The 109,839-nt window shown below is 40.4% G+C and overlaps 1 pseudogene; it reads right to left on the bottom strand.

Annotated features, from left to right (window-relative positions):
* Positions 1–20,076: 20,076 nt before the first annotated feature.
* On the bottom strand, positions 20,077–89,118 carry LOC133243792 (ubiquitin-like modifier-activating enzyme 1; annotated as a pseudogene).
* Between the last annotated feature and the right edge of the window lie 20,721 nt (positions 89,119–109,839).

The following is a 109,839-nucleotide window of genomic DNA, read 5'->3' as shown; positions in this document are numbered from 1 at the left end:
TTGCCAACATTTCTTCATATTTTCTGCTTCTGCTAGGTTCATAACATTTCTGTCCTTGATTGTGCCCACATTTGCACGAAATATTCCCTTGGTGTCTCTTGCCAATATTCTTGGCAAAATTCCTAGCCTTCCCCAATCTGCTGTTTCCTCTATTTTTTTATTGGAATTAAACACACACAATATTATATCCCCATCCAGAGTTTAAGTTTGGATATGCTTCAAGTGTTTTTTAATCCACTCCAGAATAAATTCATGTAATAGCTTATCACCATCCATTTTTTCTGTATGTGACAGGTTTTGAGCCTCCTCCATTCCCTCCATGTCAAACACACCCTGTAAATTATCATCATTCATTGATGAATATTACATGCTTGAAGTGTCCCTTTGTCTGAGTTAAACACTCCCTGCAGTATACCACTATCCAGTGTTCCTGTAGTGTGGCATGCCTCATGTACTTCTTTATCCTCTCTAAATAAAATATGGTCAGTAGCTTATCACAATTACTGTTTTGGTTCTGTTATGAGTTTCAAATCCTTTTTTAATCCATTCTAGATCAAACACATTGAGAAATTTATCACGGTCCTGTGTTTTACTCTGTGCCATACTTCCAGTTTCTCTTCATTCAACATGTATAAAACACACCCTTCAGTTTATCACCATCCAGTGTTTCAGTGCTGTTTTTTGTTTCAACTGTTTCTTCATTCTCTGCAGAAAATACACAACCCATAATTTACCACAATCCAGTGTGTTAATTCTGGCATATGTTTCAAAGATCCTTTGTCCACCCAAGGTTGAGCACATTCTTGGTTTATCACCATTCAATGCTGTTACATACTTTCATTGGTTTTTAAACTATCAAAGTCATCATACACAGTGATTTATCATGATCCAGTTTCAGTGTTGTGACATGCTTCATGTGCTTCTTTTCCTATACAAGGTGAAACACAGACCATCTGAAATGTGATCATATAGTGTTTCAGTCATGCAACTCACTTCAGGTGATTCTTTGTTGACTCCACATCAAATATACTATATAGGTTATCGACATTCATTGTTTCAGTGCTGTGACACATTTCAATGGCTGCTTCACTAACTCCCAGTCAAACACATCCATTGTTTTACCACTATCCAGGGTTTCAGATCTGTGACATGCTTCAAGTGCTCCTGAAACTACTCAAGGTCAAATGCACTCCGTAGCTTTGTTGTTGCTGGTTGTTTTTGTTGTTGTTCAGTCAGTCATCTCCAACTCATTGCAATCCCATGGACTGCAGCATATCACACCTTCCTGTTGTTTACCATATCCTGAAGCTTGTTCAAACTCAAATCCATTGGATCGGTGATGCCATCCAACCATCTGCTCCTCTATCATCCCCTTCTCCTGCCCTAATCTTTTCCAGCATCAGAGTGCTTTCCAGTGAGTTGGCTCTTCACATCAGACAGCCATGATATTGGAGCTTCTGCCTCAGCATCAAACTCTCCAATTAATTTTCAGGATTGATTTCCTTTAGGGTTGACTGGATTGATTTCCTTGCAGCCCAAGGAACTCACAAGAGTCTTTTCCAAGAACGCAGTTCAAAACTATCAATTCCTTAATGCTCACCCCTCCTTTATGGTCTAATTTACATCTGCATATGACTACTGAAAAAAAAAAAAAAAAAAACATAGCTCTGACTATATGGACCCTTGTTGGCAAAGGAATGTCTCTGCTCTTTAACATGCAGTCTAGGTTTGTCATAGCTTTTCTTCCAAGAAACAAATGTCATTTAATTTCATAGCTGCAATCATCATCTACCATGATTTTGGAGTCTAAGAAAACAGAAATCTGTCACTGTTTCCATTGTTTCCCCAACTATTTGCCATGAAATGTTAGGACCAGATGCCATGATCTCTTGAATCATTTGAACGTCATGATCTTTTTGAATGTTGAGCCTTAAGCCAGCTTTTTCACTCTCCTCTTTCACCTGCATCAAGAGGCTTTTTAGTTATTATTTGCTTTATGCCATATGGGTGGTGTCATCTGCATACCTGAAGTTATTGATATTTGTATTGATATTGATATTTTTCTCCTAATTCCAGCTTGTGTTTCCTCAAGCCCAGAATTTTCCAAGATGTGCTCTGCATATAAGTTAAATAAACAGGGTGAAAATATAGTAGTTTTTTCCCAATTTCAAGCCATCTGTTCATCTGTATCTGGTTCTCACTGTTGTTTCTTGACCTGGATTCAGGTCTCTGGGGAGTCAGGTAGGTGGTCTGGTATTTCTATGGGTTTAAGAATTTTCTGGAAAGCTTTCATTCAGAAGTCAAACCTCATCAGACACCAGAGAACTCACACAGGAGAGAAGCCCTTTATATGTAAGGAGTGTGGGAAAACCTTCAGTGGCAAGTCAAACCTTACTGAGCATGAGAAAATTCATATTGGAGAGAAACCCTTCAAGTGTAATGAATGTGGAACAGCTTTTGGTCAGAAGAAGTACCTCATAAAACATCAAAATATTCACGCTGGAGAGAAACCTTATGAATGTAATGAATGTGGAAAAGCCTTCTCTCAGCGAACATCACTTATTGTACATGAGAGAATTCATTCAGGTGATAAGCCGTATGAATGCAATGTATATGGAAAAGCCTTCTCTCAAAGTTCATCTCTTACTGTACATGTGAGAAGCCATACAGGTGAGAAACCCTATGGTTGTAATGAGTGTGGGAAAGCTTTCTCGCAGTTCTCAACCCTTGCTCTACATTTGAAAATACACACAGGTAAGAAGCCTTATCAGTGTAGTGAATGTGGGAAAGCTTTCAGCCAGAAGTCACACCACATTAGACACCAGAAAATTCATACCCATTAAAACCCTGTGGATATCATGAAAGGTGTTCATCAGGAATTTACACCTTACAACACATCAGAAATAATGAAGGAAGGCATCACAAATGAGGGAAGCAAAAGCTAAAAACTTAAAGGACACCAGAGAATTCATCTAGAAGAAAAAGACATTTGTATGATTGAAGTCCTGTATCCAATAAAAACCATACTGCAAAGGTAATACTGAAAACTTAAGATGCATTTCCACTAAAATTGGGAGTGGAAGACATTTTTATGATTGCCATCTGCATGAATCTGGAGATCTTCACCAGTGTAATAAAAACAAAGCTATAAGCATTAGAAAAAGACTTCTATGGTATTGATTTAGCAGAACGGAAGAGATTCTGCAAAAACCTATGCATTTATTAGAATTTATAATATAGAAAAGGCATCAGGAGCTGAGAAGCTAATGGGACTATTTTAAAAAGTGCTTTGGAGGTAATTTGTCCTCCAAGGTTGGGAGGGGGTGGGGGGATAGAACATGAACTATACACAAAGATAAAGGGATTGGGTTAAAAGCAGAAGTATGAGAAAGCTATATAGTAAAATGGTTATGACCTTGGGAATGGGAAACATTCCTTATGGCAAATTGAAAAATATCTAGCAATTCTACTCTGAGTTTGTATGCTCAGGAAAGTATGTACCAGACTATTTACTGTGGCATGATTTGTAGTACTCATTAATTGGGAAAAAATTCCCATCAGGAACAAAATGGAAAATACTTAATGATGGAATACTGTATATCTGTAAAGTGTAATAAATGAGATCTATATGTATTAGAAAGATCTCAAAAGTCAGGTTGAGGGGGAAAGAAAGTTGCAGAATGACATAATACGATGACATTTTTGTAAATCTGAATTAAAACTTCCTCACAGAATTTCAGTGCTATATATTGGTAATGGATACATATATGTATGTATGTTTTTAAAGTGTTTTTGAAATGGGTTGGAAGTATACAGACCAAACTCTTGATAGTGGTTGCCTGTGAAGAGTGGAGAAGGGAAGGGAATGAGTGTGGGGGAGGGGGCTGTTAGAGGGAGACTTCAGTTTTATATATAAACATAAATTTCTCTTAAAAAAAAAAGACTGCAGAAAATATATTGAGATACTGGTTAATTCTGGATTGTGGTATATGGATATCTTGTCTTATTTTTTGTACTTTTCTGTATTTTTAAATTTTCTCAAAATTAGTAAGAATGGGGGTGAGGATGGGAACACTGTACCTATAGACATCATGTTCTAATGGATTCATTCCCAATCAACTACTAAACTTTTTATAGGAAATATTTCTAAAATTTTATCAATGAGTGGATGGACTTGCTCTCTATGTAGTAGGAAATTATCTATTTTATTAAAATTAAAACTGACAGTACAAAAAAAAAGAGAATTTTCTGCATTTTTTGTGAGCCACACAGTGGATTTTGCCAGTCAATGAAGCAGAAATAGATTTTTTTAAATTAAAAAAAAAAATAATTCTCTTGCTTTTTTCAATATCCAAAGGATGCTGCCAATTTGACCTCTGGTTTCTCTGTCTTTTCTAAATCCAGTTAGAACATCTGCAATATTTAGGTTTATGTGTTGTTGGATTCTAGCTTGGAGAATTCTGAGCATGCCTTTGTTCAATTCAGTTCAGTTGCTCAGTCGTATCTGAATCCTTGTGACCCCATGACCTGCAGCATGTCAGGCCTCCCTGTCCATCACCAACTCCTGGAGTTTACTCAAACTCATGTCCATTGAGTCGGTGATGCCATCCAACCGTCTAATCCTCTGTCCTCCACTGCTCCTCCCGCTTTCAATCTTTCTCAACATAAGGGTCTTTTCAAATGATTAAGCTTTTCATATCAGGTGGCCAAAGTATTGGAGTTTCCACTTTATCATCAGTCCGTCCAATGAATATTCAGGATTGATAACCTTTAGGATGGACTGGTTGGATCTCTTTGCAGTCCAAGGGACTCTCAAAAATCTTCTCCAACACCACAGTTCAAAAGCATCAATTCTTCGGTGTTCAGCTGTTTTTATAATTCAATGGTCACATCCATACATGCCTACTGGAAAAATCACAGTCTTAACTAGATGGACCTTTTTTGGCACGTTAAAATCTCTGCTTTTTAATATGCTGTCTAGGTTGTTCATAACTTTTCTTCCAAGGAGTTAGTGTATGAAATAAATGCAGTTTTGTGTAACTTTGAACATTCTTTTGCATTGTCCTTCTTTGGATTTCTAAAGAAAAACGGATCTTTTCCTTTTCTTTTCCTGCATCCACTGCTGAGTTTTCAAAATTTTCTGGCATACTGAGTGCAGCACTTCAACAGTATCATCTTTTAGAATTTGAAATAGCTCAGTTGGTGTTCCATCACCTCCACTATCTTTGCTGGTAGTGATGCTTTCTAAGAGCCACTTGATTTCACACTCCAAGATGTCTGGCCATAGGTGAGTGATCACCTTGATAATCTTGGTTATCTGGGTCATTGGGATCTTTTTGGATAGTTCTTCTATGTATTCTTGCCACCACTCACTAATATCTTCCACATCTAGGTTCATACTTTTTTTGTCCTTTATTGTGCCCATATTTGCATGAAATACTCCCTTGATATCTCTTATTTTTCTGAAGAGATTTCTAGTCTTTCCATTCTATCATTCCCACTTGGTAGTTTAGCAACATTTATTGTTTCGTGGCTGTGACATGCTTCCTGCGCTTCTTCTTCCACTTGAATTCCAACACTGTCAGTAGTGTATCACAATCCCATGTTTCAGAACTGGGACCCGCTTTATCTGCTTCTCCTCAAACCCAGATCAAACACGTTCAGGACTTTATTACCATACAGTATTCAGTGCACTAAAAGTGACATTTTCCAGTGTTTCCTTGTCACCTGGGACTAATCACCCAGTGGCATATCTGCCATCCTCTATTTTAGTGCTGTTACACAGTTCAAGTGCTTCATTTTCTGAGGGTAAAACACACTCATTATCCAGTGTCTTAGTGCAGAGACATGCTTGAAGAGCTTCTTCATCCACCCAGTCAAACACTACCAGGAGTTTTTCACCATCCAGTGTTCAAGTTCTGTGACATGCTTCAAGTGCTTCTTTGTGTGCACTGGGTCAGACACACCCAGTAGTTTGTCATTATCCAGTGTTTCAATTATGCAACATGCTTCTAGGTTTCTTCATTCCCTCGGGTCATCACACCAAGAAGTTTATCATAATCCAGTGTTTCAGTGTTACAACATGGTTCCAGAGCTTCTATTTTGTCAGGGTTAAACATACCAAGTAGTTTGTCCCCAACCACTTTTGAGTTCTGTGAAATGGTTCATGTGCTTCTTGTCCACCCTAAATCAAGCACACTCCATAGTTTGTCACCATCCTGTGTTTCACGTTGATGACAAGGTTCATATACTTCCTCTTGCACTCTGGGTCATACACACCCTGTTGTTTATCACCCCCGTTTCAGTTTTTTGACTTGCATCAAGTGCTTCTTGTCCTTTTTGAGTCAAACACACAAGTAGTTTAGCAACATCGAATGTTTCAGTGCTGTAACATATTTCAAGAATTTTGTCATACACGACCGTTCAGAAACACCCAATAGTTTATCAGCATCCCATGTTTCAGTTCAAGGACTTGCCTCAAGTGCTTATTCTCAACCCTAGAGAAAACACACCCAGTAGATTATCACCATCCATTGTTTCAGTCCTGTGACATGCTTCATGTGCTTCTTCATGGTCTCCAGGTAAAACACATACAGTAGCATATCATCAGTTAGTGTTTCAGTTTCATGACATGCTTCTAGGACTTTTCCGTCCTCACCAAGTCAAACACACTCAGCAGTTAACACCATCCAATGTTTTACTGTATGACATCCTAAAGTCTTCTTCATCATCCCAAGTCAAACACATCTGTAACATTCACCACCTATGGTTTCAATGCTAAGATATCCTTCAGTTGTGTGTTCTGTCACCTCATTTAAACACACTCACTAGTTTATCACCATACAGTGTTCAACTTCAGTGACATGGCTCGTGTGCTTCTTCATACATTCATTGTCAAACCCAGTTGGTAATTATTGACCATTCAGGATTTCATTGTGTGACATGCTTCAAAGGCTTCTATACTCACCCAGGTCAAACCTGCCCAATATATATATATAATCACTCTTTAAGGGGTGTTCAGTTCAGTTCAGTCACTCAATTATGTCCAATACTTTGTGACCCCATGAACTGAAGCATACCAGGCCTCCCTGTCCATCACCAACTCCCAGAGTATACTGAAACCCATGTCCTTTGAGATGTTGATGCAATCCAACCATCTCATCCTCTTATGTCCCCTTCTCCTCCTGCTCTCAATCTTTCCCAGCATCAGGGTCTTTCCAAATGAGTCAGCTCTTCACATCAGGTAGCCAAAGTACTGGAGTTTCAGCTTTAACTTCAGGCATTCTAATGAACACTAAGGACTGATTTCCTTTAGGATGGACTAGTTGGATCTCCTAGCCATACAAGGGACTCTCAAGGGTCTTCTCCAACCCAAGAATTCAAAAGCATAAATTCTTCAGTGCTCAGCCTTCTTTATAGTCCAACTCTCACATCCATACATAATCATTGGAAAAACATATCCTTGACTAGGTGGACCATTGTTGACAAAGTAAAGTCTGTTTTTTTAATATGCTGTCTAGGTTGGTCATAACTTTCCTTACAAGGAGTAAGCATCTTTTAATTTCATGGCTGCACTCACTATTTGCAGTGATATTGGAGCCCAGAAAAATAAAGTCAGCCACTGTTTCCACTGTTTTCCCATCTATTTGCCATGAATTGATGGCACCATATCCCATGATCTTAGTTTTTTGAATGTTGAGCTTTAAGCCTACTTATCCATTCTCGTTTTGCTTCCATCAAGAGGCTCTTTTAGTTCTTCTTCACTTTCTGCCATAAAGGTGATGTCATTTGCATATCTGAGGTTATTGATATTTCTCTGGCAATCTTGATTCCAGATGGTGATTTCTCCAGCCCAGCATTTCTCGTAATGTATTCTTTATAGAAGTTAAATAAGCAGTGTGATAAATAACAACCTTGAGGTTCTTCTTTTCCTATTTGGAAACAGTATGTTGTTCCATGTCCAATTCTAACTGTTGCTTCCTGAGCTGCATACAGGTTTATCAAGAGGCAGGTCAGGTGGTCTGGTATTCTCATCTCTTTCAGAATTTCCCAATGTTTGCTGTAATTCGCACCGTCAAAGTCTCAATAATACAGAAGCAGATCTTCTTCTGGAACTCTCTTGGTTTTTCAATGATCCAGCAGATATTGGGAATTTGATCTCTGGTTCCTCTGCCTTTTTGAAAACCAGCTTGAACATCTGAAAGTTCATGGTTTATGTATGCTGAAGCCTGGATTGGAGAATTTTGAAAATTCCTTTACTAGTGTGTCAGAGAAGGCAATGGCACCCCACTCCAGTACTCTTGCCTGGAAAATCCCATGGGTGGAGGAGCCTGGTAAGCTGCAGTCCATGGGGTCGCTAAGAGTCGGACACGACTGAGTGACTTCTGTTTCAGTTTTTACTTTCATGCATCGGAGAAGGAAATGGCAACCCACTCCAGTGTTCTTGCCTGGAGAATCCCAGGGACGGGAGAGCCTGGTGGGCTACCCTCTATGGGGTCGCACACAGTCGGACACGACTGAAGTGACTTAGCTTAGCTTAGCTTTACTAGTGTGTAAGATGAGTGCAATTGTGCAGTAGTTGGAACATTCTTTAGCATTGCCTTTCTTTGGGATTGGAGTGGAAATTGACATTTTCCAGTCCTGTGGCCAGTGCTGAGTTTTCCAAATTTGGTGGCATATTTAGTGAGCACTTTCACAGCATCATCTTTCCAAATTTGAAATAGCTCAACTGGAATTCTATCACTTCCACTAGCTTTCTTTGTAGTGATGCTTCCTAAGGCCCACTTGACTTCATATTCTGGGACGTTTGGCTCTAGGTGAATGATCACACCATCGTGATTATCTGGGTCATGAATATCTTTTTTGTACAGTTTTTCTGTGTATTCTTGCCACCTCTTCTTAATATCCTCTGCTTCTGTTAGGTCCATACCATTTCTGTACTTTATTGAATTTATCTTTGCACGAAATTTTCCCTTGTTATCTCCAATTTTCTTGAGGTGATCTCTAGTCTTTCCCATTCTATTGTTTTCCTCTATTTCTTTGCTTTAATGGGTGTGGCAAAATTCAAATGCTTCTTTTCCCACTCTGTTCTGTCATAGCCAATATTTTGTACCGTCCAGTGTCCAGTGTTGTGACATATGACCGATTTCATTTCTTCATTAGTGAAGTGAGTAATAAAAACAACCAGAGGTTTATCAACACACAGTGTTTCATGCCTGCCACTGGATTCAAGTACTTCTTCACTCAGTCCAGGTTAACATAGTAGTTTATCACCATTCATTGTTTCAGTACACTGACATGCTACAAATGCTTCTACATCAACCCTGGTGCAAAACCTCTAGTAGTTATCAACAGCCAGTGTTTTAGTTTTGGAGCACGACTCAATTGGCAACGGCTCAATGGCTTCTTCATTCTCACTCATAAACCAGACTCCGTGGCTTGTCACCATCCAGTGTTTACATACTGTGACATGCTTAAAGAGTTTCATCATCCACCCTAAATCTAGACAGTCAGTATTTTATCACCATACCAGCGTTTCAGTGCTGTGACATGATTTGAAATTTTGTTTGTTCACACTGGGGCATACACACCCAATAGTTCATCACCCTCTAGTGTTTCAGGGCTTTTTAAAGATTAAATATGTTTTTGTCCCAATGACATCAACATACTCACCATTTATAACAATCTTATTTCACTGCTGTGACATAATGTCAACTGCTTCTTCATCCATTCTTGTGTCAAACAAACACAGTAGTTTTTTCCCCATCTAGTGTTAGTGTTCATTACTATGAAATGATTCTGGAGCCTCTGTGTGCATCCCAGGTCAAACATAGTCAGAATTCTCAATCAATGCTTCAGTGATGTCACATACTTCAAGTGGTTTCTTCATTCACTCCATATCAAGTACACTCAGTCATTTATAAACATACAATGTTTCAGTTGTGTGACATGCTTCAAATGTTTCTCTAATCCATTTGAGCTGAAACAGACCCAGTAGCTTATGACCATCCAGTGTTTCAGTGCTGTGACATGTTTCAAGGGCTTCTTCTTCTACTCCATGTTAAATACAAGCAATAGTTTATCATCATCAATTGTTTCAGTTCTGTAACATTCTTCAAGTCTTTTTTCATATACTTGGGTTCAAATACACCTGCCAATTGTTCACCATCAAGCTCTTAGTTCTGTGATATGTTTCAACTGTTTCTGTATATACCAGTTCATACACACTCATAAATGTATAACCATCCTGTGTTTTAGGGCTGTCATACATCTACTGGATCATTGAAAAAGCAAGAGAGTTCCAGAAAAATATCTATTTCTGCTGTATTGACTATGCCAAAGCCTTTGACACAATAAATAGTGGGAAATTATTCAAGAGATGAGAATAGCAGACTACCTGATCTGTCTCTTGAGAAACCTACATGCAGGTCAGGGAGCAACAGGTAGAACTGGATATGGAACAACAGACTTGTTCCAAATAAGAAAAAGAGTATTATAAGGCTGTATATTGTCACCCTGCTTATTTAACTTATATGCGGAGTACATCATGAGAAACTCTGGGCTGGAAGATGCACAAGCTGGAATCAAGATTGCCAGGAGAAATATCAATAACCTCAGATATGCAGATGAAGCCACCCTTATGGCAGAAAGTGAAGAGGGACTCAAAAGCCTCTCAATGAAAGTGATAGAGGAGAGTGAAAAAGTTGGCTTTAGGCTCAACATTCAGAAAACGAAGATCATGGCATCTGGTCCCATCATTTCATGTAAAATAGATGGGTAAACAGTGGAAACAGTGTCTGACTTTATTTTGGGGGGCTCCAAAATCACTGCAGATGGTGACTGCAGCCATGAAATTAAAAGAGGCTTACTCCTTGGAAGAAAAGTTATGACCAACCTAGATAGCATATTCAAAAGCAGAGACATTACTTTGCCAACAAAGGTCCATCTAGTTGAGGTTATGGTTTTCCAGTGGTCATGTATCGATGTGAGATTTGGACTGTGAATAAAGCTGAAAGCCAAAATATTGACGCTTTTGAACTGTGGTGTTGGAGAAGACTCCTGAGAGTCCCTTGGACTGCAAGGAGATCCAACCAGTCCATTCTAAAGGAGATCAGTCCTTGTTGTTCCTTGGAAAGAATGATGAAAAAACTGAAACTCCAGTACTTTGGCCACCTCATAAGAAGAGTTGTCTCACTGGAAAAGACTCTGATTCTGGGAGGGATTGGGGGCAGGAGGAAAAGGGGACGACAGAGGATGAGATGACTGAATGGCATCACAGACTCAATGGACATGAGTTTGAGTGAAATCTGGGAGTTAGTGATGGACAGGGAGGCCTGGTGTGCTGCAATTCATGGGGTTGCAAACAGTCGTACACAACTGAGTGACTGAACTGAACTAGTGATAAAATGAATCCCCATTCTACCCACGTAAAACACACCCAATATTGATCAACATCCAGTCTTTCAGCTATGTGACACATTTCAAGTGCTTTATCTCACATTCTTGGAAGATACAGCCAATAATTTATCAAATTCCAGTGTTTCAGTGCTGTAAGTTTTTAAGTGTTTTTGCATCCAAATAGCTCAAGCATGGTTAATAGATTATAACCATTACTGTTTCTGTTTTAAGACATGATTCAAGTACAACTTCATACACTTTAGGTGGAACACACTCAATAATTACCACCATCCTGTATATCAGAGGTAAAGCATTCTTGGAATGCTTCTTTGTCTACTGTGGGTCAAACACACCTAGTAGTTTTTCACTATTCAGTGTTTCAGTGCTGTGACAACTTCTATTACTTCTTCGTGTACCACAGATCATCACACCAAGTATTTTGCAACAACTAGCTTGCACTCTAGAGAACATATTTCTCCACTACTGAGACTGAGTTGTAGAGCATGCATTTCACAACTACTAAGACCCCATGAGATTGAGTTGTAGAGCATGCATCTCACGACTACTAAGACCCCATTATAAGCACACATGTCATTTCTGCAGTGGCTAAACTCTGGAGGAAATGTGACAACAATATTGATCCTGTGTTCTAAAACACACATCTTACCTTTTCTGAACAGCAGGCTTGCCACAACTACTGAACTGCATTCTGGAAGTATCATCCTACCTCCACTGAGGTATATTATATGGTGTATATGATCTAACTTCTGAGTTTGCACTATGGAATACACATTATGCCACTACTGAGCAAGCTCTAGTGTACACATGACAAAGTACTGATCCCCACATCAAAGAGCAATGCCAAAAATTATTCAAAGTACTGCACAATTGTGTTCATTTCACATACTAAGAAAGGTAATGCTCAAAATTCTTTGAGCTAGGCTTCAAAATATGTGAACCAAGAACTTCCAAATATATACGCTGGATTTAGAAAAGGCAGAGGAACGTGGGCATACACTGCCAATAGCCATTGCATCTTAGAAAAAAGTAGGAAGTCAAGAGATACCTGGAGTAGCAGGCAAGTTTGATATTGGAGTACAACATGAAGCAGGGCAATGGCTAACAGAGTTTGCAAAGAGAACTCACAATTCATAGCAAACACCCTCTTCCAATAACACAAGAGGTGTCTCTAGAGATGGTCAATGCTGAAATCAGATTGATTATGTTCTTTGCAGCTGAAGATGGAGAAGCTCTATACAGTCAGCAAAAACAAGGTTAAGCAGTGACCTGGCTCAGATCGTGATAGCCTTAAAGCAAAGTTCAGACTTAAATTGAAGCAAGTATAGAAAACCTCTAGACATTTTGGGTTTGACCAAAGGCAAACCCTTATGATTACACAGTGGAATGGACAAACAGATTTGAGGGATTTGATTTTATAGACAGACTGCCTGGTGAACTATGGACCAAGGGTCATGACATTCTGCATGAGACAGTGATCAAGGCCATATCCTGAAAAATCAATGCAAAAAGTCAAAATGGTTGTCTGAGGGGGGCTTACAAATAGCTTAGAAAAGAAGAGAAGCTAAAGGCATAGGAGAAAAAGAAAGATAACCCACTTGAATGCAGTTTTCCAAAGAATAGCAAGGAGAGTTAAGAAAGGCTTCCTCAGGGATCAGTGCAAAGAAATAGAGAAAAACAATAGACTGGTAAAGAACAGAGATTACCTCAAGAATGTTACAGATAACAAGGAACATTTCATGCAAAGATGGGCACAATAAAGGAGAGAAAATATATGGACCTAACAGAAGCAGAAGATATTAAGAAGAGGTGGCAAGAATACACAGACTGTACCAGAAAAAGATCTTAATGATCTAGATAAACACGATGGTGTCTTCACTCACCTAGAACCAGACAACCTGGAATGTGAAGTCAAGTAGCCCTTAGGAAACATCACTGTGAACAAAGTTAGTAGAGGTGATGGGTTTCCCGTTGTGGGATTTCAAGTCCTACCAGATGATGCTATTAAAATCCTGCACTCAATATGCCAGCAAATTAGGGAAGGTCAACACTGGCCACAGTACTGGAAAATGTTAGTTTTCACACCAATCCCAAAGAAAGCTATGCCAACGAATGTTCAAACTACCACACAGCTGCACTCATCTCACATACGAGCAAAATAATGCTCAAAGTTCTCCAAGACAGGATTAAACAGTACATGAACTGAGAACTTCCAGATGTTAAAGCTGGATTTTGAAAAGTCAGAAGAACTAGAGATCAAATTGCCAACATCCTTTGGATCAGAGAGAAAGCAAGGAAGTTCAAGAAAAGCATCCACATCTTATTTGGACTATGTCAAGGTTTTGACTGTTTGGATGACAAGAAACTACGGATCATTCTTGAAAAGATGCAAATACCAGATCTCTTTAGCTGCCTCCTGAGAAATCTGTAGGCAAGTGAAGAAGCTACAGTTAGAACTACTCATGGAACAATGTATTAATTTCAATTGGGAAAGGAATACATCAAGGATATATATTGTCATATGGCTTACTTAACATACTCAGAGCACATCATGTGAAATGCCAGGCTAGATGAAGCCCAAACTAGAATCAAGGTTGCCTGGAGAAATATCAATAACCTCAGAAATGCAGTTGACACCGCATATATGACAGAAAGTGAAGAATAACTAAAGAGCCTATTGATGAAAAAAAGAAGAGAATGAAAAAGCTGGCTTAAAACTCAACATTGAAAAAATGAAGATCATGGCATCTGGTCCCATCACTTCACACCAAATAGATGGGAAAAAAATGGAAACAGTGATAGACTTTCTTGGGCTCCAAATCACTGCAGATGGTTAGTGCAGCCATGAAATTAAAAGGTGCTAGACCCTTGAAAGAAAAGCTGTAACAATCTAGAGAGCATATCCAAATCAGAGGTATTACTTTGCAATTAACAGTCTGTCTGGTCATACCTATGGCATTTCCAGTACTCATGTATGGATGGGAAAGTTGGACTATATAGGAAGCTAAGCATGGAATAATTGATGCTTTTGAACTGTGGTGTTGGAGAAGACTCTTGAGAGTCCCTTGGACTGCAAGAAGATCAAAGCAGTCAATCCTGATGGATATCAGCCATGAATATTCATTGGAATGACTTTTGCTGAGCTGAAACTCTGATACTTTGGCCACCTGATGCAAATAACTGACTATTGGAAAAGACCCTGATGCTGGGAAAGCTTGAGGGCAGAAGGAGTAGGGCCCAGCAGAGGATGAGATGGTCGGATTGTGCAACTAATTTGATGCAGATGAGTTTGAGCAAACTCTGGGTGTTAGTGATGGACAGTGAGGCCTGGTGTTCTGCAGTCCATGGTGTTGCAGAGAGTTGCTATGACTGAGCAACTGAACAAGAGCAGAAAAATACATTTCAGTAAGAAATTAAGACATAACTTTCAAGAAGATACTCAGAGAAAAATATAGAAAATTTATCAATTCACTTCTCATACAGCCATTTTTACTGCTATTGAAACAAGTTTTCCATATTTAAATATTATTTTCCTCAAGTATGTGAATTCTAAATTTTTTTTTCATCTCATAGAGGTGTATTGGTGAAACCATGATGCAGAGTAATGTAGGTTCTCACAGATTCCTTTAATAAAGTCATGATGTACTTAAAGATTTAGGGGTAGTTTTTCCATGGCAATAAAATATTTTGATGAGTAACTTTTTTATTCGTCAGAAAACATGAATTACTAAAATCAAATTAGTTCGGAATATTTGTAGTCTCTCTCTCAGTATCAAAAGATACTACAGCCCTAACAATAATGCACGGTTTTTAAACCAAAACCCTAAAACACAAGAGCTCACCACATTCTAACAGCACATTAGAAAAGTGTTGTTAATTTGCTATTAAAATCAGTGAGCATTATACCCAAATTAAAGAATGGCAAAAACAGCTTGAAGAACATCATTCAGTTCCGTTCAGTTCAGTTCAGTTGCTCAGTCGTGTCCAACTATTTCCGACCCCATGAATCGCAGCACGCCAGGCCTCCCTGTCCATCACCAACTCCCGGAGTTCACTCAAAATCACGTCCATTGAGTCGGTGATGCCATCCAGCCATCTCATCCTCTGTCGTCCCCTTTCCCTCCTGCCCCCAATCCCTCCGGAGACTTTTCCAACGAGTCAACTCTTCTCATGAGGTGGCCAAAGTGCTGGAGTTTCAGCTTTAGCATCATTCCTACCAAAGAACACCCAGGGCTGATCTCCTTTAGAATGGACTGGTTGGATCTGCTTGCAGCCCAAGGGACTCTCAAGAGTCTTCTCCAAAGCCACAGATCAAAAGCATCAATTCTTTGGCGCTCAACTTTCTTCACAGTCCAACTCTCATATCCATACATGACCACAGGAAAAACCATAGCCTTGACTAGACGGACCTGTGTGGGCAAAGTAATGTCTCTGCTTTTGAATATGCTAAGTTGGTCATAACTTTTCTTCCAAGGAGTAAGCGTCTTTAAATTTTCAGTTCAGTTTAGTTCAGTCGCTCGGTCGTGTACAACTCTTTGCGACCCCATGAATCGCAGCAGGCCAGGCCTCCCTGTCAATCACCAACTCCCGGAGTTCACTCAGATTCACGTCCTTCGAGTTAGTGATGCCACTGGCCATCTCATCCTCTGTCCTCCCCTTCTCCTCCTGCCACCAATCCCTCCCAGCATCAGAGTCTTTTCCAATGAGTGAACTCTTCACATGAGGTGGACAAGGTACTGGAGTTTCAGCTTTAGCATCATTCCTTCCAAAGAAATCCCAGGGCTGATCTCCTTCAGAATGGATTGGTTGGATCTCCTTGCAGCCCAAGGGACTCTCAAGTGTCTTCTTCAACACCACAGTTCAAATTCTAAGCATCAATTCTTTGGCTCTCAGTTGTCTTCACAGTGCCACTCTCAAATCCATACATTACCACTGGAAAAACCAGAGCCTTGACTAGACAGACATTTGTTGGCAAAGTAATGTCTCTGCTTTTGAATATGCTTTCAAGGTTGATCATAACTTTTCTTCCAAGGAGCAAGCGTCTTAATTTCATGGCTACAGTCACCATCTGCAGTGATTTTGGAGCCCCCCCCCCCCCCACCACCACAAAATAAAGTCTGACACTGTTTTAACTGTTCCCCATATATTTCCCATGAAGTGATGGGACTAGGTGCCATGATCTTCGTTTTCTGAATATGGAGCTTTAAGCCAACGTTTTCACTCTCCACTTCCACTTTCATCAAGAGGATTTTGAGTTCCTCTTCACTTTCTGCCATAAGGTTGGTGTCATCTGCATATCTGACATTATTGATATTTCCTCTAGAAATCTTTATTCCAGCTTGTGCTTCTTCCAGCCCAGCGTTTCTCATGATGTACTCTGCATATAAGTTAAATAAGCAGGGTGACAATATACAGCCTTGACATACTCATTTTCCTATTTGGAAACAGTCTGTTGTTCCATGTCCAGTTCCAAATGTTGCTTCCTGACCTGCATATAGGTTTCTCATGAGGCAGGTCAGGTGCTCTGATATTCTCATCTCTTGTAGAATTTTCCACAGTTTATTGTGATCCACACAGTCAAAGGCTTTGGCATAGTCAATAACGCAGAAATGGATGTTTTTCTGGAACTCTTTTGCTTTTTCGATGATCCAGCAGATGTTGGAAATTTGATCTCTGGCTCCTCTGCCTTTTCTAAAACCAGCTTGAACATCGGGAAGTTCACTGTTCACATATTTCTGAAGCCTGGCTTGGAGAATTTTGAGCCTTACTTTACTAGCATGTGAGATGAGTGCAATCGTGAGTAGTTTGAGCATTCTTTGGCATTGCCTTTCTTTGGGATTGGAATGAAAACTGACCTTTTCCAGTCCTGTGGCCACTGCTAAGTTTTCCAAATTTGCTGGCATATTGAGTGCAGCACTTTCACAGCATCATCTTTCAGTATTTGAAATAGCTCAACTGGAATTCCATCAGCTCCACTAGCTTTGCTTGTAGTGATGCTTTCTAAGGCCCACTTGACTTTACATTCCAGGATGTCTGGCTCTAGGTGAGTGATCAGACCATTGTGATTATCTTGGTCATGAATTTCTTTTTTATACAGTTCTTCTGTATATTCCTATCACCTCTTCGTAATGTCTTCTGCTTCTGTTAGGCCCATACCATTTCTGTCCTTTATCGAGCCCATCTTTGCATGAAATGTTCCCTTGATATCTATAATCTTCTTTAAGAGGTCTCTTGTCATTCCCATTCTGTTGTTTTCCTCTATTTCTTTGCATTGATAACTGAGAAAAGCTTTAGTATCTCTTCTTGCTATTCTTTGGAACTCTGAATTCAGATGCTTATATCTTTCCTTTTCTCCTTTGCTTTGTGCTTCTCTTCTTTTCACAGGTATTTGTAAGGCCTCATCAAACAGCCATTTGGCCCTGAAAAGGAACATTTGAAATTCTGGTAGTTTAACAGAATATAGGGACCAGAACTTCATGCTTAGCTGGAGATAGAAAGACAAATATTGCATAAGGTACCTAAAAATCAAAATCATAGAGATGGAATATACAGTATTGCTTGCCAAAGGCAGAGGGGAAGGGACCTGGGGTGTTACTGTTTGATGGGTATAGGGTTTAAGATTTGCAAGTTAAGTTCTAGAAATTTTGCTGTACAATGTAACCGTATTTAATACTACTTAAGCATATTTTAAAAAATGATTAAGATGGTAAATCTCTTGTTTTATATTTATTTTTTTAACCAAAATCTTAAATAAAGAAACAAACAAACACAGGATGTCAATATAAGACATCTTAAGAAGAAAGACAGAGAAAAGAGGAGATAAGAAGTAACACACAAGGCAAACAAGAGATCAGGGTAAAAAGAAACAGAAAAAGATATATTGTGGGGAAATGTACCAATAGCAAAGAAGAGAGTAGTGAAATGGGATAAACAGGATATATATGAGAAGGAAGGAGAGGAAAAACAGTGCAGATTTTTAAAAAATGTATAGGAAAAAACAGTAGAAAGTACCTAAAGGGGAGACAGGTAGAAAGATGCTTAAAGAGAAATATACAAAGAGGCATCTGAAAGAGTGGTTATTTCAGACAGAAAATGCAAGAGATATAAGAGGAGAGGACAGATATCAGATCAGATCAGATCAGTCACTCAGTCGTGTCCGACTCTTTGCGACCCCATGAATTGAAGCACGCCAGGCCTCCTTGTCCATCACCAACTCCCGGAGTTCACTGAGACTCATGTCCATCGAGTCAGTGATGCCATCCAGCCATCTCTGTCGTCCCCTTCTCCTCCTGCCCCCAATCCCTCACAGCATCAGTCTTTTCCAATGAGTCAACTCTTCGCATGAGGTGGCCAAAGTACTGCCATTTCAGCTTTAGCATCATTCCTTCAAAAGAAATCCCAGGGCTGATCTCCTTCAGAATGGACTAGTTGGATCTCCTTGCAGTCCAAGGCACTCTCAAGAGTCTTCTCCAACACCACAGTTCAAAAGCATCAATTCTTTGGTGCTCAGCCTTCTTCACAGTCCAACTCTCACATCCATACATGACCACAGGAAAAACCATAGCCTTGAGTAGACAAACCTTTGTTGGCAAAGTAATGTCTCTGCTTTTGAATATGCTATCTAGGTTGGCCATAACTTTCCTTGCAAGGAGTAAGCGTCTTTTAATTTCATGGCCGCAGTCACCATCTGTAGTGATTTTGGAGCCCAGAAAAATAAAGTCTGATACTATTTCCACTGTTTCCCATCTATTTCCCATGAAGTGATGGGACCAGATGCCATGATCTTCGTTTTCTGAATGTTGAGCTTTAAGCCAACTTTTTCACTCTCCACTTTCACTTTGATCAAGAGGCTTTTGAGTTCCTCTTCACTTTCTGCCATAAGGGTGGTGTCATCTTCATATCTGGGGTTATTGATATTTCTCCCAGAAATCTTGATTCTAGTTTCTGTTTCTTCCAGTCCAGTGTTTCTCATGATGTACTCTGCATATAAGTTAAATAAACATGGTGACTCCATGTCCAGTTCTAACTGTTGCTTCCTGACCTGCATACGAATTTCTCAAGAGGCAGATCAGGTGGTCTGGTATTCCCATCTCTTTCAGAATTTTCCACAGTTAATTTTGATCCACACAGTCAAAGGCTTTGGTATAGTCAATAAAGCAGAAATAGATGCTTTTCTGGAACTCTCTTGCTTTTTTACACAGGAAGAAATTGAGGGATACATAGAAAGAAAATAAAATGTAGACAGGGATTTATAGAACACGAGAAGGGTAGGGGAGACCTGGAATTTTGAGTTTGGGGACAGTTACACATGGAGAGATGAGGTATATCTTGAGAGAGAGATGAGGAAAGATATACATACAGATTAATCACAGGTTAAAGATACACATCAAAGAAAAGTAGGGATGTAGATGAGATCTGTCAAGATGAACCAGGGAAGAAATCAGGCAGAGAGACTACTAGTAGAAATCATATCCATTTCTACCCTCAGAAGAACACAAGAAGAAGTATAGGGAAATAGAACAAAACAAAGAAAAAACACACAAAGAAAAGACATGGTCTATCTGAGAGAAGGAGAAGAAATAAATAGTGTGAGAGAGGATTTGCCTCAATACAATGCTACTGGAAACTGAAGAAGCAAGGAAAAAGGGCAGTTGATAAATCTCAGACAGGAGATCTCAGAGCAGAGCCAGGAGCAAAACACCAGTGCACAGGAGGCTTGCATGGACATGGGCTACAGTAGTGTGGTGGCTGCAGCCCAACGAAAGTGCTCTCACCAATGGAGGAACTGGTTTGCAGAACCTCATCAGAAACTTGGATGCTGATGCCAGACTTTGGGGTGAACCCAGGGACCTGCATAGACTGAATGACTATGGTGACAGCACTCCGGTCCTGAGAGCCCATCAACCCATTGGTCTGGGCAAATAGGTTGACAGCAGCTATCATGTAGTCCAGATGCAGGGGCTAAGAGAAGGCAAGGTAAGGAGGGGTAAGAACATCAGTACTCCCCTATGGAGGCTCAGTCTCTTTACCACACATTCAGTGACTTCCTACCCAACTGCAGGAGACCCAGGAGTGCTAGGAGCCAGCACGGGAGTTCCCACCCATGACAAGGTCATCCGGGAGAGCCCTAATGGGCAAGGCAAGTCAGGACTTGAGGGGTCCCCTGGAGCTGCTTGAGCATCTACGCCAAAACCAGAATCTGTCTGTTTTACTATTTTATGACTTTTACCAACTCCTCTGACATTAACGGGGGCGGGGTCTGGGGGGCCTATTCCCAACCACCTTTCTCTGAAGGAAATCAACTTAGAGCTCTAGTTAATAAGACTCCTGGGCATAATAGGAGTGTTTCAATCCAAACCCCTCAGATGGCTCTCTAACTTGCCTGATAGGTTTATCTGGACTCCTACAGCTACACGTATGATTGTTTACAGCCTCCCAGCCGTGAGAGGCATGGGAAGCTTAGTATATTCAAATAGTATAGAGCCTCTTGGGGAGTTAAAAATTATTAGAATAGAACTAGTAGAAGATTTCATTGTTGAGCTAATGCTGCTGCCAAGTTTCCATATCCCTTACCCATTGTGTCCCTACTGCTGTTAAGTCGCTTCAGTTGTGTCCAACTCTGTGCATCCCCGTAGACGGCAGCCCACCAGGCTCCCCCATCCATGGGATTCTCCAGGCAAGAACACTGGAGTGGGTTGCCATTTCCTTCTCCAATGTTGCATTCTCCTAGTCCCTGGGAGTATATTAATTAATATAGTTGGTATATAGAAAAAATAAGTAGTGGCCTTGGTGTTAACAACCTTAGACCCTGGAGGTAATAAATTCTTTCCTTGTTGTAAGCCCACTGCAGCTTTGCCCTATAGGAATGCAACTTTGTCTAACACTTTAGGAGGATGGAGCCAAACTTTAAAATAATTACTCTTAGAAAAAATAAGTTTTCTGGTTAACTAACTTTGTTCTGATAACCTTCAGAACAAAAAGTCATAAAATGTTAATAGGCCTCCTGGCCAGAAGATGATGTAAATCACCTAAAACATTTGTATACGATAAGTTTGCAGAAAAGAAAGCCTGGTCTTGATAAGAATCAAGGACTGCGGACTTTGCAGGACTTTACACCCCCAATTATCCTCTATGCACAACTTAAGGTGTATAAGCTCCCTTTGAAAATAAAGCCACAGGCCTTGCTCATCAGGTTTGGTCTCCCCTTGTCATTCTTGCTTCCCTTTCTCTTCTTTTCTTCTCTGTTTTTCCTTCAGGATGACTGAATGCAACATGGGGATTCTCGGAGACCACTTACCTGCCTGGGCTTCTAAGACCCATTAGAGAAGGTTCCTAAGGTGTGGCACCTTCAGCTATTCGAGAGGGCGCCTGCGGCCTCCATGGTCAGAGCAAGTTCGGTGTCACAAACTTTATTAGTTTCCCACAAAAACCAATTAGATTAAGCCTCTGTCTCTCCCCTTTTGCTATTCTTTAGCCAATGCCGTCCTCCTGAGGATATCCCTGGATCCAACCAGGGCTGGACCCCGGTACAGGAGATAGACTTACATTGTTGATATCAAAGATGAGTGGGTGTGGGCAGCATTTAGGCCCAGACCAGAAAGGGGCTCCTGAACCTGTAAGCTAGAAAACAAGAAGATTTAGAGGGAGCAGAACCTGCCAAAAGAAGTCTCTCTAATAACCACGACTCCTCATTTTCAGTCCTGGAAGGCCCAATTCATTATACTTGGACACTCGCTTTCTGCCAGATACAGAGATATTGATGAAACTTTTACGGACTGCCAGCCACTGTGTTCTTGTTGTTCAGATGCTAAGTCATGTCCAACTCTTTGTGAACCTGTGGACTGCAGTATGCCAGGCTCCTCTGTCCATGGGAGTCTCCTGATAAGAATACTGGCATGAGTAGCCATTCCCTTCTCCAGGGGATCTCCCTTACCCAGGTATTGAACCCAGGTCTCCTGAACTTCAGGCAGATTCTTTACCACTGAGCCAGCAGGGAAGCCCACCAGGCACTGTACTAACAAATTAACTTACTAACTTAATAAAGAGCAACTAACCTTCACAAAACGCTCATGAAATTAGGAAATTAGGTTATCACTATTCCCAATTCCGTGATGAGTATACTGAGGTGAAGAGAGGAACTGCGTAACTAGTTCCAAGAGAACACAGCTAGATTCTATGCCATTAACTCTGAATTTTTTCTTCTACACTTTGTACAGTCCTGACTGGGAATCTAGAATGACATATCCTATGTCTAAAGGAAATTGATACCAAGCATCCCAGGGCTAGAGGAAACAGTAACTGGGGATTAGAGGAGAACAGTGGCAGTCTTTGACCTCAAAAATCATTTCCTTATTTGTTTTAAGACCTCTCAAAGGCTTGCTGAGCTTGCCACAACTGGATTAACCAGAGTGAATCATGTCAAAACCGTGGCAGAAGCCAACACAATAGTGTAAAGCAACTACCCTCCATTTAAATATAAATAAAAAATAAATTAAACAATGCTGGGGTAAACTGTTCCCAGTAGACCTATTCTGACAAATGGTCCCTAAAACTGTGTTACTACCTGGTTAGGGGGAAAGTTATGCAACAGCTATCTGATGTTGTTGGAGTACTGGGTATGCCAGTGGTAGTATGCCCAGGTCACACAGTCAGCCCATGATTGTGGCCGCTGCAGCACTAAGCTGCGCTGCACAGCCTCCAGCACCTCCAGAGGTTGGGAGCCTGCCAGGCACAGCGTTCGTTCCACAAACTTGGGATCTCTATCAAGAATCAAAGGGGAAACCAATGCAGAATTACAAAGTTATCTTAGGAGTAAGCTTATGTCTGTGGACAGTCAGTCCTATCTTCCAAAAGTATAAGGCCCAAGCAACCATTAATTTGTTCAGAAAGTACACCAGGGAATTCCCTGGTCACCACTAACTGTCTTTCTGCCAGAGGGGGTATGGTTTCAATCCCTGCCTGGGGTACTAAGTGTCCATAAACCACAGGTGTGATTATTGGTGTGTCCCCCAAACCCCTGAGGGAAAAAAAAAAAGTACAGTAGGTCCTAACTGTTAAATGGTTACAGAGTACTCTGCCTGACAGGCCAGAGGAAGGGTGAGCAGGCATTTGCACGAAAGTACTCACATAAGATATTGGTTGATGTTTTCTGCCAGCTTCTTGAAAAGACCTTCAAACTCATCCCAAGCCTACTTCAGACTGAGCAGAAGACATTACGTGGGATACAGGAAAAAAAGTTAACTTTTCTGCAGGCATTAGAGAGAATATCAGGGAAATACAGGAAATAGGAAGAGCATGTCTGCTATTGGAAAACAGAAGAATGAAGCCCTACCAATGGGACTCCTCAAACTTTTGAAGCCCCCACCATTCCATTTAAAAATCCATGAGGTTGGTCTGGGCAGAAATTACTGCCAAGGCTAAGTTTGTGGAAAACTTCTGAGGTTATATACACTAGCCTAGGTATGTCGTGCCTAAATTATAGAAAAAAGTTCACACAAAGAATAAAACATGAATGATCTCTCCACAGTGATCTTCTGAAGACTGGGCAGAAAATAATAATAGCACTTTGCCCCCTGAGAATTAAAAGATAAATAAATACAGTCCCAGGCAAAGTGATGTGAAACATCCTGCTGGTGGAGATCTAGATCCAAATGCCAGCTCTGCCACACTTTTGTGACCTTCAGATACATCTTGTCTTTTGTATCCTCATTTAAAGATTCTATATCACTAATATCTATACCTCAAGGAGTTAATATCAAATAATAAGCACACAGGTATGTATTCTAAACTTATTGTGAATGTCACAAGGACATACCAAATGTAAATGCTTCACAAAAGTCCTGTCAGATTGACAAGTTTCATTTCCATTTTACAGATAAGGGGATCTGAAGCATGAAGAGCTTAAGTCCAAGTGTCAAACAGGTATTTGTTTCAAAAGCCCTTTTACTGGCCTCTCTGTATGTTAGTCGAAAGAAACAGAGTAATGGAACCATAATCTTGCAAGGGTTTTACATATTCAGAGAAACAGACAGACAGACAGACACACACACACACCCCAATACATCTTACTACCTCTCCCTCTGTCTCTGACTATAAATATATACATACACACACAAACATGGGAGGCATGGACAGGCAGAGAGACACACTGCGTACTGAATCTGTCAGTATAAACTCATCCTGAAAGGAAAAGTGACAGATACAACTGTTTCTTCTCATTTTCTTACTATTCCCATACTTCCTAAACATACTCAAAAACTGCATTAAGAATTATTTTGATAAAATGATGGTTATTTGCAGACCAAAAAAGAGACAGTGATTAGGGGTAGGTTCTGAGTGCCAGCTAACCAGAGGCTTTTACATTGTCAATCTAGATGAAAGATATGTGCTTCTCTATATATGTACATTATGTAAACAGCATTACTCTGACAAGCTGCTAAATGTTTTTTGGACAAAAATCAGAGAGCTATATTCAAAACTACGTACTCAGTGTTAGACAGGCCTTTAAATAACAAGCAGAGCTGATATTAAGATGATTTTGTTTAGCAAGAAAACAATATCCTGTATGTTAAGAGAAACATCTTCACTTGTTAGATATACATTTCTTACGCAAAATAGTTTACATAGTATACATAATACTTCGCTGTATGTTTGCAAAATAAAATTCGCAAGTTAAGAAAAAGCATTCCAAAAAGTTTAGGATACTAGGTGTAAGCGAATGAAGGAGATTTGAAGGCAGGGCACATTTTATATACACTGAGGCGTGCATCACTGGAATCAAAAGAGCTTGGCACTGTCCAGATGCCTATCTGTTTCACCTCTTTCTACCCCCACAGCTGGTCACCTGCAAAGTGTACTCGATGGAGTTCGGGAAGTGCTTCAGTGTGCAGATGGGGATGGACTTCTCAGGAGGGTCCTGGCTGGAGCTGTATGCCTCCGTCAAGAAGGGGATAACCACTTTTACATTACCCTTGGTTCCCAGTGTGCCTGACTCCAGAAGTGGCTTATGGTGGTAAACACAGCGGCGGTCCATGTACATGCCTGTGGAAAAGAGTCAGCAGATGAAGGGGAGGTAAACATCAGTACATGAGATGGTGACACTGCCTCCTGAAAACACAAACATCGCTCTGGCCTTCTTTTCACCCATCCAGAACACTTACAGGCATCCACACTGTCAAGGGCATTGGCTACACCGTTCAGGTTTTGGAAGAAGTCATCATCATACACATGCTCTGTCTCAGGGCCCACACAGTTCTGATGGCTTATAACCCGGATGTGTGCATTTATTTGGCTCACAGCTGCAGCAGCTGTGTCAGACTTCGATTTCTGGGTAGGGGCAGAGCAAACAGAACTGTCATTCATATAATCACCCAACTGACATGTGCAGACCTATTCTAAAAACTGATTAAGTAATGATGCTCAAGACCGACACTGTGAGTTCAGAGGCTCTGTGGCACAGGACAAAAATCCACACAGCGGAGGCTGAAACGTATTGGGAACGGGGCTGAAAAAGAAAACAGTGATACAACAGTAGACAATGCGTTGAGCACCTGTTTCTTCTATCTACCCAATATGCATTGTTAGTTTTACTTACCAGCACCCAGAATGCATGTGGGGTGCATTCGCTGTGAGAAAACCAAGATCCTCTGGTTTACAAAACCAGGATCCTCTGAAACCCTGTATCAGCTCATGTTCCTTATCTGTTCAAAACCCTCTGTCAGTTCCCACTCTCAACAAAGGAAACAGTGAGATGGCCCCTATTACTTTTACAGGTTTCTCTATTCCCATGATCTCGCACTGTCTCTGTCTCTTAACCACAGAAAGAATATTTCAACCTTGAGATTTTCCTCATGCTGTTACCTTTATGTGGTATACTGTTTCCTGAAATTTCTTCCCCTTCACCTCTCTCATCTTTAGTTCTCTGTGGAAATGTCACCTCTCCAATGAGACCTTTTTTTAACACATTGCAAACTACCCTCTCATGGCTTTATGTTCTTTATCTTGCATTTCATTCTTAGCCTGAAACATTATTTTTAACCCCATGTTCAAACTATACATTTTGTTATTGGTATTTATCCACTCTAGTAGTTGACAAAAGTAGAGCTCTTACAAAGTTGTTTTTTTTTTTTTTAATGTGATGCAAAGCCATCAATATTTCCTACATTAGACATCTAAACAGAGAAAGGTTTAAATAATATTAGTCTGTTTAAGACTAGGATAATTCCATTATATAGTAAAATCATGGAGAAAAACTGTACTATTAGACAGGGATCGAGTGTATTTATGGTTTTGCAAATTTCTCTTAAGCTATTTTAGAAGACAGATGAATTTTCACAACTCGTACAGTCAATGTATTATATATTTTGTTTAAAAGAACATAAGGGATAGTCAGCCTTACCAAAAAAAAAAATAATATATATATATATATGTTTCAGTAACAGTTTTTAGGTGATATTTTTAAAAAATACATAACACTTGACAAGTGTTTACAAATGCAGTTGCAAGGTGAAATGTGGAATCCATATCAACATCCACTGGTTTTCAATGCATTTTGAATGGATCTTTCCTTAATGCAAAATTCTGTACCATCATCTACTCATTTGGAAAACACTGTGTCCTTTTCAGACAGCTTTCAAAAGTAGAGAAGAAGATTCCCCCATTCCGCTGGTGAAATGAGAATAAAAAGAAAATAATATCCTAGTAAGTCTTGAAACATTTGTGGACTTGAGGAAAAAGTGCTGTCTACCTCCACTGAATTTTGAGAATCTCTCCATCTTATATCATTGCATTAGAGAAGAGCAGAAATGTCTCTATTTTCTTATATATCTCAACTGTGAAAGTAGTGCCTAGTACCTTCATGATAAAATGAAATGCAGACACTGAGCAGACAAAAAATGAGCCTGAATTTACATAAGACTTTCACATAAGACTTTCCCCTATAACCTAGCTCCTGTAATCTCATGTAATCAATAACTAAAAATCAAAGAAAAAAAAAGTAGGGAGAGATATAAAATGACAAATGCAAGATATAAGTATTCAGTGAATATCTGCTGTAAGACTGAACTGTAGAGAAAAATTAAGGGAGGAACTGAAGGAAAGGGGAAACAAAAAAGACCTAAGTCAGTATGATAGATAAGAAGAAAAAGGATAAAAATGCAACAACTTAACCCTGTGCATCTCACTCACTGTGCCATCCCAAGGACAGAACAGAAACTGTCGGTTCAGATTTGACTTCTCAATGATGTCCATGTCTGTAACTGTGATTGACCCACCATCCCCAGAGCCTAGCCCAATCATGGCAAAGTTCATGAGCAGTTCACAGACAATGGCCTCTGCACCCACCTGAGTGAGATGCAGTCAAGAAGAGAGAGGTGATGGTTAGGAGCACTCAGGTAACAACACAACCCCTCAGTCCTTATTTCTCCTGGAGACTGTAAGAGAGGGTTGGACAAGAGAATCTAGTATTGAATATTTAAGTCCCAGGAGCATAAAAATGCATGGTCATCAGGAAGGAGGCAGAAGACCAGGAACAAAGGATCTGGTATTAAAAAAATAAATAAAATGGTACACAGAAGAGATGAAGGTACAATCAAACACCTACCCTTCCAAGGCAGCAGGAGACTTAAGAAGAGGTGGCCTGAGCTAGAATAAACAAAAGTAGCTTTTGCCCAATAGGAGTTCTTGTCAAGAAGTATCTCTGCTTGCCCAGCTTCTCTTGCAGGCCGGAGCCAAATACAGCCACCTGCTCACCATAACGGTTCTGGCACTGCATCATGTGAAGGGAGGAGATGATTAGAGAAAAGGTATGTCAGAGAGGACCAAAGAAATATCTTTTCTCTGGGCCCCCATCACATACTGGAAGGCATTTGTCCTCTGTAAGAGCTTCTTGGTCCTCAGGGAGACACTCAAGAGCATCAAAGTCAGCCACTGCATAATAGGCATAAACTTTCCAGAGCAGGCCTGAAGAGGAGGTAAGAAAGAGGGAGTGCTCCCTGGTTAACCAGAGCCTGACAGTAAGTAGCAGAGTCAGAAAGAAACCTAGCCCACTCCACCACTGTCCTTCAACCCAAACTTACCTTCATTACCTCCTGAGGAGCCAGGCCCCCAGTGAAAGCATTCATGGGTGCTAGATCCACAGCAGCGACGTAAGCCAGCTTCCAGATGAGGTCTTCATCCAACTTGTCTTGCTGCACTGATGGCGGGGCTTGAGACTTCACAGCCTCTGCTAGGGTCACCAGTTCTGCTGCCTCCTTCTGGTACTACACAAGAAACAAAGACCCAGTCATTCCATTGTGGGGAGAGGGAGATGTAGAAAAACTAAAGAGAAAATAAGTAATGGTGGAGCTTTGGTGCAAGGACCCAGGCTAGGTTGCTCACCCACCTACCTCATTGTGGGGCTGAGGGGGCCGGCCATGCTGAGTACAGAACTGGTGCAAGGCCTGGAAACCAATGTGCAGCTGAGCAGAGGGAGAATATTTGGCAAAATCTGTTATCACAAAGTCTGGCTCTGCCAGTGAGTTGAGCAAGGATTTCTGGTGGAGAACAGAGAACAGCACATTAGAACTAGAAAAGCAAAACAAAACAAGAAATACCTGGACCCCTACAGTACACCCTCCTGCACATATTCACAAAGCTTATATTCTTAGTTATTCTGACCTGACTGAGAATGCCTCCACGGATATAATCAGAGAAATTTGAGGTATCACAGATATTAAAGGTATAGGGACCTGGAGGATACAAAGCATGAAGACTTATCTGTCAATTCACACCCTCCCAGGATCAACAGTACTATTAAAACCAGAACGGAAGAACCTCCCACTCTCCCTCTCCACCACCCACCTCTCCCTTGGATTGCAAGTATGGGATTAGCAGATGCAAACTATTGCACATAGGATGGATAAACAACAAGGTCCTGCAATATAGCACAAGAAACAATTTCCAATATGCTGTGATAAACTATAATGGAAAAGAACACATAAAATAATGTATATACAACTAAATCACTTTACTATAAACTAGAAACTAACAAGATTTTAAGTCAACTGCATTTCAATTAAAAATACTTTCATTTTTAATTTTGAAGACTTGCATTTATTTCCACATCAAAAATAGTATCTACTGAAACCTGAGATTAAGAAAGGGATAAAACCCATCATTAAAACTTTAAAGGAGCAGGGGCTATTAATTCCCTGTAACAGTCCATGCATCACTCCTATTTTTGGTATAAAGAAATCAAATGGTAAATGGAGACTAGTTCAAGATTTACAAATATAAATGAGGCTGTCATTCCTTTATGCCCTGTGGTGCCTAATCTTTATATTTTATTGTCTGAAATTCCTGAATGAGCCAAATATTTCTCAGTAATTGATTTGAAAGCTGCCTTCTATCCAATGCGTTTGGCAGAGGAAAATCAACTTCTTTTTTTTTTTTTTTTTAATTTTTTACTTCTCATGTGTTCCCCATCCTGAACCCTCCTCCCTCCTCCCTCCCCATACCATCCCTCTGGGTTGTCCCAGTGCACCAGCCCCAAGCATCCAGCATCGTGCATTGAACCTGGACTGGCATCTCGTTTCATACATGACATTTCACATGTTTCAATGCCATTCTCCCAAATCTTCCCATCCTCTCCCTCTCCCACAGAGTCCATAAGACTGTTCTATACATCAGTGTCTCTTTTGCTGTCTCGTATACAGGGTTATCGTTACCATCTTTCTAAATTCCATCTATATGCGTTAGTATACTGTATTGGTGTTTTTCCTTCTGGCTTACTTCACTCTGTATAATAGGCTCCAGTTTCATCCACCTCATTAGAACTGATTCAAATGTATTCTTTTTAATGGCTGAGTAATACTCCATTGTATATATGTACCACAGCTTTCTTATCCATTCATCTGCTGATGGACATCTAGGTTGCTTCCATGTCCTGGCTATTATAAACAGTGCTGCGATGAACATTGGGGTACACGTGTCTCTTTCCCTTCTGGTTTCCTCAGTGTGTATGCCCAGCAGTGGGATTGCTGGATCATAAGGCAGTTCTCTTTCCAGTTTTTTAAGGAATCTCCACACTGTTCTCCATAGTGGCTGTACTAGTATGCATTCCCACCAACAGTGTAAGAGGGTTCCCTTTTCTCCACACCCTCTCCAGCATTTATTATTTGTAGACTTTTGGATCGCAGCCATTCTGACTGGTGTGAAATGGTATCTCATAGTGGTTTGGATTTGCATTTCTCTGATAATGAGTGATGTTGAGCATCTTTTCATGTGTTTGTTAGCCATCTGTATGTCTTCTTTGGAGAAATGTCTATTTAGATCTTTGGCCCATTTTTTGATTGGGTCATTTATTTTTCTGGAATTGAGCTATAGGAGTTGCTTGTATATTTTTGAGATTAGTTGTTTGTCAGTTGCTTCATTTGCTATTATTTTCTCCCATTCTGAAGGCTGTCTTTTCACCTTGCTAATAGTTTCCTTTGATGTGCAGAAGCTTTTAAGTTTAATTAGGTCCCATTTGTTTATTTTTGCTTTTATTTCCAATATTCTGGGAGGTGGGTCATAGAGGATCCTGCTGTGATGTATGTCAGAGAGTGTTTTGCCTATGTTCTCCTCTAGGAGTTTTATAGTTTCTGGTCTTACATTGAGATCTTTAATCCATTTTGAGTTTATTTTTGTATATCGTGTTAGAAAGTGTTCTAGTTTCATTCTTTTACAAGTGGTTGACCAGATTTCCCAGCACCACTTGTTAAAGAGATTGTCTTTAATCCATTGTATATTCTTGCCTCCTTTGTCAAAGATAAGGTGTCCATATGTGCGTGGATTTATCTCTGGGCTTTCTATTTTGTTCCATTGATCTATATTTCTGTCTTTGTGCCAGTACCATACTGTCTTGATAACTGTGGCTTTGTAGTAGAGCCTGAAGTCAGGTAGGTTGATTCCTCCAATTCCATCTTTCTTTCTCAAGATCGCTTTGGCTATTCGAGGTTTTTTGTATTCTCATACAAATTGTGAAATTATTTGTTCTAGCTCTGTGAAGAATACTGTTGGTAGCTTGATAGGGATTGCATTGAATCTATAAATTGCTTTGGGTAGTATACTCATTTTCACTATATTGATTCTTCCAATCCATGAACATGGTATATTTCTCCATCTAGTAGTGTCCTCTTTGATTTCTTTCACCAGTGTTTTATAGTTTTCTATATATAGGTCTTTAGTTTCTTTAGGTAGATACATTCCTAAGTATTTTATTCTTTTCGTTGCAATGGTGAATGGAATTGTTTCCTTAGTTTCTCTTTCTGTTTTCTCGTTATTAGTGTATAGGAATGCAAGGGATTTCTGTGTGTTGATTTTATATCCTGCAACTTTACTATAATCATTGATTAGTTCTAGTAATTTTCTGGTGGAGTCTTTAGGGTTTTCTATGTAGAGGATCATGTCATCTGCAAATAGTGAGAGTTTTACTTCTTCTTTTCCAATTTGGATTCCTTTTATTTCTTTTTCTGCTCTGATTGCTGTGGCCAAAACTTCCAAAACTATGTTGAATAGTAATGGTGAAAGTGGGCACCCTTGTCTTGTTCCTGACTTTAGAGGAAATGCTTTCAATTTTTCACCATTGAGGATAATGTTTGCTGTGGGTTTGTCATATATAGCTTTTATTATGTTGAGGTATGTTCCTTCTATTTCTGCTTTCTGGAGAGTTTTTATCATAAATGGGTGTTGAATTTTGTCAAAGGCTTTCTCTGCATCTATTGAGATAATCATATGGTTTTCATTTTTCAATTTGTTAATGTGGTGTATTACATTGATTGATTTGCGGATATTGAAGAATCCTTGCATCCCTGGGATAAAGCCCACTTGGTCATGGTGTATGATCTTTTTAATGTGTTGTTGGATTCTGATTGCTAGAATTTTGTTTAGGATTTTTGCATCTATATTCATCAGTGATATTGGTCTGTAGTTTTCTTTTTTTGTGGGATCTTTGTCAGGTTTTGGTATTAGGGTGATGGTGGCCTCATAGAATGAGTTTGGAAGTTTACTTTCCTCTGCAATTTTCTGGAAGAGTTTGAGCAGGATAGGTGTTAGCTCTTCTCTAAATTTTTGGTAGAATTCAGCTGTGAAGCCGTCTGGACCTGGGCTTTTGTTTGCTGGAAGATTTTTGATTACAGTTTCAATTTCCGTGCTTGTGATGGGTCTGTTAAGGTTTTCTATTTCTTCCTGGTCGAGTTTTGGAAAGTCATACTTTTCTAAGAATTTGTCCATTTCTTCCTCGTTGTCCATTTTATTGGCATATAATTGTTGATAATAGTCTCTTATGATCCTTTGTATTTCTGTGTTGTCTGTTGTGATCTCTCCATTTTCGTTTCTAATTTTGTTGATTTGATTTTTCTCCCTTTGTTTCTTGATGAGTCTGGCTAATGGTTTATCAATTTTATTTATCCTTTCAAAGAACCAGCTTTTGGCTTTGTTGATTTTTGCTATGGTCTCTTTTGTTTCTTTTGCATTTATTTCTGCTCTAATTTTTAAGATTTCTTTCCTTCTACTAACCCTGGGGTTCTTCATTTCTTCCTTTTATAGTTGCTTTAGGTGTAGAGTTAGGTTATTTATTTGACTTTTTTCTTGTTTCTTGAGGTGTGCCTGTATTGCTATGCACTTTCCCCTTAGGACTGCTTTTACTGTGTCCCACAGGTTTTGGGTTGTTGTGTTTTCATTTTCATTCGTTTCTATGCAAATTTTGATTTCTTTTTTGGTTTCTTCTGTAATTTGTTGGTTATTCAGCAGGGTGTTGTTCATCCTCCATATGTTGGAATTTTTAATAGTTTTTCTCCCGTAATTGAGATCTAATCTTACTGCATTGTGGTCAGAAAAGATGCTTGGAATGATTTCTATTTTTTTGAACTTACCAAGGCTAGCTTTATGGCCCAGGATGTGATCTATCCTGGAGAAGGTTCCATGTGCGCTTGAGAAAAAGGTGAAATTCATTGTTTTGGGATGAAATGTCCTATAGATATCAATTAGGTCTAACTGATCTATTGTATCGTTTAAAGTTTGTGTTTCCTTGTTAATTTTCTGTTTAGTTGATCTATCCATAGGTGTGAGTGGGGTATTAAAGTCTCCCACTATTATTGTGTTATTGTTAATTTCTCCTTTCATACTTGTTAGCATTTGTCTTACATACTGCGGTGCTCCCGTGTTGGGTGCATATATATTTATAATTGTTATATCTTCTTCTTGGATTGATCCTTTGATCATTATGTAGTGACCTTCTTTGTCTCTTTTCACAGCCTTTGTTTTAAAGTCTATTTTATCTGATATGAGTATTGCTACTCCTGCTTTCTTTTCGTCCCTATTTGCATGGAAAATCTTTTTCCAGCCCTTCACTTTCAGTCTGTATGTGTCCCCTGTTTTGAGGTGGGTCTCCTGTAGACAACATATGTAGGGGTCTTGTTTTTGTATCCATTCAGCCAGTCTTTGTCTTTTGGTTGGGGCATTCAACCCATTTACGTTTAAGGTAATTACTGATAAGTATGATCCCATTGCCATTTACTTTATTGTTTGGGGTTCGAATTTATACACCATTTTTGTGCTTCCTGTCTAGAGAATATCCTTTAGTATTTGTTGGAGAGCTGGTTTGGTGGTGCAGAATTCTCTCAGCTTTTGCGTGTCTGAGAAGCTTTTGATTTCTCCTTCATACTTGAATGAGATCCTTGCTGGGTACAATAATCTGGGCTGTAGGTTATTTTCTTTCATCATTTTAAGTATGTCTTGCCATTCCCTCCTGGCTTGAAGAGTTTCTATTGAAAGACCAGCTGTTATCCTTATGGGAATTCCCTTGTGTGTTATTTGTTGTTTTTCCCTTGCTGCTTTTAATATTTGTTCTTTGTGTTTGATCTTTGTTAATTTGATTAATATGTGTCTTGGGGTGTTTCGCCTTGGGTTTATCCTGTTTGGGATTCTCTGGGTTTCTTGGACTTGGGTGATTATTTCCTTCCCCAGTTTAGGGAAGTTTTCAACTATTATCTCCTCAAGTATTTTCTCATGGTCTTTCTTTTTGTCTTCTTCTTCTGGAACCCCTATGATTCGAATGTTGTAGCGTGTAATATTGTCCTGGAGGTCTCTGAGATTGTCCTCATTTCTTTTAATTCGTTTTTCTTTTATTCTCTCTGATTCATTTATTTCTACCATTCTATTTTCTAATTCACTAATCCTATCTTCTGCCTCTGTTATTCTACTATTTGTTGCCTCCAGAGTGTTTTTAATTTCATTTATTGCATTATTCATTATATATTGACTCTTCTTTATTTCTTCTAGGTCCTTATTAAACCTTTCTTGCATCTTCTTAATCCTTGTCTCCAAGCTATTTATCTGTGATTCCATTTTAATTTCAAGATTTTGGATCAATTCACTATCATTATTCGGAATTCTTTATCAGGTAGATTCCCTATCTCTTCCTCTTTTGTTTGGTTTGGTGGGCATTTATCCTGTTCCTTTATCTGCTGGCTATTCCTCTGTCTCTTCATCTTGTTTAAATTGCTGAGTTTGGGGTGTCCTTTCTGTATTCTGGCAGTTTGTGGAGTTCTCTTTATTGTGGCTTTTCCTTGCTGTGTGTGGGTTTGTACAGGTGGCTTGTCAAGGTTTCCTGGTTAGGGAAGCTTGTGTCAGTGTTCTGATGGGTGGAGCTGTATTTCTTCTCTTTGTTCAGTCGCGCTGTGGGGAGGGAGGGAGGGATGCCGCAAACAAATAACACTGGCATGCGCTCGCAGTGCCTCAGCCACACTGGGTCTGCCCCCGCTCACGGCACGTGTAGCCTCCCTGCCCACACTGCTCGGGCTCTAGGTTGTTCTGCCGGGAACAATCCGAGGCTGGCCCTGTGTTGCATGTACCTCCCAGGTCCAAGCCGCTCAGGTTCAGGCACTCGGGTAGTCCTCAGAGGCGCAGACTCAGTTGGGCCTGAGTTTTGTGCTCTTCCCAGGTCCGAGCAGCTCAAGTGATGAGGTGTTTGGCGAGCGCCAATGCTGCGACTTATCGCCTCCCCGCCACTCGGTTATCTGGGTGTAAAACCGGCGCACCTTCTCAGGCAGATGTTAACCGTCCAGACCCCCAAAAAGTTTTAGTTAGCAAAGAAGCCTGCTTACAGTTTTATAGATATTGTCTCTCTGGGGCTGGGTCTGCAGCCGGCTATCTCTGTTCTTCTTTAAGTTTATTGCTCCTCAGGGATTTCATGCACTGAGTCCTCACTTATTTGGACAAGATTTGTCACGAGAATTTACAAAATTTTAATAGCTCTGAAGCAGTGATGCTACAATATAGGGATGATATTTTGCTCAGTGCTGAGATGGAGGAAGCTTGTTCACGAGCCTCAGAAGACTTCCTAAACTTTCTGGCAGGCTGCAGTTACAAAGCATCAAGAGAAAAGACTCAGCTTTGCCAAAAACCTGTTAGATATCTGGGCCTAATCATATCAGAAGGGACTAGGGCCATAGGTCCTGAGAGAATTAAACCGATACTAAATCACCCCCTACCTATGAATTTAAGACAATTGAGAGGATTTGGGGGAATCACGGGTTACTGTCACATTTGGATTCTGGGTAACAGGAAACTTGCCCAGCCTTTATGTAAACTTATAGCTGAAACACAGCAGGCCCAAACCCACAAACTGGTTTGGTCTCCGGATACTCAAAAGGCTTTTAAGTTTATTCAGACTGCTCTCCTGCAAGCTCCCTCTCTGAGCTCGCCCACAGGGTCAGAATTCAATTTGTTTGTCACTAAAATAAAAGGTGTGGCCTTGGGAGTTTTGACACAACCCTGAACCAGCCACCTATTGCTTATTGAAACAGAGAATTAGATGTATTTTCTCGTGGGTGGCCCCAGTGCCTAAGAATAATTGAGGTAGCAACTTTATTAACACCTGAAGCTTTAAAAATAATTAATGGATGAAACATTACTGTACTGACTTCTCGTGATGTGAGTGGAATCTTAAATTCTAAGGTTAATATTTGAATGAAAGACAGTAAACTTTTTAAATATCCGTCATTGTTGTTAGAAGGACCAGTAAGTAAGCTTAAAGTTTGTGGAAATTTAAATCCTGCCACATTCCTTCCTGAGAAAGAAAATGAAACATCTGATCATGATAGTTCCCCATTCCTAACTTTAAACTATGCAGCTTGGGAAGATCTAATGGGTACTCCATTAGACAATTCTGACATGGAAATATTTATTCACGGCAGTTCCTTTGTTCATGATGGAAAGCGTAAAGCAGGTTACATCATAGTGACTGCTAAAAGGTTTTAGAAGCAATATATCTCCCCCAGGGACCAGTACTCAATTAGCAGTGCTTGTGGCTCTGAATTGAACTCTAGAGTTAAGCAAAGGGCAGCGGGTAAATATCTACACTGATTCTCAGTATGCTTATTTGACTTAACATGCTCATGATGAAATACGTGTAAAAAAAAAATAAAGTTTAAAACAGCAACAGGAGAAACTATTAAACATTTCAGAAAGATCTAGAGACTTTTAACCACTATATATGGTCCTAAAGAAGTAGCTCTTATGCGTTGCAAAGAATATAACAGGTATGGATGTAAGGTAGCTAAAGATAATCAGCTCACTGACTGCCAAGCCAGTAAAGTGGCACTGTATGAAACCCCATCATTACAGATGCCTTTGATCTGGACAGGTCCTGTGGAAGAGGAAAAACCACAATATACTGAGGCAGAATTAGGAAGATATGAGAAAAGAGGAGCAATGATTGCTGATAAAGGATGGCTACAGTCCAAGAATGGACTATTAATAATTCCTGAAAACACTCGATGGAAAATTCCTAAGGGTTTACACCAGAGTTTTCATTTAGGTGCAGAGAATACTTACAAGATGGCTTCTTATTTGTTTGAAGGTAAAATGTAATGAAAACTTTAGAGAACATTATCAAAAGGTGTGAGGTTTGTCAGAAAATAACCCAAAGTCTGAAAAGCTAGCAAAATCTGGATTACAACGACGTTGAGAATATCCTGGAGAAGACTAGGAAATTGATTTTAATCATATGCCAAAAGCTAATGGTTATTCTTGCTTACAAGTTTGGGTGGACACTTTTATTTGATGGATTGAAGCTTTTCCCTGTCATAGTGAACAGACTAAGGAGGTTATAATGATTTTAACCCATGCAAGTATCCCCAGGTTTGGGCTGCCAAGAAGCCTTCAGAGTGACAATGGCTCCACCTTTAAAGCTGCTGTAACTCAGCGGGTGTCTAAAGCTCTAGGAATAGAATATCACTTACACTTCCTGGAGACCCCCAATACTCAGGAAAGGGTGAAAAAGCTAATGACATTATCAAAAGACATCTGCACATATTAACTCGAGACAATGGACAATTAGGTTAAAGTCCTACCGATAGGTTTAATGAGGGCTTGAATTTCCCCCCAAAAGGAGGGACTGTCCCCCATTTGAATGTATTTATGGAAGGCCTTTCTTATACACAGACCGTGCTATAGACCCAGAAGCCTTAAAATTAGCTAGTTGTGTAACTCAGCTCTCAGCTTTTCAACAGGCATTTTAACAGAACTCCATGAAACGACTCCTGACACAGCCTCTGAGTCCAGCAAGCCTCTATTTGAGCCAGGAACTGAGGTCCTCATAAAAACATTGGGGTCTGGGGGCTCATCCCTTGAGCCCCTCTGGGAACACCCACACCAGGTTATTCTTTCTTCTCCCACAACTGTCAAAGTGCCAGGAATTGATTCATGGGTACATCACACTCAAGAGGTGGCACCCTGACCAGAACTAAGTGACTTCATTTTATGTCTTTACTTTCTATGCTCTGATTTTGTACTTTTCAGATGGGCCTGATAACGTATGTGAGCCTAATTCTGCTGACTCCCAAAGTCCTGAGTCTGCTGTTTGATCCTCAAGACAATGCCTTCCTGTCCGGGGCTAACTCCTATGCAGCATTTCACAATCAGTCTAACTGCTGGGTCTGTGGAGTGTTTCCCTCTTCATCAGTGAAGGCTTCCCGTGATGGACATTTCCACTTCAAGGAAAAGACTTTCTCCAAGTCTGTGAATACTTTCAATAACAATCATACCCGATGCCTCTTTTTTATCTGATGGCATCTAACAACCCTAAAATGGACTGGAGCAGCACGTTGTACTTTCTATGGACGTAATATGCCTTTTAATTTTGATTATACGTTGTCTCAGTTCAATGACTCTTTTGCTACACAGGAGGCAAATAGGTATAAATCTAATGGATTTTTACCTGACGTTTATCAAACATGGGATGAGGTTATATGGTTAACTCCTGAAATCGGACGTCTAATATCTACTGCCCCTATATGCTGGAAACAAACAAAGCCGTCCCCAGAAGTTAGTCAACAACTTAATTATAATGATGGGAAACACTTGGGATTTTTGCCACAGGAAACATGCAATGTAATCATTCCCGTGTTTTCCAACCCAGTTGTGGTCCTGCCTTTTTCTGGCCAGGCACTAATTGGGACTGGATATCTCAGTCATGCTGGCTTGCTCCAAATGTTGCTCTTACCTATGGGCATGGCTTCCCCCTAGTTGGATAGGGAGATGCACCCTAGGTCTAGCCTTTACTCATGGCTTTATATTTTCAGAGCTTCCAGAAAGCCTGCTAATTTACCCCACCTTAAAACTCGGTGGGCAAGGTCTGTATTTCACTGGTATGATTATTTGGCTGCAGTGTTTGTCCCATCTTTGAGAATTACACATGTTATGTTACAAGGGGATGCTTTGATTAACTTTACTCAACAGGCATTACAAGATTCGCATAAAGCTATTTCAGCTCTTAATGTCAAACAAGCACAAAATAGAAAGGTGGTTTTACAAAACAGATTGGCTATTGAATTCTGACAGCTGCACAAGGTGAAATTTGTGCCATTATTCATACCCAATGCTGTACATATATACCTAATATGAGCACTAATGTTACTCATTTTACTAAACACATGACCAAGATGATTGTGACTATGGATACTCCTGAAGCCTCAATTGCCTCACTTTTGGAAATGTTAAGTAGTTCCCCATAGTGCAAAACTATCTTAATCACAGTAATTATGATTGTTCTATTTTTGCTGTTTGCTCCCTGCATCTGTATTGTGTAATTAGATTTGTTTCTAGTTGCATCAATGCTTTTAATTTACAAATGGTTATCTGAGCTCCTATGAGTACCGCAGCCTTCTCCCACTATTATTTGGGGCCCCTGGATCAGAGACCCTCAATATGAGGGTTAGGAGAATATGTTGCCTCTACAATTTAGGAACCATGCCCCTACACAGCAAGAAGTAGTTATGGAATGAAAATGATGCCCCTTTCCCTAGGCAACATAATTCTCCTAAAAGAAAAGAGGAGAATGAGAGAGTTAATTCCTAGGCAGATTGGTAAGAAGTGCAGTGGTCCTCAAGGAGAGAGCTGTCTGGAATTTTCAAAGAAGAAGAAAGGAGATTTTTTTTTCCCCTTCTACGTATTTCAGGATTATATAACAATAACGCATCCTGCTTGAGGACAGTCTCTGGGGGAAAACCTTCTAGATAATCTTGTTATCTTAAAATGTAGATTATGAGAGTAGGTCTAGTGAGGTCTTTACAACGTCCAGACATTCTTTTAATTCATTGTAATAACTAACTAGAGTATATAACTCCATTGCTAACACTAGCAAGGGGGTACTCTTTATGCCCCTTTCTGATGCCTATGCCAGAAGCTTTCTCTATCTCCTTTATACTTAACAAACCTTTATTACACAAAAGCTCTGAGCAATCAAGTCTCGTCTCTAGCCCCAGATTGATTTTTTCTTCTCCAGGGGCCAAGAATTCCAGCATCTTTTTGTGGTTCAGCAACAACCTTTCAGTAGCAACGAAAATTGTGAATAATCCATCCTCTGTAGTTTTGGTATGCCAGCTGACAGGAGGCACACTCAACTGTGATGCAAATGCCATAGATTTAGAACTGACTAGAGTTGCAATGTATGCTTTAGAGTGCAAGTTAATTACTTGTGGTACATGTGCCCTAATTTCGTAGCAGGATGCATGCTCCAATTTCCTAACTCAGTATTGCAGCATTCATAATCTAGAATGTGGTCTTAGTTGTGACTCATAAGTTTGGAGAATTACCGCAGAAGAGACACTTGGGTGCCTCAGAATGCCAGCTAATTAGTATTGGGGTAAATTCTCCAGAATGAAAGATCAACAGTTGTGTAATGTCTACTGAAGAGCATGCACTTAGAAGAGCAGGATATGTGCCTTGAAATACAAGCCCAAAGTCATGGGAGGATACATCAGACTGCAAACTATGTCATTGTAGCATAATGCTCAGGGCCACAGGCAAAGTCTTAGCAAACTACATATTCCAGAGTGAAGCTCAGTATTTGTGGCATCTCTGCTCCAGAGCACAGACTCTGTATAAGCCAATTACATGCACTTGGGCCTACACTCAGTAGTAGTGGTTCACATACTCCTGAGTGCCTGCTCATTAGTTGCAGCAGAAGGTGGGGGTGGGGGTGCGGGGGGAGTTGCAATACAGTAGAAGGAAAGAAACATTCTTCAGAGTGGAAGTTTGTCGGTTAGTTGTGAAAGATGCTGGCAATCCTGGCCTCCAAAGGAGAGGAATTCTATCTGGGGCCAGTGATGAAACTTGGTCACTCAGCACTTTTCTGTAAAAAGTTTTATTAACGTATAAAAGAGACAGAGAAACCTTCTGACATAGCTATCAGAAGGTGCAGAAAGAGTGCCTCCCCACCTTGTCTTTAGCTGGATGTTATATAGCTACCAGTAGGCTGCTACTTAGAGAAAGGAAATGTCTCAAAACTCAGTATGGCACCAGGCCACTCACCCACAACATGCATTTTTATGATAATACGAGCACAAGGTGAGTCATCCCAGGCCATAAAACAATTGACATGAATCTTGAAGAAGGCACATTTCCAAGCAAATACATAGTTTCATTAACATACATTAGGAGAAAAGCTGTAGGAGTAAAACATATTGCTTTGTTGAGCCATTGTCAGTTCAGGGTCATAAGTGAAATTGACTTGAAGAAACAGTCTAGGGTAAATGCATAGTTTATTAACATAGCTTAAGGAAAACATTTCCATAAGAAAAATGCATTGGTTAGCTCAAGGATTGAGAAAAATTAAGGTCAGGTGGAGCCAGGTGTCATCATAGCAACAGAGAAACCTCATTTTTATTTTGCATAGAGAAGGGAAAAAAATCTGACACTTGTAGTTTGTTTCCCCTTGCAACTTAAGAGAGATATATAAAAAAGAAGTCTGACAGTTGTAGTCTATTTCCTCCGTTTGGAGACTCCTACCTTCCTGCCTGTCACCCTCTCAAGAGTGTAAACTGAGTAGTTGTGGGACACATGCTACAGACAGAAGGTGAGCTCAGTAGTTTTCATGCATGCATGTTCTACACTGTGAGCTCAATAATACTCAAAGGTGTTATAGAGAGCAGACATAATATTGACAAGATACCTGCTTTAGAGAACAACTCAGTATGAGAACCTCAGATGCAAGCTCAGTACTTACAAAATGCCAGCTCTTGAGCACAAATTGAGTATGTGGACACATGCTCCAAGATTCAATTCAGTAATTGCAGCATGGTTTTTCTGTAGATCAGTCTCAGTAGTCATAAAATCCATATCCTTGATGAAAGAACAACACTTGCAGATGCTTCCTCTGGACATAGGTTCACAAGTGCCAACACATGTGCTTAGAGTGCAGCTTCAGTAGTATGTTGTAGGTTCTACAGTGGACAAGGTCAGTAACTTTGGTCAGGAGCTTTAGACCACTAGTTCAGTGGTAGTGGAAAGTGTGATCCAAGCTAGAAGCTCAGCATTCCCAAGCACAGTTTCATTAGTGGAGGAATGTATGCTTCTGAGCTGGATGCTGCTGCTGCTGCTGTTAAGTTGCTTCAATCGTGTCTGACTCTGTGAGACCCCATAGGCAGCAGTCCACCAGGTTCCCCCATCCCCGGGATTCTCAAGGCAAGAACACTGGAATGGGTTGCCATTTCCTTCTCTATCTGAGTTGGATACTGGTTGTTAATGCATAATCTGGCAATGTGCTGAGGTTTCAGTACTCCTGCTTAGGTCTATGCTCAGATTTGATGTGATTTGTGCTGCAATGTGGAGTTCTCTAGTAGCAAAATGCAGACTTAAGAACTCGGGATCAGCAGTGGTGAGACACATTCTCCAGAGTGAAACTCAGTACTTGTAGCACTCATAGTTTAGCATGCAAGATCACTAATTGTGTCACAACAGTTTTAGAGAACAGAATCCATAGTGGCATCAGGTGTCACATAAATGGTCATTTAAAACATGCCAAGGGCAAACTCAGTGATTGCAGCACAGCTGACCAAAACAGGATTCACGCTGGCAAGACACATACTCCTGAAGGAAAAGAAAGTACTTGAGGTTATTCAGATTTAGAGCGCATGTTCCACAGTTGTGGAACATTTGCTTTGAAATGCAAGTTCAGTAGTGGAAAGATGCATTCTCCAGAAAGCAACTGAGAAGTTTAACCCTCCTGCTGTAGAGCAATGGCACAGTAGAGATGGGAGTGTGTTCTAGAATGTTGTCTCAGTAGTTGGCTTGTTGTATCTTCCCATGTACCAGTATTAGACAGTCTGCTCTCAATTGCAAGCACACTAGTGGCTCGAAACATGCTCCAGACTGTAAACTCAGTAGTTTCAGGCCTCATACAGTAGACCTCAAATTCAGTAGTTTTGGGACACAGACTCCGAATTGCCATTGAACTAGTTGTTGCACATCTGTGGTAGAGTAGTGTCAGTAGTGGTGGGATGCATGCTGTAGCAAGTAAGCTGTGGAGATATGCACATGTACTCTAAAGCACAGAATAGAGTTGAAGCATGCCCTCTCTAGATAATGAGTCTGTGGTGGCAGGCATATGTTGTAAGATGTATGTTCCTTGATGGTGAAGTGCATGGTCTAGAGTGAAAGTGCTGTAATTTCAGTATGAATCCTCTAAAAATGGGAGTCAGTATTGGCTGACACATAATACACAGTGTCATCTCTGTAGTTGTGAGAAACTAGCTCAAGAATTCAGACTCAGTTGTTGGTGGACATGCCCAACTGAATGCTGGATAACTATGTTGGGATGCAGGTTTCAGAGAGGAAGCCTAGGAGGTACAGTATGTCTGGTCTAGAGCATGATCTCTGTAGAGGCAAGACAAGTGGTCAAGAATAAGTTTGTAGCATGTGTGCACTGGATCACAGGATGCAGGATCAGTCAAGGCAAGAAATGTGATGCTTTGTACCAGACATGAAGTTGTGGCTAGACATCCCAGGTACACTATTTGCAGCTTGCATGATCTAGAGCATAGAGTGCTGGTTGACTAGCAGCTTAATGGGTGTTCTACAACATAATTAGTTGTAGCACACATCCTTAGAACACTGGAATACTTGAAGTGAGATTCCTACTTCAGTTTTCAAGCACAGTAGTGACCCCACACTTGATCTAGAGTAATGGCTCACTTATGGGCAGAGTATATATACCAGGGCGCATATGAGTGTACCATGCTAGTTGCAGCATGGGTATTTTGGAGCATGGGCTTAGGAGTAGAAGAATACATGTTTCAGAAGGCAAGATCAGTAATTGCAATGCAAGTGTTATAGAACACAGGATCACTAACTCTCTTATACCTGCCTAAATATGAGGACTCAGAAATGGCAAGAAGTGTGCTGTAGTACTTAGACTCAAATTGTTGGATGCATGATCCAAGTGTAATTCATAGTGTAGTGGTGGCAAGAGCTATTCTTCAGAGTGCAAGTTCAGCAGTTGCTTTGGTATACCTGATCTAGACTACAGAATAAGAAGGGGCTGATTTACATTTAAAACAGCAAGCTAATACTTGTGGCATGCATATTTACAGTGAAGGGTCATAAGGCACACTTTATGTAAAATGTAATTTCAATATTTCAGGGATGCAGGATCAGGAGTGCAGTATTGGTAGTTGCAGTAGGCAAGTTTTATGATGCAGGCTTAGTAGTGGCAGGTCATATACTCAACAACAGGAGCTCAATAGTAGTGGACTCTATACTACATTTTATTTGTGGCACATGGCTCTACAGCACAGGCACAATAGTGGCAGCAAATTGCTCCAGAACTGAAGCTCAGTGTTGCAGCTCTCGTGCTGTGGATGGTGGCCTCGATAGTGATGAGACACATATTTCAGAGTGCAATCTCAGTATTTATAGCACACGTAGTTTGAAATGAGTGCTTAGGAATGGTGAAAGTAGGTACATGTTCAGTAGTAGTAGCATGCCAGTTCCAAAGCATAGGCAAAATTGTTTGTGATATATAGGCTTAGGTATGTGGGCTGACTAGAGTTGTAAAGTATTTTCTGTAGTGTAAGCTAATTACCTGTGTGTGGTACATGTGCTCTAATATCATGCTCATTAGAAGCAGGACATACGTTCCATGTCCAAATTCAGTTATTGCTGTAGGCATAATTTAGTTTGTGGTCTTTGTAGTTATAGCACAGGGGCTTGGAACATAATCAGAAGTAGCATACATGTGATAAAAACACCTGAGTTCATTAGTATTGAGGCACATATTTTAGAGGGCAGGCTCAGTAGTTTTGTCATGTCTACTCAAAAGTTCGGGTTATGAAAGGCATGATTTGTGCTTTGGACTACAAGCCCGATAGGCATTGTAGGAATGCAGCAGATGACATGCTATGTCATTGTAGTATGATGCTAAATGTCACAGGCATAGTAGTTGCAAAATATAAATTACAGAGTACAAGGTCAGTAACTGTGGCATGTCCGCTCTGGAACAAAAGCTCTGGATTGACTGGATGCATGTACTTCAGTATGCGCTTAGTAGTGGTAGATAATGCGCTCCAGGGTGCCAGCTCAGTAGTTGCAGCAAGAGTGAAGTAAAGGGTGGTACAGTAGCAGCAAGAAACATGGTTCAGATGCAAACTGAGATGTTGTGGGACACATGTTACACAGGGTGATCTGGTAGTTTTGAGGCAGGCTTAGCATACAGTGTTGGTTCAAAGATACTCAGAGATGTTATAGCAGGCAGGCTCAATATTGGCAGGATGCCTGCCTTAGAGTACATGTTAATGGTGGCAGAATACGAACCTCATATTTCAAGATCAGAAGTTGCAATGTGTCAACTCTGGAGTGCAAGTTGAGTAGTCGTGGGACATGATATCCACAGTCCAAGTTCAATAGTTGCTTCATGTGACTTCTAGACTCAGTCTCAGTAGTGGTGGAATGTATACCCTACAGTGCAAGAAGAGTAACTTCAGGTAGTCACCATACACACAAGATCACAAGTGACAGCACATATGCTTAGAGTGCATACTCAGTAATGAGTGATAAGGTCTCCAGAGTGCAAAGTCAGTAACTTTGGCACACTTACTATACACTACTATTTCACAATGGTGGGATTTGTGCTCCACAGTGAAAGCTCAGTAGTTGCAGCACCTGTGTTCTAGAACACAGTCTCACTAGTGATAGAATGTGTGCTCCTGATTGCCATAAAATTGGTCATCAATGCATAGTGTGTGGGCTGATTACTTACAGCACACCTACTTAGAATGAAGCTCAGTTATGAAGAATGCTAAAGAGTGAAGTTCAGTAATTGTAGCATGTGCAATTAAGAGTCAGGGTTCAATAGAAGTGAGAATCATGCTCCAAGGTGAAAACCGGTACTTGTCACACACATAATCTAGAGTGCAGGCTCATTTGTGGCATGACAGTTATAGTGCACAGAATCCATTGTGGCAATAGATGTGCTACAAAACATGGCTTCAGACATGATCCTGAGAACAAACTCAGTAATGGCAGCACAGCTGATCTAAAGTTGGACTGAGTGATAGTGAGACCCATGCTCTGGAAGACAAGGGCAGCATTTGGCATATGATAGTTTTAAAGCACAGGCCCAGTAGTTGTGGAATATCTGCTGTAGAACACAAGTCCAGTGGTAGAAAGACACAGGTTCAGGAAGCAACTGATCAGTTTTAGCCATCCTGCTGTAAAGCACGTGCTGTGAAGTGGTGGCAAGTGTGCTCTAGAATGCAGGTCCAGTAGTGACTGGATTCATCTAGAACTCAGACTCTGTAGTGGTGGGATGAAGGCGCCAGAGTGTTGTCTCACTCATTGTGGCCCATTGCACTGGAGCACTGGCACAGGAGTGGTCAGAAGTGTGCTCTAGATTATAAGCTTAGGAGATGCAGCACATATTCTCTATAGCATAATTAAGCTCAGTACTTGAAGCATATCTGATCTAGATGATGAATCTGTTGTTAATGGCCTATGTACTAAACTGTTGGTCCTGTTATGGTGAGACACATGCTGAAGAGTACTCTAGCACACAGGTCACAATAAATGAACTTGCAATCAGACAAAAGTGTGTTGGCTAGGGGTTCCCAAGCAGAGAAAATAGACTACAAGTGTCAGGCTTCTTCTTCTTCTTTTCTTTTTTCCCCCTTCTCTACACAAAAATTAAAAGGAGCTGTCTTTGAAAATTCTGTGTCGCCATAATGGCATCTGGTTCCACCTGAAACTAATATTTCTAAAATGTGTTTTCCTTATGGAAATGTTTTTCTTAAGCTATGTTGATGAACTATGTATTTACCTTAGAATCTGCTTTCTTCAAGTCAGTTCTGCCTAAGACTCAGAACAGATGATGGCTCTGCAAATCAGTATCTTTTACTCATGGATATGTTCTCTTAAGCTGTTAATGAACTCAGTATTTGCTTGGAAATATGCCCTTTCTTCAAAATTCATGTCAGCTGTTTTATGGCCCAGGATGACTAACCTTCTGCCAATGCTATCTTTAAATGCATGCTCTGGATCAGGTGCCTGGTGCTATTCCCTCAGTTTTGAGGCATTTCTTTTCTCTAATTAGCAGCTTGTTAATAGGTATATAATTACTTGCTAAAACTAGCAAGGGGGCACTTTTTCTGACCTCTTTTGATGTCTATTTCAGAAACTTTCTCTCTTTAATAATTTAATGAAACTTTATTTCACAAAAGTTCTGAATGATAAAGCCTCACTACTGGCCCCAGATTGAATTTCTCTCTTTCAGAGGCCAAGAATCCTAGCATCATTAATGGCTCATAGCAGCAAATTTTCATCTGGGTACTTCAGAATTCGAGTTCTTAAGCTGTGGGGAAAACATTCCATGGTGAAAGTTCAGATGCTTGTTCATGTCTACCAAGAGCACAGGTTTAGGAGAGGCAGGACTTGTCCTTTGGAATACAAACAAATGAACACTAGAGGAATGCTCCAGACAACAATGTTGTAGCACAGTGCTTAAGGTCACAGGCATACTAATTGCAGAACAGAGGCTCCAGATTACAAGTTCAGTAGCAGCATCATTCCTGTTACACAGGCTCCTTAGGGGCCAGATGCATGCACAAGAGCATGCACTTAGTAGTGGCTGTTTATATTCTCCAGAATGCCAACTCATTAGTTGCAGTAAAAGTACTGCAATAATCTGAGATACAGTGGCTATAAGAAACATGATTCAGACTGCAACTGCATAATTGTGTGGCACATGGTGCAGAGGAAGCTCAGTAGTTTTGATGAATACATGCTGTTCACTTGGGCTAAGTAGTACTCAGAGATGCTATAGAAATCAGGTTCAGTATTGGTATAATGCCTGCTAGAAAACCTGCTCAGTAGTGGCAGAATGTGAGCCTCATATGCAAGTTCAGGAGTACAAGTTGAGTAATGGTGGGACATGTGCTCCATGATTCAAGTTCAGAAGTTGGAGAATGTGTTTTGCAGAGCTCAGTCTCAGTTGTGATGGAACACATGCTCCAGAGTGCAAAAACTGTAACTTCATATGCTTTCTCTAGAAACATGGTCAAAAGTGGCAGCACATGTGTTTAATATTCAGATTCAGTAATGTTGCGATCGGTTCTCCAGTGTACAAGGTTAGTAGCTTGGACATATCTTCTCTAGACTACTATTTCATTAGTGGTGGAATGTGTTGTTCATAGTGGAAACTCAGTAGTTGCAGCATCTGTGTTCCAAAGCACAGTCTCAGTAGTTATGAAATATGTGCTCCAGAGTGTGACAACAGAGGTTGTGAATGCATATTTTAGAGCATGGGCTGAATAGTTGCAGTAAACTTGCTTACTGTGAAACTCACTCATGGTGTGACAATGTGCACCAGTGTGTATCTCAGTCATTGCAGCATGTATATTTTAGTGCCAGGATTCATTAGTGTTGAGATGCATGATGCAAAGGGAAATTAATATGTGTAGCACACATAGTCTGCAGTTTGGGCTTACTCCCTGTGTCTTCATAGTTTTTAGAGCACAGCATCCATTGTGGAGGTAGGTGTGGTATTAAATGTGGGTTCAGGCATGCTCTGGGAAGCTCAGTGATTACAGCACTGTTTATCTAAAGCAGTGCTTTAGCGTTTGCAAGACACAGGCTCTAGAAGTCAAGAAAAGTATTGGGGGCATGCCAGTTTTAGAGCACAGGCTCAGTACTTGTGGAACATTTGTAGAATGCAAGTTCAGTAGTAGAAAGTCCCATGTTCCAGAATGCAACTGAGGAGTTTTAGCCATTCTGCTGTAGTGCATGGGCTACATAGTGATGGGACCGTGCTCTAGAATGCAGGCTCAGTAGTGTCTGGCTATATCTTTCCAGGAACCAGTTGGGTGTTTTCAGACAGCCTGCTCTAAAGTGCAAGCACAATAGTGTCAGGAAGGGTGCTGTGCTACATACTGTAAATTCAGTATTTTCAGCACTTGTACTCAGATTCAGACTCAGTAGTGGTCAGACACAGGTCCAGAGTGCCATCCCCATAGCTTGCCATGTCAGCCCTAGACCACATGCTTGTTAGTGATGGGAGCTATGCTGTAGAATGAAAGCTCAGGAGATGTGGCACATGTTCTTAAAGCACCAGCTCAGCATTTGAAGCATGCCTGAGGTGGTCCCAAGATGATAGACAAATAGTACAGGAAGTCCATAAATACATTAAAAGATCATCTGCATATGGAGCAACTTCCACAAAACAACTTCTGAATGCTGATTGAGAACCCTAGATACACAGAAAGGCACACCAATATCTTCCTAATGAAGTAGGATGAAAGATAAACACAAAAAGAGACAAAGGACTTATGGACGGAGACCCATCCTGTGGAGGGAACCTTGAAGGAAGAGTAGATTCTACACAATAGGAAACCCACTCACAGGTACGTCAGTTGGGATCTTTGGATTGTCAGAAGGCAGGATAACTGAAGGGGGGTAAAGTCACCACAGAATCTGCACAAAAATGCAATTACCAGTGAAGTAACTGCTCACAACTCTTATTTTTCAGCACTAAATATGAGATGGTTGCAGAGATGTGGGCAGCATCATCAGTCCTTAGAGTAAGAACCAGGATTAAATGCCCTGAGTACATTCTCAGGGGACTAATGTGACATAACACCCAAAACTGTGGGAACACCAGAGATACAAACAAAAGCAAAGGACCTTTTTTGAAGGAAAGCTTTAAAGACACACTGGCACACTCATGAAACAAAGGTTTACATCCTAGTGAATGCCAAAGGAGAGCAAGACAGGTGCTCTTAGGTCCACTGAGGGGGCAGAGAGGCAGATGTGTGGCAGCCAGATGCAGAATGTGAGGACCTCTGCTAATCTAGGCCCAAGAGACAGCATCTACCTCTAAGTGTGAGCCGGCTGCTAGTCACAAATCACTTCTTCAGGAGATCCTTGAGTGTTCCCATCTTCCAGGAGTATCACAGCCTCCAACCAGATCTCCTGAGATGCATGGCCCACCTGGGATTGTTCCACCCCAGGGAACACCCAGAAACCTAAGTGGCTTGGACCTGGGAGGTTGATGAGACCTATGGCCAACCTGGAACTGTGTGCTTCCTGTGAGATTGAGTGACTTGTACCTGGAAAGTGAAGGAGATACTCATATCAGTTAAAACAAACTTCAAAATAAAGATCATTATAAAATACAAAGAAGGACCCTACATAATGATCAAGGGATCAATCCAAAAAGAAGATATAACAATTATAATTATATATGCACTCAACACAGAAGCACCTCAATACATAAGGAAAATGTTAACAACCCCATAAAAGGAAAATTGAAAGTAACACAATAATAGTGACAGACTTTAATGCCCCACTCAAATCAATGGATGGATCATCCAGGCAAAAAATCAAATGGAACACCTAACTTTACATCCAAAACAAATAGAAAGAGAATCCCATACACACACACACACACACACACACACAAAACAGTGTTGCTAGAAAGAAATGAAGGAGATAACAGAAAAATCAATAAAACTAAAAATATTTATTTGCATAGATAAACACAATAGACAAATCCCCAGCCAGACTCTTCAATAAAAAAGAGAGGTAGGAGGAGAAGACTCAAATCAATAAAATTAGAAATGGAAATGGAGAAATTACAACAAGCAACACAGAAATACAATCATAAAAGAATATTATGGGGGTGGTCCTAAGATGGCAGAGGAATAGGATGGGGAGACCACTTTCTCCCCCAAAATTCATCAAAAGATCATTTGAATGCTGAGGAACTGCCACAAAACAACTTCTAAACAAGAAGACATCAGGCACCCAGAAAGGCAGCTGAATCTCTTCAGAATTAGGTAGGACAAAATATAAAAGACAAAAACAGAGAAAAAATACTCATGAATGGAGACTTGCTCTGAGGAGGGAGTCATGAAGGAGGAGAAGTTTCCACACAGTAGGTAACCCTCTCGTATGCATGTCTGTGGAGAGTTTTGGAATCTCAGAGGGCAATATAACAAGAAGTGGGGCAAAGCTCACAGAATATGCGTCTAGGTGTAATGACCAGCAGAGAAGTGGCCAGAATGCTTGTGTCTGCTACCAGTGAAAGGAGGCTGGGCAAGGAGGCACGGGCTGCATCATCGATCCTTATGGTAAGGACTGGTTTGAATGCCTGGAGGACAATCTGAGGGAAATAATGTGAGAAAGCAATCCAAACCTTGGGATTGCCAGAGAGACAAAGAAGAAGAAGACTTTTCCCACTAAAGGCTCTAATCCCTGGCACAATCACAGAACAAAGGATTGAGGAAATACCAAAGGAGAGTAAGCCAGCTGCCTGACATATAGGGACCTCCCTTCTCAAAGACAGAGAGTCAGAAGAGTGACAGCCAAAGCTGGAAGGCAAGGGGTTCCTGCAATGTTGACCCCAAAGGCTGCATCTTCCACCAAATTGTGAAAAGGCTCCCAATTGCTAACAACATTTGCCTGGGATCCTGGATGATTTGACATCAGCCAGGAGTACCACAGCCTGATATCAGCTCCCCAAAGGAAACACATGACACACTTGGGACTGTGTCCTCTCAGTGCACCTGGGAAAGTGGGCAGCTTGACCAGGCATGTAAATAAGATGCATGGTGCACATTGGATAGTACACTCACAGAGCACCTTGTCACTTGCACTGCTCAAACCTGGGAAGGGCACACATTGCACAGCCCATCTGGGTCTGTACCCAAGCAGAGCACCTGAAAACCTGAGAGACATAGTCCTGGGAACTGCATGAAAAGCAGGGCCCACTTGAGACGGTGACTGTGCAGAACACCCTGGAGACTGAGCCGTGCAGATCCGGGAAGTACAGTCCATTAAGGCTGTGGCAAACCCAGTGTTGGCCGTCCACTGTGAGCACTCCCCACACGTGCCAGTGGTATTTGACACGTCCCTCCCTCCCCAAAACACAACTGAACAAGTTAGCCTAAGTAAATGGCCACCTTTATTATAAGGTAAGGGATTTAGAGGAGGCAAGGTTCAGAAAAAGACCCCGACTAGCACTTTACAGAAACAGATCACCTTTAATGAAGTGAAAAGGGGCAGCAGTCAGATAAACAAGCTGCTGCGCTTAACCATGAAAAGAGTATGTATATATAGGCATATATGTGGAAAGTTACTGTCTTAAGGGGGCCTGCTCTTCTCCAGAGTTGTTTGGAGTAGTTATCTCTTAAGCAGCTGGGGCAAGGAATGTTGAAGATAGGCCAGAGGCTGGACCAGTGGAGAGCTGGGCATAATAAACGTTAATGTCTATTTCTTCTTTGGTTGAGAGAGTTCTTTGTTTTGCATAGAATGATGGGGAGGACCTGGAAGGAAGTTTTAACTCCAGGGTATTTTGAGCTATGTAACTTTCCTTCATTTACCCCATTGTGTCATGGCAGAAATTAAACACTGAAGAGATTTGTGAACAGAAGAAGTCAAAATTAACAATGGAGGAGGACTCTGGAAGTGAAAAGTGCAAGAGATTAAAAGCCTGCATTTAATACTGGAGATTGTGTCTTTCACAGACACCTATAGAACTTGAGAACAAGCACTAGCTGGAACAAGTAACTCTATGACACTGAACTGACTCCATGCTGCCCACAACAGTCCCAAAGAAATTACAAGATATACATATATTTTTTCTCTAATTTTATTTTATTTTTAAACTTTACATAATTGTATTAGTTTTGCCAAATATCAAAATGAATCCGCCACAGGTATACATGTGTTCCCCATCCCGAACCCTCCTCCCTCCTCCCTCCCCATACCATCCCTCTGGGCCGTCCCAGTGCACCAGCCCCAAGCATCCAGCATCATGCATCGAACCTGGACTGGCAACTCGTTTCCTACATGATATTTTACATGTTTCATTGCCATTCTCCCAAATCTTCCCACCCTCTCCCTCTCCCACAGAGTCCATAAGACTGTTCTATACATCAGTGTCTCTTTTGCTGTCTCGTACACCGGGTTATTGTTATCATCTTTCTAAATTCCATATATATGCGTTAGAATACTGTATTTATGTTTTTCCTTCTGGCTTACTTCACTCTGTATAATAGGCTCCAGTTTCATCCACCTCATTAGAACTGATTCAAATGTATTCTTTTTAATGGCTGAGTAATACTCCATTGTGTATATGTACCACAGCTTTCTTATCCATTCATCTGCTGATGGACATCTAGGTTGCTTCCATGTCTTGGCTATTATAAACAGTGCTGCGATGAACATTGGGGTACACGTGTCTCTTTCCCTTCTGGTTTCCTCAGTGTGTATGCCCAGCAGTGGGGTTGCTGGATCATAAGGCAGTTATATTTCCAGTTTTTTAAGGAATCTCCACACTGTTCTCCATAGTGGCTGTACTAGTTTGCATTCCCACCAACAGTGTAAGAGGGTTCCCTTTTCTCCACACCCTCTCCAGCATTTATTATTTGTAGACTTTTGGATCGCAGCCATTCTGACTGGTGTGAAATGGTACCTCATATATTTTTAATATAAACACTTTTTAATTTACTAAAAACGTTAGATCTTTATTATTCCTTTTTGTAAAATTTATTTTAATCGGAGGCTGTTTACTTCACAATATTGTGGTGGCCTTTGCCATATATCTACATGAATTGCCAAACATGTACATGTCTCCCACTGCCAGAGTCCAACTCCAGCAACCAGGGATTCAACCTGAAAAGATGAACGGTGTCAGCAATGAGACAGCCTCTCAGTTTTCTGTGGTCTGCCTATTCATTCCAAGTTTAAGATTCTCTTTTATACTTTTACAAAAACATTAGACCAGAGGTTTGACATTTTCAGTTCCCCTTCTTCCAGATTTATTATCTCCATAAATCATTGTTGTTCCTCAAACAGAATTCTTGCTTCAGTGATTCTCTTGGAATCACCCTTATCATCTATTATCTACCTCCGCTAATGTGTCCTATAGTTAACTTGTGATTACATTGTAGCTAATGCTACACTCCTCAGTTTACTACTTATCTTCCTAAATCCTGTTTGCCCCTAACATCCTGAGCTCAATGATGTCACTTTTTAAGAGCCTCTTAAAAAGGCTTCTAGCTATAGTGTCTCTAAAAATTCCTAACTTCTATAAGCTATAGTAAAATATGCTAACTTTACAACATTTCTTAAATCTTTAACTTCTAACTATTTTAATTATTTCTAAGCCCTAAATTCAGTAAACTCCTTTTGCCATAAACATTCTCCTCATAAATAGGCTTCAGATATCAATCCCTCCCATGGCCTCAAGCTACACAGCCTATGTGCTCATCCTAGAACACCCTTTTGTAAAAGTCCTTGAACAAATGTCAATGATTAACTTTATGAATTATTTTCTGAGCACAACTTATGCTCTTCTCAAGAACAATAGGCACCTTAATATTCCTTTTCAGTCAACTCAGCCAGGGAGAGGAAAAGACAAATCAGAATTACAAGGCCTAACTCCTTCATCCCAGGACCCATGCCTGCAGAATGAGGAGAGGGGGCTGGGGACCAAGCCTCCATTTTGTCAGTAATGCCTAAGGTGGCTCCCTACATCCCACCATCCTGAAACAAATAAACTTTGTTTATTGCAAAATGTGTAGAAGGAAAGAAATCATAAAAGTCCTAGTAGAAATCAATGAAAAAGAAAAAAGGGAGACTATTGCAAAAGTCACAAAGGCTTAAAGTTAGTTCTTTGAGACGATAAATAAAATAGACAAAAATTAGCCAGACTCATCAAGGAAAAAATGGTAAAAGAATCAAATAAATAAATTAGAATTGAAAATGGAGAAATCACAACAGACAACACAGAAATACAAAAGATCATAAGAAACTACTATGAGCAATTATATGCTAAAAAATGGACAGGTTGGAGAAAATGGAGAAATTCTTAGAAAAGTATAATTTTCCAAAACTGAACCAGGAAGACATAGAAAATCTTAACAGACCCATCACAAGCATAAAAATCAAAGCTGTAACAAAAAACCTTCCAACTAACAAAAGCCCAGGACCAAATGGCTTCACAGATGAATTTTATCAAAAATCTAAAGAAAAGCTAACATATATCCCGAGTATACTCTTCCAGAAAACTACAGAGAAAGGTTAACTCCAAAACTCATTTTACAAGGCCACCATCACTGTAATACTAAAACCAGACAAAGATGCTATAGAAATAGAAAACTACAGGCCAATATCACTGATGAACATAAGTGCTAAAATCCTCAACAAAATTTCAGTAAACAAAATGCAACATATTTTAAAGATCAGACAACATGGCCAAGTGGGCTTTATCCCAGGGATGCCAGGATTCTTCAACATCACAAATCTATCAGTGTGATACACCATTAAAAACCATATGATTATCTCAATGGAGGCAGGCAAGCCTTTGACAAAATTCAACATCCACCTGTGATATAAAAACCCTCCAGGAAGCAGGTAGAGAAGGAACATATTCCAACATAATAAAAGCCACATACAACAAACCCACAGCAAACATTTTCCTCAATGGTGAAAAATTGAAAAATTTTCCTCTAAAACAGTAACAAGACAAAGATGTCTGTTTTCATCACTACTATTCATCATAGTTTTGGTAGTCCTAGTCACAGCCAACAGAGAAGAAAAATAAATAAAGGAATAAAAGGAACCCAGATTGGAAGAGAAGAAGTAAAAGTCTCACGGTTTGCCACAGACATGATCCATTACATAGAAAACCCTAAACACATCACCAGAAAACAACTAGAGCTAATTAATTAATATCTCAATGTTTCAGGATATAAATTAATACAGATAAAACCCTTGCATTCATATACAAAACAATGAGAAAACAGAAAATGTTTTTTGTTAATTAATTTATTTTAATTGGAGGCTAATTACTTTACAATATTGTAGTGTTTTTTTTTTCCCATACACTGACATAAGTCAGCCATGGGTGTACATGTATTCCCCATCCTGAGCCTCCCTCCCATCTCCCTCCCCATCCCATCCCTCTGCGTAATCCCAGTGCACCAGCTCTGAGTACCCTGTTTCATGCATTGAAACTAGACTGGCGATCTGTTTCACATATGGTAATATGCATGTGTCAGTGCTATTTTCTCAAATCATCCCACCCTCATAGAAGCTCTGTGGACCTTCCCCCACAGAGTCCAAATGATTGTTGTATACATCTGTGTCTCTTTTGTTGTCTCACGTATTGGGTTATCCTTACCCTCTTTCTAAATTCCATATATATGCGTTAGTATACTGTATTGGTGTTTTTCTTTCTGGCTTACTTCACTATGTATAATAGGCTCCAGTTGCATCCACCTCACTAAAACTTATTCAAATGTATTCATTTGGCTGAGTAATAATCCAACATGTATATGTACCACGTTTTTTTTTTTTATCATTCATCTGTTGATGGACATCTAGCTTGCTTCCACATCCTGGCTATTATAAACAGTGCTGCGATGACCATTGGGGTACAAGTGTCTCTTTCAATTCTGGTTTCCTTAGTGTGTATTCCCAGTAGTGGGATTGCTGGGTCATATGGCAGTCCTATTTTCAGTTTTTTTTTTTTTTTTTAAGGAATCTCCACACTGTTCTCCATAGTTGCTGTACTAGTTTGCATTCCCACCAAGAGTGTAAGAGCGTTCCTTTTTCTCCACATTCTTTCCAGCATTTATTGTTTGTAAACTTTTGGATAGCAGCTATTCTGACCGACATGAAATGATTTTTCATTGTGGTTTTGATTTGCATTTCTCTGATAATGAGTGATGTTAAACATCTTTTCATGTGTTTGTTAGCCATCTGCATGTATTCTTTGGAGAAATATCTGTTTAGTTCTTTGGTCCATTTTTTAATCAGGTGACTTATTTTTCTGGAATTAAGCTGCAGGAGTTGCTTGTATCTTTTTGAGATTAATTTGTTGTCAATTACTTCATTTGTTATTATTTTCTCCCATTCTGAAGGCTGTCTTTTCACCTTGCTTATAGTTTCCTTCGTTTTGCAAAAGCTTTTAAGTTTAATTAGGTCCCATTTGTTTTGTTTTTGCTTTTATTTCCATTATTCAGGAAGGTGGATCATTGAAGATCCTGGTGCGATTTATGTCAGAGAGTGTTTTGCCTATGTTTTCCTCAAGGATTTTTATAGGTTCTGGTTTTACTTGAAAAAACAGAAAGTAAATTAAAGACACAATCCCATTCACCATTCCAATGAAAATAATAAAATACTTAGAACTAAATATACCTAAAAAAAAAAATACCTGTACAACAGTTCAGTTGCTCAGTTGCGTCTGACTGTTTGCGACCCCATGAATTGCAACAGGCCAGGCCTCTCTGTCCATCATCAACTCCTGAAGTTTACTCAAACTCAAATCCATCGAGTCTGTGAAGCAATGCAGCCATCTCATTCTCTGTCATCCCCTTCTCCTCCTGCCCCCAATCCCTTCCAGCATCAGAGTCTTTTCCAATGAGTCAACTCTTTGCATGAGGTGGCCAAAGTACTGGAGTTTCAGCTTTAGAATCATTTCTTCCAAAGAACATCCAGGACTTATCTCCTTTAGAAAGGATTGGTTGGATCTCCGTGCAGTCCAAGGGACTCTCAAGAGTCTTTTCCAACACCACAATTCAAAAGCATCACTTCTTCGGCGCTCAGCCTTCTTCACAGTCCAACTCTCACATTCATACATGACCACAGGAAAAACCATAGCCTAGACTAGATGAAACTTTGTTGGCAAAGTAATGTCGCTGCTTTTGAATATGCTATTTAGGTTAGTCATAACTTTCCTTCCAAGGAGTGTCTTTTAATTTCATGGCTGCAGTCACCTCTGCAGTGATTTTGGAGCCCCCAAAAATAAAGTCTGACACTGTTTCCCCATCTATTTCCCATGAAGTGATGGGACCAGATACCATGGTCTTCGTTTTCTGAATGTTGAGCTCTAAGCCAACTTTTTCACTCTCCTTTTTCACTTTCATCAAGAGTCTTTTGAGTTCCTCTTCACTTTCTGCCATAAGGGTGGTGTCATCTGCATATCTGAGGTTATTGATATTTCTCCTGGCATATCATTTGATTCCAGCTTATGCTTCTTCCAGTCCAGTGTTTCTCATAATGTACTCTGCATATAAGTTAAATAAGCAGGGTGACAATATACAGCCTTGACGTACTCCTTTTCCTATTTGGAACCAGTCTGTTGTTCCATGTCCAATTCTAACTGTTGCTTCCTGACCTGCATACAGATTTCTCAAGAGGCAGATCAGGTGGTTTGTTATTCCCATCTCTTTCAGAATTTTCCACAGTTTATTGTGATCCACACAGTCAAAGGCTTTGGCATAGTCAATAAAGCAGAAATAGATGTTTTTGTTTTTGTTTTTCTGGAACTCTTTTGCTTTTTCCATGATCCAGTGGATGTTGGAAATTTGATCTCTGTTTCCTCTGCCTTTTCTAAAACCAGCCTGAACATCGGGAAGTTCATGGTTCACATATTACTGAAGCCTGGCTTGGAGAATTTTGAGCCTTACTTTACTAGCGTGTGAGATGAGTGCAATTTTGCGGTAGTTTGAGCATTCTTTGGCATTGCCTTTCTTGGGGATTGGAATGAAAACTGACCTTTTTCAGTCCTGTGGCCACTGATGAGTTTTCCAAATTTGCTGGCATATTGAGTGCAGCACTTTCACAGCATCATCTTTCAGGATTTGAAATAGCTCAACTGGAATTCCATCACCTCCACTAGCTTTGTTTGTAGTGATGCTTTCTAAGGCCCACTTGACTTCACATTCCAGGATATCTGGCTCTAGGCCAGTGATCACATCATCGTGATTATCTGGGTGGTGAAGATCTTTTTGTACAGTTCTTCTGTGTATTCTTGCCACCTCTTCTTGATATCTTCGCTTCTGTTAGGTCCATATCATTTCTGTCCTTTATCGAGCCCATCTTTGCATGAAATATTCCCATGGTATCTCTAATTTTCTTGAAGAGATAATTATTTATATTATTATAACCTCTACTATATTTACACTATTTATAGCCAACTCAACCACCACCACCCCATCACTATCACACACATGAAATATAGCACCTGTCATGACCGTCCTATTTCTCATCACCCTCCTATCAATAGATGGACTCCCCCCAATATCAAGATTTATACCAAAATGAATAATCATCTAAGAAATGACAAAAAATGACAATATGATCCTACCCACCCTTATAACAATCACAGCACTACTAAATCTATACTTTTAAATATGACTCACATACTCCACTGCATTAACAATATTTCCCTCCACAAACAATATAAAAATAAAACAACAGGTTTCTGCTACAAAACAAATTACTCTCCTACCAATAATAATTGTACTATCCACCATACTACTACCACTTAATGCCAATTCTATCAGTACTAGAATAGGAATTTAGGTTAGACCAAGAGCCTTCAAAGCCCTAAGCAAGTATAGTTTACTTAATTCCTGATAAGGATTGCAAGATCATATCTTACATCAATTGAATGCAAATCAACCACTTTAATTAAGCTAAATCCTCACTAGATTGGTGGGCTCCACCCCCATGAAATTTTAGTTAACAGCTAAATACCCTAATCAACTGGCTTCAATCTACTTCTCCCACTGTGAGGAAAAAAAAAAAAAAAAAAGGGCAGGAGAAGCCAGGGCAGAGTTGAAGCTGTTTCTCCGAATTTGCAATTCAACATGTAAGTTCACCACAGGGCCTGGTAAAAAAAGAACTAAAACTCTGTCTTCAGATTTACAGTCTAATGCTTTGCTCAATCATTCTACCCATGCTTATTAACCGTTGATTATTCTCAACCAACCATAAAGATATTGGTACCTTGTACTTACTGTTTGGTGCCTGAGATGCCATAGTAGGAATAGCCCTAAGCCTGCTAATTCGTGCTGAACTAGGTCAACCCAGAACCCTGCTCGGAGATGACCAGATCTATAATGTAGTTGTAACGGCACACATTTTGTAATAATCTTCTTTATAGTAATGCCAATCATAATTGGAGGGTTTGGTAATTGACTTGTCCCTCTAATAATTGGTGCTCCCGATATAGCATTTCCCCGAATACATAACATGAGCTTCTGACTTCTCCCTCAGCATGGTATAACTGAGTGAATTTTAGGGTTTAGAGCAGAGTAAGGCTGGCTGCCAACATTGAAAATTACCTACTATTGAAATATTTTTCAGTAGACTATGAGAAATCCATGCCGAGACCTCAGACCATCAGTACTACAGTGTCACTAATGCATGATTATATTTTAAAAAGTAACCGAATAACTGACTCTTATTTAAGTAAGTGCAGACTAAAATAGAGTAATAATTGACAGAAACACCTACTTTTTTTTCCTTTTAATGAAAAGTTAAGCCTATGGACATGTTGAAAATGTGAGTACATCTCCCACATGTTTTTTACTTAGACTTACTAATCTCTAAAGTTTTTTTTTTGTACTTTCTTTCTGTACATGAACATAACATTTTAAACTTTGTTATAGTCAGGTATAGTTACACAGTTATGGATTTTAGCCCGATATATTTCATCACCTAAGAGCAAAGCCTTTCTCTATGTAACTTCAGGAGACACGGTCACAAGAAATTGAACCTTACCATTCTATTGTCACCTAGTAAACCATAACCTTGACTATATGGACCTTTGTTCGCAAAGTAATGTCTCTGCCTTTGAATATGCTATCTAGGTTGGCTATAACTTTCCTTCCAATGAGTAAGCGTCTTTTAATTTCATGGCTGCAGTCACCATCTGCAATGATTTTGCAGCCCAAAAAATAAAGTCTGCCACTGTTTCCACTGTTTCCCCATCTATTTTCATGAAGTGATGGGACCAGATGGCATGATCTTAGTTTTCTGAGTGTTGAGCTTTAAGCCAACTTTTTCACTGTCTTCTTTCACTATCATCAAGAGGTTTTGGGGTTCTTTTTCACTTTCTGCCATAAGGGTGGTGGCATGTGCATATTTGAGGTTATTGATATTTCTTCCTACAATCTTGTTTCCAGCTTGTGTTTCTTCCAGCCCAGGGTTTCTCATGATATACTTTGCACAGAAGTTAAATAAGCAGGGTGAAAATATACAGCCTTGATGTACTGCTTTTCCTATTTTCAACCAGTCTGTTGTTCCACGTCCAGTTCTAACTGTTCCTTCCTGACCTGCATATAGGTTTCTCAAGAGGCAGATCAGGTGGTCTGGTATAACCATCTCTTGACCAACCTAGAAAGCATATTGAAAAGCAGAGACATTACTTTGCCAACAAAGATCTGTCTAGTCAAGGCTGTTTTTTGGGGTTTTTTTTTGTTTGTTTTTTTCCAGTGGTCATGTATGGATGTGAGAGTTGGACTGTGAAGAAAACTGAGCATTGAAGTATTGATGCTTTTGAACTATGGTGTTGCAGAAGATTCTTGAGAGTCACTTGCACTGCAGGGAGATCTAACAACTTCATCCTGAAAGAGATCAGTCCTGGGTGTTCACTGAAAGTACTGAGGCTGAGGCTAAAACTCCAATATTTTGGCCACCTCATGCAAAGGTTTGACTCACTGGAAAAGACCCTGATGCTGGGAGGGATTGGGGCAGAAGAATGGAAGATAGAGGATGAAATGGTCGTATGGCATCAAACTACGGACATGATGGACATGAGTTCAGATAAACCCCAGGAGTTGGCCATGGACAGGGAGAACTGGCATGCTGCGATTTATGGGGTTGCAAAGAGTTGGACACGACTGAGAGTTTGAACTGAACTGAACTGAAGTATTCTTTTCTAGCACTGTTGCTTGTGCTTAGTCATGTCTGACTGTATTCTGAAATCATGGATTATGGCGCACCTGCCTCCTGTGTCCTTGGGATTCTCTAGGCAAGAATACTGGAATGTGTTGCCATTTCCTTCTCCATGGGATCATCCTGGCCCGGAAGTCAAATGCCTGTCTTTGTCTCCTGCATTTAGAGGTGAATTCTTCATGGCTGAGCCACTGGGGAAACCTGTTTTTGGTATAGCCACTAGCCATATGTGGATGTTGAAATGAATGGAAATTAGCATATTGTTCAATTCACATGTATACCTTTCTCTTAATTGAAAATCCTATTCTCTGTTGATGAGCTGATGTATAACCTCCATTCACATTTCTCCATTTATTTCAGTAATTTCCAGCACTTCATAACTAAGCCATGTAGTTATTCCTGCATAGCACAAGCCACTAAACCCACACACAACACACACACACACACATACAAACACAAACATTTTTATTAATTATTTGGAGCATGATGTGAGGCTAAAGATAATCCGGTCCCTGACCTTCATATTTTTTCCTTACATTAGAAGTTTGTTTTCATGGCCAATTTTTAAATTATTGTCTTCTTTTCTTTGTTATTTTCTCCTATGTAGCAATCCTGAGTACTAAGCTGGGTTCATGATCTGTTATCAAAGAAACTCTCCAGTGTGTGAATTCCATTTAGCTTTCAGGATAATTACAGATTAGACAAGGAGCTCTTTGTTGCAGTTATTATTAAGTTGCTAAGTCATGTCTACGACTCTGTGGGATCCCATGAAGTGCAGTACACTAGTATTCCCTGTCCTTCACTATCTCCTTGAGTTTTCTCAGACTCATATACCTTTAATCCTGTGATATCATCCAACCATCTCATCTTCCACTGTTCTCTTCTTTTGCCCTCTTGCTTTCCCTGCATGAGGGTCTTCTCCTTTCAGTTGACTCTTTACATCAGGTGGCCAAAGTATTGGAGCTTTGGCAGCAGACCTTACAGTGAATGTTCTGGGTTGATCTCCTTTAGGATTGACTGGTTTGATCTCCTGGCCATCCAATGGGCTCTCAAGAGTATCTCCAGTACTACAGGTGAAAAGCTTCAACCCTTAAGCGTTCAGCCTTCTTTATGGTCCCAAATGTCACTTTCATATGTGACTACTGGAAAAACTAGACCTTTGACTATATAGACCTTTGTCAGCAAAGTGGTATCTCTGCCTTTTAACATGTTGTCTAGAGTTGCCATAACTTTTCTTCCAAGGAGCAGTTCAGTTCAGTCACTCAGTTGTGTCTGACTCTGTGACCCCATGGGCTACAGAATGCTAGGCCTCCTTCTCCATCAACAACTCACTGAGTTTACCCAAACTCATATCCATTGAATTGGTGATGCTATCTGTCCATCTCAACCTCTATCATCCCCATCTCCTCCTGCCCTAAATCTTTGCCAACATCAGGGTCTTTTCAATAGAGTCAGCTCTTGGCATCAGGTGGCCAAAATATTGGAGTTTCAGCTTCAACATCAGTCTTTCCAATGAACACCCAGGACTGATCTCCCTGAGGATGGACTGGTTGGATGTCCTTGAGTTTGAGGGACTCTCGAGACTCTTCTCCAACAATAAGTAAGAAAGTATCAATTCTTAGGCATTCAGCTTTCTTCACATTCCAACTCTCACACCATTCATGACTACAGGAAAAACCAAAGCCTTGACTAGATGGACCTTTGTTGACAAAGCAATGTCTGCTTTTTATTACACTGTCTACATAAGTCATAACTTTCCTTCCAAGGAGTAAGTGTCTTTTAATTTTGTTGCTGCAATCACCATCAGCAGTGATTTTCGAGCCACCCCTAAAAAAATGTCATCCACTCTTTCCATTGTTTCCGCATTTCCCATAAAGTGATGGGACCAGATGCCATGATCTTAGTTTTCTGATGTTGAGCTTTAAGCCATCTCTTTCACTCTTCTCTTCTACTTTCATCCAGAGTATCTTTAGTTCTTCTTCACTTTCTGCCATAAGGGTGGTGTCATCTCCATATCTGAGGTTATTGACATTTCTCCCAGCAATCGTGATTCCGGCTTGTGCTTCATCCAGCCCAGCATTTCTCATTATATACTCTGCATAGAAGTTAAATAAGCAGGGTGACAATAGACAGCTTTGAGGTACTCCTTTTCCTACTTGGAAACAGTCTGCTGTTCTCTTTCCAGTTCTAATTGTTGCTTCCTGACCTGCATTTCTACAGATTTCTCAAGAGGCAGATCAAGTGGTCTGGTAATCACATCTCTTTCTACAGATTTCTCAAGAGGCAAGTGAAGTGGTCTGGTAATCACACCTCTTTCAGAATTTTCCACAGTTTATTGTGATCCACACAGTCAAAGGCTTTGCCATAGTCAATAAAGCAGAAGTAGATGTTTTGAAGAACTTGCTTGTTTTTTTGATGATCCTGTAGATGTTGGCAACTTGATCTCTGGTTTCTCTGCCTTTTTGAAAACCAGCTTGAACATCTGGAAGTTCACAGTTGATGTATTACTGAAGCCTGGCTTGGAGAATTTTGAGAATTACTTTGCTAGTGTGTGAGATGAGTGCAATTGTGCGGTAGTTTGAGAATTATTTGGCATTGCCTTTCTTTGGAATTAGAACAAAAACTGACCTTTACCAGTTCCCTGGCCGCTGCTGAGGTTTCCAAATTTGCTGGCATTTTTAGTGCAGCACTTTCATAGTATCATCATTTAGGATTTGAAATAGCTCAGACACAACTGAGCAACTTCATTTTCACTTTTCACTTTCATGCATTGGAGAAGGAAATGGCAGCCCACTCCAGTGTTCTTGTCTGGAGAATCCCAGGAACGGGGGAGCCTGGTGGGCTGCCGTCTATGGGGTCGCACAGAGTCGGACATGACTGAAGTGACTTAGCAGCAGCAGCAGAAGCAACGAGAATTCCATCACCTCCACTAGCTTAGCTTGTAGTGATGCTTCCTAAAGCCCATTACATTTCAGGATGTCTGGCTTTAGGTGAGTGAACATTCTATCATGATTATCTGGGTCATGAAGATCTTTTTTGTACAGTTCTTCTGTGTATTCTTGCCACCTCTTCTTAATATCTTCTGCTTTTCTTAGGTCCATACTATTTCTATCCTTTATTGTGCACATCTTTGCATGAAATGTTCCCTTGGTATCTCTAATTTTCTTGAAGAGATTTCTAGTCTTTTCCATTGTATTTTTCCCTCTATTTGTTTGCACTAATCTCTGAGGAAGGCTTTCTTGTCTCTCCTTGCTATTCTTTGGAATTCTGCATTCAAATGGGTATATCTTTCCTTTTTTCCTTTGCTTTTTGACTCCCTTCTTTTTGGTTTTCTAAAGCCTCCTCAGACAGCCATTGTGCTTTTTTGCATTTCTTTTCTTGGGGATGGTCTTGATTCCTGTCTCCTGTACAGTGTCACAAACCTCTTTCCATAGTTCATCATGCACTCTGTCTATCAGATCTAGTCCCTTAAATCTATTTCCCACTCCCACTGTATAATCATCAGGGATTTGATTTAGGTCATAACTTAACGGTCAAGGAGCAAGCACTTTTTAATCATGGCTTCAGTGGCTATCACTTTGATATTAGTCCTTACGAAAAAATGTAGTATTGTACCATTTTTATATTAATTACCTGTTTCTTGCTCTTTATTCTGATGCCCACTTTTGTCATTTAAGTCAAAAAGACATCGCCCCATACTGGCTAATGCTTATGTCAGTGTTTTCAAGTGACAGTAGAATTAGGTAGCCTCTTGACTATTCTTACATATAATTGTTTTTAAACATGTGATGCTTTATCTTGAATTACAATTTTAAGAACTTTAGAATAAGTATCAATGTATTTTAAAGCAAAAGTTTGTTAATGATCAACCTACCGTTTATAATCAGTAGAGTTCATGAAGGAAAGGAGAACTAAGATTTGACGAATACTCAGCGTGAGAAGTTGCTAAGTCAGCATTTAGGTTGCAGTTTAAAATGAGCCGCTTTGATGTTCAAAGATAGAGCATGCAGTCATTAAGACTAAGATTGATATTTTATTTTCCCCTCAAATTAGTGGATAGGTTAAATATTCCCAGTAGCAGATAGCTTTTCATGGAAATAGCATTTGTGATTTTGGATTAACAGCTTCACTTTTGTTGATTTTTACTTGCTCTAAACATAAGGGGATAAATACATGAGTGTAGCTGCAAGAGACTATAGACATTGTTTGAGAGATTAAGAGTCCTCTCATTTCCATGGAGAAAATTAATATGTCACCTTGAGACAGTTATTTGTTATAATACTTGACTTTTATTTATTTATTTATTTATCATGGTTTGGTCTAAAGGTAGCACTGAAACTGAAGTTACCAACCTAATAACAAACATTACATTTTAAGAAAAATTGAACCGTAACTTATAGTTTTTTGCTTGTTTGTTTTTGCCCCTTCCAAAGAATATTCTCAAATAACCAAAATGTTGGGAAATGCACGATTGAAAGCAATGTGTTTTGATGGTGTGACAAGGATATGTCATATCTGAGGAAGCTTGAGACAAAAGGTCAGTGTGGATATATATTTTACTTTAATACAAAACTTACCTTTAAAAAATTAACATGTGCTTCCAAGTGACTGACTTTTGTGAATTCTTGAAGACTTCAAAAATAGTGGTTTATCTGGCAATATAAATGCACAAAATTAGAAAATCCTTGATAACTTTCATAATAGGATTATGTTTAGAAAGAGTGATTTGTGACACCTAGGCTGGACTTATGCCAGATATGTTTGCACTTGAGGAAACAGACAAATTCTGTGTGTGAAACTAATGACCTAGACACTTAACAAAAATATTAAGCCATGAAAGAAAAAACAAAAAAAACCTGAAAATTATTTTTAAGACAAAGGAGTCTAATTGCTAATTAAGTATAGTGTATGGTCCTGGGTAAGACTTTGATTTGTGAAAACAGCCATAGGTGGTGTTAGTAGCATTTGAAATTGGAATATAATAGACCATCTTATTTAGTAATTTTGGCACATTTATTGATCATATTATTTAAAAGTTCTTTCAACCTGAATTTATTGGATTAAAAAAACCAGTTTTTTATCTTGAGTAATTTTTTTTTCCAGTTAGTGACTTGAGGCCTGAATTGATGTAGATTGATAACTAGATGGCTTTATTTGGGTAGATGGCTTATTTTCATTTCTTTAAAATAACTAAAAATTCCCAGAGCAATTTGTGAATAAAAGTAATTTACATGGCAAATAACTATGTTTTTGTAATTTTGAAAGACTTTAGTTGAAGTAAAATTATTGTATATTTTAATATACTAAATTAGAAAATGTGACCCAAAGTGGCATGAGCACACACACGCATCATACACACATACCTGCACATGCACACACACACATACACACAATCTTTAGTTTTCCCCTAATCCTTAGCAGATACTTTTCACACACTAAGTGAATTGTATTTTTTGTATCACATTAAGTATGGCTTAATATCAAACACTACTATTTGTGTGCATTTTAAATACAATATACTGTGAGTTTTGTTTTATAGATTTGAATAAATACTTCAGATATTATATTGATTGGTCTTTGAGACTATCAGGTAACAATTACACTTAAATTTACAATGTTCTTGAATTCAGGAATCATTAATATCAGTATTTCAGTGATGCAATAAAATGCATTTGACCTGCTCTAGCCAGTTATGATTCTCATCCTTCTGGCATCAAAATTTGTTATGATCCACTTATGTTTAAGATGATAACATTCTGGCTGACTGATGGTATATGTGTTGTATGGGAAGACTGGTTGTTTATTTTCTGATTTTAAATATAATATGCAATAAATATTCTCATAATTTTGGATAAATACTACAGCTCATCATTCTGTCCTCATTTAAATTTCAGGTGTATTCAAGGCTCTGTGCTAGGTTTTCAGGGTTTATGCTGCAGGCTGACTTTTTCAGTGTACTGTGGTAAAGCGAGAGGATATCTTCGTATTTTATGATATATATTTCACAGAGCAAGATTATTCATTTTGCTTTCTTTCTTTTTTTTTTAATTTTATTTTTGATGGCACTGAAGCTTATTGGATCTTAGATCCCGAGTCAGGGATTGAGCCCAGAATACTGCTTTGAAAACCGTAAGTCCTAATTTTTGGACCACCAGAGGACTCCCCCCTGGTTTGCTTTTTAAGTATTTTTGAAAAATGACCTTTCTTGAAATAAGAAGATAGCATATGACAGTGATTTTCATTAGTATACTCACTCATCAAAAGAAAAAATTAGTCAGTTTATATTGGATTCTCAATTATGATTTTTTAAACTTAAAGGTCTCAGACCCAAGTTTGAGAACCCACTGCTATAGATGATGAAATTAAATAGGGCAAAACTTCTATTTCCAAAATGGTTTTTTTTTTTCCTTATAGGAGAAAGGTAAGACATAGACTAGTTCTTTTAAAGTGTAAGTTATAAATCTAAGATGAACACTTAGAGAACTACTTGGTAGTTGCCCAGTATGATCTCAATGTTTGGAATATGACTTGTGACACAGAAATCCTTTAGATTTCTCTGTCAAACCCATTGCTTGTGGTTCATTACCTTTTGAATGAAATAATTGCTGTTTCTTTCTATTCTATTGTCAGGTCATGTTTTCTGTAAATACCTAAGATTTTCTGATTTGTAAAGTTTCAGACTTCTGTTTCCTTGTTGATTTTTTGGTGTGATTGTCCTATCTTGTTGATTTTTTGGTGTGATTGTTCTATTAGTGATTTAAAGAGATAGTTTGAAGTCAGCCACTCCACTTTTCATCTCCACTGGTTTTCTTTTAAAGAATCTGTATGTCTTGATTCTCTACTGAAATATTCTTGACAATTAAAAAAAAAAGCAGTATACACATTGTTTCTTGTATTCTTTTTATCTATACTACCTGGTGTGAAGTCTCTGTTTTTTTTTTTAATTTTATCATTATTATTATTTTACTTTACAATATTGTATTGGTTTTGCCATACATCAACATGCATCCGCCATGGGTGTACACATGTTCTCCATCCTGAGCCCCCTCCCACCTCCCTCCCCATACCATCCCTCTGGGTCATCCCAGTGCACCATTCTAAAGCTTCCTGTATCCTGCATCAAACCTGGACTGGCAATTCATTTCTTACATGATATTATACATTTTTTAATGCCATTCTCCCAAATCATCCCCCCTCCCTCTCCCATAGAGTCCAAAAGACTGTTGTATACATCTGTGCCTCTTTTGCTGTCTCACAAACAGGGTTGTCGTTACCGTCTTTCTAAATTCCATATATATGCGTTAGTATCTGTTAAGGCCAGCTTCTAGGCTGTCTCAGCCATGCTTTGTATTGACTATTTATTTCCTTATATGTGACTGAACACCTTTTCCTATTTCTCTGTGTGTCTCTCTTTGTTGTTTGTTGTTGTTGAAAACTAGAAAATGCAGATGTAACGTAGTGAGACTGGACATCAAATTTCTTCTCCCAAAGCATTTTCTTGGGTGATTTCTGAAACAGATTCTGTATGGTATGTATCTTTTCCTTGTGTGTGACCACTGAATGCTTGTTTATAACCTAGCAGACAGTCCATATTTGAGGTTTCATTAAAAACCAGTACGGCTCTCAACCTCTCCTTTTAGTCTCTGAGCTTGCAGGGGCATACTTTTGATACTCAGCCAACTGATAGTTCTTCTCTTCATTTCAGGCTTGTGCAGAAAATCCAGGTCACTCAAAGCTGAGAGATTAGGAGCATCCCTGAACTTTGATGAGTTTGTATTCAGTCCTGATTCCACATATAAATGAGGTCCTGCAGTGTTTGCTTTCTCTGTGTGACTTGTTTTTCTTAGCACACTACTTTCCAGGTTCATCCATGTTGTTGCAAATGGCAGGATTTATCTACCTTGTGTGTTAATCCCTAGTGGTCATATCATTTGCAAATATTTTTACCAATCTAGTACTGTCTATTTTTGTTGTTGACAATTTCCTTTCCTGTGCAAAAGTGATTTAGTGTGATATACTTTCACATACTAAGGTTTTGCTTGTGTTGCTTATGGGTTTGGTGTCCTATACCAAAAGCAAAGAGCAAGAGCGGCATTTGGTAGTTTTACACTGTATTCTCTTGCAGTAGTTTTATGGTTTCAGCTCTGTGTTTAAATCTCTGATCTATTTCAGGGTAATTTTAGGTAGTTTCTGGTGTAAGAAAGGGGTGTACTTTTATGTTAAGTATTGTTTTTCCAGCCCTGTCTATTGGAGAGGATGTCTTTTCTACACTGTGATCTTGGTTCCCTTCACAAGTATTAGTTGTCCAGTTTTGAAAAATTTTATTTCTGAGTGCTCAGCTTTGTTCTAGGATGTGCATTACTGGTGGAATGCCAGTGCCATATTGTTTGGACAGTTATATTTCAAAAGCAGGAAGTGTGTGTCCTCTAGCTTTTTTCTTTCTCAAGATTACTTTGGAGGTTTGGATTGCTTGAGGTTCCATATAACTTTGTCTGTGGAAAAAAAAAATGCTACTTGAATTTTTATAGGAATTACATGGAATCTGTGCATTACTTTGGGTAATATGGATACATTAATATTATAACAGATTTAACTATGTTGATTTTATACCCTGAAATTTTACTGATTTTTTTTTTCATTTGTATGTTTCATTATCTGGAACATCCATTGATAACCTTTCCATTTTTTTATATGTGATGACTAAAAACATATAATCTGTCCATAAAGTGTATCATTTTCATGCCCATTTATTTTAGTTTAACTACATATAACCCCACAATGGATAAAATAATAGTTAATTCCCAGTTTAATTCTTTATTTGATGGGCAGTGTAACCACAATTAATCCCTCAAGGGATTAAAATACCAACTGTAAAGTGATAGCCACAAATGGCTCTACTGATTTTTAATCTGTTGCGGATAATTACAAACTCTTGCTACACAAATCATAATCTAAAGATAATAGCATCACTACTCTATGGAATTACATTAGCAGTTTATTAGCTTATCTCTTTACTATTGAGTTACACTCAGAATTTTAACAAAATACCTATGTGTTTTTGGTGCACATTATAGTTTGAGAAGTGTTGGTTTTTATTACACTTTAGTTTTATGACTGTGATATTTTCAGTTGCCTATCTTTAGGCCTTTTCTAACTTAATTGTAAGCATTCAGAACTTTTTCCTCTGTCAATGACTCAGCTTCTTTAAAATAGAGAAAAGTGAACATTTTAGGGCAGTCATTGTCAGGCATATTTGCATCATAAACACAAAAAGACTTCACATCAGGCCTGTAAGGTTTTAGGAAGGTATAGATATCTTTTATAAACCACCACAGACAATTCAAATCAGTAAGATACTCTAAGAACTGTGGGTTATAGTAAGGTTTCTCTTGGGTAATAATATCACTTTCAATTTGAACTGCAGTGTTAGAGTGTGGACAAGGACCACATTGCAAAACTGCCACCCTAAGTGTTTCCTTTTCTTTCTTTGATTCAGTGAATTGTATACATAACTTCCTTAGTCTATACTTTATTTGGTCATGCATGCAAACTTTGTCACGAGGATTGTGTGTGTATATGTGTGGGTGTGTGTGTGTGTGTGCACGTACAGATGATAGAAGGAAGGTGAGAGAATAATGAGATTTTGCTTGCTGCTGCTGCTGCTAAATCACTTCAGTCGTGTCCAACTCTGTGTGATCCCACAGATGGCAGCCACCAGGCTCCCCCGTCCCTGGGATTCTCCAGGCAAGAACAATGGAGTGGGTTGCCATTTCCTTCTTCAATGCATGAAAGTGAAAAGTGAAAGGAAGTCGTTCAGTCATGCCCGACTCTTAGCGACCCCATGGACTGCAGCCCACCAGGCTCCTCCATCCATGGGATTCTCCAGGCAAAGTACTGGAGTAGGGTGCCATTGCCGTCTCCAGAGGTTTTGCTTAAGTGTGTTTAATTTGAAAGTAATTTATGAGACAACTGATGATTCTTTGCATAACCAATTTTGATCCTTCCTTATTTTTCTCTAAGGATAACAAAGCTGATGTAATTTTAAAGTATAATGCAGATGAAGCTAGAAGTCTGAAGGCTTATGGAGAGCTTCTGGAATACGGTAATTAATGTGAAAATTATTACATGCCCCTGTCTTATCATAGTATTTGCTAGTTAGTATTTAGGTGAAACAGTCGTTTCAGAATACTCTCTTTGCTGTATTTTTGCATGGATGCTTAAATTCGCTTTAAGTATGTATTAAATACTTCAGAATATTAACAACATAGTAATGGATTCTCTTCCTAATATATGTTCCTTTGGTGGGGAATTAAAAAGCTCACAAGTCCTAGACTTGTACATAATAATTGTTAAAGGAATGCCTCTTTTACACTCTTAAAAGTAATTCTTAAGAGATGATACCTGTTTTCAGCTAATCAAGGACAACATTTATGGTACCATTCAGTTTTTCTTAGTATATAGAGCACTGTTGTGGAGCTTTGTGGACAGTGTTTTTAAATCCCTTTTATTTCTTAGAGACAAAAGTATTTTATTCTTCCTCTAGTAAGCTTGGAACAATTAAAATAAGTTTCTAGTAACAAAAAAAGAGGAAGTGTACTAAACTCACATTTTGAACATGATAGCATTTTTTTATTCTATTACAGTGCATTTTATTATAAAGTTATGAGTTTTTGAGTAAGAGTGAAGATTCTGATGACATACAGGCCATTTAAGAAATACAAAGAAAAAAAAGAAATACTAAGATAATTGAGAATCAGATCAATACTTACTTGGCAGTGAATTTCTTATAGAGATTTCATCGTGAGTTTGTTCTCTGTGATATGTTTGTAGTTAGGATGATTTTTCTTGGAATGAAACTGTTGAGCCAAAGATTGATTACAAGCAGTATGGCTTATCCTCTTGTAAGGCCTGTTAGACTTCTTTGTCTTCTTTTGGTACTTTTGTAGTAAAAATGTACTGTAGAAAGCAAAAGTGCAAAAGAATAAATGAGTTCTTAATTGAATTTCTTTTTTCCTCAGTGAAGAATTTTTTTTATATTATACATATTTTAATGCCGTTCTCCCAAATCACCCCACCCAAACAGAGTCCAAAAAACTGTTCTATACATCTTTATCTCTTTTGCTGTCTTGCATAAAGGGTTGTCGTTACCATCTTTCTAAATTCCATATATATGCGTTAGTATACGGTATTGGTGTTTTTCTTTGTGGCTTACTTCACTCTGTATAATAGGCTCCAGTTTCATCCACCTCATTAGAACTGATTCAAATGTACTCTTTTTAATGGCTGAGTAATAAGGTAGAGGTCTAGAATTCCAGGGGAAGATTGTAGGAAGTCTAAATTGGATCACTGACCTAGAACATGGATTTCAAGCTCTTCATCACCAACATCTTTATTAAGATCATTTTCAGACACAGAGAAAGTGAATTTTAATTTGAATTGAGCAATCACATATTCACTAAGATTATACAGTTTACAGTTTCCTATTCGTTTGCTGCATCTATCCTGTTCATACCAGTCCATATTATACTTTGATGATTTTCCAAATCATTTAGGAAATGAAAACAAGGCACTACCCTGGTGGTCTAGTGTTTTAAGATTCTCACTGCAGGGTTCATGAGTTCAATTCCTGGTTGGAAAAGCATGATCCACCTCCTGTGCGGCATGGCCACAAATAACAATGAAAACCCAAGTTGTTTCAGATTACTCACACCATGAATTAGAACAGCTGAATATGTACCTTTAATGATGAAATTTTTACCAGATTTTTATAGATTTTTAAACATATGATAATACTCTACTGAAGTGAAAGTGAAGTTGCTTTGTCATGTCTGACTCTTTGTGACCCCATGAACTGTAGCCTCCCAGGCTCCTCCGTCTGCAGGATTCTCCAGACAGGAATACTGGAATGGGTTGCCATTTCCTTCCCCAGGGGATCTTCCCAACCTAGGAATGGAAGCCGGTTCTGCATTACGCAAGATGCTTTACCCTCTGAAACACCAAGGAAGCCCAATACTCTACTGATATTTTAAAGCACACGTGAAATAGGAAATGAAAAAAAGATTAGAAAAATATTGCTGGGCATACACACTGAGGAAACCAGAAGGGAAAGAGACACGTGTACCCCAATGTTCATTGCAGCACTATTTATAATAGCCAGGACATGGAAGCAACCTAGATGTCCATCAGCAGATGAACGGATGAGAAAGCTGTGGTACATATACACAATGGAGTATTACTCAGCCATTTAAAAGAATACATTTGAATCAGTTCTAATGAGGTGGATGAAACTGGAGCCTATTATACAGAGTGAAGTAAGCCAGAAGGAAAAACACCAACACAGTATGCTAACACATATATGTGGAATTTAGAAAGATGATAACAATAACCCTGTGTAAGAGACAGCAAAAGAGACACTGATGTATGGAACAGTCTTATGGACTCTGTGGGAGAGGGAGAGGGTGGGAAGATTTGGGAGAATAGCATTGAAACATGTAAAATATCATGTATGAAATGAGATGCCAGTCCAGGTTCAAGGCATGATACTGGATGCTTGGGGCTAGTGCACTGGGACGACCCAGAGGGATGGTATGGGGAGGGAGGAGGAAGGAGGGTTCAGGATGGGGAGCACATGTATACCTGTGATGGATTCATTTTGATATTTGGCAAAACTAATATAATTATGTAAAGTTTAAAAATAAAATAAAATTAAAAAAAAAAGAAAAATATTGTTGAAATATCATTAAATGTTTCTAAAATTTTTCTGTTCCAATTTTGTTATCATTTACCAGAGGCTCTAAAAATTTAACATAATTTTTTTAGTGTATTTATGATGTTTTATATCATTTTTTATATATTTGGGGTTATGAATTATGTAAATGTTAAAATGAACATCTTAAAGACATCCATTAAATCTTTTCTTTAAAAAAAAAGGCAGTTTTTTTTGAAAAAGTGGACCCCAGGTTTTATGAAAAAGTTGCAAATCAGAAAGTTTAAAATGATTATATATGAAGCAAGAAGCCAGTAATGAAATGTGCATTAAGTAGATGTCTATTTAGTGATGACTTTGTAGTTTATAGGTCGTTTGTAATGCTGACAGCAGATTTCATAGAAATGCTGTCCTCTCTCTCTAACATTTTGTTCAGTTTTGCCAGAGCTTCCTTGTGGCTAAGTTAATACTGTGGAGGTACAACTAACAGTTATTTTCTGTGGTAAGAATGTAAAATGCACCAGTTGCATAGTATGTTATTTGAGACCTGAAGGTTATCACCACTGAGCTGGAGTTGAAAGCAAGGGATCTAACCAAAGGGAACACTTGAATACCAAGCTCCACAGAGTTAGCCCTTTCCTTAAAAGGAAAAGAGAACAGCTTCCTGTAGCTGTGACTAAGCAGCTCAGTTGGGGAAAAGACTAAAGACAATGGTAATGAAAAGAGTCTGTGATTGTTTGGAAATTTTGCTAAGGTTTATATGTTTTATGTCAGAATCCCAGTTCTTGCCGAGGTAGTTCAGTTGAGTCCCTCCGTCATGTCTGACTCTTTGCGACCCCATGAATCTCAGCAAGTCAGGCCTCCCTGTCCATCACCAACTCCCGGAGTTCACTCAGACTCATGTCCATCGAGTCGGTGATGCCATCAAGCCATCTCATCCTCCGTCGTCCCCTTCTCCTCCTTCCCCGAACCCCTCCCAGCATCAGAGTCTTTTCCAATGAGTCAACTCTTCGCATGAGGTGGCCAAAGTACTGGAGCTTCAGCTTTAGCATTTCTTCCAAACTGGGATTTCCTTCCAAAGAAATCCCAGGGCTGATCTCCTTCAGAATGGACTGGTCGGATCTCATTGCAATCCAAGGGACTCTCAAGAGTCTTCTCCAACACCACATTTTAAAAGCATCAATTCTTGGGCGCTCAGCTTTCTTCACAGTCAAACTCTCACATCCATACATGACCACTGGAAAAAACATAGCCTTGACTAGATGAACTTTATTGTCAAAGTAGCGCCTCTGCTTTTCTATATGCTATCTAGGTTAGTCATAACTTTTCTTCCAAGGAGTAACCATCTTTTAATTTCATGGCTGCAATCACCATCTGCAGTGATTTTGGAGCCCCCAAAATAAAGTCTGACACTGTTTCCATTATTTCCCCATCTATTTCCCATGAAGTGATGGGACCGGATGCCATGACCTTCATTTTCTGAATGTTGAGTTTTAAGCCAACTTTTTCACTCTCCTCTTTCACCTTCATCAAGAGGCTTTTTAGTTCCTCTTCACTTTCTGCCATAAGGGTGGTGTCACCTGCGTATCTGAGGTTACTGATATTTCTCCCAGAAATCTTGATTCCAGCTTGTGCTTCTTCCAGGCCAGCATTTCTCATAATGTACTCTACATAGAAGTTAAATAAGCAGGGTGACAATATACAGCCTTGACATACTCCTTTTCCTATTTGGAACCAGTCTGTTGTTCCATGTCCAGTTCTAAATGTTGCTTCCTGACCTGCATACAAATTTCTCAAGAGGCAGGTCAGGTGCTTTGGTATTCCCATCTCTTTCCGAATTTTCCACAGTTTATTGTGATCCACACAGTCAAAGGCTTTGGCATAGTCAATAAAGCAGAAATGGATGTTTTTCTGGACCTCTCTTGCTTTTTTGATGACCCAATGAATATTGGAAATTTCGTCTCTGGTTCCTCTACCTTTTCTAAAACAAGCTTGAACATCTGGAAGTTCATGGTTCATGTATTGCTGAAGCCTGACTTGGAGAATTTTAAGCATTACTTTACTAGCATGTGAGATCAGTGCAATTGTGCGGTAGTTTGAGCATTCTTTGGCATTGCCTTTCTTTGGGATTGGAATGAATACTGACCGTTTCCAGTCCTGTGGCCACTGCTGAGTTTTCCAAATTTGCTGGCATATAGAGTACAGCACTTTCACAGCATCATGTTTCAGGAGTTGAAATAGCTCAACTGGAATTCCATCACCTCCACTAGCTTTGTTAATAGTGATGCTTTCTAAGGCCCACTTGACTTCACATTCCAGGATATCTGGCTCTAGATGAGTGATCACATCATCATGAATATCTGGGTCGTGATGATCTTTTTTGCACAGTTCTTCTGTGTATTCTTGCCACCTCTTCTTAGTATATTTTTCTTCTGTTAGGTCCATAACATTTCTGTCCTTTATCGAGTCCATCTTTGCATGAAATGTTCCCTTGGTATCTCTATTTTTCTTGAAGAGATCTCTAGTCTTTCCCATTCTGTTGTTTTCCTCTATTTCTTTGCATTGATCGCTGAGGAAGGCTTTCTTATCTCTTCTTGCTATTCTTTGGAACTCTGCATTCAGATGCTTATATCTTTCCTTTTCTCCTTCACTTTTCACTTCTTTTCTTTTCACAGCTATTTGTAAGGCCTCCCCAGACAGCCATTTTGCTTTTTTGCATTTCTTTCCATGGGGATGGTCTTGATACCTGTCTCTTCTACAATGTCATGAATCTCAGTCCATAGCTCACCAGGCCCTCTATCTATCATATCTAGTCCCTTAAATCTATTTCTCACTTCCACTGTATAATCATAAGGGATTTGATGTAGGTCATACCTGAGTGGTCTAGTGGTTTTCCCTACTTTCTTCAACTTAAGTCTGAATTTGGCAATACAGAGTTCATGATCTGAGCTACAGTCAGCTCCTGGTTTTGTTTTTGCTGACTGTATAGAGATTTTCCATCTTTGGCTGAAAAGAATATAATCAGTTTGATTTTGGTGTTGACCATCTGGTGATGTCCATGTCTAGAGTCTTCTCTTGTGTTGTTGTTTTCTATGACCAGTGCATTTTCTTGGAAAAACTCTATTAATCTTTGGCCTTTGCTTCATTCTGTATTCCAAGGCCAAATTTGCCTGTTACTCCAGGTGTTTCTTGGCTTCCTACTTTTGAATTCCAGTCCCCTATAATGAAAATGACATCTTTTTTGGGTGTTAGTTCTAAAAGGTCTTCATAGAACCGTTCAACTTCAGCTTCTTCAGCGTTACTGGTTGGGGCATAGACTTGGATTACTGTGATATTGAATGGTTTGCCTTGGAAACAAACAGAGATCATTCTGTTGTTTTCGGGATTGCATTCAAGTACTGCATTTCTGACTCTTTTGTTGACCATGATGGCTACTCCATTTCTTCTGAGGGATTCCTGCCTGAAGTAGTAGATATAATGGTCATCTGAGTTAAATTCACCCATTCCAGTCCATTTTAGTTAGCTGATTCCTAGAATGTCAACAGTCACTCTTGCCTTCTCTTATTTGACCACTTCCAATTTGCCTTGATTCATGGACCTGATATTCCAGGTTCCTATGCAATATTGCTCTTTACAGCATTGGACTTGCTTCTATCACCAGTCACATCTACAACTAGGTATTGTTTTTGCAGAGTCAGGTATTCTGGTGATTTACTGGAGTGTCACTCCTGTGATCATATTGAGTCAGAAGACTTTGATTTAATACCACCCTTCACTCTTTAGGAGGGGCTGAGGTGGCTTAGGCGGTAATGCATCTGCCTGAAATGCGGGAGACCTGGGTTTGATCCCTGTGTCAGGAAGATCCCTGGAGAAGGAAATGGCAACCCACTCCAATATTCTTTCCTAGAAAATTCCGTGGGTTGAGGAGCCTCATGGGCTACAGTCCATGGGGTTACAAAGAGTCGGACATGACTGAGCAACTTTGCTTCGCTTTCACTCTTTAGGAGGAAATAAGATTCTAAACTCCAATTAAAATGAATGCTGCTGTTGCTGCTTCTAAGTCACTTCAGTCATGTTTGACTCTGTGTGACCCCATAGATGGCAGCCCACCAGGCTCTTCTGTGTCTGAGATTTCCAGGCAAGAATAGTGGAGCGGGTTGCCATTTCCTTCTCCAGTGCATGCATGCATATTAAGTCGCTTCAGCCATGTCCAACTCTGTGTGACCCTGTAGACAGCAGCCCTCCAGGCTCCTCTGATCACAAGACTCTCCAGGCAAGAGTACTGGAGTGGGTTGCCATTTTCTTCTCCCATTAAAATGAATAAGTTAATTTAAAAAATAAAAAATAAAAGAATAGCTTGTATAACATGTGATGTTCTCATGGTGATCATAGAGATTCAGTGAAAACAGATAGGAATTGAGAAAACAATCTGGTTGGTGTCCTTAACTTTAGTTCAAAAGGATTGATTTTCTAAGTAGTGTAAAGAGAAGGTCCCTTATGTATTATTACAAGAATTAATTTTTCTGTAGATCAAATATTCTTGTCACTTACAGATCTGAATTGAAATCAGAGGTCTGAGGATTGTGCTACAGTTTGAATCACCTGTTAAGAACTGTAAAACTTAAGTATGAATATAGTGTATAGCATACTGTACCTTAAATAACCAATGGTGTATTTTTATTGTTTTAAAGTATCGTATTTCTTTTAAAAACTAATGAAGCTGAAATATGTTGAGGAAAATGTTAACACTTGGTTCTTTCAATATAATGGAATTGTAAAGACCACAATATCTGCTGTGAAAACACTGGGAAGAAAGAAAGAAGAGAAAAGATTCCTTTCCTGTTTTACTTCCAGTTAACAGATGTTTTGAATAAATTGTCTCATCATCATAAGTCCTAATATGAACTCGTCTGTTTGCAGAGTCTTTCTATATATTACACTTATCTAGACATTTTCTTGAGATTTTTGATAGAATTTAAGGAAAGCAGAAATATGCATTTGAAGTAAATTAAAAAGGGCTATTTTCTTACATATGTTGCCCAAGTGTAGTTTTAATACAGTTTAGTAACATATATTCTTTTCATCACTTTGTGTTACCACTATCATAAGAGGGGCATTTCCAAAGTGAAGTTTTCAGAAGAAGGTTGGAGTCATAATTTTCAATTTATGTGATTAGAAGTGCAGAAATTCTACACTAATTAATACTCAGTTTTCTTAACATTGAAAGTTTTGATCTGTTTCTTGAGAGTGTTTTTATTTAGCATTTTAAATATTTCTCAAGCACACAGCCATTAAGGATAAAATAACTGGATGATCCTTTACAGATAAAATAGGTTGTATGTCATTTCATCCTCAAAAGTCATATACATTGTAACCAAATAGTGCTGAATTTAATGAATCATATGGCAACCCACTCCAGTACTCTTGCCTAGAAAATTCCATGGATGGACGAGCCTGGTGGACTACAGCCCATCGAGTCACAAAGAGTAGGACACAACTGAGCGACTTCACTTTACTTTATAACTACATTGTATGAGGGAAAATCTAATTTCATAACTAAATTCTATAAACTAAGACTTTCATAAATTTATCCCTTAGCTGAGTTAAGGGAAAGGAAGGAACAGCCACTGAAAAATTCGAGAAAGTGTCGCACACAGTGTATTTTGGCCTTACTCTTTGTCACTGGTGTATTTTTGTGTGTGCATATTTTCCTGCAAATTTAGATACTACCCTTGCTTTTTAACAGTGTGCTTTTTAATATGCATATTAAAAAGCAGAGCCATTACTTTGCTGACAAAGGTCTGTATAGTCAAAGCTATGATTTTTCCAGTAGTCATGTATGGATGTGAGAGTTGGACCATACAGAAAGGTGAGTGCAGAAGAATTGATGCTTTTGAACTGTGGTGTTGGAGAAGACTCTTGAGCATCCCTTGGACTGCAAGGAGGTCAAACAAGTCAATCATAAAGGAAATCAATCCTGAATATTCATTAGAAGGACTGATTCTAAAGTTCCAATACTTTGGCCACCTGATGCGAAGAGATGACTCATTTGAAAAGACCCTGATGTGTTCCCCATCCTGAACCCTCCTCCCTCCTCCCTCCCCATACCATCCCTCTGGGTTGTCCCAGTGCATACCTGTGGTGGATTCATTTTGATATTTGGCAAAACTAATACAATTATGTAAAGTTTAAAAATAAAATAAAATTAATTAAAAAGAAAAGAAAAGACCCTGATGATGGGAAAGATTGAAGGCAGGAGGAGAAGGGGATGACAGAGGATGAGATGGTTTGATGGCATCACTGACTCAACGGAAATGAGTTTAAGTAAACTCTGGGAATTGGTGATGGACAGGGAAGCCTGACATGCTGCAGTCCATGTTGAGAAGTAATTTCCATAGTTCAATAATCTGCCATTAGTACCAAGTCAATAAAATTACCATAATTCAGAAGGAAGACGAAAATAAATAAATAAATAAAAGTGTGCTTTGAATGCATCCTCTGTAGTAAGATGAAATGGAGTTCAGGACTAGTTCATTAAACTCAATAAAATTTATACTCGGGTGTAGTGAGAGACCATTCATCAAGTAATTTCTGAAACATATTTCTTCTGAGAATGTATAGGGAGTACACATTTAGCTGGTTTCTATAATGCCAAAAAGGGGGAGTAAATCCTCAGATGGTTTCATTTCACTTTGCTAGAGTTTTCTTTCCCAAGTTTATAAACTGAATGTATACATAAATAAATCCAAGAAAAACTTCACTGATGTGGTTTGTGGTGCTTCATCTGTGGAGGTCCTGAACACTTATATGCTGAATGTATTTGAGATGGAGGATTAGTTTTAGTATGCTTTAAAAAAAAATTGAGAAGTTGACTTCATGAATAATCCAAAGTTCCTGGTTATTTAGTCTTTTTACATATCTTTCTTCAACCCTTTGCCAAAAATACCAGAATCTGCACATGTGACAAAGTGAAAAATTTCTCTGTCAAACTTCTGTGTTTGTGACTTTCTCAAACACATACAGGTTTGTCCAAAGATTTAATCTACACTTAAATTGTGTCCATTAGTTGTATTGTTGTACTCTTGTTTGTTTTTTGTTTTTAATCTTCCTAAAAATTGCATACTGATGCCCTAACCCCAGAAAATGATAGTATTGAGAAGAAGGCCCTCTGGGATGTCCTTCTGCCACCATGGAGGAACTGTTGGGAAAGGAATCTCTCCACGTATGAAGGTGACCTCAGAGGGTTCACCACGAACAGAGGCAGCAAGAACTCAGCAGTTTGCAAATCAGAGGAGCATCTACACCAGAACCCTAAGCCTACCACCACACTGATCCTAGACTTCCCGTGACTGGAAGTGAAACTTTCCATTGTTAAGAAGCCAGTTTGTAGTATTTTGATGTAAGAACTCAAATGAAGTGAAACACTGGTGACATTTTTTTTTCTCCCTGTTTAGTAACTGTGAGGCATAGTGTTTCATCTTGTGTTGCTTATGTGCAATTTTCCATGGAAGAATTATTTTGATACATGTCATGTAAAAATTGTATAGGTAAATTTTTGTCAGGCCTAGAAACTTTATTCAAAATTGAATGTCCCACATTAATTGGTGCTAAAAAGTGAGTGATCTCTTTGGTTTCCTCTCTGGTCACTTGAAACATTCTGTAAGATGTCCTGGAGGGGAATACAAAATAATATTTTAATGGAAACTTGACAGTTCTGTTTTGTAGGATTTTAGAGTGTGGGAATACAGTCCTTGGCATCATAATTTGACACTACCCTCATTCAAACCAGACATTGTTACATAGGTTCAGAAGATATGCTGGACCATGTACTCCCAACACTGAAATTTCAGAAAGCAACGTTTACATTTTTAAAAATTATTTAATGAGAAGATATTCAGTTTACGATATTGAGTTAGTTTTTGTCTTCCATCAACAAGAGTCAGTCACAGTACATATGTGTTCCCACATGCAGAACTTTCCTCCCACCTCAGTCCCCAGACTATTGATCTTTGTTGTCATACAGCACAGTCTTTGGGTGCCCTGCATCATGCACTGAACTTGGACTGGTCACCTGTTTATGTATGGTAATGTACATGTTTCAATGCTGTTCTCTCAAATCATCCCACCATTGCCCTCTCCACAGAGTCCAAAAGTCTGTTCTTTCCATCTCTGTCTCTTTTGCTGCCCTGCATGTAGGATCGTCGTGACCATCTCTCCAAATTGCATACATATGCATTACTACACAGTATTTATATTTCTTTTTCTGACTTTACTTCACTCTGTACAACAGGCTCCTGTTTTACCACATCTCTAGAACTGACTCAAATGCATTCCTTTTCATAGCTGAGCAATAGTCCATTGTGTATATATACCACAACTTCTTTATCCATTCATCTCCAGTGGATATCTAGGTTGCTTCCATGTCCTAGCTATTGTAAATAGTCCTGGGATGAATATTGGTGTACATGTGTCTCTTTCAGTTCTGCTTTCCTTGGGGTGTATGCAAGCAGTAGGATTGCTGGGTCATACAAAAGTTCTATTTCCAGGTTTTTAAGAAGTCACACGGTTTATTGTGGCTATACCAGTTTTCATTCCTACCAACAGTGTAAGCTGGTTACCTTTTCACTCCATCTCCAGTGTTTCTTGTTAGAGTCCTGGGGTGATGGTCATTGTGACCAGTGTGAGATGATACCTGATTTGTGGTATTGATTCACACCTCAGTGGTATTGATTCTCATCTCTCTAATAATGAGTGATGTTGAGCATCTGTCCTGTGTTCATTAGCCATCTGTATATCTTCTCTGGAGAAATGTATGCTTAATTCTTCTGCCCACTTTTTGACCAGATTGTTTGTTTTTCTGGTATTGAGTTGCATGAGCTGCTTATATATGTGGAAAATTAACTCTTGGGAAGTTGTTTGATTTGCTGTAATTTGCTCCAGTTCTGAAGGCTGTCTTTTCACCTTGCTTATAGTTTTCTTAACTGTGCACAAGCTTATAAGTTTAATTAGGTCCCTTTTGTTTCTTTCTGTTTTTATTTCCATTTCTCTGGGAGGTGTGTCATAGAGGAGAGGGTCTTGCTGTGATTTCTGTCAGAGAGTGGTCTGCCTATGTTTTTCTCTAAGAGTTTTATAGTTTCTGGTCTTCTACTTAGGTCTTTAATCCATTTTGCATTTATTTTTGTGTGTGGGGTTAGAAAATATTTCTTTCTTTTAATGTGGTTGACCAGTTTTCCCAGAATTGCTTATTCAAGAGGTTGTCTTTTCTCCATTGTATATTTATGCCTCCTCTGTCAAAGAAAAGGTGGCCGTGGGTGTGTGGCTTCATCTCTGGACTTCCTATTTTGTTCTGTTGATCTGTATTTCTGTTTTTGGCCCAGTACCTTACTATCTTGATGACTGTAGCTTTGTAGTATAGTCTGAAGTCAGGAAAGTTGATCCTTCCATTTCCATTGTTTCTCAAGAGTGGCTTTGTTCATTGGAGGTCTTTTGTGTTTCCACACAAATTGTGAAATTATTTGTTCTAGTTCAGTGAAAAACACCATTGGTGTTTTGATAGGGACTACACAGTTGAATCTGAGAATATCCATGGTGAATGAACATACCAATAGATCACCCTTGGGTTGTATACTCATTGTCACTATATTGATTCCTCTGATCCAAGAACATGGTGTACTTCATCTATTCAAAGATGGCACAAACAGATGGCACAAATCAAAGATGGCATAATTTCTTTCAATATGGCTTTATAGTTTTCTATACCATGTCCTTGCTTTCTTTAGGGAAATATATTCCTAAATATTTGATTCTCTTCATTGGATGGTGAATGAGATACTTTCCTTAAGTTCTCTTTCTCATTTTTCATTGCTAGTGTGTCAGAATGAAAGGGATTCCTGAGTATTAATTTTATATTCTGCAGCTATACTCTATTCATTGATTAGCTCAAGTAATTTTCAGCTGGCATCCTTAGTGTTCACTCTGTGGAGGGTCATTTCATCTTCTAACAGTAATAGTGTGTTTGTTAGTTTGTTTTCAATTGGTATTCCTTTTATTTCCCTTTTTTCTGATTTCTGTGGCTAGGACTAATTTAAAAACGAATTCCAATGTGTTTTTCACCTCAGGAAAGCTTACTGATGAAATTACAAAGCACTGAGAAATCTCAATTCTACCAGATTCCCACAATAAATTCATGAAAAACTTAGGAGTTAGGGGTAAATTTTTGTGGGGTTAGGAAGCTGAAACTGTTTAATTCTTTAGAAAAATACAGCTTAATCAAATTAGTCTACAATACTTCTTGTCTTTCCTTCAGTTTCAGAAGATTTGACAGCCCTAAGAGTAATGCAGGGCTTTCTAATTGAAACCAAGAAACTCACCAAGACCTTACCAAACTCTAAGAGTGCACATTAGAAAAATTATGTTACTGTGCTGTTAAAATTTGTGAGATTTATAGCCAAATTAAAGAATGGCAAAAAAACACCTTAGAGACGATTGTGCTATAGAGCCTGTTAAAACAGTCAAGGCCACAGGGCAAAGGAATGGGGAAAGTGTGGAAGGCCCCTGAATGAAGTGTGGTCTGGAGGAGAAGCAGGCTCCAAGGGCACAGCTGAGAAGAGTCCAGCCGGGCCACAACTGTAAGTGTAACAGCATTGGCTTTGGGTGTCTCCTTCAGGCCTGCATCTGACGAGGAGCAGCATCTGAGGCCTCTAGGTCAGGAATAACCAGAGACAGTACACCAGAGCAGCTATGGAGACAGTTATTGTTGTAAAAGTGGATGATCCCAGGAAATAGCTGACAGAGCAGGAGTCCCAAGACCCATGCCAGTCAGTCAGAGCCCCTGAAGTTGTGCTTACTAATGCAGTGTAAAGGCATGAGGATGCCCCCAAGCAAGGTGGAACTGGAAGGGACTGCTGCTCTCATCTGCTCTGAATGACAGACGAATTCAGAAACATGCCTGCCATCCATTGTAAAGACAGAGAGCAGGACAGAGACCCAGGGTTTTCTTGCTGAAGACACACACACAAGCATACACACATACACATACACACCACCCCTTGCTTGAAGACACAGTGTGCAACAGGGACTGAAAATCTTGACCAGGTAAGCAGTGACATAACACTACCCACCACACACAAGTCAGGAGGACAGTAGGGGTCAGAAACAGCCCCTGTTTGGGGGATGCAGACCACCTCAGATGCAGAATACCACAGGGAACACAGAGCCGTAAGTGTATCTGATGGTGTGGCAGGGCCTGAGGACATCAGTGGTGGCCGGGGAAATGGAAGTACCCAGCATCCTTGAAAATGTCTGTTCCAGTGTCCTTCTTCCACCCAAGACTAGGGCTCTTGCTATTGGATCTTCTGGCCCAGCATGTGGCCTGAAAGGCTCCTTGACCAAAAGCAGATTATGAACCACCCTCAAGTGTCCATCATGATCAGTGACCAAGATAAAGACTTGCTTAGCTACAAGATCAACTTGAAGGTCAGTGAGGGAAACTGAGGATGGCTGGGTATGGGACCTGATGGGGAGTTAGGGAATCGTGGTATCCATGTTCAAGGGATGTGACTTTGGAGAGGTGTTCATGGAAGCTGTTAATGCTTGCCTGGAAGGAAAGCTGAGGCCCCTAGAAGCTTGCAACATTCCCCTCGTTATCCCAGTTAGGTGCAGGTGTGGAGCCATCCAAGGTCCCACTGCAAGCTGATCTTTTCCTTTTGGGACAACCCCTACTCCTGGAACACAGTGATCATTAAGGAGTATTTCCTTGAAAACACTGGTAAAACGTGGCCTCGGGTTGGTGAGTGTAGGTATGTAAGGGGGTGGTTGATCCACCTGTTGGAATCTACCCCCATGTCCCCTGTCTTTCTGCAGGGTATAGGGCATATTGTTCCAGTCCAGTACACCTGTCCTGGGACTTTGAATGGGGAGCACCCAGCAGCAGGCTGGATACAAGGAGCCTTAAATTTCTCAACTGCTTGTCAGGTCACGACTGCCCAGAATCAAACAGGATTGCTGAAGTTGGGTTTCTTTGGGCCTGCATACAGTTGGCGATTGATATTGGAGTTCATGGCTGCTCATGGGAGGGTTCAAGGCCAGAACAACCCCTGGCAGACCTTGCTAGTGTTGCCATAATATCATTGTCAAAGACATGTGGGATGATCCCGTGACGTAACTACCCTACGGAGGAGGGTACTGCCATGAGAGCTAACTGACAGAAACACATGTGGTGAGGGTGTCTGGAGGTAGGCCCTGAAGGGACAGCTGTGTAAGAGCCAAGACACTGTCCTTTCCAAAATGGGGATGCTCAGGCTCATGCAAGCTGGCTGCAGAGCCTGAATTTGGGTCATGCATGTAGCAGGTGACTTGCTGAGACTGGGGGCTTGGGGACTTGGTGTGTCCGTGAGTGAAGCAAGTCTCCCTCAAGTCAGCTGTGGTTGCAGTGTAAGAGTCCTAGGTGATGCTATGAGAGGCAGGGTGAATTAAGTGCCTGTGTCAGAATCATCTGTCCTTGGGTCCTGCCATTCCCCCGGCGTCCTTCCTCTCACTGAGTTTGAGAATGCCTGGGCCCTTCACTTCCGCCCCTTAACCTAGGATGGCCTGTCATTGAAAGGGCGTCCTGTCCAGGGCCCCCAGTGCACCTGTGCGCTGACTTTGGGATCTTCTGTTAATTTCCACATCCACAACTTGGATCTCACCACCGCAACACATGCTGCACTGGAAGTGGCTTCAGGCTGCCTTGGAAAAATCCGGATGAACTCGAGGAGGAGGAAGACAGGGAGCCCTCTAGAGCAGGATATGGTGCCGACTGACTGCATCTCTGACACTGCTGGACATGGGCGTCTTCAGAGCCTGAAACACCTGTGTTCCCTGTTTGCGTCCGTGTCCACGTGCAAAGCATGTGTGTGTATTCACGCATGTGCTTGTGTCACCTGTGTTTATCTGGGGTTGTGTGTGTCCAGCACAGGGCAAACACAGAGTTGAAGGCGACAGGAGAGGAGGTGCGAGAAACCAGAAGAGGAGGCACGAGGCATCTCCAGTCCAGATTTGGTTGGTCACTGAATCTCTGCAGTGACCCTATCCAGGATGGGAATGAGGAAAAGATGGCGAGTGATACCTGCGGACCGTGGCTCGAGAAATCCGCAATTAGACCAAATCCAAAACACGCTCGCCACTTCTAACTTGTTGTTGTGTGTGCTTGGACCAGGGAGAGGGAAGTGCATGGTCTGAGGATTCCGCGAGGGCAAATCAGGTGGGGCGGGGCTTTGAAACCACTGCCTGAGGAGCCCTCAGTCCATGGGGACATGGGCCGGCCTCTGGAAATGGTGGGCGAGGGTACGGCTGGACCCGGGGTGGAGAGGAGGCCAAGTTCCTGTAGAGAAGAGCAGAGACCCGAAGGAGAAAGAGGCACAGATTGCCTGCTGCACTGGGGACTTGTTCCACACATGTAAGAAGGAGACCCGGGAGGGCCCTGGGCCAGTGCTGCCCAGGATCGGCCCATCGGCCCACACACTGTCTCCACGAGGGTGGCACACACTGGCATGATGCGAAACACAATGCAAGATGTGCTAAGCTAGGCTGTCCGTGCAAAACCACAGGCATGCGAGGAGAGACAGGGTGTGAGCGTGGCAGATGTCCAGGCATTTCCAGCCTCCTCGGCAGGGCAGAAAGGCGAGGGAGGCGCAGGTGTGGGTGTACGTGTGCGCCCCTCTGCCGGAGTGTGCCTGTGAGGGAGGGAAGAGGGAGGAAGCAAGGATGGTGGGCTACTTACATGTGCCAAGGGACCTCGGGAGAATGGCAGACAGGGAAGCCCCTGGGGGCAGTTGAGAGCCTGCTGGTGGATTTCAGGGCCCAGGGGCTAGGCATTAGCGGCCCTGCCAAAGATACCCCATGGGTCGTGCTCCAAGTCCTGACGTGAATTCCTTCCTTCCTCTGGGGTCTTGCCCCCGGCTGTGGGGGGGCCAGAGGGGCTAAGGGGTGCGTCTGCCCCAGATGGAGGTTTCTGGCAGTGTTGCTGGAGCAGTATCTCTGATTCTGTCGTAGGGCATCTGCACCAGATGACACTCAGAGGCACCCTGCCTTCCAGGTGACCGTCTTGGATGTCCCTGGGCCCAAGCGGGGACTGGCTTCCTTGGCATGTGGGCTGTGTAGGCAAGCAGGGATGCCTGACTGTCGGGAATTCTAGCTGGGCCTAATGAGAGCAACTGAAAGAGAGTCTTGGCATTTAGCAAAGCAGTGAGGCCCGGGTAGTACAAGGCCTCTTGGTGCCTTTGAGGTAGCAAAGCTGCTTTCTGCCCAGGGAGGCATGAGCTGTGGGCCCAGACAGGGCCGGGTGCCCAGGGCAGCATCGGTTCAGGGACTGAGTGTGTCTGGGTAGTGTTAAAGAGAAGGGACGGCGTGTAGGGTTGCTGCCTTACCTTTACGGCCTCAGGTTCCGTGCCTTGTATCGGAAGAGTGCCTGTATCCATGTGTTCCTTCTTCACAAGATTGGATCAGACCCAGGCCTGTCACAGTCTCTTGGGGCCCTTGCAGGCCCAGGCGTCTCTTTGGCCTTTTCCTGCTACAGGGAGACAGGGAGACAGGTGCACTCAGCAAGCTACACAGATGGGAAGCACAGGGGCCTCACTTGGAGTGTTGTTGGCCCTGACGGCTGGGGGCTAGCAACAGGGCCACGCCATTGACAAGGAACGACCTAGATAGATGCACACGGAGAAAGCGATTCTCCAAGTCAGCGGAGGCCAGCGCTCCTTGTTTTCTGGTTCCCTGAGGGAAGGCACAGACAATGGATCCGGCCAACGTGACTGGTACTGTGAAGCTGTCCAAGGTGATGGGAGAAGGCAGAACACAGGCGCCTGTCACTCAGCTGGCCACAGCGAGCAAATCCTGGGTCCTGCCCTTGCCCAAACCCCCGACAAATACTCCTGAGCGCACATCTCGGTTCCTGCACCGAACCAGGCCAGGTCCTGCACTTCTTCAAGCCCCCGACCGACACTCCTGGGCCTGCATCGGACCCTCAGGCTTGTTCCTGGCCTTAGTCAAGCCCCCGGAACACATTCCTGAGCCCACAACGCGCTCTGTACCCCTGAACTACGGTGTGTCCTCCCCTTGTTCAAGCCCCCAGGAAACACTACTGAGCCCGCATCTCACTCGCTGCATCGAACCCGGCTGGCTCCTTGTCTTGTTCAAGCCCCCGACAGATACTCCGGAACCCACATCTTGGTCCCTGCACTGATCCCAGCTGGGTGCTGCCCTTGTTCCCGACCCCGACAAATACTCCTGAGCCCACATCTCGGGCCCTGCACTGAATCGGGTGGGCCCTGCCCATGTTCCAGCCCCGACAAACACTCCTGAGCCCACATAGGGATCTCTGCACTGAACTCGGCTGGGTCCAGCACTTTCGCAAGCCCTGGCAAATCCTCCTGAGCCCACATCCCGGTCCCTGCACTGAAGCAGGCTGGGTGCTTCCCATGTTCAAGCCCCGACAAACACTCCTGAGCCCACATCTCGGGCCTTGCACCGACCCAGTCTGGGTCCTGCCCTTGTTCAAGCCGCTGAACAAATACCCCTGAGCCGGCTTCTCTGTCCCTGCCATGAACCAGGCCAGGAACTGCACGTGTTGAAGCCACTGACCAACACTTCTGGGCCTGCATCTGATTCTCAGGCTGGTTCCTGGCCTGAGGTAAGCCCCCAGCAAACAGTATTGAGCCCACAGCTGGCTCCCTGCTCCTGAACTCAACTAAGGTGTGTCCTCCCCTTGTTCAACCACCCTCCCCCCTCCCCCCACCCCCCAGGAAACACCACTGTGCCCGCATCTCACTCGCTGCATTGAACCAGGCTGGGTCCTGCACTTGTTCAAACCCCCGACAAATCCTCCTGAGCCCACCTCTCGGTCCCTGCACTGAACCAGGCTGGATCCTCCCTTTGTTCAAGCCCCTGACAAACACACCTGACACCACCTCTCGGTCCTGTCATTGAGCCAGGCTGGGTCCTACCCATGATCAAGCAGCCGATAAACACTCCTTGGAGCACATCTCGGTCCCCGCACTGATCCAGGCTGGATCCTGCCCTTGTTCATCCCGACAGACACTCCCGAGGCCACAGCACAGTCCCTGCCATGACCCAGGCTGGGTCCTGCCTTTGTTCAAGCCCCCGACAAACACTCTTGAGCCCACATCTCGGTCCATGCAACTGAATCGGGTCGGCCCTGCCCATGCCCAAGCTCTTTGTAGAACGCATATATCGTGTGTCAGGACTCTAGGATGGCTGGTTTAGCTTGATCCTCTTGCTGCTCCAGGCCCCACAGGCTTGGGCCACAGGGCAGGCTGGGATGTGTTCTCACATGGAGAACAGAACCACTTTGAAAGGGCCTCCATAGGGTCGATGGCAGCCGTGCATGTCTCCGACACCGGTGAGTCGTGGAACTTAACCGGGAGCTGTCCTTAGCGTCTCCCTGGCCGGCATTCGCACAAGGTTCAGGGGGGTCCCTCATGCCAGCAGAGCGGGCCTCGTTTCTCCCTCTGTGCAAAGTGTGGCCAAGGAGCCTCGGGCTTGTGCAGCATTCACATCGGCCCAGCGAGAGAGGGAGGGTTGCCCGTCCCCTTCTGCGCTTCAGCAGTGACCGCATACTGTTGGCTTTCAAGGTTGAGAAAGCACTCTCCGAACTTGTGAACTAAATCCCTTTGAACTCCCACTGGTGAAACTCACTCAGGACGAGAAGGGCTTGCCTTCACGCCAAGGATAAGCGTCTCTTCTGAGCGCTGGTGTCCACAGAGTTGCAGACGGCAACAGCACTACTTAGAGAGACGGAGACACACAGACACCAGCGCCTGCTACACACACGGAAGGATTGCCCAACACAGTGCTATGCCAGAAGCAAAGATACAGAGACACAGAGCGAGCGCTGTACACTAAGGTCTGGTGTTCCCGAACAGTGGAGATCCACTGTAGCAAACGGTGGGGTTCTTCCCTACTCCCCTAGCATCCGGACAGCAACAGGCTCTCTGTCCCTTGAAGAAAAGTATCCAGCCCGTTGGCACCCCTGCGTATCCCTTGGATACTCAGGGAGAGCTCTCAGTTATTGCCAGTCCCAGGGGACACAGGAGTGTGCAGTTCAGATTGCGGAGCAGGAATCCGTGCTTGGAATTTCCAGAGCCAGGTCAAAACCCTGTCCCTCCCTGGAGCAGAATCTGGCCACGTGGGGGCGCTGGAGCAGCACAGGAACCCGGAAGATGCCCTCCGGTCTGGGGGTGTGTCCATAAGAGTGCCGCCCACTACCCTCTGGGCCATTGGTCTAGATTTGGGCCAGCAGTCGGTGCGTGGCTCACAGCCTTGGCCCCCGCCTGTTAGTGATAAACCTATATGGGAGACAGCAAAACAGAAACAGATGTATAGAACAGTCTTTTGGACTCTGTGCGAGAGGACGATGGTGGGATGATTTGGGATAATGGCATTGAAACATGTATATAATCATATGGGAAATGGATCACCAGTCCAGGTTCGGTGCATGAGATAGAGTGCTCAGGGATGGTGCACTGGGATGATCCAGAGGGATGTGATGGGGAAAGAGGTGGCAGGGGGGTTCAAGATGTGGAACACATGTACACCCATGGTGGATTCATGTCAATATATGGCAAAACCACTACAATATTGTAAACTAGTTAGCCTCCAATTAAAATAAATAAATGTATATTAAAATATAAATAAATTTAAAGATTTAAAATTTTAAAACGCTTAAAAGTTTAAAAACATTTAATAGTACTTATAAAATTAATACTGAAGTGGTTTGCCATTCTCTTTTCCAGTTTGCATTGGTCATAGCAAAGACCCTCTTCCAACAACATAAGAGAAGATGCTACACTTGAAATCACCAGAAGGTCAGTCTTGAAACCAGATTGATTATATTGTTTTCAGCCAAAGATGGAGAAGCTCTATACAGTTGACAAAAACAAGACAGGGAGCTGACAGTGGCTCAGATCATGAACTCCTTATTGCCAAATTCAGACTTAAATAAAGAAAGTAGGAAAACCACTAGACCATTCAGGTATGACCTAAATCAACTCCCTTATGACTATACAATTCACTGGATAGTGACAAAGAGGTTCAAGGGATAAGATCTGATAGAGTGCCCAAAGAACTATGGACAGAGGTTCTTGATACAGAAGGCAGACATCAAGACAATCCCCAAGAAAAAGAAGTGAAAAAAAAAGCCAAATGGCTGTTTGAGGAAGGTTTACAAATAGCTTTGAAAAAAGAAGTGAAAGACAAAGGAGAAAAGAAAAAATATGCCTGTTTGAATGCAGAGTTCCAAAGAATATCAGGGGGAGTTAAGAAAGCCTTTGTCATTCATCAGAGCAAAGAAATAGAGGAAAACAATAGAATGGAGAAAGCCAGAGACCTCTTCAAGAAAATTAGAGATACCAAGGGAATTTTTCATGAAAATATAGGCACAATAAGGGACAGACATGGTATGGACCTAACAGAGGCAGAAGATATTAGGTGGTAAAAATACACAGAAAAACTGTAGGAAAAAAAAAAGTTCTTCACAACACAGATAACCACCATGGTGATTATTACTCACCTAGAGTCAGACCTCTCGGAATGTGAAGTCAAACACACCTTAGGAAGCATCACTATGAACAAAGATAGTAGAAGTGATAGAATTCAAATTGAGCTATTTCAAATCCTAAGAGATGATGTTGTGAAAGTGCTGCCTTTAACATGCCAGCAAATTTGGAAAACTTAGAATTGGCCACAGGACTATAAATGTTCACTTTTCATTCCAATTCCAAAGAAAGGTAATGCCAAGAATGCACTAGCTACCGGACATAGCAGTCATCTCACATGCTAGCAAAGTAATGCTCAACATTCTCCAAGCCAGGCTTCAACAGTATGTGAACCATGAACATCCAGATGTTCAAGCTGGATTTAGAAAAGGTAGAGGAACCAAAGATCAAAATGCCACCATCCATTAGATCATTGAAAAAGCAAGAGAGTTCCAGAAAAATATCTAGTTCTTCTTTATTGACTATGCTAAATCCTTTGACTGTATGGATCACCACAAACTGTGGAAAATTCTTTGAGACAAGAATACCAGACCACCTGACCTATCTCCTGAGAAATCTGTATGTAGGTCAAGAAGTAACAGTTAGAACTGCACATAAAACAACAGACTTGTTTCAGATCAGGAAAGGAGTGCATCAAGTCTGTATATTGCTACCCTGCTTATTTAACTTATGTGCAGAGTACATCATGAGAAATGTTGGACTGGATGAAGCACAAGCTAGAATCAAGATTGGCAGGAGAATCATCAATAACCTCAGATATGGAGATGACACCACCCTTAAGGCAGAAAGAAAAGAAAAACTAAAGAGCCTCTTGAAGAAAGTGAAAGAGGAGAGTGAAAAAATAGCTTAAAACTCAACATTCGGAAAACTAAAATAATGGCATCTGGTCCCATCAGTCCAGTTCATTTCAGTCACTCAGTCATTTCTGACTCTTTGTGACCCCATGAACCTCAGCATGCCAGGCCTCCCTGTCCATCACTAACTCCCGAAGTCCACTCCAACAAGTGTCCATCAAGTCGGTGATGCCATAAAATCATCTCATCCTCTGTCATCCCCTTCTCCTCCTGCCCTTAATCTTTCCCATGATCAGGGTCTTTTCAAATAACTCAGCTCCCCACATCAGGTGGCCCAAGTATTGGCATTTAAGCATCAACATTAGTCCCTCTAATGAACACCCAGGACTGATCTCCTTTAGAATGGACTGTTTGGGTCTCCTTGCAGTCCAAGGGACTATCAAGAGTTTTCTTCAACACTGCAGTTGAAAAGCATCAATTCTTCATCACTCAGCTGTCTTTATAGTCCAACTTTCATATCCATACATGACCACTGTAAAAACCATAGCCTTGACCAGATGGACCTTTCTTGGCAAAGTAATGTCTCTGCTTTTTAATATGCTATCTAAGTTGGTCATAACTTTCCTTCAAAGGAGCAAGCATATTTTAATTTCATGGCTGCAAACACCATCTGCAGTGATTTTGGAGCCCAGAAAAAAAAAGTCAGCACTGTTTCCCCATCTATTTCCCATGAAGTGATGGGACCGAATGTCATGATCTTAGCTTTCTGAATGTTGAGCTTTAAGCCAATTTTTTTCACTCTCCTCTTTTACTTTCAACAAGAGGCTCTTTTACTTCATGGCAAATCACTGGGGAAACAGTGGAAAAAGTGACAGACTTTCTTTTGGGGAGGCTCCAAAATCACTGCAGATGGTGACTGCAGAAATGAAATTAAAAGATACTTGCTCCTTGGGAGAAAAGTTATGACCAACTTAGACAGCAAATTAAAAAGCAGAAACATTACTCTGCCAGCAAAGGCCCATCTACTACAAAACTATGGTTTTTCCAGTAGTCATGTATGGATGTGAGTGTTGGACTATAAAGAAAGTTGAGTACTGAGGAACTGATGCTCTTGGACGTGGTTTTGGAGAAGACTCTTAAGAGTCCCTTAGACACCAACTAGGACCACCCCCCCAGTCCATCCTAAAGAAAATCGGTCCTGAATATCCATTCGAAGGACTAATGCTGACACTGAAACTTCAATACTTTGGTCACCTGAAATGAATAACTGATTCACTGGAAAAGACTATGATGCTGAGAAAGATGGGAGGCAGGAGGAGAAGGGGACAACAGAGGATAAAATGTTTCCATGTCATCACTGACTCAATGGACATTGGTTTTGATGGACTCTGGGAGTTAGTGATGGAGAGCAAGGCCTGGCTTGCTGCAGTGCATGGGGTTGCAAAAAGTTGGAAACAACTGAGTGAGCTGAACTGAATAAAACTACAGCAATGGGGGGAGGCAGGAAGAAAAAAGAAAGAAATCTGGAAGCAAGTGCAGAACAAGTCAAAATAAAAGAATAATAAGTGTTTTTTCTTGAGTATCTTCTGTCTGTGTCCTTTCCCTCACTGAGAGTCATACTTCAACTTACCTCCCTATTATGCCCTATAACGCTGGGTTGGTCTCTAGATCTGCTGCGGGGGCAGATCAGATTCTAGTCTTGTCCTTTTCCTGGGCATTCTTTCCTACAATATCCATAGCTTTCAGCACCAATGCCTTTTCTTTTTTGTGAATTCTCATTGTACATTTCTATATTCTGTAGGCAGAGTGTGCCTAATTGATTGTGTGCATTTAATATGCATTTGTACAGGTGGTGGGAAGGTTTTGGTTCCTATTTGTTAGTCACACTGCCCCTGGGTTTCAATTGCTATTTTATCTGCATCTCTGTGTGTCAGTCATCCACAGGGTTTTGCCCCTGAGTTTGCCATACAGGACCGTGTCTGCTTCCAGTGAAGCCTAGATGTTGGGGTGATGCAATTGCTAGGGTCACAGGGGTCCTGGCAGCACTAAGTACCTAGGGTATCTGGCAGCTAGGACAATAGGAAATATGGTTCTCCAGAAGGATATGGCAACCCATTCTAGGATTCTTCCCTGGAGGATGCCCTGACAGAGAAGCCTGGCAGGCCACAGCGTAACAGGCTGTGTTACAAAGAGTTGAACAAAACCAAAGTGACCCCATATGCACAGATGAAGAACTTTGTCTACCTTCTGGCAGCTCTGTACCAGTGGGATTATTCATGGAGTTGGCATGTTTGCTTAGTTCACAGCCAGGCAATGCTGAATATTCAGGAGTGCTGGTAGCTATAGTCACAGGAGACATGGTGGTATTAGGGCTTTTTCTAATCTAAGGCAACACTGCCCCAGTGAGAATTGAGGATGAAGATGGCATAGCTGCTTGGTCACAGGGAGCCCCGTAGTGCCAAATGTGCAGGGACACAGATTCTCTCAGCCACAGGAGTTATGGTCCTATCAATGTCTTTCTAGCCTCTGGCAGCTGCTGATCAGAAAGCTTCTTTGCTGGTCCTTCTCCACCGGTCCACTCGTTGAGGCAATAAGAGGGCTCCCCTGCCTGGGGTCCTTCTCTGTTGCTCAGCCCATCTGGGCACTTAAAGGGCCTCCCTCAATAGAGTTCTTCTCTGCTGTTCAGCTGCCAGTGGTGGCATATGTGGAGAGAGAGACTATAGTGATGGCTCCACCCCCAAGCATGACTCATCAGTATTACCTGGTCTCCCAGGTTTCCTGGTTTACCTCCACATCATTTCCCACCACAGTCTCCTCCTTCACATTCCTTCAGGCTGTTACCCTCCAGTCAACAGCAGACCTTGCCCTGGGATTACTCTTCAGTTCCCATGTTCCAGCTTCCAGCCACTGTGCTTCCTAGGGAACTTGAGTCTCTGTCTGGGACATGTATGGCTGTGGCAAGGATTGTCTTTGTGGTTCTCACTCCATTCAGACTGTCACTAATCGGCTGCTTCACTCTCCCACACTACAAAAATATTCCCCTCTGTCCCAAACATTGGCCCTGATGTGGGGTATAAGCTCTAATTCAGTTCCCGTACTCCCTGGGTCCAGTCATGTTCACTCTCCTCTTCACCCCCAACTCCTTCTTTCATCCTACTGAGTTTTGTGTGGGTCTATATACTCTTTTCCAGTAGCCAAGGACTTCTGCCCTCTCTCAGATGGTGTTCTGTGATATCTAATGTGTCTGAGGTTGTATTCCTGATGTATCTATGGAGAGAGATATACTCCATGTTCATCTTCTTCCCTCTGATCATTTTTATAAATTTGTTGTTTTAAAATGCTTTTCAGTCTTGTAAACTTGAATTCATAAAACTAGTAATTTTCACAAAGTACAGAAAGAAATATAATGGGGACTCTTGGAAGTATTATAAAAGGCTACTTATTGAGCCATTTACATATCTGACTCAGCTGAAAGGTATGAGATATTTTCCTTTCTTCTCTGGAATAGAGATGGCATATTTCCATCATTTGAGGATGTGAACAAGGCCTTAAATTGCCAAGTAGTTGATAGAATGAGCTCAGATTTCCAATAAAATCATGAAACTGAATTAACTGCTTTCTTATGACTCATATTACACAAAATATAAATGTAATTTTTATAATTGATTTCATATTTTCTATTCTGTCCAGAAGAATCTAACCATAACTAATAATAATCCTCCACTAAACTGAAAACTCAATTAGGGTAAAACCTGCTTTCCTTGCATTTACATGTTTAGTATATAATGCTATCTTTTGTATATTGATCTGCAAATTATTTTAAACTATAATAAATCACTATTTCATTCATTTCTATCTAAGGCCCTATAGGTTGATCTAATTCTTTTAATTAGTAAGCAATATATAGTAGGTTAATAAACCCATATGGTAATTTCAAATGGGCTTCCCTGGTGGCTCAGACAGTAAAAAGTCTTCCAGCATTGCAGGAGACCCAGGTTAAATCCATAAGCTGAAAAACATCCCCTGGAGAAAGAAATAACAACCTACTCCAGTATTCTTGCTTGGAGAATCCTTATGAACAGAGGAGCCTGGTGGGCTGTAGTCCATGGGCTTGCTAAGAGTCAGACATGATTGAGTGACTAACGCTAATTTAACTACTAATGTCAAATAGATCATAATGTTTTACAAGGTGTGGAACTGAGATATTGACTGTAACATTCCAAAAATGAAAGTTAATATTGAAGTAGATAAAACTTTTAATTTTTAGATAAGTAGCTTGGTTAAGTAATTTTATGTATAACATTTTTAGTTTGTTAGTCATGATAGAATGGATGTATCTATGTAACAAGTGCTTATTATGATGTCAGGAATTCTATACTCTATAAGCTTAGTCTCAACCTTGAGAGCTACTCTACTAGAATCCTATTCTTGTGTTCACATCTATGTGAACTAACATGAAAGGTCCACTTTGTCTCTATCAGTTTTGGGGGTTGTTTTTTCACTGCTATGGTGGTAAGTTATAGATACATAGACTATCTCACCTCATTTCTCTTAGTACTGTGTAAGATAATTTTGTTTTTCCTTAAATTCCCTTGAAACATCATCTGTTTTTCTCCTTGTTACTTTTATCTCATTTCCTGTTTCTTACTCATGCTTCTCTTTAGCTTAATGGTATATTTTCCCCACTTTTATCCCTTTTATTGTTTTCTGTATTCTCTCCTTTTCCATCTTCATCAAACAAAATTGTAGGATGAGAAATCTCTTATCATTTAACAAGATATTGTTTTTCATATTATGTTTACCTCTTCCCTTCCCTACCTGACCCTTTTAGTACCCAATTCTCAAAAGCAGTGGTTAACCTCATTGACCCCAACGATTGCCCCATTGTCAGCATCCAACAACATCCCATGGCTAGTGTCCATGGCTGAGACCTGCCAGGGCATTATTCTGAGTCGATGGTGGATCCTCTCCACGGCCAGCTGTCTGAGTAAACTGTGAGTATATTTAAAGCCATGAGAAAATGATCATAGTTATATTTAGTTTGCATATTAGCTTCATTTATAGTTAGCTGTACTTGCTTTGGATTTTGTGCATTAAAAGAACTTTTATCTTTTTTGAAAAAATATTTAAAATGAAACTTGAAGCTCTATTCAGTTTACAGTGATATTAAGTAGAAATTTGTTGAATTGCAAGTAAAAGATCTTATACTGGCAGACATCTTGGCTTAAACTAAAGTTTAATGAAATATTTTTCTTACTTTGGTTTGATTATGTTGTTTATTTTCCTGTTCCCTTAGGAAACAGTTAAACTCTGACATTTCAGGAGTCTTTGACCAAGAAGATGTCCTACATGGCCACAAAATATGTCTACTCCCTAGTTTTGATCCAGAAACTGGAAAAGATCCAGTCAAATCAGATGTAGGGGTAGTACTCCTTCAATATCCTATCAGGAAGAAAGAAATACCACTTCCTCACACTTATAGAATCTTCTGGAAGACCTGTTATAACTGCCAATACAGACACTGCAGGGTGTACCAATATCAGAGTAAGCCACTAATGTTATGTTGTGCTGTACCATAAATATAGTTCAAAATTTGATATTAAAAACAAAGCAAATTCATGAGAAAACAAATGGAAAATTTTAAAAACTCAATAATTAAATACACATTGGTGTACTTTACGGGGGTGGGGGCAGGGGAATGGAGTTTTTAAGGAAGTAAAATCACGGGATACAATTATTCTGCATTCTATTTAGGAAGGATTTGGGAGCAGTTAAAAAATCCAAGCTGTATAAGTGTGTATGAAATTACATGGAAGAAAAGAAATCAGAGTATTTCTGGAATTTTCTGTAATTAAAAATTGAAATAGGTGTGTAAAAATATTAGGAAGCTATTCTATAAAATGTTTAAGAGATATAATAGCCTCTACTCACAATCCTTCCCACATCTGTTCCTTCAGATCATGGTAACTTTGAAAGCAATATCAAGAAATTGTCAGTTAAGCTGCTGGACCTCTCATTCTGCCACCATCAACATATTCACCAGACTAAAAGTAGCAATTTATGCATCTGGAGTCAGCCAGAAGAAGACTGCTGGGTACTTTCTGTATAAAGGCAGTTACCTTTGGGGGGATATATAATGTATTAAAATTCTATGAAATAGATATAAAACTTATTTTATTCAAGATAAGTAAATTCTTCAGATCTGCTATATAATATACTATATACAGACAAACAAATATACAGTATAAATACTTAACAGGGTAGATATCATGTTAAATAATAAAAAAGAAAAGAATAAAAGGTTCTTTATTTCCACTGCAATCAGTTCAGTTCAGCTGCTCAGTCGTGTCCAACCCCAGGCACTGTAGCACGCCAGGCCTCCCTGCCCATCTCCAACCCCCAAAGCTTACTCAAACTCATGTCCATTGAGTTGGTGATGCTACCAAACCATCTCATCCTCTGCTGTTCCCTTCTCCTCCTGCCATCAGTCTTTCCCAGCTCAGGGTCTTTTCTAATGAGTCCGTTCTTTGCATCAGGTGGCCAAAGTATTGGAGTTTCAGCTTCTGCATTAGTCCTTCAGTGTGTATTTGGGACTAATGTCCTTAAGGATTGACTGGTGGGATCACTTTGCAGTCCAAGGGACTCTAAAGAGTCTTCTCCAACACCCAGCTTAAAAGCATCAATTCTTTAGCATTCAGCTTTCTTCATAGTCCAACTCTCACATTCATACATGACTACTAGAAAAATCGTTAACTTTGACTAGACTATTTTGTCAGCAAAGTTATGTCTCCGCTTTTAATATGCTGTCTAGGTTTGTCATAGCTTTCCTTCTAAGGAGCAAGCATCTTTTAATTTCATGGCTGCAGTCACCATATACAGGAATTTGGAGCACCCCCAAATAAAGTCTTCACTGTTTACATAGGGCTTCCCTAACAGCTCAACTGGTAAAGAATATGCCTGCAATGCAGGAAACACTGGTTCAATTCCTGTGTCAGGAAGATCCACTGAAGAAGGGTTAGGCTACCTACTCCAGTATTCTTGAGCTTCATTTGAGGCTCAGCTGGTAAAGAATCCACCTGCAATGCAGGAGACATGGGTTTGGTCCCTGGGTTGGGAAAATTCTCTGGAAAAGAAAATGGCCACCCAGTAATGTCTAAAGTAATTCTCTGCTTTTTAATATGTTGTCTAGGTTGGTCATAGCTTTTCTTCCAAGGAGCAAGCGTCTTTTAATTTCATGGCTGAAGTTACCACATGCAGTGATTTTGGAGCCCCCACCCCCCCCAAAAAAAAGTCTGTCACTTTTTCCATTGTTTCCCCATCTGTTTGCAAAGAAGTAATGGGACTGGATGCCATGACCTTAGCATTCTGAATGTTGAGTTTTAAGGCATCTTTATCACTTTCCTCTTTTACGTTCATCAAGCGGCTCTTTACTTATTCTTTGCTTTCTGCCATAATGGTTATGTCATCTGCATATCTGGAGTTAGCAATACTTCTCCTGGCAATCTTGATTCCAGATTGTGCTTCATCCATCCACTGTAATACATAAATGTAATGTTTATGAGGATTACATAATCATATACATATATGTAAACATGCATTATGATTATGTAAAAGATGAATAGACACTTTTATTCTTAAGATCACAAAGAAAGGTGTAATATTTTCATGGAGAAATTTGAATAATAGACAGCTTATTAGAAATAATCTTTGAAACTATGGGAAGAATGGGAGGTTATGATTCTCAGATTGTAGAAAAATGAACCAAAGGGGAAAATAATGTTGAAATCATGGACCAACAACATAAAGCCTCTGGGTTTTACAATGAGTTCATTTTGCTTGTTGGGATAAGAACAAATACTGGGATAAGGGTAGGTGAGAAGGAAACAGAAATGATAGCTTGAACCAGACTATTATAAGTAGAGGTAATCTGCCTACACATATTCAGCTAAAGGGATAACAAATGATAGTGCAACAAAGAAGTTGAATACATAGCTTGTTTTTTTAGAATTTGGAAGTTTTCTTTAAATTTTCCTCTACTATGTGACTTTTCTCTTAAGAGGAGTTATATTTACCTATGTCATTTTATAGACCTCTTTGAAGTAGGCACCATATACCATTTGTTGTTTTTTTATCATGTTATGTTGGAATTTATATGTTGTACAAACATATATACATTATATATATTTAATGCATTTCTAAATTATAAGCATATAGAATATATAATAATATTTTATAAGTATTTTTATATTATGTATTTATATCTATTATATATGTGTAGTATATATATGTTATATATATGTATATATACATATACATATATATGTATGTGTGTATATATATATGTATATATATGGGTTATCTTTGTTTCCTTATTCAGGTACAACAGGGTAGTCCTGTTTTCTGTCTCTTTGGCAACCACTGGGAACTGGTAGGCCTGGTTAGTGAGTCCTCAATGGTCTGTTATGACCCAATTCTTATCATCAAGACAGCCCCCTACCTACCTTGGATGAGACGACTTATCAAGGCATCCCAGAAGTCACTGGATCCTATTTTTTCTCTACCCTGCAGTTTTTCTTCTAGGGTAGAACATGATAATCAAGATAGGCTTAGACCAAAAAATTCTTCTGCATTTTTGTCTTCCCATGGATTCTCTATACAGTCATGGAGGGGAAATTTTGGCACTTTCCCACTAAACAGACAGCGCTGGAATCCTCCTCCAGTATTTTTTGGTGCAAATAATAGAGACTCTTTTCCTGGAAGTTCACAGTTATACCTTCAAAGCAGTCAGATCTCCTCAGCTAGCAATTCCCTAATGGTACAATCTTGGACCTCTCCTCTTGTTAAATCATGGGATACTTTTCATACAGTTGTGTCCTGGAATACTGCAGTAACTGATATTTCTGATCCTTCACTTCTTTATCAACCTCAAAACACTCCAACACCAGATATATCTACACCTTGGAACCTTCATCAGAGAGATGCAATGAAATATAAATATAGAAATATGACAGATTCATTAAGACACTGGGTTGAATCTTTAGGTGGTATAATTGGGTTTTATACTCCACCATTAGATAATGTTGATGGATCACATATTCTGTTTTCAAGTGATGTAGATGTATCCCAAGTTCATTCTAAGATAAATACTGTTCAATCTCAAGTTCAATATGGTAAGAATCCTTTCCAAGGTCAATTTCTAGGTAGACCCTGGCTGCATATTACATCTGGTGTTGGACCTTGGACATATAACATGCAGGATAAAACAGGAATAATGATGCAGATTCAACCTGCTGAGAAGAGTTTTAGAACTCAAATACATCATGTTGCTGATAGAGTTAATACTGTTGTTCAACGAGTAACTTATAACATGAATCCGTGGGTCCGTTTAATTGTTAATAAGATTGGATTCTGGACTCATTCCATACTAAATGAAGAGAGATCCCAATATCCTACAGTAGTTCCTACCTCAGAACCCTGGTTTCAGCCTGTCCTAAATATAGTTAAATCCCAAAGACCTATAGAAAAGACAGATGAATACAGGATTCTCCCTGAATCTAAGCCAACTCAATTTTGGACTTTGTTAACTCGTAATATGCTCCTTAACTGGGCTTCATCTGCAAGCAACACTAACAGACCTGAGGCTCAGTATAAGGTCAGTACAATCACATCCTTAAGTCAAATGGATAGAATGAATCCATTGAGTAAGCATGGTGCTTTTACAGTCAAAACCCAGATGCAGACTGAAGAAACAACATGGTTTTTGATTCATACAGTTACTAGTATAATTGATCCTTTAACTTACCCTAAAGTTGACACAATTGCACCATGGACTCAGCCTGAGGCTGATGTCCAAACTTGGACCCAGTCAGAAACCCAAATTGGAAGACCTTTGACTCTGCTGAAAGCTGATACCACTAAACCATGGTTACAGACTAAGGGAAGAATACCCTGGATTCAGCCTAAATTCCAAATTCTCCGACCCAGAATTCAGACTGAAGAAGGTAAATATAAACCTTGGATCCAGTCAGAAGCAGATGCTGTCAGATCCTGGACCCACTCAGAAATTGAAACACTCAGACCCTGGGACCAACCTGAAACTGGTACTGCCAGATCTTTGTTCTTGACAAAATCTGACCAAATAATGCTGAGCACTCATGCAGCATTTAAACCGCCCCAGATATGGGCTCAGCCTGAAGCTGACACAATCAGACCATGGATTCAGTATGAAGCTGGCAGCATCCAACAATGGACAAAGCCAGAGGAATCTCCTTTCAGAATCACAACAGAGTCTAAAGTTAATACAATTGCACCATGGACAAGGCCTAAAGGTGATGCTATCAGATTTTGGTCACAAACACAAACTGATATAATCAGACACTGGACCCAAATTGAAACGCAAACAATCATTTCTTGGTTTGAAGCTGAAGCTATTACAGTCAGACCTCCATTGAATACTCAAAATAATACATTTAAACCTTGGATTGAGACAGAAATAGAAACAGCCCATTCCTGGGCCCAATCTGAAGGTTATATAGACAGATCATGGACTCAAACTGAAGCTGAAAATATCAAACCCTTGTTCTGGACTCAAATGGAAATGGTGACATTGTGGACAGAGCCAGTAATCAAAACATCACACCAATGGGTACAGTCCAAAAAGGAAATAGTCAAGCCCTGGAACCAGTTTTATGAGGTAAAAGCCTGGACACAACATGATACCAAAACACTTGAGCCCTGGAATGAAATTGAAAGTGATAAAGATAGATTTTGGACTCAGTCAGAAGCTGACACAATAATACCCTGGATTCAGTCATATATTGCTATCAACAACCCTGGAGCAGAAAATGAAGCTGGTACCTCAATGCTTTGGACTGAGGCTGAATATCCAGAAGTAAATCTCTGGATACAGTCTGAAACTGACACAGTCTCATTGTCAACCCAGAGTAAAATTCCAGCAGTAAATCACTGGACAGAAATAGCTGATACCATCATACCACAGGCAAAGGCTAAATTTCCAGGAGTAAAACCCTTGACACATCTGATATCTAATATAGTAACACCATGGACTCAGGCTGAATCTATAGTAGTAAACCTCTGGACTCAGCCTATAACTGATACAGTCACACAGTGGACTCCAGGTGATTTTTCAGATACAAATCCCTATACAAAAACTACAAATGACAGAATCAAGTCATGGACCCAGGCTGAATCTCTAGTAGCAAATCCCTGGATGCAATTTGACACTAATACAGTTATATCATGGACACAGACTGACTCCTTCATAGTAAATTCTTGGATACAGTCTATACCTCATACAATTACACATTGGACTTACAGTGAACCTTTAGATATAGCTCCCTGGACAAAAGTTGTCACTGATGCAACACCTTGGTCTCAGGCTGAGTCATCAGCAGTAAACCCCTGGACAGAACGTGTAGCTGGGACAGTCACACAATGGACCCAAGGTGAATCTCCAGTAGTAAATTTATGGACTCAGCCTGTGATTAATGTAGTCACACTGTATACTCAGGCTGATTCCCCATTATTACATTTCTGGACAAAGTCTAAAATAGATATAGTCACAACATGGACCCAAACAGAATCTTTAGCCATAAATTCCTGGAGACAGTCTGATACTGACAGTATCTCAACATGGACCAATAAAATAAATCCAGAAATAAACAATTGGGTACATTATGAAACTGATACAGTCACAGTATGGACCTGTTCAGAAAGTCCAGGAATAAATACTTGGACACAAGCTATAGCTGATGCAGCTCCACCATGGACTCAGGCTGATTTTTTAGCTGTAAATTCCTGGACAGAGGTTAAAAGTGATACAATGACACCATGGACTCAGGTTGAATCTTTAGTGAATCCTTGGACAAACAGTGCAGCTTCCACAGTCATACCATGGACCCAGGCTGAATCTCTAGCAACAAATCCATGGATACGATTTGCAGCTGATGTAGATACACTATGGACCCAGACTGATTCTCTAGCAGTAAATTCCTGGACAGATCCTACATCTGATCATGTTATACAATGGATTCAAACTGAACTTCCAACAGAATATCAATGGATTCAGAATATGTCTGATATAGTAACATCAATTACCCAGGCTGAATTTCCTACAGTAGAAACATGGGCAGACCCTTTGGCTGATATAGTAACAATGTGGGATCAGACAGAATCTCCAATAATAAATCCATGGACAGAAGCTGTAGTTTCTACAATAACACCATGGACTCAGGTTAAATATCCAACTCTAAATACTTGGATAAATTCTATAGCTTCCACAGTCACACAGATGACTCAGGCTAAATACCCAGTAGTAAAGCCTGAGAGACAGTCCATATCTGGTACAGACACATTATTGAGCCAAACAGAATCACCTATAGAAAATCCCTGGACACAATATGAAACTCATGTAATCACACAGTGGACTCAGACTGAACCTGAAAAAATAAATCCTTGGATACAATCTGTAACAGACACAATCATATGCTGGACTCAGGCTGAATCTCCAGTGGTAAATTCCTGGGCAGAGGCTGTTGCAGATACAGCAATACCATTGAATCAGATTGAATATCCTTCAGTAAATCCCTGGGCAACACTTGGAACTGATACTGTTACACTCTGGACCCAGGCAAATTCTTCTGTCATCAATCTTTTGACACAGTCCATCATTCATACACTCACACCCTCGACCCAGACTATGTCTGTAGCAGTAAATCCCTTGTCACAGTTTGAAACTGATAGTTGCACACAGTGGATCCAAGCTCAATTTTCTTCAGGAAATCCCTGGACTCAGTCTGAAATCAATCCAATTATAGCATGGACCCATGCTACATGTTCAGCGTTAAACCCCTGGATACAATTTGAAGCTGACACATTCACATCATGGACCCAAGCTGAGTCTCCAGAAATAAATATAGCTTTATCTAGGTCAGTCAAGCCATGGATCCATGCTGAATCTCCTGCAATAGGTCCCTTAACAACAGCTGTAGCTGGTGAAATCACACCATGGATCAAGACTATATCTCCTGTAGTAAAGCTCTGGAAAAAATCTAAATATGACATAGTCCCACTGTTGATCCAGAATATAACTTCAGCAGCAATTCCCTCAACAGTGTCTGCATTTGATACAATCACCCTGTGGAACATGGCTAAAATTACATTACTAAAGCCTTGGCCACAGCCTGTGACAGAAACAGTCACACATTGGATCCAAAATAAGTTTCCCCTGGTGTGTAACTTCACCCAACTTATAACTGATGTAACTACATTGTTTACTCAGGTTTTTACTCCAGAAGTAAACCCCTGGTTAAGGTCTAAAGCTGATACAGTCACACCATGGATCCAGATTAAATCTCCAAAGGAAAAGGCTTGGAAAGTGGCACATTCTGAAACACTAACACCATTTACCACAGGATTATCTACAATAATTAAAGCCAGGATAGAGACTGTGTCTGATATAGTCACACCAGGAACAAAGTACAGTTTTTCAAAATTAAAACTTGGGATATTGCCTGAGGCATGTATCACTGAACCATGGAATCAGTCTGAATCTCTATCAGGAATTCCCTGGACACAACCTCCATTTGATTCAGTCACAAAGCATATACAGACTAAATATCCATTAGTAAAGTTGTGGACTCAGGCTCAATTTCCAGCAGTAAATCCCTGGACACAGTATAAGTCACTACCAATAAATATTTTGACAAAATCCAAAACTCTAGGTGTAAATCTATCAATGCAGCCTGAGACTACTACAGTCACATTATGGAGTCAGGTAAATCACTGGATAAAACCCATATCTTCCACAGTCATACCATGGACACAGGCTAAATATTCAGCAATATATCCATTGATATGGACAGCAATGAATGAAGTCACACAGTGGACCCAAAATGAATCTCCAGCATTGTATTCCTGGACAAAGTCTACAGTAGATACGGTCACAAAGTGGGCTATGGGTACATCTCCAGTATCAAATTACCAGACACAGCAATTAGCTTACACAATCCCATTTGGGGTCAAATATGGAACATTAAGGATAAATCCTTGGATACATTCTAATTTTGAAACATTTCTATCATCAACACAAGTAGAATCTTCAGCAAATAAACATGGGACACATATAGAAAATTATAGGGTCATAACAATGCCCCAAATTGAACCAAGTGAAGTGAATCTCAGGCCAGAGTCTATACATGTAGGAAGAAGAAAATGGACTAAATCTCAGTTTTCCATAGTTCGTTTGACAGGTACTGTGTCTTTCACAACCCCATCATGGACAAAGGCTGAAAGTTCAACTGCAAATACATGGAGAGAGACTGAGTCTTTAACATCACCAACATTGACTCAGGTTGTAAATACAGCTGTAAATTCCTGGAAAGTAACTGTCCTTTTTATAGGCCCAACATGGACACAGGCTGAAAGTCCAGCTGTAAATACCTGGAGCGAGAATGTGCCTTTCACAACCCCACCATGGACTCAGGTTGAAAGACCAGCTATAAATATCTGGACACAGGAAGTGCCTTTCACAGGCCTATCATGGACACAGGCTGAAAATTCAGCTATAAATACCTGGAGAGAGGCTGTGCTTTTTACAGACCAACCATGGACACAGGTAGAAAATCCATCTGTAAATACCTGGGGTGAGATTGTTCCTTTCATAGTCCCATCATGGACTCATGTTGAAAGTCCAGTTGTAAATACCTGGGGAAATAATGTGCCTTTCACAACCCCACCATGGACGCAGACAGAAAATCCAGCTATAAATACAGGGAGACAGGAAGTGCCTTTCACAGGCCCACCATGGACACAGGCTGAAAATTCAGCTGTAAATACCTGGAGAAAGACTGTGCTTTTAATAGACCAACCATGGACACAGGTGGAAAATCTAGCTGTAAATACGTGGAGAGAGAATGTGCCTTTCACAGCCCCATTATGGACTCAGGCTGAAAGTCAACTTGTACATACCTGGGGAGAGATTGTGCCTTTCATGGCCCCACCATGGACTCAGGCAGAAAATCCAGATGTAAATACTTGGAGATATAATGTGACTTTAACAGTTTCATCTTGGACTCAGGCAGAAAGTACAGCTGTACATACTTGGAGAGAGACTGAGCCTTACACAGCCCCACCATGGACACAGGCTGAAGGTTCAGATGTAAATACCTGCAGAAATACTTTGCCTTTAACAGGCCAACTTTGCACACAGGCAGAAAGTACTGCTGTGCATACTTGGAGAGAGACTGTGCCTTCCACAGCTCCATCGTGGACTGAAGATAAAGGTTTAACTGTTAATAAATGGAGAGAGATGTTGACTTTCACAGCCCCACAGTGGACACAGGGTGAAGGTCCACCTGTGAATACCCGGAGGAAAACTGTGCCTTTAAAAGGCCATCCTTGGACTCAGGCTGAAAGTCCAGCTGTAAATACCTGGAGAGAGACTGCACTTTTCACTGCCCCATCATGGACACAGGCTGAAAGTGCAGATGTAAATAACTCAAAAGAAGCTGTGCCTTTCACAGCCCCACCATGGACACAGGCTAAAGGTCCAGATGTAAATATCTGGAGAGAGACTGTGCCTTTCACAGCACCTTCATGGACTCAAGTTAAAGGTCCAGCTATAAACACTATAAACAACTGGAGAGAGATGTTGACTTTCACAGCCCCACCATGGACAGAGGCTGAAGCTCCAGCTGTAAATACCTGGAGGGTGACTGTGCTTTTAACAGGCCCACCTTGGACTCAGGCTGAAAGTATAGCTGTAAATGCTTTAAGAGAGACTGTGTCTTTCACAGTCCCACCTTGGATACAG

Source organism: Bos javanicus, chromosome Y (genome assembly GCF_032452875.1).
Source record: "Bos javanicus breed banteng chromosome Y, ARS-OSU_banteng_1.0, whole genome shotgun sequence".
NCBI lineage: Eukaryota > Metazoa > Chordata > Mammalia > Artiodactyla > Bovidae > Bos > Bos javanicus.
This window is presented reverse-complemented; position numbering and strand designations above follow the sequence as displayed.